Source organism: Ambystoma mexicanum, chromosome 3p (assembly GCF_040938575.1).
Source record: "Ambystoma mexicanum isolate Mex_15411 chromosome 3p, UKY_AmexF1_1, whole genome shotgun sequence".
Classification (NCBI taxonomy): domain Eukaryota; kingdom Metazoa; phylum Chordata; class Amphibia; order Caudata; family Ambystomatidae; genus Ambystoma; species Ambystoma mexicanum.
Window position 1 is genome coordinate 1,161,872,925 of NC_090925.1, and position 144,179 is coordinate 1,162,017,103.

Here is a 144,179-nt window from a genome sequence, read left to right on the forward strand (position 1 = left end):
CTTTGATCCATATGGCTAAGTACATATTGTGGACAAGCAATACTATTAGGAAGTTTTGAAGTCAGACCACCGACAGACAGGTATGGTCACTACTTCCATACATGACTATTTTAACTTGATATCTCATCTGACTAACATAACCTATTGACTAAAAAGGAACTCAATAATTTTTCCAGGTTCCCTGTACATAGGGGGAATTTTGGTCTGCCATAGGAGGTTCATTAAGGACTATCTATTTAGCGAAACTCTCAGTGATCTCCAGTCTGCACTCACGACAGGTATGAACATGCCAACTCAGGAAATTTTAATTATGAAGTAATCACAATATGAGACTCTAGCTAACTGACATCATTTTTGTTGTTTGTTTACATTTAACAAAGTGTACACATTAAGAAAATGATAATTGGATTAACATGAAATCCTGCTCCTGAAGAAGGGATATCAGATCCCGAAACGCGTGGAGCTTTTGTATGAACCCCCACTTTCTTTTGCTTTCTGGGAAATACATCCCTCCATTTTGGAAATTCCTTAATTATGTCCTTTATTCAATTTGTTTTGCATTTGAATCACAATTATACTATGTATTACCAAATACTGTATTGTACAATATGAATTTAATATTGTGGATTTGTATTAATATAACATGTATCACAAGATTTTTGTAAAAATTGGCAAAGCAATATTTGTAAGTGCCTTTTCTTTGGCTTTTGTATAACAAATGTGGGTATTCCACTGTGTCCTAAATCTGTTCTTTTCCATATGAGATATATAGATTTTTATGAATTTTCGTTTGTCTTTTGACAATAACCCCGAATGTGCATGGGACGCGAGTATATTACTATGCCCAAAATGTATTATTGTTGCTGGAATGTTTGAATGTGTGATTTTGTATTTATTGTACTTTGATGGCTTTCAGAGGAATAAAGAAGTTGTTGTAAGATACACCTTGCATGTCCCCATGCTCGCCAATACAGATTTTCCACACATTCGTTACAGAAAGTCATGATTCTATTAAAGACTCGGAGGCGAAAGATTATGCTCTGACTTCTCTTTACTAACTCGAGCAGCAACCATATAAACAAGATAAACATGGAAAACAAATAAAACTACAAAGTCCAACGAAACCCAGTAATTTTTGTAGTTCGTTTTCCATAGGATAAGCAAAACCATGTGATCCATTCTTCCAATCAGTGTCACTTCTCCCTTATAACATCCCATAACTCTGAAGTCCTTCCTCTTTCTTTTGCTGCACCGACAAACTCGCGCCCCAACCGGTAGGCGACTTGCTCCAGCCAAACTTTTCAAGTTGTCGTTTTCTGTTCCGCTCTTGAAACAAACATAAATCGTTAGAAATCCCTTCATAGACGGGTGGGCAATCGCATAGCAATACCATTATAAATCAAGACAAAATTGCATATTTCCAACAAATTGCATTATTACAGCATGATAAAATTACATATATCGTAGCGATTGAAATTGGGTGGAATAATCTTTCGCCTCCGAGTCTTTAATAGAATCATGACTTTCTGTAACGAATGTGTGGAAAATCTGTATTCTATGTCAAGACTCGGAAGCTCAGATTATGCTCGTTTAAAGCTTACCTACCACCAACGATGCTACTCGCTCCACTGGTCTAAAATAGAAACTCTTAAAGGTCTCCTCATTAGACCAGTCTGCCGCCTTTAGGACATCTTCCAGACGAGCCCCTGCCAAAAAGGCGGACGATGCCATTGCACCCCGTGTAGAGTGTGCCCCGAACTGTTGTACGTCAATACCTGCCTCGGCCATGCACCACTTGACCAATCCAGCTAAGGTGGCTGATGCTACTGCTCTAAAAGGTTTCCTAATTGCTATTAGTAGCTGGTTTACACCCGCGGGCCTCACTTCATTTGCTTTCCGCTCGTACACTTTCAAACACCTAACTGGGCACAGCTTAGGCTTGTCCGGGAAGGCCATGTATTCTACAGACTTAATATTCGTCTTAGTTCTCCTTGTTATGAAAAATATTACCCCTGAAGGGGAAAAAGACTTTCTGTTCGTTTCTAACACTCTCACGTCCGAGACCCTTTTACAAGAAATAAGACACAGGAGGGTAGTCAACTTAGCCCATAGTGCTTTCCGAGACAAGAATTCATTGTCCGGCCAACTCTGAAACATTCTTAAAACTATACTCACATCCCACAAAAGAGCGTACTTAGGAGCTGGGGGTCTCATACACCTAATGCCTTTCAGAAGCCTACATACCAAGGGATGCTCCCCTACCGGCTTGTTGTCTATGTACGCATGGCCTGCTGAAATCGCCGACCTATAATTATTAATGGTCCTGTAGGCCTTCGCCTGCGCTGCCTGCGCTGCCAAAAAATTCACTATGTGTATTACATCTGTATATACGGGATCAACCTGTCTCTCCAGACACCATTTACTCCATCTATGCCATGCCACCCTATATGCCTTGCCTGTCGATGGAGCCCAAGACTCCCTGATGAATTCCTGAGCTGTGCCTGAAAGTCCTGGCTTAGACCAGTTCTCCCTGAAATCGCCCAAGCCAGAAGACTTAGGCTCCCTGACCTGACTAATGGATGAATCTCTCCTGCCGGATTCAGCAGGATATCCTCCCTGGCCGGCAGCCGAATGGGGGCTTCGAACGACAGTTCCAGAAGGTCCGGAAACCAAGCTTGGCCTCTCCAGTCTGGTGTTATCAGAATCACTGTTGCTAACTGACGTCTGACCTGCGCAACTGTGCGTGCTATCAAGGAGAATGGGGGAAACCCGTATTCCCTTGGTGGTCCCCAGACCTGGAGAAAAGCATCCGTTGCTGTCGCTTCCGGATCCGGTCTCCAACTGTAAAATCTGGGAAGCTTCCTGTTCAACCTGGAAGCAAAGAGATCCGTCTGACAGGGACCTCTGCGGCGCATTAATTCCTGGAAGACTGAGTCGTCCAGCTGCCAGTCGCTGGTGTCCTTCAGATGTCTTGAGTTCCAATCTGCTATCAGATTGAGCTCCCCCGGTAAATGTTCTGCTCTCACGCTTATCCCCTTCTGGAGACAGGTCTGCCAAAACTCCTTGGCCATCTCCGTCAGCTTCTGTGACCTTGTTCCGCCCAGTCGATTGATATATCTGACTGCCGAAACGTTGTCCATTTTCAAAAGAATGGACGATTTCGCCGCTTTCTGTGTCCAGCACCGAATCGCGAAGGAGCCCGCTAGAAGCTCCAGGCAATTGATGTGGAGACCCAGTTCCTGTCTCGACCATCTCCCCCCTGTCGACTGATCTCCGCATCTGGCTCCCCATCCCCAGCGGCTGGCGTCGGACTCTATCACTAGGTCCGGGGATGAGCCAAATATCGCCCTGCCATTCCAGGCTTCCATGTGGCAGAACCACCATTCTAGTTCCAGTCTCGCTTCTTGTGATAGTGTCACTTTCTGTTCGTAAGAAAACCCTTTCCTGAGATGGCTGATCTTCAACCTCTGTAACGCCCTGCAATGCAGGGGGCCTGGAAATATCGCCTGTATCGATGATGACAGACGTCCTATAAGTCTCGCTATTTCCCTCAGAGAAACTTCTTGTTTCGCCAACATGACCTTGATTTCCCTTTTGACTGAATTTACTTTGGCTAGGGGTAATCTGAGAGTGCCCTGCGTTGTCTCTAAGTTGAACCCCAGAAATTCCAGATCTTGAGCTGGCTCTAGCTGTGACTTCTCCCAATTTATCAGGAACCCCAGCTGTTGTAATAACCCTGTGGTTAACAGGACCTGTCGAACTAGAACTTCTCTGTCCTGGCACATTAGGCATATGTCGTCCAGGTAAATAATTAGCCTGATCCCCTGTTCTCTCAGGTGTGTCACTATAGGTTTCAAGAGTTTGGTGAAACACCATGGCGCCGACGCTAGCCCGAAGGGGAGACATTTGAATTCCCACTTCTGTCCCTTCCAAAGGAACTGAAGAAGTTTTGTCTGCTCTGGCCAGATAGGAATCGTTAGATATGCATCCCTGAGGTCTATCCTTGCTAGCCAGTCTCCTTGTTGGAGAACATCCCTTAGAAGATGGATGCCTTCCATTTTGAAATACCTGTACACTAGAAAGAAATTTAAACCCCTCAGGTTTATCACTGGTCTGACCTTGTGTCTTTTCTTGACTAAAAACAGATTGCTTATAAAACCCCCTGGTTCCTCTGAGGCTGGACCGATTGCATTCTTTGCCCTTAGCAATTCCACCTCCCTGTCTAGCAGGACCTCGTCTTCTCTGCTGAAATTTATCTTTCTTGGCCGTACTACCTGATATGGTTCCCGCCAGAATTCTAACTGAAACCCTCTTACGGTCTGTCTTATCCAAGCGTCTGAAGACAACTCCTCCCATATTTCTACATACCGTTTCACTCTCCCCCCTACTGGGGGAATACTTGCATTTGACCTTGCTATCACTTTCACATCTCTCACCTGGGGGACTCTGGTGGTGTTGCCTTCCGTTGCTCCTCCAACCCCTGCCCCTGCCTCTTCCCCTAGAAGGGAAGAAGGGGTTGGATCTTCGGTCTTCTTGCCTCCAATTTCTGTCATACCGGCCCAGGAACGTCAGAATTCTCTCATCAATTTCCGGGGTCTCTGCTACCCCGTCCGGGACTCTCGGCCTTGGGCACTCGGCCTTCAATTTAGATCTGGCCTGCCTACTTAAAGGTGCCCGCAGACGCCGTCGAAGGTATTCCGCGATCTTCTCCGGAGGATCCCATTCATTGGACCTGGGGTGAATGAGCTCATCGGGATCGAACTCCTCCCTGAGAAGATCTTCCTGTTCCTTCCTGCCTTTCTTTTTAGGTTGGCTCTCCTCCTCTTCCGGGGAGGATTGGTCTTCTGAGGAGGTGTAAAATTCAGACCTAGAGCTGCTCTTGCAGTAGTCGTCGTCCGACTCGCTCGAGCTAGTGGCCCGTCTGTCGCGGGATCTCGCCTTCCTTTTCCCCGATCTGTGGGGTGAACCCGGGGGGGTCTGGGCGTTACTGCCCCTGCGGGTTTTGTGTCTACTTCCCCCTCTCTTTTTGCGAGCTTTGCCCTGGGACAAAGCCGCCAAGCTTCGCAATATGCCCCTCTCTTCCCGGGGCCTTTCGGCACTTTGCAGCATTTGAACTGCTTCGCTCATGCGGCGCCCACTGACATGAGGGCCGTCAGAGTCGTCGGTGTAGTCGCTCATGGTTTCACCGCCTCTGAATACTGTGACAGTGCCTTGCAGTTTGCTTGGGCTGCCCACGTCAATCTCTGTATTGTGAAGCTAGGCGAGCCCTTCTAGAACCGCAGTCTTACCTGGGACTGAGCCCGTCAAGTGGAGGTCTAAGCCTCTCTCACCTCCTCCTCAGTGGCAGAATAAGGAATGGGATATTAGACTGACTTGCAGTCCTCTGTGCAGGGATCACTTGCCTGCGGTACCCACTTAAGCCACTAGGTGGCGTGCCCTGCTAATAAAGAAGCCAGTGAATCCCCACAATACACACGACTGAATAGCGGAGTCCCGGGAGCTCCGTAACAATCAGGGAACTGGATTAGATGTGTAAATAAGTGAGGAGCCTTGCGCTCGATCTCCTTTCGCTGACGCGTAAATTCGCAACGGCGCCGGAACTCCCGAGGTCCCATCGCGCCGTTGCGAACTTCCGTGCCCACAGTGCCTCCTAACGAGGAAAGCGACGCCGGAACGAAGGTCCCGTCGCGTCCTTCCCGCGGATATGCCCTGCCAACGTTCCACGCGCGTATTAACACAAGCGCGCGTATACCGAAAGCATATTTAGACAAGCGTTCGTAATTAACGTCAACACACATACACTTCAAAACATTCTACAGTAAGATGAAAGGGTACTTATCTCAGCTGCTCGAGCAGCAAAGAAAGAGGAAGGACTTCAGAGTTATGGGATGTTATAAGGGAGAAGTGACACTGATTCGAAGAATGGATCACATGGTTTTGCTTATCCTATGGAAAACGAACTACAAAAATTACTGGGTTTCGTTGGACTTTGTAGTTTTATTTGTTTTCCATGTTTATCTTGTTTATATGGTTGCTGCTCGAGTTAGTAAAGAGAAGTCAGAGCATAATCTGAGCCTCCGAGTCTTGACATAGAATCCTGATATCATCATGATTGTGAGTATGATTTTAAGATGTATGACAGAAATTAATGAATTACTTAAGTTAACCGTGTAACATGCTCTTTATAGAGAATACTGTCCCAAGATGGCCGCCAGTGTTTCTTTTGGATGGCCATCTTGTCAGGCAGCATGTTTTGGGATCACCATGAAAAACTAATCGGGCAAGCACGACAGTATCGGTTGACTGCTGCTGCCCTGCTCATTCGCCACTCCGATCGTTCACACAGGTAAGAATCATCCACAACGATGATATTAGAGTAACTTGCAACATCACCACAATATGCTTTACAAATATAAATATTACTCTCCAGACCAGAACGCACGCTGGCAGTGTGCCGCAAGCACCCTCAACTGCTTCACAGCAGATCAGTCATTTGAATTGTTGGATTACGTTTCCACCACAGATTTAACTTCGATATGACATGCTGCACATGTAGATATGGAGAAGGGCCACTGTGCACAATAAACTCTACCGTAATTGATGTTACTTTAAGTGAATCCTGCATGAGAAGCACTGCAGGACACATTTTGCACAACTTTGCCTCACACAATCACGGTATTGCATTCACTATGGCGAACACATTCGTAGCATTCAATGAACGGCAATAAGCACACACTTGTAGGGTGTCAACTACACAAACTGATGACGATTTCATCCAACCAAAAAGACTGTTTTGTGACAGCTGGATACACGGCTAGAAAGATAAACACACTAGTAGCATGTGTGCAAAAGGGAAATGTTTTATCACCTAACAATGTGACAATTATCCAATTATCAAAGCAATAACTAACATTGGGCATGTATATTATTTTTCTTCTCATATATGTTTTATGTTAATGTCTGTCTTGTGTGTTTTGTGGGCGCCCTATGGAATTGAATACCATTTACACAAATGTAATATGAACATGTTTTTTGAACATCATGTTTTAAAATAAATGTGACATCATGATTGTACCCACTGGTTATTTTGGCTTTTTCTTTTTTTTTTTTAACCAACTTTATTTTCGATTTTACTACGACAAAGGAGATTGTAAACAGTTACAACTTGTACTATGAAACATTACTGCCCTCTATCATTGTCAGCCATATTGGCAGCCTTCGCATTGTTTCCAGGGATTGTACTCCTGAACTTTCCCTTGCCTTATTTTCTCCCCACCACCCCCCTCCACCCTCTCCCACCCACCCTTGCTGTTGTCTTTACCAAATGACCTTGGTTCTTGACCAGTTCATGTCTTTGAGCCCAACCATCTGCTGTGGTTCCTCTATGTCTCTTCATCGGATATGGATGTTTCTGAGCAGTCGCGGTTTAAAGTAGTGAGCCTCTCTTTTTCCTACGTAATCCTGGAGGAGTTCCCATAATGCGAGAAATTTTAGGTACCTTCCCGATTTCGTGGCACAGATGTTTTCCATTGCCATATCTCCCCACACTTTGACCCACCACCATGGTGCAGTGGGACAATCCACCGTCTTCCACCGTTGGGCCACTGTCATTCTCGCCGCTGTCAAAAGGTGGGTTATGAGGGCCGCTCTATTCCCTAAAGCAGCATATTTTCCTTCTGCTACTATGCCTAGCAGGATTACTTTTGACGACCATGGCAGTTCCGATCCCCTTATGTCTCTAATGTGGCCCAAGATTTCTTTCCAATACATGGTCATCTTTGGGTACGACCACCACATATGGAACATATCTCCTCTTTCCCCGCATTGTCGCCCTACATTCCGAAGGATACGTAGGGATCATCGTATTTAGTCTATTTGGGGGCATATACCAGCGGTAGCAGAGTTTGTACGCCGATTCTTTGATTGCTGTAGATTTGGATAACTTATGCGCCCTCATCCATATTTGACTCCACTCTTCCTGCGTGATCTCCTCCCCCATATCCCGCTCCCAATCTTTCATATATTGGAGGGTATCATCTGTTTGCGCCCTGTCCAGGAGTTTATATAATCTGTTATCCCTTTCGTAGGTGTTTCCTCCCTTATTGTTAATTCTAGGCCCATTGCAGGTCTTAGCCCGGCCTTCTTTACAAATGGATGTGAGATCCAATGGCGGAGTTGCATGTATATATATCTGTGATTTTCGTCAATGCCAAATTTCTCTTTACACTCTTCAAATGAGAGTGGGGCTCCTTCCGGATACATATCTTGTAATGTTATTGTGTCAGCGTCCTTCCACCCCACCCAAAATCTTTTATGTAGTCCGGGTGAGAAATCTGTGTTGTGCGCCAGGGGTATAGCGGACCCAGCCCCGGTCTTATTTTACTGCCCCGGATTGCTCTATCCCAGCTGCGTAGGGTCGTTTTAGTGGCCTCCAATAGAGAGCCCTCCTTTTCACGGGTGCCTGGCTTTAAGAGATGCAGCACTTTTAGTGGGATCTCTGTTGCTGTTTGTTTTATCTTCCCCCATCCAGGGAGAGGGTCCCAACCCGCCCATTTTAACATTGGTGTCAATTGGGCTGCTAATATGTACCTCCCTATGTCTGGGACTCCCAGCCCTCCGAGGAACATTGGTCGCATCAGGATCCGTCTTTGGATCCTCGGTTTCTTATTTCCCCAAATAAATTTGAACACTGCCCTCTGAAGTTCCTTAATTAGCTTTGGGGATATTGAGCTTACTACATATAGTAGCCTGGGAAGTAAGGTCATTTTTACTGCCGCTATCCTTGCGAACCATGTGAGTTCCTGAGCGTCCCACCTTTGCAAGTCTTCCTGGAGGCGCCTCCAGAGAGGTATAATATTTGCCTTATGTAAGTTCTTCAGTTCTCTAGTGATCTGAATCCCTAGATATTCCTAGGACTGCTTTTCCCACTTTAGGGGGTAGAGTTCCTCCATGAGGGCTATGTCTTCTCCTTTCTCTGTGATGTTCAGTGCTTTTGATTTAGACTAGTTTATTGTAAACCCCAAGGTCACTGCAAGCCTCTGTAGTTCCTTAATGATCCTAGGTAGTGTGTGTGCGATGTCTACCATGTATAGCATGACATCGTCTGCATAGAGCGCTATCTTATATCTTATTCTGGGACTCCCTGCTACCTACCCCTTTGATGTTTGGGTCCTCCCGGATTCTAATTGCAAATGGCTCCATCGCCATAGCGGAAATGAGCGGGGAGAGTGGGCATCCCTGTCGTGTGCCTCTCCGAATACTGATTCTTTTGGAGGTATACCCGTTTACTAGCAATTGCGTAGACAGGTGTTGGTAATTTGCTAATACCATCTTAATAAATGTCGGTCCGCAGCCAAACCCCTCCAACACATGTCTCAGGTATTCCCAATCTATGCTATCGAAAGCTCGCCTGGCATCCAGTGCTGCTATTGCGAATTTATGGTTCCCTCTCACACCCCAATCAATGATGTCAATCACCCGTCTAACGTTGTCCTGTGTGTGTCTCCCTTTTACGAAGTCTGCTTGATCCTCATGTATTATTTCTGGTAGCACTGTTGCTAAGCGGTTTGCCAATATTTTTGCGTACAATTTTGCATCCGTATTGAGGAGTGCTATGGGGCAGTAAATAGCGCATTCTACAGGGTCCTTACCAGGTTTTAAGGGTAGTATTGTGGCTGAGTGTCCCATGTCCATTGAGACCGACCCCCTATCTCTGATCATATTGAAGAGCCGGGTGAGGGGTACAAGTAGCTGTGTGTGGAATGTTTTGTAAAACCCATTTCCCAGACCATCTGGACCCGGTGCTTTCCCCCTGGGTAGGGCTGCTATCGTTTGACTAACCTCCTGGGCTGTAATTTGTCCTCCTAGCATCTTTCTGTGTTGCTCCATGATTTGTGGCAACTGTATTGCAGACATATGGATGTATGTTCTACTGTATTCAGGATAACTTTGGTCTGTAGGTTCTTATGGAATTGGACCATTATTTCTAATTTTTCTTCGTCCGCTGTTCGCAGTTCCCCCCGACTATTTCTTAGCCTCATAATGTTGTTGCATGTCTTCTGTTTACGCAATTTGGCTGCTAAAAATGTATTTGCCTTCCCCCCGTGTATGTAGTACCATTGTTTAGTGTACAGAAATACTTGTGCGGTTCTATCTGCAGTGTGGTTTTCTAATTTGGCTCTGACCTTCTTGAGTTCTCGCCAGGTCCTGGGCGTCTGGCGAGTCTTATGGAGTTTTTCGGCCTCTCCCACTTCTCCCTCAAGTTTACGTGTTATGAGGGCTTGGACTCTAAAGTATTGCGTTGCTTGTGCAATGAATTCCCCTCGGACTACTGCTTTCCCAGCATCCTATACCACCCTCCAATTGACCTCACCATTATCGTTTTCCTGAAAATAGTTTTTTATAACATCCTCCATGTGTGCCCTGAGTGCAATGTCCCTTAAAATTGTTTCATTTAGCCCCCTATCTTCGTGACATTGGGGATTAGTGAGGAGGGGACCAATAGCATGTCTATTCTAGAGTATCCCCTATGCACTGCTGAATAATGTGTGTATTCTTGATTTTCCCCTTGAAAGAACCGCCACGTTTTAACCACCCCCAAATCTCTAGAAAGCTTACCCAGGGCTTGTCTGTTGCTCTGATCCGCAGCTGTCTGGGGGAGTGTTTTATCTAATGTCGGGTCCATTACACAGTTATAGTCCCCTCCTATGATCACATGGCCTTCACACCACCCACCCACCTTCTGGAGTAACTTAGGGATATACCGGTCTTGTTTTTCGTTGGGTACATAGACTGCTATAATTGTGTATATTTGTCCTTTAATTGTGCCCTTTATCCCCACATATCTACCATCCTCCTCCCTTATCATTTGTTGTTTGTGGAAGCTTAGGTCTCGATTGCACGATTTTTTCCCACTTGAGGCAAAATATTGGAGAGGGTATGTTCTACTTCGCATCCTCTTTTCGTCCTTCTGGAGGAGGTGCGTCTCTTGCAGGATTTCTATTGCAGCGTGCATCGCTTCCAGTCTACCCAGGATCGCCCTACGTTTAGCAGGGGAATTAAGCCCCTGTACATTAATCAAAACTATGTACGCTCCTCCCATTATACCCAGGATTACGGATATCTACATGTCTTTCCCCTCGCTCTTTGTTCCGTGTCTTTCTCCGCTTTGGTTTTATTTCTGCTTTTCCCCCCTGAGATGTTGGCTTACCCTTCTTCGTGGTCTTATGGTTCTTCGTACTCTCTTCCCTCTTCCCTTTTCCCACCTCTACCCACCCCCTCCCCCTTCCCCAATCCTGGGAGTGCATGTGGCCTGGGTTCTTTGGGAACCCCCCGCTGGTCAAATACAGGCTTTGGGCCTCAACGTTTTCCCAGTTCTTAAACCGCCAGGTATGACTTTTAACCTGACCCAGCTTCCAAGATATGTGACCTCCTACCGCTGTGCAGACGCGTCCATTCATGCGGTGTAAACTATTCTGGTGCAGTGCGGTCGGCACTTCACCCATTGTCAGTATTAGGGGCCTTGTTCAGTGAGCCTTATCTCTCTCCTCCATCAGTCTTGGCTCTGTTGTGTCCTCCCGGGTTTTCTAGCCTTTCCCCGTCTTTGCTTTCTTTCCGTCGACCACTCCCACGGCTTGCTAGATGGGCCCGTCATGTTGCACCGCCGGCGAACGGCTGTATCCGGTTGGTCATCTTCCAGGTGCAGTAGTACTAGGCCTTCAGCACAATTGCCAATTCTCCTCTGTTTTCCTTCCCATGTAAATGATAGGCCAAACAGGTGTGTCCATCTGTATTAGATTTGTTGTGATTGAAGGGCTTTCATGACTGGCTGCGTTAGCCGTCTTTTGTGAAGGGTGACCAGCGCTAGATCTTGATATAGCTGTATGCGAGAGCCATTGATCATGAGATCCCTGTGTGTTCTTGCTGCTCTCAATATGTCTTCTTTCAGACAGTATGATGTCATCGCTATTAGGACATCCCTAGGTCTCATCCCCGGTTCATTCCGTTTCGGGCCTACCTGATGTATTCTGTCAAACCCGATCGCCTCAGGCTGGGTATCGTTTAGTAAGTTGCTAAAGCAGTGTTGCATCGTATCCTTTAGATCCTTGTCAAGCACCGATTTCCGCTAGGCCCTTGACCCTAATGTTAGATCTTCGTGATCTGTTTTCCAGGTCTTCCATCCGGAGTTCCAGGTTATTTGTTGCGTTAGCCAGCTGATCCAGCAGAACACTATTTTGATTGGTTTTCTCCGCCGCATTTGAAAGTCCGCTTTCAACCACGTCTACTCTTTCTCCTATCTCTGCCATTTCTTTGCTGACCTCCTGGAGGGAGGATTTCAGTTCCTCCTTCATTTGTTCCAGTTGGCTGTGAAATGTGTTTGTCAATCTGGCTTCCATTCCCTTTAGGCAGTTCAGGAGTTCTTCTTTGTCTGACACCATTGTATTCATGGGGAGGACTTCTGTTTGAGTGGTCAGGGTCGGTGGGGGGAAGGCGATTCGGCGTGTGTTCTGCGTTTCTGCCTGCAGCACCTCTCTATTTGACCTTTCTGAGCTCTAGCTGGGGTTCTTGGTCTTGCTGGGCCAGCCTTAGGTTTGGCATCTGGGTCGCTGTTGCCAGAGTCGACTACCGTTATTCAGGGCTGTAGGACGTATGCTGCTGGTGCTGCAGGCCAACTTGCGGTGTGGCCGTAGTGACCACTGTTGATTGTTGCCAGTCGTGGTTTCTCTACTCTGGTCCGACCTGCCATTCTGGGGGACCCGTTTTGTGAACTGAGCTTATCGGGCTACCCTTAATCCACGCCTTCTTTCCGCTCTTCCCCGTAGGTGCCCCACTGATACTGGTATCTATTTCCGTGGCTTCTAGGAGTCCATACCTGTGTTTTGTGGGCCGTATACTGTTTCACCCCGTGGTCTGTAAAATGCTCTTCTGGGTTTTCCCGTGTTCAGTGTATGGGGCCCACCTGTCGGCGTCCTCACTATCTTTGTGGGGCCTCTTCTCCTCTCAGGTGTGCCCCTCAGTCTTTTGGCTGAGCTGCACCCACCACCTTCTTTCAATCTCTCCTCACGCCTTTGTGGGTTTACGCTAGTCGTGTTATGGAGATGTCGTAGTGTTTTGGGTTGATTGCTCTCCCCCTGTGGCTTCTTCTGTTCAGGGGGAGGAGGTGAGCGGACCCTCTGAACCCCAGAGCAGCCGCCAATGTTCTCTGGCTATAGCAGCAGCTGCGCTGGCATCCAGAGTGCAGAAGGATTCGCATGCCCGGGATGGCAGAGCCTATACCGCTGTGGTCAGGGATGGTGGTTCCAGCATCAGAGTGAGCAGGCCAGCAGCTCGGCAGACCTCAGCAGGAGGGTGATAAGTGCCCTCCTACGCTGCGGTAATCCTCGGGAGTGGCGGGATGTTGTGGTCCCCGTACAGTCCTCACAGGGGCGGCGCAGTTCAACAGAGAGGTCTGAGCGCCTCCCCCAGTGCAGCACATTTCTCCGCCGCTGCTTGCTTCGTCCCAGCTGCCTTCCAAATATCTCCAGTTGTGGTCTGGTATATAGCACGTGCTTCGGCGCTGCGCCAGTGGGTTGTGTTCTCCCACGTCTCTTCGTGCTTCCTGTCTTCCATTGTCTCCACTCAGTAGTAAGAAGTTCATCTGCTCATGTGAGTGTTTCTTTTGTTACACGCGTTTGTTCTGCTACGTGCGTTAATACCTTTTTCAGTACAGCTCCACAGCTGCTTGGTCGTTGTGGGTCATACGTCCCTGTGTCAGACTGCAGGCTTTGTTCCCATCAAACCCTCGCCTCAGCGCTCTAACTGTCCCAGATCGGGTGTTGTCTGATTCTCCTGATGCGGGGCTGCAAATGCCCTGGTCCTTCCTCGCTGGGTGCGCCTTCAGGCCTTCCACGCCTCACTGCGGGTGCGGACCACTTCTCTCCTCTTGTGCCTGAGGGCTACTGCCTGCGCCCCCGCTCCAGTCCGGGCCACCCGTGCTGCGTGAGCCGCCGACCGGGTGCTGCAAGCCCTCTCCCGTTGGGGTCGGGAGCTGCGCCCCCGCTGCTCTCTAATGTATTTTGTTTCAGTTGTTTCCAGGTCAGATCTGTTCCTCCAGTATCTGTTCCCACAGGCCAGTCCGGACATATTGGCCTGCACTCAGGGTCGCCGTGAGCCCCTCCGTTCTGCCAGGAGTTCTCTTTCAGTGTCTTAGGGGTTAATATGTCCAGTTTGATTTGCTCAGAGGTGAAGTTAGAAACCTGCCTGCACTTATTTTGGCTTGAAATTATGGATGCTGCAATATGCAGGGATCGTACATTTGTCTTGTCAAATAGCAACACGGGCAGTATCTCCCACGCAGTAATCTACCTCTCCATATGTGCTCCACCGCACAGGCCCAATCTCAATGCCCTGATCAGGCCTCTCCAGGGTCCAGCCCCCCACCCTGCGCGTGTCTCTTTGCCCCTTTGTCAACATGCTTCAGGCTCACTTCACTTAACTTATATGGAGCGTCCACCAGCCCCGCCAAGGATTAAGGATATCTCCGGGCCCTCTGTCGCCCCACGTACCTCTGGTCTTCTTAATGCTGCACCATGTTCTACGGGGCCTCCCTCGGCCACAGCACCACACATCGCTCGCACTCAGCGCACACGGCGGGTCACCGGGCCAGGGGATGCCCACTTTGGCTGCTTGATGGAGTCTCCGCCTCAAAGACCTCCACAGGTTATTGTGCCTCTTTGTCCAGAGGGGCCTGGCGTTACGGCCCAGATTTGGCCCGGGATGCCTCATTGAAGCACCCACACGGGAGCGCACTGTAGGTGGGGGGAGGGGCAGCGCCTCTCATTCCTCCGCTCCACAGATCTCCCCACGGTTCGCCTCATTTCAATTTTCTATGGGGAAACAGGGCAGACTGGTTGTCTCAGGGGTGTGCTGATGTTCTGAAGTGTGCCCCGCTGTTCACCTCCTTAACTTAGTGGGTTTTCTCTGCCGTTCTGGGCTCTCTGGAGCTCAGTGTCCCTTCTGCCTTAGCTGTGGTCTTTCCAGGCGGACACTGGCATTGGGGTTCCCCTCTCCTTCTCAGACGTGTCCTGGGTTCGCCAGATTGGTCCTGCCCCCCTCTTCCCACCAGCTTTCTCGCCCCTCTGCTCCTCCCTCCCCAGGGTCATGGCAAAGGAAGTCTATCCCTTGTAGTTCATATGAGACCTGCCCCACTGTGAACCACCGTTACGGGGAGACGTGGCTACTCCACCACACTTTCTGCACCTCTGCATGTTCTCAGAGCTGCCTGCCGCTGGGTAATGGGCGCTGCGCTTCACCTTCCTCCTGTGCCAGATGCAGAGAGTATGTTATAAACCTTCTGAGTTCGGCATGTCTCCCTTTAGTATTACTGTTACGGCCCGTTATGGAGAATGCAGTTCGCCAGTGTTGGTCAGTGCCCCCTCTACACTGTCAGTGGGCCTTCTGGTCTGTGTATATTCGCACTCCCCTTTGAGGCCGCCTCTTGCGCACTTATGGTAGGGAGCAGTGCCTTCACCGGCAGAGATCACTGGACACCCAGGAGCCGAGCGGAGCACGCGACTCACTGTTGGCTTCAGGCCTTAGGCTCCTACGACGGTAGGCGGGACCGTCGGGTCCACCGCTGGTCTTGTCTCGGCTCTGCTGCTCCGGACCCATACCTCCCTGTGGATGTGCCGTCCACGATCACGGCCTCCCAGGCCCTCCTCCTCTGGTTCTTGCCACCCGCTCTGGGCTCCAGGTACTCGCTTATGGGGTGAGCGGGCGCAAGCCACTCCCCTGGAGGGACCCGCATTCTCCAGCTGCTGGTTGCCACTCCGTCTGCTCTCGTTCCGCTGTGCCCCCGGTCCCGCCAATTTCTCCAGGTGACGCAGCCCCGGCAGGCCATTTGCCCCGTGGGCTGCTGGGCACCAGCACGCCGAGCACCCTCCGCTCCTCAACGCCTGGCCCTATTCAGGTCTCCGCCACTTGTGTTGCCCGCTGCGAGCAGCAGCCGTTTTTGCTGGACCTTCAGTCCCTCACTCCATTTTGGCTTTTTCAAAATGTGGACAATTTAAGGATAACTTGTATCAGGCGAGAGCTAAAGGTCCCGACTAAGGACTTAGGGTCTGAAATGCATAGGCCAATTCTCGTATTTCCTACCAACTTTAATTTAAACCTCACTTAATAAAACCCTTTTTCACGTACAATTCGATGGACAAGTCATTTAAAGATTTATAAGCATCGTGGAATGTATCAACGCATTACTAATTAAGCGAACAACCCCCTGTGGGCAATAGGGTGTGCAGCCCACAACAAATGCTAACTAGCCTTGTTCTCTCTTTCTCTGCATCCTACATAGTGTCCAACACAGTGGCACTTTCAAATGGGCTGCACACCACGCCCATTCCAGAAAGAAGTACCACTATCAGGAATACTATCGACAAACATTTGAATTGAACAAGCGGTGCCCACTCACCTACCTTGACATTTAAGTTTTACTCTGCCATCATGGCTTCACTCACACATTATTGAATAGTTGTAGGTGGTTGTAGGCGGAGTTAACATTTTAGAAGTGAATAAGAAAAGAGTAGGATGCTGGGTATCTACTCAACTACTTTATTGCTTATGTTAGTAACTGTATATTGTTTGACTATAATATTTTTTATGCTCATATATTATCTTTGCATGAGTGAGCACATATGTTTCTATTTCCAAGTATAAAAGACACTATACTTCAAATGCAAATACATGTTGGTTTGGTGATAAAACTTTATATGGAAGATATTGATGGTATCACTACATATTATTCCCACCAAAAATATTGCTGCGTATATGGTCGTCTGGAACGGCCATAGGCGATATTTTTGAGGGAGATCATTTTAGGGGTTCTTCGGTAGTGGGAGTTGCGGGGATGTCCCCCGCTCCTTTAAAAATAATGCAGGGTTGCGGGGGTGTCCTCCACAGGTTCCATGCCTTAATATCGCCACAAAAATATGGCGATATGTTTGTATGGCGATATTTTTGCGGGGATATTAACACATGGAACCAGATTGATAACATCTACTGTTGATCATAAATACACATGGGTAATAATCTTTTTTTCCACAATACTCTAGAGGCAGACCCATAACAATGTTGCTGTCCAATAAACCTGTGATGTGCTGAGGGGTAGTAGTTTATTTTGCACTAAGCACAGAGATCCAGCTCACTCCAGAGCCCTGCACCAAGTACAGGCCTATTCTCTGACGCAAAACCTGCGCAGACACAGTTAGGCATTTAGACCACCTTTGGAATGAGGTTAAGCTCTGGCATGATGGGTCTGATAAAAGCATGACAAATTCTGACCTTAGTACACTCCTGTTGCATGCACCGGCATGCACCAGCATAGATGAGATAAGGGTCTGGTTTAGATTCTCCAAACAGCAGTTCTCCCATTGTGTGACTCCAGCTCGCCAACTTGCACTCATCTCTGAGGTCTTTCCCAACTCTGCATATCACTGGGCCTTATTATAGTGTTCTTGGTTGGATTAGGCAATAAAACATTTGATAGGTATTTTTCTATTCCAGCTTTTCCCTCTGAACATGATTGGGTATTCCAAGAGTAACCTTGTTCCCATTCATGTGTTTTCCCTCTCCTGATGAGGATTGTAAGCTCCCACTGCCGAATATTCTTCTGTGAGCAACTGGTGCCACCTAGTGCAAGCATTCTGGGATTTTAGGGCTTAATTAGGCACTCTGGCATTTTAGAGATTGGCGGAAGAGGAACCGTGACTCTGCTGCACACAACCTGGTCTCCCCAGAAAGTCTATGTTGGGGCACAGTGTGCAAGAAGTGAGGTACATGTTTCTTGTTATAAGAGTGAGTGAGCATGCGAAAAGGAGCTGCACTCACACTCTGCTACAATGACCGTGGGACAGGCAGCCGTGGCACTGGTCCTTTACTGAGAGGCGTTGTGTTTGCAATGATCCCCGTGGTACGTGGTGGCTGAGAAATGGGTTTGGTTTCTTGACTGGGTGATGCACACCAGAAGACTTTAAAACCATCAGTTGGTATCATGGATTAAGAGGGGCTGAGAGAGTAGGTGGGGCTCTGGGGAATACTCCATTTACCTCCTCCAGGTGATACATTGTGTAGTAGGAGGTCTACCTTGGTCCCCCGAGACACCCATTGTCAACATGCGCTTTCTCTAAAGTGATTTTGTCATAAGGTTCAGACCTATGTACTCTCTGCCAAAACCTCAGCTCACACTTCAGCTTCTCGGCAGAGGCCACATCCTGGATTAAATCCTTCCTTAGTGAAAGCAGCCTCCAATCCCATACTGGTGCCCATTGGTATGCCCCAAGGATCCTGCCTCTCACCTACCCTCTTCAACACTTACACAGACCCCCAATTTGACCTCCTTGACTCCAATGGAATCATCTATACCAATGTTAATGATGACACCCAAATCCTCATCCCTATCACTGGCAACCACCTCTTGTGACTCCGACATCATACAAAATGTCTACAGCAACATCCAAAACTGGATGGCCACCCACAACCTTTGCCTTAACGATGATAAAACTGAGTTGCACATTGTAGGTTCACCCCTGAGCAGACAATTCCTCTCCCTGAGCAACTGCGTCACGCTCGCCAGGACCCTCATCATCAGCAAATTGGATTACTGCAATATACTGCTCATGGGCACTTCAGCAACTAACCTGGCTAAACTCCAACTATTACAACTACAAAATAAAGCCCTAGGAGCTGCGCTGGGCCTTCGCAGATCAGAGCACATTTCAGAAATCAGACGAGGGGTGGACTGGCTACCCATCTAAGCCTGCACTGACTTAAAAACACTAACTACTGCCCACCATTGCATTTACAAAGAGGCCCCCCTTCTACCTCAATAACAGCATTGCATTGAAACATCATATGCGCTCGCTAAGATCCTCCAACATCATCTTGCGTATCACTACAAGATACAACAAAAAGAGAGCAGGAGGCGTCAGCTTCTGTGTCATAGCTTCCACCCTCTTGAACTCTCTTCCGCCGCATATTAGAAACGAACAAGCCTACACAGCCTTCAAAACACTTGTAAAAACCTGGCTGTTCGACAAATATGACTAATGTCCTATGTACCCCTTTCCTTTCTCAAACACTTTCTTTGTACCGAATGCCGTGATGCTGCCGGGTCTGGGCGTTACATAAATGTAATAAATAAATAAATAAATAAAATATGTCGATTACATTGAATGAGCAGAGCCCCACTTGTCTGCCATCACAACAGGGATCAAACTATTGTTTGTTTTTCAGTTACTTTCAGTTATTGCTTAACTGATTAGTGCCTGTTATCTCAAACCCTTAAAATGTTAACTTGGTGTGCTTTTAAGGAAAAATTAAGTTATGTAGCACATATTAGAGAGGTTTAAACATTGTAAAGGTACACTCAAGGCTACTACACAATGCAATGAGTGACCTATTTGAAACATAATACCTATCTTTTACAGGTTCGCTGTTGATGTTTGTGTGGGTGCCTAAACCCTTATTCATACGTCATGTACTTAGTGATATTTCCATTCTGTATTCATTATGGCAACACCGCACCCACAAGTGCCTTGTTATGTACAAACATTTCTAAAAATGACTGCCATTGAGATATTACTCGTTGTGACACAATGGCAAAAAAAAGCTATATTTCATGTACCTTATTAAATAATAGGAAATCTGCAGAGTGTTATTGGGCATCAGCTTGAGACACCATTATCATGTGCACAGACAGGCCCCTTGAGCATCATTTGCTATCAAATGTAGTCTGTGGTAGTTTTCCACCAGCTACCAATTCCCCAAGCCATTTCAGACAATATGAACTCCAAGCCACTGTGATAATTTCCATTTCCCCTCCTCCCGCCCCTTTGTGTAGCTGTGCGAAAGTATTTGGGTGTCAACATGTTTACCCTTGACAGCTTGTATCTATCAAACATATTTATTTACTTTCCATGTGAAATGTCCAGTACAGGAAGTTGTGTGCGTACGTTCCAGTAAGAAGGGGCCCATTGCACGTTATTGCAGAACATGTACCAATGGGATTGTCAAAGAACTGTCTATGAATCAGAGAGAGGACAGTGGCAAAGATGGTATGAGTGAAGAGCATGACTGTGGGGCAGCATGGTCAGTGAGTGCAGTAGGAACAAAAACTACTAATGACAAGAAACCACGCACAGATACACTGATCAATGGCAAGAAGTTCAATGTACAATATAGACCACAACATGTGAAAAAGAAAAATTCATAAATGAAAAGTTATACAAACCCAAGGTAAAGGCGAGTGCCTATGGGGGTTCAAGGATCAGGTTTATTGGATGTTTCAAAGCAAACATTAATTGCCTAAGTGGTAACACTGTTGCAGACATATATTTACCAAAAAAGGGTGGAAGCCTCCTAGGGTGTTATGAACAATAAGCATTGGAGAGCATTATCAATCCCAAGGTTCCCAGTCACATTTCCACAGTTGCTCGTGAGCTACATAAACCATGGATAAATTTGATGATGTATTCAGGAATGAGATAATATGTTTAGAGGGATTCACTCATAAGATTGACCTCAAACAAGGGGCTGTTTTGTTATGCTCACCTGGTCTCTGTAGAGGCATTGGCTCACGGTTGCAGCCCTCCCGGGGGTGAGGTCGCTCGGGTCCGACTTCGCCCTCTGCGCTTATGTGGTGACCGGTGGTAATAGGTGATATTGCTCGGGACTTCTCCTGCCTGGAGAATAGGGGGTGTGAGTATGCCAGCTTGTGCGCCTGTTCCCCTTCCAGACCCCTTCTGCCAAACCGTGGTACCTGTGGGATGCGCTGTCCCTGGAAAGCTCACCTGTTGATTAGTTTTGGCGAGCACTCCGTGCTGCTGCTTCTGGCAGGGGCGCTTGTATGATCTGGACCGAGGTACTTTACTGGTCCCTTGCAGGTGGTAGTCCAGTCCTGCTGCGACTTAGCCACTATACTTCAGGTAAGTGTTCCTGTTTGCCTTTGTCTTTCCTTGTCTGTTTTTGTTGTATTGTTAAGTTTGTTGTCTTGTATTGCTGTCCGTTCCACTTTTGATGTTTGCTCTTTTGCTTTCTTCCCTTGCAGGTGATGTTGCCGGCCTGGCAGAAGCTGGGGAGCTCGAGGCGACAGCCGGAGGGAATGAGGAACGAAGCTGCAGTGGTACAGTAGCTGGTAAATTGTTAACTAGGGGGCACACAGAGTTCAAATGTGGTGCGGCCCTAGGACAGATGTTCTAACCTTGTCTTTCCTCTTCTTCACAGGGTCTGAGTTTGTGGATGCAGAGTGCAGTGCTGCAGCATCGGGATCAAGATCACTGGATGTCAGGAGATGAGTCTGCAGATGAAGCACCGGTTTCGTGGAGGTGAGTATGCAGGAGAATGCCTGGTTTCAAAGGTAAGTAAACTGGTCCAAGCAGCGGTGAGCATCACGTTGCACGCGAGTGCACAGTAACGCGAAGCACTGCCCTTAAGGATGGAGCAGCTTATATAGCTGAGCTTCTGAAGCCACGCCCACCAGGTTCAGCCTGCCTGCCACACCCTGCCACACCCGATGAGTCAGCACATGAAGACCAGACCTAGGGAGCCACACCCGATGAGTCAGCACATGAGGATGTTCTCTGGAATAAAGGCTTTCAGCTCCTGGAAAGTTCTTGTAAAATAAATGCACTCCTGCAGTGAAATAAAGCTTTCCTGCTCACATCTATATATGAGCCTGGCACCAAAGGCGCCAGGACTGAGTCCAGCCAGGGCCCTTGTCTTTATAGGTCCCAAAGGTACATAAGTGAGTCAAGTGACCTATTGCCCATGACACTAGATGGTGTGGTTCTTGTGTTCTGGGGCCTGTGTCCTTGACAGCACTCCCCCTCGAGGCCCCTCTCCTGGGTGTTTTCCCCCCTGGCCCTGGTTTAGTGGGGTTATTGCGGTGGAACTGCCTGATTAATCGTGGAGCGTGGACATGCTCACTGGGTTCCCGGTCCAATCTTGGGGTCCATAACCTTTCCAGTCTATAAGGTAGTATAACTTGGACCGGACCATCTTAAGAGTCTAGGATCCTTTTAACTTCGTATTCTGGTTCTCCTTCAACTATTTCGGGATCCGTTGGAGTATTGATCCGTGTCCATGGTCTCAATGGTTTTAGGAGGGAGACATGAAACACCGGGTGGATCCGCATGTGGGCCGTTAATTCTAATTTCATGGCTGCAGGGTTGATCACAGCCTTGATAGCGTAGGGTCCCAGATATCTGGGACGGAACGCCTCTGGTCCTTTCAGGGGGATGTTTTTGGATGCTAACCAAACCTTGTCTCCGACTTGGTAGTTGGGAGCTTCCCTTCGGTGTCGATCCGCAAACTGTTTCTGTTTCTCTTTGGTTCTGGCAAGATGCTCTGTTGTTTCCTTAAAAACCTGGGTCATGGTTTTGTGTAAGGTCGTTACAGCGGGCATTTCTAATGATTTAAGTGGGTCAAAAACGGATGTCCGTGATGTCGACCGTACACTATGTAGAATGGGCTTTGTCCCATACTGGTGTGAATGGAGTTGTTATATGCGTATTCTGCTAACCAAATTATGTCCTTCCAGGTATCCTCGGTTTGCTGCAGCATATACCTCATGTATTGCCTGAGAGTCTGGTTAGTCCACTCGGTCTGGCAGTCGGTTTGGGGGTGATGGCCTGGAGATAATCGGAGGTCGATTTTGGCAATTTTACAACACCTTTTCCAGAATGCAGAGACAAACTCAGTTCCTCGGTCTGATATCAATATTGATGGGAACACATGTAGCTGGACAATCTGTTCCAAAAACACAGTAGCCACAGTAGAAGCAGTTGGGAGACGTTTCTTGGGAATAAAGTGGGCCATTTTGGAAAACAGATATACGACGACTAGGATGGTATTGTATCCATTACAGGAGGGAAGGTCTGTAATAAAATCCATTGATAGCGTATGCCAAGGTGCTGGGGGTACTTCTAAAGGACGTAGCAGACCTGCAGGACTTTGTTTTTGGGACTTGTCTTGTGCACAGGTGACACAGGTTGCGATGAACTGGACAATGTCCTTTCGCCAAGTTGGCCACCAGTAATTTTTCTTTATTTTAGCTTGGGATTTGGCTATTCCTGGATGCCCTTCTACTAATGAATCGTGATAGCTTGTGATGATTTGATTCTGTAATTTCTTATCCGGGATGTACAATCATCCTTGGTAGTATGGTAGGTTGTCCACGATCGTATACCGGTATCCCTTCCCTAGCCATTCCTCTTGCACTGGTGGACTCATCAAGTGTTGCAGGTCAGATTTTAAGTTGTCTAGAGTGGTGGTTGCGGCAGTCATGCCTTGTATTCATCCTTCAGGGGTGATGGCCACGGGGTCTGGTGTAGTGAATGCCTCTTCTCCCTCACTCATGCGAGACAGTGCATCTGCTTTTCCATTGCGTACTCCGGGTCTATAGGTGTTGACAAAGTCGTATTCCACAAAGAAGAGAGCCCAGCGGAGTTGGCGTGATGATTGCACTTTAGCAGTCTTCAGATATTGTAGATTGCAATGATCCGTGACGACCGTGACTGTATGTCTAGCTCCAAGAAGATAATTTTATTTATTTATTTATTTATTCACATTTGTTAAGCGCACAGCAGCCCGTAGACATTGTGGCGCTGGTTACAGTGGGTGTTCCAATCTTAGTTACAGTCACGTATCACATACAGAAGGAAGTGGCATTGTGGTGCTTGTCTCCAGGCTTTGAACGCTGCCTTAATTGCTAGCAGTTCTTTATCAGTGATTGCATATTTCAATTCAGGGGCTGAAAACTTGCGAGACCAGAATGCCACGGGATGCAACTGACCTGTTTCGGGGTCTCGTTGTGACAGGACTGCTCCCATTGCTATGCTCGAGGCATCAGTTCTGACCACTTATGATAGTTCTGGTCAAGGATGCCGTAGAATTGGTGCTGTGGTAAATGCTTGTTTTAACTCCTGGAAGGCTTTCTCTGCCTCTGCGAACCAATTAAATTGTTTATTTTTCCGTAGTAAAGAGGTGATGGGGTGGACGATCTGGGAGAACCCAGGAATGAACTGGCGATAAAAGTTGGCGCACCCAAGTACACTCCATACTCCCTTTATGGATGTCGGTGAGGGCCAGTTAAGGATAGCGTCTACCTTGCGCGTGTGCATCCGTACGCCCCGTGGGGTGAGAATAAAGCCGAGGAATTCTACCTCTGTCACATGAAAGAAGCATTTCTCCAATTTGGCATATAGCCGATGTTGCCACAGTTTCTCCAAAACTGCCCGGACTTGGTTGACGTGGTCCTCCTTGGTGGTCGAATAGATAAGAATGACATCAATATAGACAATAGTGCAGACGTCCAACAGTTTGCGGAGCACTTCATTCATGAAAAATTGGAACACCGCCGGGGCATTACATAGTCCAACGGGCATAACCTGATATTCATAAAGGCCATATTTTGTGCGAAAGGCTGTCTTCCAATCGTCTCCTTTTTTGACTCTTACTAGATGGTAGGCCCCTTGTAAATCTAGTTTTGTATATGTCTCAGCGTTTTTGACTTGATCCAAGAGCTCGGGGATAAGCAGTAACGGTACCAGTTTTTAACCGTGATCTGGTTAAGTGCTCTGTAGTCAATGCAAGTTCTCAGGTGTCCCTCCTTTTTAGGCACAAAAAAGAGGGGTGAGGATGCAGGGGACTTGGACGGACAAATGAAGCCATTTGCCAGATAGTGATCGATGTAGGTTTTTAGATGCTGGTTTTCCTGTTCTGTAAGGGCGTAAATCTGGCTGCAGGGAACTTGAGCTCCAGGTACCAGATCAATTTGGCAGTCATATGGTCTGTGCGGAGGTAGGTTGTTCACTTGCTCTTTTTGAAAGACATCTTGGTAATCCAAGTATTCAGGTGATAGTGAACTGGTGAGGCCCAGTATGGTTTCTTTCTTCAACGAACCTGGGTTGGTAAGACCTTTTAATGAGAATCCCTTGCTATAACATGTGTTGGCACAGTCTTGGGGAAAGGTCAGAACTTGTTTACGCCAGTCAATCCTGGGATTGTGGGTCTCCAGCCAGGGCATTCCCAATATCATCTCAAACTGAGGAGCGCCGATGAGATCGAAGGTGAGGTCCTCTTGGTGACCTTCCTGACACAGAAGCGTGACCTTCTCGGTGTAATGCGTCACTGGGCCGGATGATAGCTGAGATCCATCAACTGCTGTGACGTTTTCCGAAACCTGCTTCTGTGGGAGAGGAAGGCCTATCCGGGTAGCCAGATCTTGGTCCATGTAATTTCCCACAGCCCCACTGTCAATATATGCCTCCAAGGCATGTATTTTCGACGGTTGCTTGTGGTTTAACAGGAGCAGAGGGATGACTAGATGTGAGGTCTGTATAGGTTCCTTTTCACCGATCAACAAGTGGACCCCTACGCTTGCCGGGCGTTCGAGTTTCCCGAGTCCTGTTCTTCTTCTTCACCCTTGTCAGTTCCTCCAACTGCTTTCCTGAGTGGTTTCACCAGGCATTCTCAGAGATAGCGACCTGCCTTATGACAGTACAAACAAAGCTGCTGCTTTCTCCTTTTCTCCCTTTCTGCCTTGATGAGTGTGCTCCGCAAGCCTCTGATTTGTATTGGCTCAACTGATCGTGTGGTTTGATTTGATTCTCACGGGGTCGCACGTAGACCGACCGCCACTCGGCCTTGGCCTGATCCATCTTCTGATCCTGCAATCTGTGATCGAGCCGCACTTTCAGGTCGATGTATTCAGCACATCTTTTCGGGGGATTTACTTCTTGGGCTAGTACATCCTTAAGTTCCCCTCGCAAGCCTCGGTAAAAGAGCGTAGTTCTTTTCTCCTCTGGCCAGTGAGTTTGTGCTATCAGACGATTGAAGAAAGCGATATATGTTAGTAGGTCTTGATTACCCTGCCGTAGGGATAACAGTTCATTGGCCAGAACCCGTCCTTGAGTATGCAGTGCAAATAGTTTCTCCATTTCATGCTGGAAACCTCTGAAGTCTTGAAGCAAAGGATCATCCTGGTTTACCAAGGGTATTGACCAGTCTGCTGCACTACATCCCAAATATGAGAGTACAAATGCCATGCTCGCTTGATCGTTGGGGAATGCCCCAGATCAGCCCAAGAAAGGTAGGCGACATTGATTCATAAGGATGGCGTACTTATTCGGATCGCCTGTGAAGTGTTCTGGTGGGGCCAGGGGAACCCCTCCCGGAAGAACCACCTGTACTGGTGTGGGCTGTGGAGGCGCGGCAGGAGGGGCATCCCACAGCAGTGGGACCTGACCTGCCTGTGCCTGGAGCATTTGCCTTGCTAGTTCATCTGTCCACTCCCGTTTCACAATTAGATCCCTCCTTAGGGCATTGGTTTCCTGTCTTGAGGCATGAACTTCAGCCCGTAACTCTCCCAGTAATCGAGCCAACTGGTCAGTTTCAGAAGTTTCCATAACACCCAGGCAGAGATTGGAAGAGTCTCTGCATTCTGTTACACTCACCTCGTCTCTGCAGAGGCGTTGGGGCACGGTTGCAGCCCTCCCGGGAGTGAAGTCGCTTGGGTCCGACTTCGCCCTCTACACTTATGTGGTGACTCGTGGTAATAGGTGATGCTGCTCGGGACTGCTCCTGCATGGAGAATAGGGGGCTTGAGTATGCCAGCTTGTGCGCCTGATCCCCTTCCAGACCCCTTATCCCAAACCGTTGTACCCGTGGGATGCACTGTCCCTGGAAAGCTCACCTGTTGATTAGTTTTGGCGAGCACTCCGTCCTGCTGCTTCTGACAGCAGCTTGTATGATCTGGACTGAGTTCCTTCACTGGTCCCTTGCATGTGGTAGTCCTGTCCTGCTGCGACTAAACCACTATACTTCAGGTAAGTGCTCCTGTTTGCCTTTGTCTTTCCTCGTCTGTTTTTGTTGTATTGTAAAGTTCGTTGTCTTGTATTGCTGTCCGTTCCACTTTTGATGTTTGCTCTTTTGCTTTCTTCCCTTGCAGGTGATGTTGCCAGCCCGGCAGAAGCTGCAGAGCTTGAGGCGACAGCCGGAGGGAATGAGCAACGAAGCTGCAGCAGTACAGTAGCTGCTAAATTGTTAACTAGGGAGCACACAGGGTTCAAATGTGGCGCGGCCCTAGGACGGATGTTCTAACCTTGTCTTTCTTCTTCTTCACAGGGTCCGAATTCGTAGATGCGGAGTGCGCTGCTGCAGCCTCGGGATCAAGATCACTGGATGTCAGGAGATGAGTCTGCAGATGAAGCACCGGTTTCCTGGAGGTGAGTATGCAGGAGAACTCCTGGTTTCAAAGGTAAGTAAACTGGTCCAAGCCGTCGTGAGCGTCACGTTGCACGCGAGTGCACAGTAACTCGAAGCACCGGCCTTAAGGATGGAGCAGTTTATATAGCTGAGCTTCTGAAGCCACGCCCACCAGGTTCAGCCTGCCTGCCACACCCTGCCACACCCGATGAGTCAGCACATGAAAACCAGGCCTAGGGAGCCACACCCGATGAGTCAGCACACAAGGATGTTCTCTGGAATAAAGGCCTTCAGCTCCTGGAAAGTTCTTGTAAAATAAAAGCACTCCTGCACCGAAATAATGCGTTCCTGCTCACATCTCTATATGAGCCTGGCGCCAAAGCCACCAGGACTGAGTCCAGCCAGGGGCCCTGTGTTTATAGGTCCCAAAGGGACATAAGTGAGTCAAGTAATGCATTGCCCCATCACTAGATGGTGTGGTTTTTGTGTTCTGGGTTCCTGTGGCCATGACATGTTTCATTTACGTCTAAAGTTCACTGTGTACCAATAGCGCTAAGGGAGGAAGTCTCCAAATAGATTAAGACATTATTATCACAAGACATTATTGAAGAAGTGGAAGCTTCTGAATGGAATTCATGAGTTGTAGTTTTTCATAAGGCCAATGGATGTGTCAGGCTATGTGTAGACTTGAGAGCACTTAATAAGTGTGTAGTAGTGGATACATTTCCCCATCCCAATTTTGGGGAGATGGTAGACATGATGGTGGATGCCAGGGTCTTCAGCACCCTGGACCTCGCTTCAGCATACCACCAGATTGTGTTACATCCCTTATCACTGGAATCAAACCACATTCATAACACTGGAGGGCACATTCAGATATAAAAGGATGCAGTTCGACCTAGTCTGAGCAGCTGCATTTTTTCAACGCATAATGCACAAGCTGTTGGTTCATGTTAAAGGTGTGTGGTTCTTTCAGGGCAGCATTTTGGTTACGGGGACTTCAGAAACTGAGCATGATATGATATGAAATGAAATTTGTAACGCGCCTATACACAAGAGCATGATCATAGGCTGGTGGAAGCTTTGGGAATCTTGAGTAGAATGGGCTTAACATTGCAAAAGAATAAATGCAAATTTAGTGTGTCAGACATTGGGCATCTAGGGCACAAACTTAATGCACAAGGAGTACTACCAAAGGAGAAGCTAGTGAATGCCAGTGTTGGGGTAAAATCCTCCAAGGATAGACAATGTGTGCTGTCCTTTTTGGGTTTAGTGGTGTACTACACCAAATTTATAGAGGGGTTTGCAGGCAAGTGTAGGAATATCAGGAAATTGTGCAAGAGAGATGTTCCTTTCAGTTGGTCAGCAACATGTCAAGAAGGGTTTGAATTGATCAAAGAGTGCATTGTCAATGCACCTGTATTGAGCAACTTTGATGTCTCTTCTGATACCTTTGTGAGGACTGAAGCAAGTAAATCTGGCCTTGGTGCTGTATTACTGCAGAGACAGAATGGATTTGGGAAAACCATAGTTTTTGCCTTCAGATGTTTGAAAGGTGCAGAGGAAAAGTACTCTGTAATAGAGACGGAAGCTGTGTGCGTACTTTGGTCCATTAACAGATTTAAAGCATTTTTGTGGGGAAGAAGCTTCATAATCTTTTCTAATCATAAACCCCTTGTGAGTATCTTTAACTCCAAAGGCTTAGATGGTGTATCCCGCAGAATAATGAGGTGTGCTACTGCATTACAAGGGCATCAGTTTGTTGTGGCACACATCAGTGGTAAAAAGAATGTTGTAGCAGATGTTCTTTCCAGGAACACTTGTACTAGCATAGAATGTGGCAAGGATTGCAGCACTGAGACTGAAGTTGAAGGAGAAATCTTTTTGACCTGTGAATCTTATATTGGCGAGAGTGACTGGAAGGAAGCTTAAATTAAAGATAGTCAATTACATACTGCGAAAGAGTTTGCACTCAAAGATTGGGTTGGATGGAGTCCCGAAGATGGCCTCAGAGTGTTCCATAGGGTCAGGGATGAACTCAATGTGGAGGGATATCACTTGTTGAGGTCTGGAGCCATTGTTCCTACACAAGATGTTAGAGGCAAATTGGTTGAGCTAGGGAATGAGGGACACTTAGGCATATTTAAGACAAAAGAATGTCTAAGAGCTGACTATTTGTGGCCCAACCTCGACAGTGACGTTGGGAAAGCAATAAATGAGTGCTCTGTACGTAATGATTCTGATAAGGCGCTTAGTGCAGCGTACAGCTCTTGAGACCTGTAGAAATTCAGGTAATGCCATGGGAATTTGTGGCGATGGACATTTTAGGACCTGTTCTGTTAGTAGGACTCAAGGAGTGAGTTCTCATGGATATGTATTCCAAGTGGATATTGTCAGTGAAGCAAATATAGGTGTTAGTCACCACAGATCAGCACTGTTCCATTCCGAAACCAATGGCATGGTTGAGAGGTTTAATGGCACCATCATGCAGGGTATACAGATGAGTGAGAGAAAAGGTAAAAAGTGGGAGGAAGAGGTGGAGAAAAGGGTAAATGCTTACAGACTATCTCCACACGCCACCACAGAGTTGGTGCCATTTGAAGTACTCAGAAGGATAAAATCTTTCACTGGAACCTGTCCAGCTTGGCTAGGCAGCTCCAAGTTTGTAGAGTGGGATGAAAAAGAATTGAGGGACAATATAAACTACAAGAATACATGTATGGAAGAGAGGTATGATGTTCAAAAGAAAGTTAGACTCACCAGTGTTTCTGAGGGTGACAGAAGGTGACAGAGTGTGGGTAAGGAATGCAGGAATAATACCCAAGAAAGAAGGTACATTTGAAGGTCCTGTAGTCATAAAGAAGGAACTTAGAAATGCTATCTTATTAGAAGATGTCAGAAACAAATAAAATCAGGATTGCAAGAAAGTAAGGACGTTTTCTTTGCAGGAAAAGGGGAGGTGTGTTATATCCTGCTTAAAAAGTCAGGTATTTAATTGTTGTAGTCATGTATCTAATTGCTGTGGTTGTACATATGTATGTATATATATTTATATATATAATGGAGTCAGGCCAACTGTTTCTTCATCAGCATAGTTTCCATTGATTACATGAACCAGGGCTACAGCCTCCTTGTCCACACGTTTACGACAGGTTGTACCTTTAAAACATGTTTATTCACTTTCCATTTCTCAGCTACTGCAAGACAATTGAGATGTAATGGAATGTTTCACGTATATATTTTCTGGACCTCTGTGAAGCTCTGGCAGTTCCAGCCTAGCAGTGGAGAGGGGCATTTGTAAGGATCCACTTGATAAATACAGTTCGAGCAAAGCTGTCTTGGACTTACCCCATTTCTGCATACTTCACATATACTGATGAGGTCGAGCTTTAACCACAAAACACAATCAGCCTGATTTTAAAATGGTTGGTGCGTAAAAACGTGGCATGATGATTTCACGCTTCCGTTTAGTGCTCAAGCCCATGTTCATGCTGATTCAAGGCGGGGAAAGGGGGGATCACGGAGCAGAGATAAGACCTCTGCCGTGCTGAACTCGTCCTTCTTGGTTGAGCACTTTGTTTCATGCGTGCAGAAGGGATTCTCATGGAAATAATTCTTACGGAAACCACCCTGATCTTGCACCTGCTCAGAACCAGTCACATTTCAAAGTAATCCATTAGTAAATGCTGTCTGCAAAGCATACTTCACATGCCGGATAGCTCTGCGGCAACGTGCTCGCTGTGGAAGCAAGACGACCAGGAGCAACACAGGATCGATCGCCGCTTATAAACCTCTGGGTATTAAGCGTGTTATAAATAACTTATCATTGTTTAAGAGGAAAATGCAGGCGTGAAAGCGAGTTAGCTTCACTTTTACTTTTTTCTTTCCCCTCCACCTTGTTAACATCAACAAATCCATCCAGAGGACCCCCAGCACATAAGTGCTAACATTGGAGATCAACTGCATGCAATTCATGTTTCTTATAAAATGTGGTAGCATGTTTGTTATTGTTAGTTAGAGGTGCCATACACAATTCACGCAAATGCACGAATAATAAATCAGATTTAATTTCTAATATTTTAAAATGCTACTCCAGCCGGTGATAAGTATGTGCATTTTTTACAATTAATTTATGGTTGCATTCCAAATAGAGTATAGTTCCTGTCTAAAATGCTAGCCATTCTTTGCATCCAGTAGGAACAGCAGCAGGCATTGAAGTTGGGAAGATAAAAATGAGCGTGACCTTCCATTTTAACATATGCAATATCTGATATATGACGTGAGTATCTGACATTTCACGGCAATAGTACCTTATATTTGATGGGTATATTTTGTTTTGCATTGGAGTATTTAGGCATTTGATGGCAAAATCGAGCACATTATGTGAATGCCTGGCCAAATGATGGCACTATATGGCAAATTATGCGAGCTCCTATGCTTTGATGCTTATGCTAATCCCTGATTTACGAAGTGAGCATCTGGACATTTGCTTGAATTCCTGTGATATGATGCATGTACATTCCAGTTGATAGTAATACCTGGTGCATGATAAGAATGGCTAGCATCTGGTCCAAGTTCATGACCGATGATGTAAGTACCTGCCAAATGATAATTTGTTATTTCATGGCAATATCGGGCATATGATGGGAGTATTAGCAATTTGATCGCAATATCTAGCAAAATTAAAAACATTTAATTAACAATAATTAAAAACCTGTTAGCATTACCAACGCTCGTTTTTTATGTTAACACCCTGTATATGATGCAACCTGGAATGGATTGCTAATGTAGTTCTTTGGGTGTTAGAGTATCGCTGGAGACAGTTAGCTTGGTGAGAAGAGAATTACCAAAATACATCTCTGAGAGAACTGAGACTTGCACAGTGAATGTTCAAGGGTGACAGACATTCCCTCAATTATTTGAGGACGCCCAATTGGAACTGATCTGCATGATATTTTGTTGACATGGTTCTTAAAGGAGTTTGCACACTAAGTGAGAGTAGGTGGGAAACCATATAAAACCGTGTTTTTTAGCCATATTCTATTCTCGAGTATGAAAGAATCACCAATGGGGAAGCCAAACTCAGTTTTAGTTCAGCTGATCTTTCAATAGTTTGCAGACGTTCAAAGATTAATATAGATCAAGGACCATCTTAGGTGTGTTCATGGACCATTTTAGGTGTTTGTTTTGGCAAGGCGTTGTGGCATTATTTAGTGTCATATGCAGGGTGATGACTTAAGACCTTTGGTTGATGAGAAGAGTTTCCAGAGGTCCTTCATATTATTATGCAATAAAAGAGAGAATATGGAGCCTTAGCATTGTATCATGTCACAGGGCACAAGAAGAAGGGGTTCTGGATCATTCTAATATGAAGAACTGGTGCCTGCCAAACAGAAAGGCGAAGAATCAGCACATAACTATGCTTGCGATGGCCACACAGGAGTAAATTGTGCTGGGATTCTAGTATTCATAGAGTTAAATGTTGCTGTGAGGTTATGGGGACAAACAAGCAGGGGTCATTAGTTCTGAAGAAGTCCTCTGCTCCTTGGGGTTTTGCCAACTTTCTACTACAGCAAGGCCAAATACTCACTGATATTTCTGAAGTAAAGAAAGTTTGTCAATAAGTTCTTCAAGTTGGTTGGCCACAACTCTTTCAATAACCCTACCCACAAATGTACATTGAGGTCAATCCACCAAAATCCCAGTGGCAGCGGAAGTCACATCATGCACCTTGATTATATCACTGGAAATGGCCTTTGACCCTAAGGGCATCACAAGTAGTGATTACGTGTGTTAAAAAAACCTGAATATGCTTAAAATAAATAAAATAGCAAATACAAAAGAGTACTTTAGTTACACATTTTAACTGGTGTGAGTAGCAGATTGTCTACTACATGTACGGTAAACCCTGCACATCGGGAAAGATTTCAACCTTACTACCTGCCGGTATAAGGAATGGTATGATATCGTAAAGAAAGGTAATGATGTTTGTCACTCATGTAACCCTGGTTGCAATATTCTGAGTCTGTCCTGAAATAATGGACCTACTCAGTGATCGTCTTAGTACAAGAATAAAACACTTCATTATACAACTAATGCAAATGAATCATCCTTAAGGCCTTTGACCCTAAGGACATTACAGGTAGTGATCACATGCATTGAAAAACCTGAATACGCATAAGTATACGATTAAGATAAATGAAATAGCAACTACAAATGAGCACTTGAGTTACCAACCTCATCTTAACTGGTGTGAGCAGAAGATCGACAAGAACTGCCTGACTTGAGAAGTGAGGTTGATTTCTTTTATTTTCCCACATTTGAAAGAATGGGATACATGCCTAAGGGTTTATAAAACACTAAACAAAAATACCCTTCCTAGATTCAGTCAGGATTGAACAATAACTTGCCAAGCTGTAGTATTCCAAAATGCATGGGGCCCATAATGTACAGTAGCGAAGGTTGAAGGTGTGAAGGCTCTAGAATGGAAGAGTGTCAGTTGCTACAAAGAGAGCCTACTGTGCTGATGGATGCTGTGCTGCTGGTGGGGGCGTAATGAAGATATCCTAAGAAATAAATCTTCTTCAAAAGCATAAACCGTCTCATCCCTTACTTCAATTTGGTGACAAGGCACCCATCAACCACCCACGTGTCTCAAGACTCATAGATGCCCAGTGAGTCATTCTCCGATTCACGGAGTGAAGAGGGTAAGAGGGCAGCTTCCATCGTGAGTTTCCACATAATTTGGTGCTGTTGTATGCTCTTTGGAATGAGCTATACAAGTATCCCTTTCAATATACAAAGAATATAATTATTAAAGATCGCTCCGGCATGCAAGCGAACCTCCTGCCATTACCGCTGCACAACGTCTCTTCTACCAGGTATTGATGACGCAGCAAAACTGTACCGAGCAACTGATGATGAGGGTGGCACAACAAATCCTACATAGTAACTGGTGAAGCGCTGCCCGGAACGTTAACCAAGCATTCTGCAGCAACAAGAGAGCTACGCCTCAGATAAGGTGAACGTACCCTGTCACACGCTCGGCGAGTGAGCGTTTTGGGGAATAACGAGGCACTGCAGCGTATTTTGAGTAACGAAGCAGTGTAGATAAAGCAAACATTTCCTGTCACAGACTCGGCGAGTGAGCATTTCGGAGAGCAAAGCAGCATATCCAAAGGAAGGAAACCACACATATTAAAGGCTTTAATCCTTAACAAACCACAAAGAACTATATGCTCTCAAACAATACGTGTGCACAGCTTGAAGCTACAATTGCCAGTTTATTTTACATAGGTGCAAACCAACTTTACATGTAACACATACAGATTTGAAATCAAAATTCAGAGATCATCAAAAGTAACAGTCTCTAAATTATAAAAATTGCCTCAGGTGAACTTCAAGAACTGCAGAACATTGCCCCACCAATCACCTTCCTGCCTAGCTCATTTAATTCACCAATATCGTGGACACACTGAAAGAAATCTTTCTAACACTATGCCAGAGCAGTGTGTGGGGCAAGTTTTGCCATTGAACGGAAAAAAATCACTATTGATGCATTGCTTAGGTAACCCAGGGCAAGAGAAATTTGATGATCTTCCTGACCTGCCAGAAGATGAAGCTCACAACCTCAACAAGTATGAGAAATGCATAGCGAAACTTGATAAGCATTACTAATGCAAAGTGATCATCATTTTGTAGAGATATACATTTGGGAAGAGATCTCATATAGAAGGGGAAACAGTGGAGGTGTTCATCACAGCTTTAAGAGGGTTGGCAAAGAACCTGCAATTTCAGCCAAATGACAGAGGAGCGGTTAAGAGACCAGTTTATGTTGGACTGCAATGACAGACAAATTAGAGAACAACTCTGGTCCAAGGGTGATCCACCACTTGAAGAAGTTCTATGCATAGCGAAGGAAGTAGAACACACTAATAAATGTGTGTAAATGCGAGGGGAAAAGGTCCAGCAAATATAATTGCCTTAGGAGAAAGGTAATAGCAATACCTCTGAGACGACAGCAGCTATTTCGAGCAACAAGGACATCAACCAACCCTAAAACGAAGATTGTGAACAAATCTAATTCAAGCTCTAACCCAGCTCCAATATGGAGCAAGTGGCCATCTAGCCAATAATGCCACACGTACAGCACTAGAAGCAAAGTGCCAGAAATGCAAGAGAAAACGACATCTCACAAAATGCTGTTGATTTAGCAATGTCAATATGGTTGATGATTGGTACTACAATTCTGAGGAAGCATTGTTTGCTTTTGGTGATGAAGAGGAGGGGGAATCGAATGGTCCAAAAGATTGGGTGATCATAGATGGCAACAAAGTAGAGATGATGATAGATTCTGGGGTTGAATTATACCTTGCTTTCAAAAAGAATATTCAAAAAGACATTTTCAGAGAAGAAACTGCTAGAAGTTGATATCAGACCATGTGCACGAGTTGAAAGGAAGAACGGCTTCAGGTAAAGTGTATGTGACTGAGAAGGGGTCAATGCCTCTTTTAAGTTGACTGCAACAAAAAAGACTTAAAATCAGACTAATCCCAACGATGAGGAATGTGGATTGCAAGTTGATAGGTTGGGATTGCAAAATCAGATTTTCAATGAGAAGCCAGGATGTCTTAAAGGTTTTGTCCACAAGATCCGCTTGATACCGGATACCGAACCAGTTGTCCAAAGATTAAGAACAATTCCTTTAGATTTATGTAAGAAGTAAAGAATGAATTGGTGGGTTTCACCCTTACTCATTGTTGACAAACCTAAAGGAAAGTTGAGGCTGTGTGTTGATCTCTGTGCTTTGAACAAGAGTGTAATACCGGACTGCCATCCTCTTTCTAACATATTGGAAGCTTTGTCGACTATGAACGGTGCAAGAATATTTTCATCGTTAGACTGAACAGCAGCATATCATCAGGTTAAACTGCATCCTGAGTCTAAATAACTAACAAATTTATAACACCAGAGGAACTGTTTCAATTTGTGAGAATGCCTTTCGGCCTTGTATCAGCCGTCTCTGTGTTTCAAAGAATCATGTACGGAATATTCAAGGACGTTGAAGGTCTGATATGTTTTCAGGATGGCATTTTAATATTTGGTTCAGATCAACAAACGCATGACATGAGGTTGGACAGAGTGATGAATATGCTGAGTAGGAGAGGCCTAACATTGAGCAAAGAAAAGTGTAAAATCAATCAAACTAAGATTGAGTATTTGGGACACACAGTCACAGCTGAAGGAGTGAATGTAAAGGAGAAGCTTGCCAACAACATAAAGAATGCAGCAGATCCTAAAAACAAGGATGCACTGCGAACATTTTTAGGCATGGCAGAATACTACTCAATATTCATTCCCAGCTTTGCTAGCATGACTGTAAAGAAGAGGATGCTCCTGGAAAATCACTCACAATTTGTTTGGGATGCAGAATGTGCTCAGGAATTCACATCTATCAAGGCTACATTAGAGTGCACACCATCACTCAAGGACTTCAAACTAACCAGAAAGTCAATAATATCTACGGATGAGAGCAACACAGGATTGGGAGTTGTATTTACACAGATGGAAGGAAACAAAGAGTTTGTTATTGCTTTGGCATCACAACCTTTAAGAGGGGCTGAAGTAAACTATTCCACCATTGAAAAAGAACTCCTTGAAGTCAAGTGAGCAATTGAGAAATGTATAACATCCCTGTGGAGAACTGAATTTATAATACAAACGGACCACAGGCCATTGAGAGAGACTTTAAAAAAGAAAGGACTAGATGGCATATCTTCACGCCTAAGAAGATGGGTGATTGAGCTACAAGAATATAGTTTTGAGGTGGAATACGTACCAGTAAAAAGAAACAACCCAGCGGATTGTTTATCTCAAATGGGTGTAGATGGAGAGGATGATAAACCGCATCTGGGAGAGGAAGAGTGCGTGTTGTATGTTGAGCAAAAGATGTAACAAGTGATGAATGGGAAAGAAGTGCTGAAGAAGACAATGGGCCTCATCACGAGGCAGGCATTAGCCGTGCCTGTATTGATTTTTATCCGGTGCCCAGAAAAGGCCAATTACCGGGTCATTACGACCTTGCCGGACGTGGTAATTGCCCTTTTCTGGACACCGGTAAAAATTATTCCCCGTTCCCATTTGAGCCACATAGGGCTCAATGATAATGGGGAGGGTGGTAGCAACAGTACCGTTATTAACGGTACCGTTAGTACTATCAAGTTCTGCTTGCAGGTGCAGGTACGGCCACCAGGTAAAACCTGGTGGCTGCAAGGGCACCCGCGAGCAGAACTCCTAGTATGGTGGTACGGTAGCAAGGGTGCCGGTAGCGATACTGGCGCTGTTGTTGCCTTACCGTCATACTCGTAATGAGGCCCAATGTTCTCAAGAGGGTGAAAGAAGTTTGGAAGAGGGTGGAGTGTTGAGGAAATAATAGGTTAGTGGAACACACCTAGAAGGAATTTACAATGTAAGTGAAGAACTACATGTAGAAAGAGGGTGTGGGATGAGAGGCGATAGAATTATCCCACCGACTGGAGTGCGGAAAAGAATAATTGAAACAGCTCATGAAGGTCATCAATTTATCACAAACATGAAGCAAGTGGTGATAACTGAATTCTGGTGGCCTGGCTGTTACTTGGAAGTGGAGAGGATCGTGAGGATGCTGTCTGAGTGAAAAATAATCTTGTCCCAAGAGAAAGTCCTATGTCACTGGTACGAGTTCCTCAGATGCTGTGGGACATGGACATTGTCGCATCCATTCATGGTGAGGCTGTTGATAAGTACTGCATTGTGTTGATTGACATATTATCCTAATGGGTGGAAGTGAAAATGACAAGGTCCATTATGACGAAAGATGTTATTGTTTTTATGAAGGACATATTCAGGAGAGAAGGTTACCCAATGGAAATGTTGACAGACAATGGTGTCCAATTTAAATCAAAAGAGATATCTAATGAGGATGGGGAGCAGGTGCAAGTGGATCTAGGTCACATGGCCTAAGCACCACCCACCTTCTTAGCCCTGCCTCTTATTTCCTGCTCTTAACTCTTAGAACAAAGGCGTCTCTCGCTCGGGCGTCCAATGTAAAGGGCTGATGAAGAAAAGGGCAATTCCTGTTTGGACCCGTTCGGACCAGCAGGACCCAGGGCCCGCCCCCCTGCTCAGACAGCAGGTAAGCATGCACCAACATGTGGTTACTCCCGCTGTCCCCACAGGCCATCCCCACCCCCTCTGGTCCCCCCATGATGTTCCCTTGTGCCCCCCACCCTTCTCGCACACAGGTGTAGCCTGTTTTGCTTGATTCTTCTACCCTGCTCCCCCCCTCCCTACAGCCTACTTCTGCAGGAGTCTGTCCTGGTACATTCTGGTTTCACCATCACCGTCTTGTGGCCAATGCTGGATTTGACTTTTATGGACTTCATTGATTCACTGTGCGTCACCCTTTCTCAACTCTCATGCTGGACTTTCTTTGCATCTGGTACTCATGGTGGCCCTGAATCATGCTGTACCTATCTTCATCTTGTATCCTGGCTTGCATCATTATGTGTTACTACTGACATTTGCAATTGTATTTGCTCCCCCTCTTGCTTCTCCACTCTTTTTGACCTCTTACTCTCTGTTCTCTCCTCCTCTCCCTTTCTCCCTTTTCCTATCTCCTCCACTCCTCCCCTTACTTTCTTCTATGCACTTACTCTATCAGAATTGTCTCTGGATCTAGTATGATAGAAACCTCGTCTGTCTCCTGCCCCATCTCCTTACTTGTTCCCCCAGCCATTCAGCACTATCGTCAGGCCTAATACTATAATTGCTTGTATTGTTCCTCCCCTCCCTTTCTGCACCCCTCTCCCTGACCTTTTGTTTTTCTCCGGCTCTACCGGAAATGTCATCAGTCCTTGTACGGTAGTCACCTGTCTGTTTCCATTTCCTTCCCATTCTCCCCCTCCCTTCCTTATCTATGTCTTATTTATTTATTTATATATTTATTTACTTATTCATATTTGTAGAGTGCGTAGCAGCCCAGAGGCATTGTGGCACTTGTTACAGAGAATGAACTTCACTTAGTTACATATCAGAAACATACAAACATAGTTGAGGTACACATTTGCATGGAACAGTTTATGAGAGCAGGTATAAAGGGTAGAGGGGTGAAGAGTGGTAATGTAGGGTTGGTTAATTAAAAAGAGCAGTTTTTACTTTTTTTCGAAAGGCAGGGAGAGAGGTTTCTGTCCTGAGGGCAGTGGGGAGCGCATTCCAGAGCTTGGGTGCTAGGTATGGGAAGCCTATCCCTCCTGCTTTGGCCCTGTTAATGCGCGATACAGTGAGTAAATTGGTGTAGCTTGATCTAATAGGCCTGCTTGAGCTGGATCTGGATAGCGTGTCTGAGAGATAGTTCGGTGCTGTGAAGTTAATGCATTTATGTGTGGTTGTGAGGATTTTGAAAGTGATGCAGTCTTTGACTGGGAGCCAGTGAACAGACTTTCCTGCTTGTGAGATGTGGTCACACTTAGGAATACTTAAGGCAGCTCTTAGTGAGTTATTTTGGGTGATTTGGAGTCGGTTTAGGTTTTTTTATGGAGGTGCCGGCTAGGAGCGCGTTGCAATAGTCGAGCTTGGCCCCAATGGTGGCTCTAGCTATGGAGAGACAGTTTTCCTTAGTTAAGAAGGTTTTAATGGCGTTGATGAGTTTAGTACTTAGGGCGGAGGCAGAGACAATAGCGCTGACTTGCTTATTCATAGACAGGGTAGCGTCAATGTGGACTCCTAAAGTTTTAACTGTGATAAGGCTGGGATGATTCAGTTGTCAATGCTGAAATTAGAGTAAAGACAGTCTAACTTAGCTAGAGTGGCCTTTTGACCAAGAATGAGAATCTCTGTCTTGTCCCAGTTAAGGCAAAGGCCGTTTGTGGCCACCCACGCTTGGATAGTGGAGTAGATTTGCCTTAAGGCTGTAGCGTCTTGGTGATATTCGCTGGTTAATGGAAGGAGCACTTGGGTATCATCAGCATAATTTGTGTATCCGATCCCAAGTGCATCAAGTTTATCAAAAAGTGGCTTTGGGAAGAGGTTGTATAGATTGGGAGCCGTACAGGATCCCTGTGGGACACCACAGTGAATGATGGTGGGAGCTGCATTAGCTGTGTTAGAGAAGACTTTCATTGCGATAAAAGTTGGCGAACCCAAGTACACTCTGTACTCCCTTTCTGGATGTCGGTGAGGGCCAGTTAAGGAAAGCGTCTACCTTGCGCGTGTCCATCCGTACGGCCCGTGGAGTGAGAATAAAGCCAAGGAATTCTCCCTCTGTCACATGAAAGAAGCATTTCTCCAATTTGGGATATAGCTGGTGTTGCTGCAATATTTCCAAAACTGCCCAGACATGGTTGACGTGGTCCTCCTTGGTGGTCGAATAGTTAGGTATGTCATCAATATAGACAAGAGCGCAGACGTCCAACAGTTCGCAGAGCACGCCATTCATGAAAAATTGGAACGCAGCCGGGGCATTACGTAGTCCAAAGGGCATAACCTGGTATTCATAAAGGCCATATTTCATGAGAAAGGCCATCTTCCACTCATCCCCTTTTTTGACTCTTACTAGATGGTAGGCCCCTCGTAAGTCTAGTTTTGTATATATCTGAGTGTTTTTTACTGGATCCAAGAGCTCGGGGATAAGAGGTAACGGGTACCATTTTTTTACCGTGATCTGGTTAAGTCCTCTGCAGTCAATGCAAGTTCTCAGGTCTCCCTCCTTTTTAGGCACAAAAAAGAGGGGCGAGGATGCAGGGGACTTGGACGGATGAATGAAGCCATTTGCCAGGTACTGATCGAGGTAGGTTTTTAGATGATGGTTTTCCTGTTCTGTTAGGGCGTACATCCGGCTGCAGGGAACTTGAGCTCCAGGTACCAGATCAATTTGGCAGTCATATGGTCTGTGCGGAGGTAGGGTGTTCGCTTGCTCTTTTTGAAAGACATCTTGGTAATCCAGGTATTCAGGTGGTAGTGAAATGATGAGGCCCAGTATGGTTTCTTTCTTCGACGAACCTGGGTTGGTAAGACCTTTTAGTGAGATTCCCTTGCTATAACAGTTGTCGGCGCAGTCTTGGGGAAAGGTCAGAACTCGTTTACGCCATTCAATCCTGGGATTGTGCGTCTCCAGCTAGGGCATTCCCAATATCATCTGGAACTGAGGAGCGCCGATGAGATCGAAGGTGAGGTCCTCTTGGTGACCTTCCTGACACAGAAGCGTGACCTTCTCGGTGTAAGGCGTGACTGGGTCGGATGATAGCTGAGATCCATCAACTGCTGTGACGTTTTCCGAAACCTGCTTCTGTCGGAGAGGAAGACCTATCCAGATAGCCAGATCTTGGTCCATGTAATTTCCTACAGCCCCACTGTCAATGTATGCCTCCAAGGCATGTATTTTTGATGGTTGCTTGTGGATTACCAGGAGCACAGGGATGACTAGATGTGACGTCTGTATAGGTTCTTTTTCACCGCTCGACAAGTGGACCCCTATGCTTGCCGGGTGTTGGGATTTCCCGAGTCCTGTTCTTCTTCTTCACCCTTGTCAGTTGCTCCAACTGCATTCCTGGGTGGTTTCACTAGGCATTCTCGGAGATAGTGACCTGCCTTACCACAGTACAAACAAAGCTGCTGCTGTCTCCTTTTCTCCCTGTCTGCCTTGGTGAGTGGGCTCCGCAAGCCTCCGATTTGCATTGGCTTGGACTGATGGTGTGATTTGGTTTGATTCTCACGGGGTCGCACGTAGACCGACCGCTACTCGGTCTTGGCCCGATCCATCTTCCATTCCTGCAATCTGTGATCAAGCTGCACTGACAGGTTGATGTATTCAGCACATCTTTCCGGGGGATTTACTACATGGGCTAATACGTCCTTAAGTTGCCCTCCCAAGCCTCGGTAAAAGAGCGTAGTTCTTTTCTCCTCTGGCCAGTTAGTTTGTGCTATCAGACGATTGAAGGAAGTGATATATGTTAGTAGGTCTTGATTACCCTACCGTAGTGATAACAGTTCATTGTCCAGAGCCCACCTTTGAGTATGCCGTGCAAATAGTTTCTCCATTTCACGCTGGAAACCTCCGAAGTCTCAAAGCAAAGGATCATCCTGGTTTACCAAGGGTATTGACCAGTCCTCTGAACTACCTCCCACCCAAATATGAGAGTACAAATGCCACTCTTGCTTGATCGTTGGGGAATGCCCCAGGTCAGCCCAAGAAATGTAGGCGACATTGATTCATAAAGATGGCGTACTTATTCGGATCACCTGTGAAGCGTTCTGGTGGGGCCAGGGGAAGCCCCCCTGGAAGAACCACCTGTACTGGTGTGGGCTGTGGAGGAGCGGCAGGAGGGGCATCCCTTGGCAGTGGAACCTGGCCTGCCTGTGCCTGGAGCATTTGCCTTGCTAGTTCATCTGTCCGCTCCCAGTTCACAATTAAATCCCTCCTTAGGGCATTGGTTTCCTGTCTTGAGGCATGAACTTCAGCCCGTAACTCTCCCAGTAATCGAGCCAACTGGTCCGTTTCAGAAGTTTCCATAACGCCCAGGCAGAGATTCGAAGAGTCTTCGCGTTCTGTTACACTCACCTGTTCTCTGCACAGGCGTTGGGGCACGGTTGCAGGCCTCCCGGGGGTGAGGTCACTCGGTCTGACTTCGCCCTCTGCGCTTATGTGGTGACTGGTGATAATAGGTGATGCTGCTTGGGACTGCTCCTGCGTGGAGAATAGGGGGGCATGATTATGCCAGCTTGTGCACCTGATCCCCTTCCAGACCCCTTCTCCCAAACTGTGGTACCCGTGGGATGCGCTGTTCCTGGAAAGCTCACATGTTGATTAGTTTTGGTGAGCACTCCGTCCTGCTGCTTCTGGTAGGGGTGTTTTTATGATCTGGACTGAGTTCCTTCACTGGTCCCTTGCACATGGAAGTCCAGTTCTGCTGCGACTAAGCCACTATACTTCAGGCAAGTGTTCCTGTTTGCCTTTGTCTTTCCTCGTCTGTTTTTGTTGTATTGTAAAGTTTGTTGTCTTGTATTGCTGTCCGTTCCACTTTTGATGTTTGCTCTTTTGCTTTCTTCCCTTGCAGGTGATGTTGCCGGCCCGGCAGAAGCTGCAGAGCTCGAGGCGACAGCCGGAGAGAATGAGGAACGAAGCTGCAGCAGTACAGTAGCTGGTAAATTGTTAACTAGGGGGCATGCAGGGTTCAAATGCGGAGCGGCCCTAGAACGGATGTTCTAATCTTGTCTTTCTTCTTCTTCAGAGGGTCCGAGTTCGTGGATGCGGAGTGCGGTGCTGCGGCGTCGGGATCAAGATCACTGGATGTCAGGAGAGGAGTCTGCAGATGAAGTGATGAAGCATCGGTTTCCTGGAGGTGAGTATGCAGGAGAACTCCTGGTTTCAAAGGTAAGTAAACTGGTCCAAGCGGCCGTGAGCGTCACGTTGCACGCGAGTACACAGTAACACGAAGCACCGGCCTTAAGGATGGAGCAGCTTATATAGCTGAGCTTCTGAAGCCATGCCCACCAGGTTCAGGTTGCCAGCACATGAGGATGTTCTCTGGAATAAAGGCTTTCAGCTCCTGGAAAGTTCTTGTAAAATAAAAGCACTCCTGCACTGAAATAAAGCGTTCCTGCTCACATCTCTATATGAGCCTGGCACCAAAGAGTACAGCCAGGGCCCCTGTGTTTATAGGTCCCAATAGGTCCCAAAGGAACATAAGTGAGTCAAGTGACCCATTTCCCCCATCACTAGATGGTGTGGTGTTTGTGTTCTGGGGCCTATGGCCATGACATGTTTCAGTTACATCTAAAGTTCACTGTGTACCAATAGCACTAAGGGAGGAAGTCTCCAAAGAGATTAAGACATTATTATCACAAGACATTATTGAAGAAGTGGAAGCTTCTGAATGGGTTTAATGAGTTGTAGTTTTTCATAAGGCCAATGGATGTGTCAGGCTATGTGTAGACTTGAGAGCACTTAATAAGTGTGTAGTAGTGGATACATTTCCCCTACCTAATATTGGGGAGATGGTAGACATTATGGTGCGTGCCAGGGTCTTCAGCACCCTGGACCTCGCTTCAGCATACCACCAGATTGTGTTACATTGCTTATCAAGGAACCAAACCACATTCATAACACTGGAGGGCACATTCAGATATAAAAGGATGCCGTCCGGCCTAGTCATGTTAAAGTTGTGTGGTTCTTTCAGGGCAGCATTTTGGTTACAGGGACTTCAGAAACTGAGCATGATATGATATGAAATGTGTAACGCGCCTATACACAAGAGCATGATCGTAGGCTGGTGGAAGCTTTGGGAATCTTGAGTAGAATGGGCTTAATATTGCAAAAGAATAAATGCAAATTTAGTGTGTCAGAGATTGAGCATCTAGATCACAAACTTAATGCACAAGGAGTACTACCAAAGGAGAAGCTAGTGAATGCCAGTGTAGGGGTAAAACCTCCCAAGAATAGACAATGTGTGCTGTCCTTTTTGGGTTTAGTGGAGTACTATGCCAAATTTATAGAGGGGTTTGCAGACAAGTGTAGGAATATCAGGAAATTGTGCAAGAGAGATGTTCCTTTCAGTTGGTCAGCAACATGTCAAGAAGAGTTTGAATTGATCAAAGAGTGCATTGTCAATGCACCTGTATTGAGCAACTTTGATGCCTCTTGTGATACCTTTGTGAGGACTGAAGCAAGTAAATCTGGCCTCGGTGCTGTATTACTTCAAAGACAGAATGGATTTGGAAAGCCATAGTTTTTGCCTCCAGATGTTTGAAAGGTGCAGAAGAAAAGTACTCTGTAATAGAGACGGAAGCTGTGTGCGTACTTTGGTCCATTAACAAATTTAAAGCATTTTTGTGGGGAAGGAGCTTCACAATCTTTACTGATAATAACCCCCTCATGAGTATCTTTAACTCCAAAGGCTTAGAGGGTGTATCCCGCAGAATAATGAGGTGTGTTACTGCATTACAAGGGCATCAGTTTGTTGTGGCACACAACAGTGGTAAAAAGAATGTTGTAGCAGATTTTCTTTCCAGGGACACTTGTACTAGCATAGAATGTGGCAAGGATTGCAGCACTGAGACTGAAGTTGAAGGAGAAATCTTTTGGACCTGTGAATCTTATATTGGTGAGAGCGACTGGAAGGAAGCTTAAATTAAAGATAGTCAATTACATACTGCGAAAGAGTTTGCACTCAAAGATTGGGTTGGATGGAATCCCGAAGATGGTCTTGGAGTGTTCCATAGGGTCAGGGATGTACTCAGTGTGGAGGGAGATCACTTGTTGAGATCTGGACCCATTATTCCTACACAAGATGTTAGAGGCAAATTGGTTGAGCTAGGGCATGAGGGACACTTAGGCATATTTAAAACAAAATAACGTCTAAGCGCTGACTATTTGTGGCCCACCCTCAACAGTGATGTTGAGAAAGCAATAAATGAGTGCTCTGTATGTAATGATTCTGATAAGGCGCTAAGTGCAGCGTACAGCCCTTGAGACCTGTAGATAATCCCGGAATGCCATGAGAATTCGTGGCGATGGACATCTTAGGACCTGTTTTGTTAGTGGGACTCAAGGAGTGAGAAGATATATCATTGTCCTCATGGATATGTATTCCAAGTGGGTAGAGGTGGATATTGTCAGTGAAGCTGACTCAAGGACAGTGGTTTCTTTTTTGGATCGAGTGTTCCAACAAGAAGTATTTCCAGTTTTCCTAAAATACTATGTACTGATAATGGAGTACAGTTCACTTCCCATATAATGATGATGTTTTTAGCAAATATAGGTGTGAGTCACCACAGATCAGCACTGTTCCATCCCCAAACCAATGGCATGGTTGAGAGGTTTAATGGCACCATCATGCAGGGTATACAGATGAGTGAGAGAAAAGGTAAAAAGTGGAAGGAAGACATTCAAAAAAGGGTAAATGCTTACAGACTCCACACTCCACCACAGGGTTGGTGCCATTTGAAGTACTCAGAAGGAGAAAATCTTTCACTGGAATCTGTCCAGCTTGGCTAGGCAGATCCAAGTTTGTAGAGTGGGATGAAAAAGAATTGAGGGACATGATAAACTACAAGAATAAATGTATGGAAGAGAGGTATGATGTTCAAAAGAAAGTTAGACTCACCCATGTTTCTGAGGGTGACAGAGGGCCTCATTACACGGATGGCGGTTAGCACCTTGGTCCATGCTGGTAAAATACCGGCACCGCCTTGGTGGAAAGGGGAATTACCGCCCCATTCCAAGGTTGGCGGGCGGTAATTCCCCCTTCCACCATTGCCCTTCCCCATTCCCATTTTTGCCCTATAGGGCATAATGGGAAAGGGGAAGGCGCTAATTACGGTGCCGCAAATTGCGGTACCGTAATTAGCTCCCTGGTCCCTTTGCGGGTTGGTTTTTAACGCCTGCAAAAACCTCGTAGTAAGGCGGTAAGGATTTACCGGTTTTACTTTTTTCTTTCCCCTCCACCTTGTTAACATCTACAAATCCATCCAGGGGACCCCACAGCACATAAGTGCTAACATTGGAGATCAACTGCATGCAATTCGTGTTTCTTATAAAATGTGGTAGCATATTTGTTATTGTTAGAGGTGCCATACACAATTCACGCAAATGCACGAATAATAAATCAGATTTAATGTTCTCATTTTTTTAAATGCTACTTCAGCCGGTGATAGTATGTGCATTTTTTACAATTAATTTATGGTTGCATTCCAAATAGAGTATAGTTCCTGTCTAAAATGCTAGCCATTCTTTGCATCCTGTAGGAACAGCAGCAGGCATTGAAGTTGGGAAGATAAAAATGAGCGTGACCTTCCATTTTAACATATGCAATATCTGATATATGACGTGAGTATCTGACATTTCACGGCAATAGTACCTTATATTTGATGGGTATGTTTAGCTTTGCATTTGAGTATTCAGACATTTGATGGCAAATTCGAGCACATTATGTGAATGCCTGGCCAAATGATGTCACTACATGGAAAATTATGCAAGCTCCTATGCGTTGATGCTTATGCTAATCCCTGATTTACGAAGTGAGCATCTGGACATTTGCTTGGAATGTCTGTGATATGATGCGTGTACGTTCCAGTTGATAGTAAACCCTGGTGCATGATAAGAATACCTAGCATCTAGTGCAAGTACATGACAGATGATGTAAGTACCTGCCAAATAATAATTCGCAATTTCATGGCAATATCGGGCATATGATGGGAGTATTAGCAATTTGATCGCAATATCTAGTAAAATCGAAAACATTTTATTAAAAATAAAATAAAAACCTGTTAGCATTGCCAATCGTCGTTTTTTATATTAACACCCTGTATATGATGCAACCTGGAATGGATTGCTAATGTAGTTCTTTGGGTGTTAGAGTATCGCTGGAGACAGTTAGCTTGGTGAGAAGAGAATTACCAAAATAAATCTCTGAGAGAACTGAGACTTGCACAGTGAATGTTCAAGGGTGACAGACATTCTCTCAATTATTTGAGGACGCCCAGTTGGAACTGATCTGCATAATATTTTGTTGACATGGCTCTTAGAGGAGTTTGCACATTAAGTGAGAGTATGTGGGAAACCATATAAAATTGTGTTTTTTTAGCCATATTCTATTCTGGAGTATGAAAGAATCACCAATGGGGAAGCCGAACTCAGTTTTAGTTCAGCTGATCTTTCAATAGTTTGCAGACGTTCAAAGATGAATATAGATCAAGGACCATCTTAGGTGTTTGTTTTGGCAAGGCGTTGTGGCATTATTTAGTGTCATATGCAGGGTGATGACTTAAGACCTTTGGATGATGAGAAGAGTTTCCAGCAGTCCTTAATATTATTATGCAATAAAAGAGAGAATATGGAGCCTTAGCATTGTATCATGTCACAGGGCACAAGAAGAAGGGGTTCTGGATCATTCTAATATGAAGAACTGGTGCCTGCCAAACAAAGAGGAGAAGAATCAGCACAGAGCTATGCTTGCGATGGCCACGCAGTAGTACATTGTGCTGAGATTCTTGTATTCATACAGTTATGTGGACAAGCACGCAGGGGTCATTAGTTCTGAAGAAGTCCTCTGCTCCTTGGATTTTTACTACCTGTCGGTATAAGGAATGGTATGATATCGTAAAGAAAGGTAATGATGTTTGTCACTCATGTAACCCTGGTTGCAATATTCTGAGTCTGTCCTGAAATAATGGACCTTCTCAGTGATCGTCTTAGTACAAGAATAAAACACTTTATTATACAAACTAATACAAATGTATCAATCTTAAGGCCTTTGACCCTGGGGAAATCACAGGTAGTGATCACGTGCATTAAAAAACCTGAATACGCTTAAGAATACGATTAAGAAAAATAAAATAGCAAATACAAAAGAGTACTTTAGTTACCAACCTCATCTTATCTGGTGTGAGAAGATCGACAAGAACTGACTGACTTGAGAAGTGCGGTTGATTTCTTTTATTTTCCCACATTGGAAAGAATGGGATGAATGCCTATGGGAGCTAAGGGTTTATAAAACACTAAACAAAAATACCCATCCTAGATTTGTCAAAACGTGTCAGGATTGGACGATAACTTGCCAAGCCGTAGTATTCCAAAATGCATGGGGCTGATGATGTACAGTAGCGAAGGTTGAAGGTGTGAGGGATCTAGAATGGAAGAGTGTCAGTTGCTAGAGAGAGAGCCTACTGTGCTGATGGATGCTCTGCTGATGGTGGGGGCATAATGAAGATATCCTAAGAAATAAATCTACTTCAAAAGCATAAACCATCTCATCCCTTCCTTCAATTTGGCAACAAGGCACCCATCAGCCACCCATGTGTGTCAAGACTCGTAGATGCCCAGTGAGTCAACCTCCGATCGACGAGTGAAGAGGGTAAGAGCGCAGCGTCCCTTGTGAATTTCCACATAATTTGCCGCTGTTGTATGCTCTTTGGAATGAGCTATACAAGTATCCTTTTCATTATACAAAGAATATAATTATTAAAGATCGCTCCGGCATGCAAGCGAACCTCCTGCCGTTATCACAACACTGCTGCTGCGATTTAAAGCAGCACAGCCACACCGGCACACAACCTCTCTTCTACCAGGGATTGATGATGCAGCAAAACTCTACCCAGCGACTGATGATGAGGGTGCCACGACAAATCCTACCTAGTAACTAGTGACGCGCAGCCTGGAAAGTTAAGCAAGCGTTCTGCAGCAACAAGAGAGCTACGCCTCACATAAGGAGAACGTACCCTGTCACACGCTCTGCAACTGAGCGATTCTGGGAATAACAAGGCATGGCAGTGTATTATGAGTAACGAAGCATTGTAGATAAAGCAAACATTTCTTGTCACAGACTTGGTGAGTGAACATTTCGGAGAGCAAAGCGGCAAAGCAGCACATCCAAAGGAGTGAAACTACACATATTAAAGGCTTTGATCCTTAACAAACCACAAAGAACTGTATGCTCTCAAACAATATGTGTGCACAGCTTGAATCTCCAATTGCCAGTTTATTTTACATGGGTGCAAACCAGCATTAAATGCAACACATACAGATTTGAAATCCAAATTCAGAGATCACCAAAAGTAACAGTCTCTAAATAATAAAAATTGCCTCATGTGACTGGAATATCCCACTTCAAGAACTGCAGGACATTGCCCCACCAATCACTTTCCTGCCTAGACCGGCAATCCACAAATACTGTGGAGACGCTGGAAGAAATCCCTCTAACTCTATGCCTAAGCAGTGTGTGGGGCAAGTTTTGCCACTGAACGGGAAAAATCACTATTGATACATTGCTTAGGTACCCCATGGCAAGAGACATTTAATGATCTTCCTGACCTACCAGAAGATGAAGCTCACAACCTCAACGAGTATGAGAAATGCATAGCGAAACTTGATAGACATTACTAATGCAAAGTGAGCATCATTTTGGAGAGACATACATTTGGCAAGAGATCTCATATAGAAGGGAAAACAGTGGAGGCGTTCATCACAGCTTTGATAGGGTTGGCAAGAACCTGCAATTTCAGCTAAATGACAGAGGGGCGGTTAAGAGACCAGTTTATGTTGGAGTGCAATGACGGAAAAATTAGAGAACAACTCTGGCCCAAGGGTGATCTTCTACACATAGCGAAGGAAGTAGAACACACTAAAGTGTGTGAAAACGCTAGAGGCAAAGGTCCAGTGAGTATAATTGCCTAAGGAGAAAGGTAATAGCAATACCTCTGAGACAACAGCATCTATTTCGAGCATCAAGGTCATCAAGCAGACCTAAAATGAAGATTGTGAACAAATCTAATTGAAGCTTTACACCTGCTGCAAGGCCTCAAAGTGTTTCAGATATGGAGCAAGTGGCCATCTAGCCAATAATGCCACATGTCCAGCACTAGATGCGAAGTTCCAGAAATGCAAGAGGAAAGGACATCTCACAAAATTCTGTCGATTTGGCAAAGTCAATATGGTTGATGATTGGTACTATAATTCTGAGGAAGCATTGTTTGCTTTTGGTGATGAAGAGGAGTTGGATGGTCCAAAAGATTGGGTGATCATAGATGGCAACAAATTAGAGATGATGATAGATTCTGGGGCGAAGTATACCTTGCTTCTGAAGAGAATATTTAAAAAGACATAAGAAACTGCTAGAGGTTGATATCAGACCACATGCATATGGTGGTGAAAGAATAGATCTGATTGTTTGGTTTGAGGCTAAGATGGAGTTGTAAGGAATAACGGCTTCAGGTAAAGTGTATGTGACTGAGAAGGAGTCAATGGGCCTCATTACGACCCTGGCGGAAGACCATGGTGCTGTTAGCACCATGGTCCATGCCGGTAAATTACCGACTCCGCCATGGAGAAAGGGGGAATTACCACCCCATTACAAGGTTGGCAGGGCGGTAATTCCCCCTTCCTCCATGGCCCTTCCCCATTCCCATTTTTGCCCCATAGGGCTCAATGGGAATGGGGAAGGCGCTAAGTACGGTGCTGCAAATTGCGGCACCGTAATTAGCACCAAGGGCCCTTTGCGGGTCCCTACTTTAACGGCTGGTCTACACCAGCCGTTAAGGTAGGGTCCCACAAAGGGACCTCGTAATTAGGCGCTAATAGGTTAACGGCGCCGCAGCCTTTTACGGCGCCGTTAACCCATTAGCGCTTGGGTCGTAATGAGGCCCAATGTCTCTTTTAAGTTGGCTGCTACAGAAAAGACTTAAAATCAGACTGAATCCCCATGATGAGGAATGTGTATTGCAAGTTGATAGGTTGGGATTACAAAATCAGATTTTCGATGAGAAGCCAGGATGTTTTAAAGGCTTCGTCCACAAGAATTGCTTGATACCGGATACCGAACCAGTTGTCCAAAAAGTAAGAACAATTCCTTTAGATTTAAGAGAAGAAGTAAAGAATGAATTGGTGGGTTTCGCCCTTAGTCATTGTTGCCAAACCTAAAGGAAATTTGAGACTGTGTGTAGATCTCTGTGCTTTGAACAAGATGTAATGGGTGATGCTTGGAGTGAAAAGATGAGGGACACACCTGGCATAAAGGTGAGGAATAATGGTGTTAGACGGGGGAACCAACAAACTAATATCAGAATGAGTAGTGTATTGGGGCCGGATTACCCGGTTTGCCTGAATACCGGTTTCAGGAAGGGCCACTCAACTAACATCAATGGGTTGGTACTTAAATGTATCCAGGAAGATGCTTGGAGGAGGCCGAAGGGCTGTACATATATGGCCTCTATCGGCCGCATTTGATTGTGTAGCCCGTGGCAAACTCTGGGCAAAACAGGTTAAATGGAGGGTACCAGGGATTGTTGAGGCTCATCAGGGGGGCCTAGAGAATCGTTGGATCCAAGTTTGCTTCAGTCAAGAGGGTGAGGTATCTCGGAGAATGATATCTTACCGAGGGGTCAGGCAGGGCTGTGTCCTGGCTCCCCAGCTATTCATTCCATATATGTCGGATGTTGTATATGCCCTGGCTGAGGAAGGATTGATTGCACCAAAAATCAGACATGCAAAAATCACCTGGCTTGCGTATGCTGATGATTTTTTTATCTTCGACCTTACTAGGTTCCGTCTGCAAAGGCTCCTCAATAGATTTGCGGAATACGCTAGAGATAATGGGCTTATTATTAACCCTAATAAACTGAAAATTCTTGCCTTTAAAATAACGAGGGCTAAGATTAATCAGCCTGCGGGGTATTTTGAAGGGATGGCTTTGAAACACTCTGAAGGTGTCAGGTATCTTGGCTTTAATTTCAGATCATATAGGATATCAAAAATCGACCTTGAGGCGCTGCTCTGTAAAGCCAAGCATTTGGAGACCCAGATTATAAAAATCAATTGTAAATTCAGTCAATTCTCTATTAAACCGGCCATAATGTTTTTTGAAGGCTAGATTGTACCAAAGCTAACATATGGTCTCGAACTATCACTGGATACCGTGGAGAAGACCTTAGATAAAATTTAGAGCAGAATATGGAGGCAGTTATTCGGCGTGCCCAATGCAGTACATCTATCTGCACTACGATTTTAACTAGTTCTTTCCTCACTCTGGCGCAGTCTAAGCCTTTTTGCGTAAATTGTGGCCCCTATACCAGACTCCCTATACCATCTATTGGGTGAAAATGTAACCAATCTGTAGAGCTTACTGCCCTGAAGGTAAAATGTGAACATATCCTAGAAGATATTGGCTTGAATCTGGAGACTATGCTCTCTAATCCCCTTACAGTAAAAAGGGCCCTGCTTGACCTTGATTGGGTTCATACGGCAGGTGATTTCCATTCTTATATATCCTTAAAACATCTTGTACACGAGCATAAGCGCCGAGGATCCCCAACTACTATTCTGCTCCAATTTCCGAATAGATACTACCGTGGGAAAATACTAAGGGTACAGTGGAATCTCATTATGACCAAGGAAATTCAGCTTAGGAGGAATCTTATAAAGAAGGAGGAAATTGCCTGTAGGTTCAATCTGTCCAAATCTGAGACGCTTTGACACTTGGTTCATGGAATGTGATTCGCTAAAGACCTTAAGGGCTAGATATATGCCATCCCTAGAGCTGAATTATATATCTGCTGAGGTGGATATGGCATGCAAACGCTGCCTTGTCCACTCAGACTGTTCATGAGGGGCTGGCCTTATCAGGTTTTATGAAAAGTCTAAACTTGTGGAGACACAGTAGTTGTGGGCTAAATTATTCTTTATTTAGAGGAATGTTTTGTATTTTTGAATTTGGATACCCCAAATTTGTTTCTCTGTCTGCCTTGAACATTGTAATGTAAATGCTGGAATTGCTGGAAATCCCCCTGGATTTTATATTTTTGTATTTTTGATTAAGTTGTTTTTGTCTATTAATTTCTAGGGATACGGTGCATTAGATATTTTTTTAGGTTTTATTTAACTAATTTATTAGGTTGTAGTTTGTCTTATGATTCTATGGTTGCTCTAAGGATTTATTTATTTTAAGCTTTTACTTGGGTTTTGTTCCTCCATTGAATTTGATTCTCTTTTTTAAAATAGAATACTATGATGGTTGTTTGCTTTTATTATGAATCTATGTCTTTTACTTTTTCTTTCCATAAACCTTTTTTCTAAAGTTTTTTTTTAAACCAAATACAATAAATAAAATAAATAAATAAATAAATAAACAACAGTGTAATACTGGACTGCCATCCTCTTCCTAACATATTGGAAACTTTGACGACTATGAACGGTGCAAGAATATTTTCATCTTTAGACCAAACAGCAGCATATCATCAGGTTAAACTGCATCCTGAGTCTGAACAACTAACAGCATTTATAACACCAGAGGGACTGTTTCAATTTGTGAGAATGCCATTCGGCCTTATATCAGCCGTCTCTGTGTTTCAATATTCAAGGACGTTGAAGGTGTGATATGTTTTCAACATGGCATCTTAATATTTGGTTCAGATCAACAAACGCATGACATGAGGTTGAATAAAGTGATGAATATGCTGAGTAGGAGAGGCCTAACATTAAGCAAAGAAAAGTGTAAAATAAATCAAACTAAGATAGATTGAGTATTTGGGACACAAAGTCACAGCTGAAGAAGTGAATGCAAATGAGAAGCTTGCCAACAACATAAAGAATTCAGCGGATCCTAAAATCAAGGATGCACTCCGTACATTTTTAGACATGGCAGAATAATACTCAAGATTCATTCCCAACTTTGCTAGGATGACTGTAAACATGAGGATGCTCCTGCAAAATCACTCACAATTTGTTTGGGATACAGAATGTGCTCAGCAATTCACCTCTGTCAAGGCTGTGTTAAAGTTTACGCCCTCACTCAAGAACTTCAAACTAACCAAAAAGTCAATAACATCACAGATGGAAGGAAACAAAGAGTTTGTTATTGCTTTTGCATCACGACTTTTAAGAGGGGCTGAAGCAAACTACTCCACCATTGAAAAAGAACTCCTTGCAGTCAAGTGGGCTATTGAGAAATTTAGACCATTCCTGTGGGGAACTGAATTCATAATACGAACGGACCATAAACTGTTGAGAGAGACTTTACAAAAGAAAGGACTAGATGGCATATCTTCACGCCTAAGAAGATGGGTGATTGCGCTACAAGAATATAGTTTTGAGGTGGAATACGTACCAGTAAAAAGAAACACCCCAGCGGATTGTTTATTTTGAATGGGTGTGGAGGGAGAGGATGATAAACAGCATCTGGGAGAGGAAGAGTATATGTTGTATGTTGAGCAAATGATTTAACAAGTGATGAATGGGATATAAGTGCTAAATAAGACACTGTTCTCAAGAGGGTGAAATAAGTTTGGAAGAGGGTGGAGTGTTGAGTAAAGAATTGGTTAGTGTGACACATCTAGAAGGAGGGAGTTTACAATGTAAGTGAAGAACTACATGTAGAAAGAGGGTGTGTGATGAGATGGAATAGAATTATCCCGCCTACAGGAGTGAAGAAAAGTATAATTGAAACGGCTCATGAAGGTCATCAAGGCATCACAAAAACTAAGCAAGTGGTGAGAATTGAATTCTGGTGGCCTGGCTATGACTAAGAAGTGGAGAAGATCGTGAGGAACTGTGTTCCATGCTGTCTGAGTGAAAAATAATCTTGTGCCAAGTGAAAGTCCTATGTGACTGGTACGAGTTCCTCAGATGCTGCGGGAAAGGTTAGTCATGGACATTTTCGGATCCATTCATGGCAAGGGTGTTGATAAGTACTGTATTGTGTTGATTGACATAGTATCCAAATGGGTGGAAGTGAAAGTTACAAGGTCCATTATGACAAAAGATGTTATTGTTTTTATGGAGGACATATTCAGGAGAGAAGGTTACCCAATGCAAATGTTGACAGACAATGGTGTTCAATTTAAATCAAAAGAGATGGGTGAATATCTAACGAAGAATGGTATCCAACATAAACTGACCGAAATGTATAATCCCCAAACCAATGGCATAGCTGAATGCTTTAATGAAGTAATCAAAGATTGCATTTAGATGGGCCTTGGTGAATGGAGAAGATTGGGAGGAGGTTGTAATGAGTAGGATGGTAGCAAACAGATTTTGTCCCCATATTACAACTAGTGTATCACCATTTGAGTTGTATAGAGGGAGAAAGGCCAATTATAAATTGTGTCGCTCATGGATGAGGAAGTGCGCGAAGAGCGAAGTGGATGTGGGAGAGTGTGCAGCAGGTGAGAGAGAGAATAAGGGAGAAACAAGTGAGGAACACATTTAGATATGATGAGAGGAAATCTGTAAGAGAGAATGAGATAAAACAAGGTGATTATGTCAGAATCAATTTGCCAGGTCCATTGAGGCAAGGTCCCATGAGATGGTCCTCACTATTGTGAGAAGCCGGAAGGTGTCTCACTTGCTAGTCCATGGGAATCTGTCATCCAGGTGGCCAGGACACGGCCATCACTATTGGATCCAGTTCCTGGGTGTGGACCAGTGCAGGAGGATCACCTGGATGGGAGGTCCTCAGGGAGTGGAAGTGGGACACCGGCGGGTAAGACGCGGTATCCCCCTTCTTACAACACTTTTTCCCCATCCTACCACATAGGATACTCAAACAGTCTACTCCTACCTTTCTGATACACACGCTTTTGCACACCACGAAACATGATGGACAAACACCAAAGCCGTTTACCTGACATGTCCCAACACAGGGGTCAGGCAAAGTCAGCACAATACGAGCAAGGCAGACCGCATGATGAGAGCGCTATCCAAGCATGGCATTTCAAGAGAAGGAGAAAAAGGCAAGAACCGAAAGGGTGATAAGGAGAGAAGCGTCCTTGGCCTTTCCAACCAGGACCTATGAAACCTCAGCCGAAGGAATTGTAAGAACGTGAACAATAGCCAGAGTGGGTTGCAGCAGGTGTCAACGGTTCACTGGTCCCTCCTCCGCTGATAACCAAACCAGGGGGAGATGCCTACTCCTGTGGTACCGTCCTTGACTCAAGAGACAAGAAAAGCCAAGCAGTTCATCACAGCCAGTGGTTTGAGGGGAGAGCCGATAAGAAACCGAACTGTGTTGAATGAAAGTAGCAAACAGCTATTGAAGAAAATACAAAGAACTGTTAATATGAGAGAGGAAAACCAACTACAGATGGGTCCGGCTCCATGTGCGTGCTCAGTCGAGATGCTCTGGGTGAATACCCTATTGTTGAACTACCATTACCAGAAGGCCTTGGGAAAGGCGCAAGACAGGGGTCAAAGTAGTTATATGGGGGTCTAGTAAAATCCATAGTACATTCGAAAGTCTTTGACCGACAGATGAATGTAAAGCTAAGGGAAGTGAATCCTGCGTTGTGTGATTGCCAAAAGTTGTCAAGAGTGAACACGACGGAGGGATGCCGATGGAAAGGGTTGAAGCCTAAAGTCCCAATGAACAGTGTGTTGACAAAGGTGAACCCAACAGAGGGATGTCCACAGTGAACTGTTTCTCAAGACATTAAGATTTGTGAATTCCATAAGTAGAAGTGAATTGACAAAGGCCGTAGTGAACCTGACGGAGGGAAGCAACCCTTTCAGAAGGATCTGAGCCTGGAAGAGGGGGATCCAGGGGTGAAAAGCCATCCCCCACCAGAAAACACCATAGTGAACCCGATGTAGGGAGGCAAACATTCGAGAAGGGGCTGAGCCCGGAAGAGGGGGGTCAAGGGGTGAAGACTCATCACCCAAGTGCAATCAGAAAATAACTTTCGTTCATGATTTGTAGAAAGGAACTGTTTGGTGATCTGAGCCCGGAAGAGGGAGTTTCAGGGGTGAAAATACATCACCCAACGTACAATTGGAAAGGAATTTTTGTTTATTATTTTGACATATATCAGGTCCTCAGAGGCAAGAGACTTTTTGTAGAAAAAAGACTCAACCACCAAAAGTCCTAATAGCCGAAAAATGGAACTGTTATGTGGTGGTGGGGAAGCTCAAGCGTGTGCTGTGCTCAGGAGTCCGGCCTTGTCCCGTTCTCAAAACGTGGGGAAGGGAGAAGCCCGGCTACCACATCCTGACATCATTTGTGAACACTTCTTTCTTTCTTGTGAACATTATCCCACACTCTTTTGTAGTTAGTGGTTAGGACTGGCAACAGTTTTTTTAGTATAGGCCCTTTTTATTTTACCAGACGCCACTAGGACTGCCTTGATGTTCGTAGCTTGCTCCAATCTTAGATTTAGGTTTAGATTAGGCCTTTTTCCAAAACGCATATACAGTTTAATAAACGTCGTTGAACTGTGATCACTTGTGTCTGTCTTTACTGTTGCCACCATGAGCTCCTTACACCATGCAAGGTTTTGAATGTTTTACATAATTCTGTGAGGACAGAAGATTGGAGATTTTGGAACATGAGCAGAGTGGTGAGAGTAATGAGGAGTGTATGTGGAGAGAGAGAGTGAATGGTGAAAGAACAAATGGGCATGTCGGAGAGAGAGAGAGTTCTACAAGTAATCTTAATTACCATGGTTTGGAGAATGGTAGTAACCAACCAAGTAGGGAGATTAATAAGCCCGAGAGACTCAAAGATTTTGTGTTGCATTAATAGGAGGGAGCTGTGTAGTATTCCAGAATGCATGGGGCTGATGATGTACATTAGGGAAGGTTGAAGGTTCTAGAATGAAAAAGTGTCAGTTGCTTCAGAGAGAGCCTACTGTGCTGATGGATGCTGTGCTGTTGGTGGGCGTAATGAAGATACTCTAAGAAATAAATCTACTTCAAACGCATATAACGTCTCATCTCTTACTTCACAAGCATTCTCCTATTGCAGTGATATTGAATTCACCCAACTCTGATTAAGCACAACACAAAAGTACTGAGCCATTTTTCGGCTCTCTACTATATTCACAGGGATAAAGCACCAGCTGCTTTTTTGCCCAGCTTACAGTCTCAGGGATGTAGTGCACAGCTGCTTCTTTAGCGACTCCTCTTTAAAGGGTTATAGCAGGCAGTTCACTGTTTGCAATCCAGGTTGTTTCCCCGAAGGCATTCTTTTCGTAACACACGTTCCTGGGTTGCGCTTTCGTGATATGGGGATATACTCTTTCTGAGGCTGCTCCTGCCCACACCCTTTTATTAGGCGGGAGGGACCCATGCATTCCCTGTAGACACCTCACCTTCCCTTCTCCCACACAACTCCCTCGTCTCAAGTAGAGGACAACCCTTCAACCAGCGGTTTCCTGTACACCTATGCTCCTTAGCATCCCATGACTCTGCCCCCTCCCCACTGCATCACCCTACCTCCGATCTCCCCTCAACCAAACACCCCACACCACCGATCACCACCCGTCTGGTCAGCACCTCGGTAATTCTGCCACTGCTGACGTGCACATTTTCACATGCACTATTTCCTGCAGGTCACCCTTCATGAAAGGCAGCCTGTCGGGAACATTATTTTGCTAAAAGAATATGCTATTTATAATTCACACCAGAAGGATTGTGCCTGGCACACTGCTCTGGGGATATAGTGTCCCAATGCACTCAGCTGCTCTGCTGACATTTTACTCTTCCACTAAAAGTATCTCTTATGCTTCACCCCCTCCCTTTCATTCTACCTCTTTGGATATAGCACCCTTCCCACTGCATAGGTTTCCTTGCCCCTTTGTACCCTACGGTCTATAGTGTTCTTCCCACGCAGGAAGGGTGTGGTGACACAACCAGGAGTGGTTCTGTTGCTTGCATACTCTCTTCCCTACGAGTTAGAGTGTCTTCCTCGCTCTGGATCCTCTCTCCAGACTTCTCATAGTTGTGATATTAGCTTTCATAAAGACTTCAGGGTTACCCACATTAGGCCCTGTCAGAGCCTTAGACCCTGTCAGAGCCTCAACCTGCTCTTCAGTCCTCTGGAAGGGTGTTGCTCTGGCAGATGCACTCTTGGCTCCTCTAATCTGCTGCCGGTTCCTGGCTGTCTTGGTCTCTGCCAGCTCTCCTGTTCCAGCATCTGCTGCCCTTTTCTGGTGTTTTCACAGCCTTTTACATGCCATGCCTTATTTCTTGGTCTCCAGCGTAGTGATTGGATGACTTTTGTATTTCGCTTTAAGGAGTCTTTTTATTGATTGTGTGGAAAAATCCTATTTCCTCCTGCCAGCCCATCTTGCTACAAGTAAATAAAATGGCAGCCAGCCATTTTGACTCTAGTGGAAGTCATGCTTTCTCCATGGCTCTATGCTGGTCCCTTAATGGTTCAGCTCCTGTATCCTCGGCGGGCAGGAGCCTGTGATGCACTGCATGCTAGCACTAAAGCTCCCTTTTCAGGCACTTCTCAGTGAAGGTTAGATAGATTCAACTTTGGTCTACACTTCCATGAGGAGTTCTGGGTGTTATTATCGGATTATTGCTTTTGTTCCACCTCATCCCTCTCTGACATGGCCTAAACCTTGCAGGGAGATTATAACATTAGCCTCCAGGGCCCCTGCAGTCTAATAATGGATGTACACCTGTTGCAGAGGGATCGTTCTGAAGGTCAAAGTTTTTAAGTCTGACTTTAGTCTTCATTCCTTCTCCAACTTGCATACGGGCATAAAAACAATTACCCAGATATAAAGGGGCGCACAGGTTCTTCAAGAATGTGTATGGCATCTCTCAAGACAGATCACAGTCCTATTGATGGGATGGGTCTCTGCAGCATCCTCTATATTTGTATTTTCTATTTTTATTAGGCTTATATAGCACTTTAGACTAAAGCGCTGCACATATAACAACAACAGGATACAATTAACGTAATAATAACAGTAACAATCTTCAGATTTAAGTTCATGGACTGGCGTGTGCCCTGGCAAAGAGACATGTAGCCATGTCATGGAAAATCAAGGAGGACCCCAATACAATCAATGGTATAAGGAATTTGAGCGCTGGTGTCTAGCTGAGACAAAAGCATGGGCCAGGGTCACACAAGGAAGGGAGGAGGAATTAACCTACACGTTTCATGCCTGGAGAAGCCTAAATGTAACGATGTTTCATCTTTCTGATGACAAACTGCCCTGAGTGAGGCAGATTTCATGTTTTGAAGGTTGCACAATGCAAATGGCATACCCATGGATGCTTTGCACTGTCCCACCCTGATGCGCTTGGAGAGACACCCACAAGCCTGCCTATACCTCATCTACCACCCCCATTGACACATGAACCTGTTGGTGAGAAGCGATCATTTGAGCTCTTTTGTTCTTTGTTTTATTCTTTTTTGCTGTTTATACACAAGATGAGGCGGTACACAGACATTGAAAAGCGAAGACACAACACTGGACTGGTAACCTACTGAAAGGATGCCACTGTCATCGCATATCCTTGTTTTACTGTTGCAATGATTTTGATGATGTACAATAAGCAACATAGTAATACACAAATTTAAAAATAAAACAAATACCATCTTCAGGAAACTGGTGGATCTGGCTTTGTAGCAGTAGTAGGCTGTATACACTGGGCTGAAAAGATCCCTCTGAGTAGTTATAGGGGGGCCCTTTTTCCAATATAACATTTTCGACAGGTGGGAATGCCCCCTAGTTGTCCTTATTCCCACCCCCTTTTGATGTGGGTTTGATTTCTTTTTTATATGGAATTCGATATCAATACATTTTTTATATCAACATGTTTTGATATCACACTTTATATTGATTTGCTATGTTTTATATAAACGGCTATGTGTTTGTGTACTTTGATACAGTTTGATATAATGTTTATATCAAAATTATATAAAGCGTATATCAAAATGTTTTTAACATGGGAGAGAGCGTGTGCGCTGTTGCTTGGTCGAGGGCAAAGTAAGTTGTCAGGAGTTAGGCGGCGAGTGTTTGGGTTTGGTGACGCGTCGATGATGCGGGAGTGGATGGTGCTGCTTGTGTGAGAGTTTGATAGAGATGGAATATAAAACTAGGCATTTTGGGTAACATCACACAGTGCTAAGAGTTTTATGAATATAAATCTAGCCGTGCTAAATGACGTCACAACTTGATAGAGATTTTAGAGAGTTTGAATATAATTCTCGGGGGATCACCAACATGATTTTATATGGATTTGATATCATTTTACAACTCTTATAGCTGCTGTTTTTTGTAAATCAGTCATTTTTATATCGCAATTCATTTTTTGATATCAACTTTTTTCGATATCAAAATAATACCTTTTATATAAACTTTATATAATGTTAATATCCAATTTGATTGAAAGGGCCATCTTAAGACCGCATTGGGTACACGGGGAGGGTGGGACAACCCGAAAACACAGCGCTTTTTGAGTTTTTCAGGGACTATTCCGGAAGCAGCTATTATGAACAGCTTTATGGCGAGGTGCGAACACCCACTGGAAATCCCGTGGATTTGCTGGTGTACGAAGGGATGGAGGATGCTCAGGATCTTATGCCCGGCTCTGAACACAAAGAGTTTTGGGACAGTCAAAAGGCTGTTTTGGAGCAATCATTTGCAGTCGATGCAAACCCTGAAGATGAGGACTGTGAAGCTACGGCGATGTCGCCGGACACGGCGATGACAACGGAGACTGCTTCCGGCCCCCGGAGCCCTGATGAAAAACAGGGCGAAGTGTGCGCAGTTGGGGCGAACCAGACTACGGCAGAGACTATCAATATTTATTGCGCTTGCTGTTCCAGCTGGTTTGAAACCCCAGGGTATATTGAAAGTAGACAGTGTAAGGCCTGTCTATCATTGTTGGAGTCCGACGGCCTTAAAGACAATGCCACTAATCAATGCATTTGTTGTTCAAAACAAATTGAAAGCTTGGAGGATATCAATCAGTAAAATGATTGTATTGTGCTAATGAAGATCGACATCGACACGCAGACCCCTCTTCGCACTGATATTCGTGCCACCCAGGAGATTACGCCCACTGTAATTGGGCGTGTTTAAAACAACACTTTTACAGGTGGTGCTACAGACATACAGTGAATGATCCACAGCAGGCTGCTCACAAGAGTTTGCAAAACGCTTACGCAGATAATTCGCTTTGTAAAATATGTTTTGTGTTAAGCCCCAAACGAATTATAGACTTGTTGCGACTCACACAACCGCTGACACAAATAAGTATCGAAGCGGGAACTGCATGATGCATATCTAAAACATTATGGGCTATAGAATCAGCGAATAACCCGCTTTTGAAAATGAAGCAGCATAGTCGCATGTGTCCGATTGGTGCTAGAAACATAATTGAAAAAACACTTCTCAACTGGGCAGGGATAAAATATATATTAATTGAGTGTAACACGAGCGCTTAACGAAGTGGCAGCATACAATGTGGTTGTGCGGTATTCGCAGGTGTTATTTTAATGTGAATGTTTTAATGTGAATATATTTTGCATAAAATTGTCATTTTTAAATACAAATAAAAACCGTTGTTTATAATACTGACTGTGTCTTTGTGTTGAGTTGTTAGACATGTCCGGCCTGAAGCTGTCAAAAACATATTTTGATGAAGGAGGTGTTGGCAGTTATGGTGTGGTTGACAGCCTGTAAACTGCGAGCCGACGGTGAGAAAGTGTCACAGGGGCTGTTAAGACGTGGCTTTCAGGGGAGGAGGCCTACGCATTGAATAAGCCAGACCAGAACATTTTTAAACAGCGAATGACTGTGATATGTGATGTCAATCATCAATGGCAGGCAGATATTGTGGATTTGAGCCAGTTCCGTGAAGACAACGATCGTTTCTGGTATATTCTAGCTGTCATCGACGTTCTATCAAAATACGCCCATGTTGAGGCTTTGAAGAACAAGACGACGCACAGCGTAGCGGCAGCTTTTAAGGGCATATTTAACAATTTAAAGTCCCTGCTAAACTACAGATGGATGCCAATAAAGAGTTTTTAAATAAACCGCTGAAAAACCTTCTGAAGCATTACAGTGTACACCACTTTGTAACACACTCTGGAGTTGAAGCCTCTAATGTAGAACATTTTATACATACCTTTAAAACACCCGCAGATATGTGGAGGTGCTACCCACATTTATAAATGTGTATAACAACACGCATCATAGATCTATTAAAACCATACTGGCAGGTGTAACACCGCAGAATTCCCTGGCTGTCTGGAAAAAACTGTAGGGTGAAAGACTTTTTAATGAGACAAAAGATATACCCCTTAAAAAGGGGGACCATGTGCAGATCTCAAAACTCAAGGCAGTCTTCACAAAGGGGTATGAGCAGAACTACAGTGACAAGATCTTTATAGATGGTGTGGTTCAAAGGGAGGGTGTTTATATATATAGATTAAATGATTATTTGGGCGAGGGTGTTTTTTATGAGGATGAGTTCCAGAAAGTCAGTAAAAAACAGCAGCGCATTTATAGAATCGAAAAAAATATAAAAAGTAAAGGCTTTGGAGCCAAAAAACAATATTTAGTTAAATGTCTAGGATGTTATGTTATGTTAGTTATTTTTATAAAGCGCACGGTTGCCCGAAGGCATCATCAGGGATGGCCTGACAAATTCATCCGTTGGGTACCCGCCGGTTACCTGGAGACCACTGGCGTGTAGCTGCGGTCAAAATGGAGTCTGCGGGGGTCATTACGAGTACGGCAGTAAGGGGTTAATGGCGCCGGTAAGGATGCCGGTGCTGTTAACCCCTTACCGCTGCATTATGAGGTTCCCTCGCGGGACCCGCTCAGAACGTCTGGTCAGACCAGACGTCCTTTGCGGGTCCCTCAAAGGGACCAGGGAGCTAACAACGGGCCAGTTACTAACGGGCACGTTATTAGCTCCCTCCCCATTCCCATTGAGCCCCTATAGGGGCTCAATGGGAATGGGGATGGGTATTTTGAATGGGGATTTACCGGGTCCTCCAAGGTTAGAATGACCCAGTAAGTCCCCATTCAAAAAACCCGGACACGAGTTTGGAGGCAGCCATGGCGCTAATAGCACCATGGCTACCTCCAAACTCGTAATGACCCCCTGCATCTATTTATATCATTCTTCCCAGCAACGCTTCAGCCGAGACATTTCCAGGGAACAGAATATCCAACTTTACTGTGAAGGTGGCCAAACCCGTAAATCTGGAGGGACAATGGACAGTTGCGCTCACAGAGGTTCAGTATGTCTTATCGTGGGATACATTAGCCCTTGGGGAAGCTATGTTTATCATAAAAAGAACAAACCCTCTGAGGCTTTGGCCGGGAGGATTTCCCAAGGGACATTATCCAAATATACAGGAACTTGTCAGAGTTATCAACAAGACCATAGCAAGCACACCCGAGTATGAGGATACAACGCTACATCTAGACCCACACCAGTGGAACGTTTTTCTACATGGCCCAGACCCATGTGCTAGGTTTATAACAACCGGGAGACTGCACAGCATATTGGGGATAATAGAACACATTGGAAGTAAAGAACCATGGGACAAAACCTGCGCCGACATTAACATTTTTTTTATAGCTTTTTGCTTTATAGCAACATTGTGGAGTATCGAAGGGTGAGAGACAGCTACACCCCACTGAGTAGAACCGTGGAGATTAAAGGAAACAACAACGATATTGTCAACATTCAATACAGCAAACCCGAGCACGCCCCTCTGTGTAAAAAACACTCTGACACCATCAACATACAGATAAGAGACGATCAGGGGCAGCTTCTATCATTTAAATTCGGATAAAACCTGGCTGCGGTTGCACTTCAGACCGCTCCGGCTAAAAGACGAATTGAAGCAGCACTATAATGGTGGTGGTGAAGAACTATGGAGATCCAAGGGCTTACATGGACTATTACATGAACCAAGCCGGTTACAGTGATCAACCATATTTTAGCTGAGCCCCAGTCATGTATGGGGCGGGGCTCAGCGGTATCTTTAAGAGTATTTTTAGACGCAGAATGCCCTTTCTACGGCACAGCATTGAATTAGTTAAACCGCACGTGATAACGGTGGCCGGCAATATTGAAAAAGACATTGTGGGAAGCGTGACAACGGCGGTTGCTGATCCGCTAGCCAGACAGAAAAAGGAGGGTCAGGACGGGTCGGGGCTTTTTTATAAATCACGTTGAAGCATTAAGAGGAACAGGTCGGCATTTGTGTTGCGCGATCCCCCAAGATCCAACAGGAAAAACAGATCAAAGCCCCGCTGCGCACGACGGCATGGGAAGAAGAAATGTGTTATTCCTAAAAGACACAAGGGTTGTGATATTTTCTAAAGAACAATGGCCTTCCAACATGGAGCATCGGGAGAGTGTGTAAAATTGGAGCTCAATCTCTTTACCGTGCCCCTGACCCAAACCAGCATCAACAACATTTTCTTTATCGAAGTCTCGCCGCTGGCGGCTCTATCACCGCTAGCCCCCATAGAATGTTTGTATCAGGTTCAAACGTTATGTGTCTGGATTTGAATTATACGCTGCTACATCTAACCTGTAAAATAACAAAGGCTGATGGAACCAACACCACTGCTACAGCGCGAGTGGGCACGATCGCTTAACCGATAGCCAACATGTTTAATCAGGTGGATATGACGTTCGGCGATTGACTGATAATGCAGCACGATAACATGTATACCTACTGGGCCTATATAGAGAGCCTGTTAAATTATATTAGCAATGTCCTGTACAAACAGCTGTTGACCAGTCTCTTTTACCACGATAACGCGGGCATTTCGACAGCACCGCTCTGGACAGTGATAACAAGAGATTCAGGAAAAGAGCCTATCATGCCAGGACCAGCAGAGTGTTTGATTTACTAGGCCACCTAGACACCAACCTATTCTTTCAGGATAAACTATTGATTAAAGGCATTGATCTGAAAGTATGAAACTATCCAGCAACACAGATGCTTTATGCCTCATGAGCAGGGATGCCGAGCAATAGAAACTAGTCATCGTATCAGCCAGTTTATTGCCCTCAGTCTCAAACGATCTGACCACATTTCAGCTGCCAGTAGCAAATCCCATTGGCTCCCCATCAAAGCTCGTGTGGAGTTTAAAAAACTTTCCACAACTCACCATTGTGTGCATAAGGACGCCCACAGTACCTCAACAACTGCATTACCCAAAGTGCCCATGCACGTACGCTCAGATCCAATTCTAGTGTCACACTGTTTAACCACCGCTTAAAGAGAAAAAGGGCTGGTGGAGTGAGCTTCTGTGTCACGGCTCACAAGCCCTGGAACCCACTACCTGATCACATTTGCAATGAACAATCGTTCCCCACCCTTAAAAAACTAGCCAAGACCTGGCTGTTTGACAAATACAAGTAAAAACTGTGCCTATGCATTTGCTGTTTTGTCCATCTTGTACCTTACTCTCTTAACTTTATGCTGTACTAACAAATGATACCCCTGGGTTTCAGCATTGTCAAAAATGTAAAAAATAAATGAAAATAAAATAAGTGAAAGTTGCACCCGTTTGTGCTTGTGTAATATGGAATGGAGCAAACAGGTTGTTCCCCAATCCACATACACAAAAACACGGTTGTTAGCATAATCTTCACATCATAACACATATACATGAAATCCACAAGAAAATCTGCAACGTTTGCATCAAACTCATTATATTGAATTTCCTTTTAAAGCACCCAATAAAACAAGTTAATTTAGAATTAAACACTCCTTTGTGAACTTCAGTGATAGCCACTGAAACCACAATCCGCATATTGGCATCCTTCTATCCAGTCTGCCCATCTACACATATAACATGTAACATATAACATATAATATGCTCTTATTTTCTAATAGGATACATTACTTCAAGACATTACCGAAAACATGTACCATAAAATAATACATGCAAAAATGATGTTTAACGTAAATCCTAATTCCCATCAGGAATGTTAGTTATGATTTCACAATTTCAAAGCAGTAAAAATAACACATGAACACTCATTTTCACTTAATGCGAGGAGTCGTAAAAGCTAATGAGTCGGAGTGTCATTTGAAAACATCGCACATCAGTTTCCACGAGGCCAATTCCAGAGCACAAGATACGAGTCATTGAAGATACTCTATAAAAAAGTACTTTTAAAAAGTTCCAGTCCACTAATTTCACTATAAAAGTTCCATTGCAAAGGTTGCGCACCTCAGCTCGTGAGGCACAACCCAGCAATATAGCTCTGAATTCACTTTTTTCAGCTCTCCTTTCATCCTCACGGATGCATTCCGATTGCATCACCAAGGGTGAAAAAAAAACATTTTAAAATACTTTACAAGAAAACGCAGGGCTTCACCAGGGGGCGTCAGGGGTGGCAGACTGCCTGGCTACTCGCCCCGAGGGGGGCCTTGCGGCCACAGGGGCGGGCGGGGGCAGAGGCCACCACCGCTGGTGCCATAGCGCTTAGTTGGCGTCCAGCAGACCCATTCATTAGCAAAAGGTTGCATTTTACAAATGGATCATAGATGGCCAAGCATTACAAAACATAGCATAACTAAAACAAAATGAACATATTCACAATATTTGGTGTTTTGGATGGGGCTGCATACTGGAGGTGTGGTTTCAGAGCACTTCGGTAAACACGTGTTACAATGACCACCCACAATTGTTGCCCTTAAATGGATTAATGCATGCATTGCACCAACAGTAGCACTTATTTACACAACAACATCAATTATACATTTCAAAACCAATCCAATTTACAGACCTCAGTGCAGAAAAACAACCTAAGAAAATGACATCTTGACATCTGGTGTAGATTCATGGCAATGTAAGGGCTTCTCAGGCCGAATCCGGAGTCGACTAGCGTCAATGCCCATGACCGGGTAGGGTGCCTACCCATCTTTCCCCGAGCGGGGCAGCGTTGGCGCCAGACAATACAGAATCCTGCATCATTGGGCCCCAGGGATACGCACTCAAAGTCATTTCTGTTTTCACCTTTGGATAACGTGCCATATTGATATTTAATACATTCCTGGCTAGTGAAGGGTTGCAGAGTTTGAGCTCAACAGTGTCAAAGTTTGATGCAACATCCTTTGTTTTAGTAATCCTGGCACAATTAACAATTTGTTCCATGGTTACGAATCGAAAACCTCTCACTTGGGTCGACCAATGTAGACACTTGTTAAGGAGTGCTCCCTTTGGTTCTTTTTGCGAGTGGTTTAGGGACTACATGCATATACATTGACCGGCATGCAACAGGCCTATTAGAGGTGTGATTGGAGTTTGGCAGGACCTGGCCCACCACACTAACAATCTTTTTTGATTGGCCATGTATGCTAGGGAGTCTAGCAGTGTGCATACTAAACGTCTGCCTTGTGAGGGCCGGGGAGGGATAGTACTGAGACTCTCTGGGTGTGGGGCCAAAAGCGTCTGAGTTATGGGATGGCCCTTTGACGTTCTTGTCATCAGCCGTACCGAATCTTGTCACATTGGGGCCCCGGTTGAGCTGTGGGAGGTCAGTGCTAGGCTATTGGGTGGAGAGTCCACCCCACCTCGGATTTTTGTGTTCTGCAGTGACAGGTCTTGTCACATTGGCACCCTGGATATGCTGTGGGAGATTGGCGGAACACTCTTGGGTGGGGAGTCCACCCCACCTCGGATTTTTGTCTTCTGCAGTGACAGGTCTTGTCACATTGGCACCCTGGATATGCTGTGGGAGACTGGCGGAACACTCTTGGGTGGGGAGTCCACCCCACCTCGGATTTTTGTCTTCTGCAGTGACAGGTCTTGTCACATTGGCACCCTGGATATGCTGTGGGAGATTGGCGGAACACTCTTGGGTGGAGTATCCTCCCATCCTGGAATCATTTATCTTGGTGAAGTACCCATTCTCTCCCATCTGATTGCTTAGAGGCCGCCTCACTTCCTCTCTCTTTCTAACAACTTCCAGTAGGGAGGCTAGCATGCTTTTGATCAGCAGAAGTTCCAGCATGACATTACCACAGCTACAGAGGCACTCCCTTGGTCCCTGGCCATCCTCCCCTTTTTGCCCCATGGTGGAAGAGATAATCTCCCTGGCATCAATTACTGGATTGGGTGGATTTTCCCGTGGGGCTTTAACAGTTAACACTAGAGGACATGCTAGATTTTCAACTGGCTCCTTTTCCTTTCCTCCTTAGAGTGGATGGTGGGGTGGTTAGCAGCGTTTGTGGGCAATTGTTTCTCCCCCCTCATTAGTTCTCAAAGTGCTAGGTCGGGGCAAAATGTTAGGTCGGGGCACAATGCAATGGCCATTCAGCCAACCAAGTTTAGGGCGGGGAGGAAACTGCAAAGATTTTGTATCAGGATGTCCAAAAGTTGGGGATGGGGCTACCAGGCGTGAGACACTTAAAAGCCCCTCCAGATGTTGTTAATGTGACTGGTGGTCTGCCGGCGCTGGATGGCTATCCCCCTTACTCCCCACTCTGGCCCTCCAAACCCCAAACGACTGCAGTGGGGGAGGGTAACATATTGGACATAGCAGGGTACACCCAGAAACTGCTGGATGTCGCCAGTCAGCAAATGGGCCTCTCCAAAGGTGTTAACAGAGTTGGCTGTGCTGCAGTGGGCTGATTCAGGGGCCAGCATGACTGGGGTCGGATTTAAATTTCGTTTGGTCCTTTTGAGTGAGTATTTTCCGTTTGGATCCAGTTACAGGCCTGAGTCCCAGATCGAGGCCGGGGCCAAATGCATGGCCTAACACGGGTGTCTCATCTGTTTCCTCAGCGAGTTCCTGGCTAAGTGGGACTGGCATGGTTATTGGCCAACGTGGAGCTACCGGGTTCACCCTTCTACAGAAAAGGCTGAGGCAGCACCGCCAATAGATCCATCAAATCGATGAAGACAGTGCGTATTGTGTGGGGTTTCACACAAGCCTCTCAGATTTAAAATCATAAGAGTAGAAATTAAATACAGTCAATTGGGGCGAACTACATGGAGAAGGAGATCCAGTAGTTACCTCGCCATTCTGACTTGCTGGTTTTTGCTGTTCCTGCGGTGGAAGCATGATGGAACAACGCAGGACGAAGGACCGGAAACCAGGAAAAGACAGCGTCCATCTTTTCCAGCGCAGAAGGTGTATTGTGGGCGAGACCGTGAGACTGCTCGCTAACACCCCTTGCATGATGCCAACACCCGTGCCCTTGACCTCCCGCGGGCTTCACCCTTGCGGGGAAGCCGGGTCTGCTTTGAAGTGGATCCAGGAAATGGGAGGCAGCAGCAGTGAGGGGGGAATCCAGCACCCCACTCCCTTGACCTTCCTTAGCACTTATTCGTCAAATGCTAAGGACAGAGCCATACATTTGTCCTTAGCATAGCAAGATACATTAATGCACATAGGATAGCATAGGCATACAAACATGACGTAACGTAAAATATTGTAACATAGCACAAAGAAAATGAAATAGTACTACACAAGAAAAGCAAAACAAAACAATTAAGATGGCAAATAATTGCATAGCATTACATAACACAAAAGAGCATCACATAGCAAAAAAACATAGCATTACATAACAAACAACGTAAACATAGCATAGGATAAGCTACCTAGCAAAACATAGGTTAATATAAAAAGTAACATGGCGTGACCTATCAGAATATCGTAAAAAAGCATAACATACCATAAATAACATACTAACATACAATAGCATATCATTATTAGATCATGGCATGAACTTAGGAAAGTATGATAGTATCAATAGTCCTCAGGGTGTGCCTCGCATACGCAGGGGCGGGCAGGGGCAGTTGCCACTACCGCTGGTGCTTTCAGTGCTTGGTTGGTGGTGCACGCCTCATGCCATTTGTTTGTTTCCAGGCAGGCCGGGGCCACACTGGCAGCTGACTGTGTGTGCATTAGTAGCACACTCATTATAGTATATACACGCGCCGAGCACAGTGACTGACAGCCACATCATGTCACATGAATTAATTGTGAGACAAAACCTGAAAAGAGCAGCATACCAAAATGTCCCATCATTGTGCAATTGTGAGTTGTTAAGATTACAATCTTCCTCCTGGAAAACACTCTTTTTGGTTTGGGCTATTAAGCCAACCAGTGTAGTATTAGAGTGAAGATATGGAGGAATGACATATGAGGAGAGGCAGTCTGTAGGTGTTGTTTGGTAGGATATGTGCCCACCCATTGACTGCCCATGGCCATGCTAATACCTATGGCCATTTCCATCCCTCTCCCCCCAAAACACCTCTTCATGGGAACTCTTAAAGTGAGCTTTATTAAGCCTTACCATCAAACTACGCAGTCAAGTGCCCGCCAGTGTTTTTCAAAGCAGTCTTCTAAGAGTGAATGGCTTAATTTGAGTTGTAAATGTGCTTCTTGTGTCATAAAAAATGTCTTACCAGGCCTGTCATTAGCCACTCGATGTCCAGTATCTGGCACTCCTTGCCCACCGCATCGCCGCTCTCTGCCCCCACTTTCAGTGCTATGCGGACGATACCCAGCTCATTTTCAGGCTACCCTCGGCCTCCTCCTCTCCTTCCCTCATCTCCGACTGTCTGTCTGCTATCCAGGAATGGTGTGCCGCCAATGACCTCTGCCTTAACGCCAGTAAGACTGAGATTCTACTCATCGGCACACCCACTCCCTCCTTTCCTGCAGCTCTCTGGCCGGCCTCCCTTGGCCCTCTTCCTGCCCCTACCTGCAAAGCTAAAAACCTCGGGGTCATCTTCGACTCCACACTCTCCTTCTCTCCTCATATTTCTGACCCTCTCTAAGAAGTCAAACTACCAGCTGCACCTCCTCAGAGGTATTCTTCCCTTCCTCTCCTTCCCCCAGAAGCTCACTGTCTCCCGAGCCCTGGTTCTCTCAAGCCTGGACTACTGTAACAGCCTCTATCTTAATCTGCCTGCCTCCACTCTCCGCCCTCTGCAACTTATCCAGAACAGAACTGCGAGACTTGTCCTTGGCCTCAAGCCCAGGGACCGTATCTCTCCAGGACTGAAATCTCTTCACTGGCTCCCAGTGGCTGCGAGGATTAAGTTCAAAACCCTCTGCATTGTCCACAAGGCCTTCTGGGGCCTGGGGCCACAATACCTTCAACTCTCTCTTCCTAAATATCTGCCTTCACGAGCCCTTCGCTCATCCGTCTCCAACTCTCTCATGGTCAGCCGCTTCTCGAAGCAACGAGCTGGGGGTAGATCTCTCTCCACAGCAGGGGCCTCCCTCTGGAACAGCCTTCCTGCCTCCCTGAAACTTGAGGAGAACCATCTCCGGTTCCGGAAGCACCTCAAAACCTTCCTCTTCGCTTCTGCCTTCTCTCTCCCTCTCCCCTGCTAAACCTGCTAAACTCCCCACTGAAGTTTGCACTAAACCTGCATCTGGGCCACTCTGTGACCTCGGTCCAGGGCCCAGCCACTCTCCACTTGCACTGCCTCCCTGGCTCCGCCTGCACTGTGGGACTGTCACTGCATCCCTACAGCCCCCTTCCCAGCACTTGCTCTGCACTTACCTCGCACTTGCCACCAGCTGGCCCTTTTATTATTATTTATTATTTTATTACGCCACTTACCTTGTACTGCACTTTCCCCCCCACCTCCTCCCCCTGCACTTTCTCCTTTTCCCCTTACCTCTGCACTTGCGCGATCTGAATGACACCTGGCCTAGTAGGATCGTTTGTCTGTCTTCCCCTTGTTTCCCCCCCTCCCTGCCTCGTCGCGCCTTGAAACACTTGTGTATAGGCGCGTTACAAATACCATATCATATCATATCATATCATAATCACTCTGTGTGTCCTTCACTGAAGTCCTGTGCAAACTAAGCATTGGTAAAGCCAACAGGTTTGGCTTGTGCGTTAAACGGGATATCATATTGTACCTCCTTTATTGTATATATTGGCCTAAGCCCAGTCGCTCTGCTAAGAAATCCGTGTCGCAAGGTTCTGACCTTAGATCGACCTAGCCGCCATTTTGAGTACACCCGTCATTTTGATTCCTGTTTCAAAGTCACTCTGTGTTCTAAAATGGTGGTCAGTGTTTTCCCGCTTGTAACCTAGCCGTCCTGACCTTCGCGCAGAGTTAATGTCCAAACTGCCTGTAGGCCAAATGTTAGGACCGTGTAATGAGACCTTGTCCTACGTTTGACCTGTAGATCGAAGATTACCTACGGCAACAAGCCCGATCCGCAGACATACATCAAACCCAATGTTGATTAAAAACTAAATGTGAACACTTGTTGACCTACATTGTATAGGATGTGTATTAATGCTTAAATGTTAAATTTGAAGATACACTGTTGCCATTGTGATTTGTTGTGGTACAAACTAGACATAATCCACATGCATATAGTTGGATAAATTAGAGGTGAACTCGGCACGAACCCTAGACTGAAATTATTAACCTGCAGAGCAGCTGGACATTACGATTGGAAATTGTATAAAAGATGCAAATGTTTAGACGTCCAGTACCTCTCACTTCTCACACTGAAAGGCCTGGTATTCGCTGTGATGTACTGAGGGCCAGATAGCTATCTGATACTTTGTTTCTCTGTAAACTGTACAGTTGTTTGAATAAAGATCCGAAAATCTTTATAAACCCGTGTTTGGTGTATTTCCTTTTGGGGTACTCAGCCTCAATATTTTCTTTTGCTTTTACAGATGGCGCCCGAATTGGGACCCTCAAGATTGATGCCAGCTCGTGTTGATGCGGCTATCAGACCGGGATCGGACGGTGTAAAAGAGGGCCCCTTTCTTGGATGAGACGCGACACCTCAGCAGCGCTGCATGGCCCGATCCCTAAACGGTGAGCATGCGGTCCGAGTCGGCATCTTGACGAGGGTCCATATATCGAGGTGGCCAGATTTGCCGAAATCACCAACCACGTGGAACTTGGTTAGAACTTTTTGCAATCCGATCGGACCTCCTTAAAATTTGATCAGGTGATTCGTGACCCGATTCTTAAGTATCCTGATAATTTGTTTTGGTGTATTGCACTCACGAGTACAATTATTGACCAGGTAACACCAGTATTCTGATATGCCTGGGAAATTGTCTGCCTGCTTCAGGGCGTTATTCCGCAGTGACAGACAATCTTTAGAATTTGGCCGACCGGCACCAATTGAGGGGTCGCCGGCATGTACTATGTACTGTAGAACAGCATTGGTAGTATAGTATTTAATGATATTTGGCACAGACAAACTAGACATGTTCCCGAACTTCAGAGGCCAATCAATGGTAGTTTTGAAATTCCTCGTATTGAATACTTAGAATCCATATTATTGAAGAAAAAGGCTAGACCTGCAGCATTCAATATATTACAGAATTGGAAGAAAGAAGCTATGCAGCAGCTGGAGAGTAGAGAAAAGAATGCGCGCCGTCATATGACGAATGCCGAAAAAGCATTGTTATATGACCAGAATAAACAGTCTGAGTCAGTTAGGAATATGCATAGGGCTTTCTCGCTTGGTATCCAGAAAATGTATCCTTCCAAAGACTTTCATGTATCTGATGAACTTATTGACAAACTTCTGAATGAACGTAGGCCTGGTGCCACTGCGCAACCTCCGTATGTTCCTTTTCCTGCTGTTATTCCTCCTCTCGTAGCCCCTCCTGCTCCTCCTATTGCTCTTCTTAATGTTCCTCTTCTTCCTCCCGTTGTTCCTCCTCTTGTCGCCACTCCTCCACCTGCTCCTCCACCTTTGCCTACTGTTACGGGTCCGGTGGTCTCACCTGCCACACCAGTGATAGTACCTTTGTATCTAGAGGTTCAAAAATTGCCTACTCTCCCTCTTCCAAGTGGTTCTACACCGCTTGTAGTAGATCGGGGAGCGGGACCGAGGGTTGTAACTCGTAAAACTGTGTCTTCAGATAAAAAGCATGAATTCATTACGTGAGCTAAACAGTGCATGGAGAGGGATGAACAAAATGATGCTCTTGCCACACTCTGTAATTTGGACAATTTTCCTGAGAAAAACGTTTTTATTGAAGGATTAGGAATTCATTTATGTGTAATGTGGAATAGGCTAAATGATATAGATCTCCCACACGGGTTAAGGGATCGGAATACAAGAGCATGTAAAGAGGGTTTTCGAGTATAGAAAGGAGTTGTAAAGGGTGAAGAATGAAAATGAAGATAGTGATAGTTCAGACGTTATGTTCATGCAGAAACAGTTTTTTTCCTTGTCGAAAATCGATAAACGAGGAAATACAATTTTGTACGAAAGATGCGATTAGGTAGATCTCAGATATGTCGATAACTCCCGCTGAAGTATATGACACGTAAGAAAGATTTGTTGTCCCGCAGAGTTATTGGGTATTTATAATAGGGCTTTTTTGTTTGACACTTCTTCGGCTGCTTTAGCGCTCGATTTAGCTCTGTTGCTTAGTAAGCGTTCGGAGTTGCCTATTTTTCTGTTGACAATGAGAGAGGTTCCTCCGACATTTGTCCCAAAAGAAGAGATTCCAGCTAATGCTGCAGCAGGTACTGATGCTCAAGAAATTCCTGCACATTATGTGTCGCAGTTCGTTCATGTCCCTGTCATGATGCCTACCCCCGAGTATCCGGATCGAGTCCATCAGCCCCGGGAGCTGGCATCCAGATACTCATTAAAACCCCAACAGCCCCGGCTGGGGGCTGTTTGGATTCAGTCCTGGCAAGGCGCCAGGCTCATCATAGAAATTAGTCCTGGCGCCATAGGTGCCAGGCTCATAGACTTTACTTACCTTATGCAGACCATGCTGCAAATGAGTCCAAGCCAACGTGAGGCCTGGATGGGACTATTTTATTACAGGGACTATTTTTTACTCGGGTATGGTTCTGGGGAACTTCTTACCTGGGACTACTTTGCAGGCTATTTAAACCACGCAAGTCTGCAAGTCAGCATCCAGTCTTCTGCCACGCCCGCCTCGAAATCCGGAGCTCCTAGACAAAAGGAAAAGAAAGGAGAAGAGGTTAGATCACGGACATTATTTGATTCCTTACCTGATTCCGGACCCAGCACATCTCCGAGCCTGGAAAGGACATTATTTCAGCACGCGTCGCTTCGCCAGCAGCAGCGCCGCGTTATACTCACCAGTCCACCGCATCTTTCAACTCGGCGCTGCCTCCATCATTTTCTTCATCGAAACCCAGCACCTGGGGGGAAAACAAAAGGAATAACAAGGTGAGCCGAGAAAATCGACAAAGACAATCTCTTTGCCACCATAGGCTTACCTGCTTTACCACCGGAGGTATTATCCTTTAATTCGCTGCATCTTTCTATGCTGCACCTATAAAGAGAGAGAAAACAGCAAGTTAAACTCATGCAACTTTTACCGGACAGTGTTTGGTAATACAGACTCTTACCTGAACGCCATCAGCTGCCTCCAGGCAATATTCTTTTGGACCCAGCTACAACCTAACGAGGGAATGGAACAAGAGTGAACATCAGACATATTGAACTCTTTGAACTTTATAGACACTGGAGTCAATATTCCTCCGGAACTCCTCCAGTACCTTCAAACCAGTGAAGTAACTGGTATCTACGCGCCCCTGCATGCCATGCAGGATGGAGAGCTCATCATTTAAAAACATAAGGTGAGGTTACCAAGAGGGGATATCGGAGGTGATTAGTGGGGAGAACAAAAACAGTTGGGGGGGCCATCACTAAAGTCCACGGGTGGCTAAATCCCTTTCTCCACTGGCAGGAGAATACTTCTACGAGTCCAGCAGACAAGATTAGGCGGGCCAGTCCAGACTGTCATCTCTTCACTACGCATCACGTTGGTGGAGACCACAGCTGTCCGGGTCCGATCGATGCCCCTGTGGGAACCAGGTGAGCGTAACAAAACACGAAGCCTATCTACAAATCCCCACCCGGGCGTAATGGAGACCTCAGAAACCGACCAACTAGCCCAATTCGCCAGACATTCACAGGGACAGGCCCTGGATAACGAACTTCTATCCCTACGACAAGGAAACCAGGACCTGCTAACTTATATCGCAACCTTCAATAGGTTGGTGGTGGAAACCGGATGGCCACAGGTAAAGCGAATTACATTTTTTCATTGTGGACTTCGGGGTGAACTCAAAGATGTTTTGGCCCAAGTTGTGAACGCACCTCAGGATTGCGCAGAATATATAGACTTAGTGGTCCAGCTAGACCACCGACTTCAGAAAGTTCGAGAATCGGGTATTGGTTAAACCCAATGTTACTCCCAAAGGAACAGATGCATCAGAACCAATGCAGATCGGGGAGGTTAAGGGACCCTTAACTCAAAAAGAAAGAGAAAGGAGACGACAGATGCAGTTGTGTCTGTACTGTGGGGCCTTAGGACATTTTCTACGGGATTGCCCTATATAACCATCCAAGAAAGTAGTCGGAGTTGCTGATAGAAATCAAACAGAGCCTGATTCAGGAAACGACCATGCCCGACAAGCGTAGAGGTCCGCTTGCCGAGCTTAAAGAAGGACACTCAGACCTCGCACCTAATCATACCAATGGTCATTATTGATCCAAGGCAGCCATCACGTATGCACGCAGTTAGGGCATACACTGATAGCGGGGCCGTAGGAAACTATGTGAACCACAAATTGGCTTCTAGGATGAATCTACCTCTCTTCAAAAATACCACTTCTGATGTTATCACCACAGTCGATGGAACTGAAATTGCCTCTGGGGCTGTAGCTCATTCCACCACAGAGATGACACTGTTGGGTCAAGATGGGCATCGAGAGACAATTGTGTTTGACTTAATCAAAGCCCCGCAGTTCCAGATTATACTGGGGATACCTTGGTTGGAAACACATAATCCTTGTATTGATTGGCGAGAGAAGAGAGTAACCTTCCCGGAGTGTGCACACACCTGTTACCCGGAAAAAACCTTGAACAAAATCCTGGCCACAGTCGCTAATCCAGTCATGCAGTTACCTCAGGAATATCAAGAATTCCAGGATGTTTTCCAAAAAGAACAGGCAAACACCTTACCACCTCATAGATCATACGATTGTCAAATCGACCTCATACCCGGTGCACAACCTCCATGCAGTAGGATCTACGCCCTTACAAAACCCGAAAACCGTCACCTACGACAATACTTGGACCAATACCTTGCTAATGGCTTCATTCGTCCATCTAAGTCCCCCGCATCTTCAGCTTTATTCTTCGTGCCCAAAAAGGAAGGTGACCTCAGAACGTGTATAGACTACCGTGCATTAAACCAGATCACGGTGAAGAACCAATATATCCATTGCCTCTGATCCCCGAACTACTAGACCAAGTAAAGGATGCTTGCATCTACACTAAATTAGATCTCTGAGGGGCATATCATCTGGTACGTGCAAAGAAGGGCGACGAATGGAAGACCGCTTTTCGCACCAAGAACGGATTATTCGAATATCAGGTGATGCCCTTTGGGTTGTGCAATGCACCAGCAGCCTTCCAGTATTTTATGAACGATGTCCTTCGTGAACTCATTGACGTCTGTGTTGTCGTATACATAAATGAGATTCTAGTGTACTCCTCCTCAGAATCAGACCATGTTAAGCACGTTCGTGCAGTCCTTGAGAAACTACGCCAGCACAAGTTATATGCAAAATTGGAAAAATGTGTTTTTCATGCTACAGAAGTTGAATTCCTTGGATTTATCCTGACTCCAAAAGGAGTCCGAATGGACTCTCGAAAGGTGGACGCAATTCTCAAGTGGCCATCACCCAGTTCGGTTAAAAGGGTGCAAAGCATGCTTGGATTTGCTAATTTCTACCGCAGATTTATTCCTGACTTCTCATATGTTGTACACCCCATCACAGCACTTTTGCGAAAAAACAAACGCATCTTGTGGACCGAAGAGGCTGAAAAATCCTTCCAAGAACTGAAATTGAAATTTGCGTCGGCACCTGTCTTCAAGCATCCATGCCCGAGCTCCCAAACATAGTTGAAACCGATGCATCCAGTTTAGCCAGGGGGGCTGTCCTGTCCCAGAAGGATCCGGAAACCGGTCAACTTCATCCAGTAGCATTTTGGTCCACAAAATTCGCGGCCCCCGAATTAAACTATGCGGTTACCGATAAAGAGTTGTTAGCCATCAAATCCGCCTTCAAGGCTTAGCGGCATTATCTTCTCGGTGCCAGGCATACCATTACTGTAATCACCGATCACAGGAACTTGCAGTATTTAAAAACAGCCAAGGCCCAATCATTGCGTCAACTTCGATGGGCCTTATTCCTTGCCGAATTCGATTTCGTGAACACTTATCGACCAGGTTGTAAGAATGGTAAGGCAGACGCTTTATCCCGAATTGGGATGGGAGAAGCATATTGGAACCCGGAACTGGTGCCTATAATTCCTGAACAAAGAATTCTTGGGATAATTATTCTACAGACCTTAGAAGATATTCATTTAAAGATCCAACAACTTTTCGATTCAGAAGCCCTGCAGGACTGGGTTAAAAAGGGCCCAGATTATTCAGTTGTCAATTACCTACCTTACTATCAAGGGCATCTATTTCTACCACACAAGGAACTACAAGAACAAGTCATCTCCAATTACCATGAAGCTCTGATGGAAGGGCACCCAGGTATTGCAAAAACTTGTCACGTCCTCTCACACACCCCATCTCCCACTTCCCCCCTCACACCTGTCTCTCCCATCAGGCTCTTCTCGCCGTCGTCTTCTCCATTTACATCAGCAGGGGAAACACGGCAGGCAGGATACCATGTTGGGCGGACCCGCCTCTTTTCGCCCATTTCCGCGCTGGCGGTTGCCATGGCGCCTCCTGCACAGCTGGCGACGCCAGGTTACCAAGAAGTTCCGGCAGCCCCAATCGCTGGCCGCGTTGCGCTCCGCCTAACGCGTGCTAGCGGTCACGTGATGCGTCACGTGACACCGCTCGTCTCTTCAAAAGCAGCCGGCAAACAAGACACTTTGCTTCACAGCTACTTCTACGGAGGACTGCCAGGCGTTACCTTTTGCTTCTTGTTACTCTCCTTGTCTCGACCTTGGAACGCTTCATTTGGACCTGCTCTTGGATTACCCTTGGACTCTGATCTTCCGGACACCTGACACCTGTTTGTACTTTGGACTTGCTTTTCGATTACCCTTCTGTTTCTGCAAACCTCGGATTGCTTCAAGTTTTGCCACGGATCAAGTTCTTGCTCCACCAGGTGTTTTCAGGAGTGCCAAGTCCATCATCTCAGCCTGCTGAGATTCCCCTGCTGTCTGCATAGGTTTCTTACCTATACTCCACCCTTTTTAGGTAAGCTGGTGTCACTGCATCTTGTTTGCTCTCTCTGCCAATTGCCTTTTGGGTGTTTTCTTGATTATAACCCTTTGCCTTACAGCACTCAGGGGTCCTTCCAGCGTTCCCGGTACCAGGCTGACGACAACACTCCCACCTGTGGCCTCAAAGATTGCTAGGGCAGTATTTTACATTCTGCTCGAGCGGTACTTGGGGACGGAGGCATTACATAACTGCACGACCATCAAGTCGGACCCATCAAGTTAGAACAGACTGTGAAGCCTTCTGGTCGTCCAGTTATGGATGTTTCAGCCGGGGACCCTGTGACTGCCTTAATACAAGCAGTGACATCACTTAGGACAGATATGACAACTGCTACCACTGCCCTCCGCACTGACTTAGCCACTGCCACCACTGCACTGAACCACCGTCTTGACGCCATGCAAAGCACACAACATCCCTTACCTGTTGACGCCGAGTTTGGTGATGCTGCCCCATCCCAAAACCCGATTCCCGTCACACCACCCACTCTGCCAGCCCCGTCTGTGGTGGTTCAGACCCCATTTCCTCTAACAGCCCCTGTGAGGTATCAGGGGGATCCGTTGAAATATCGCACCTTCATAAATCAGTGCAAACTGCATTTCTTGTGCCGACCCCAGGCTTTCTCCGATCCTGTCTCTAAGGCGGCTTTTCTTCTCTCCCATTTGTCAGGTGTGGCAGCCACGTGGGCTAACCCATTGTTGGAGGGCAAGTATCCTGCTCTGTACGATTTCGAGTTATTGACCCAAGAAATGGCCAAGGTTTTTGACACTAGATATAAAGCCCAATCCAGAGACATGGAACTCCTAGATCTTACTCAAGGCCGGTCCACCCTCATTGAGTATATCACAAAGTTCAACCAACTCGCTACTGAGACCTCCTGGCCAGAGAACAAAAAAGCAGTGATCTACTATTGGGGCTTGTGTGGTTCCATGAAGGATGCTTTATCTGTGGTGCCTTCTCTTCCCTCACTCTATATCGACCTAGTTGATTTGACCTTGCAAGTCGACGCCAGGCGGGCAGAACGTAAGGGGGAAGCAGGGTTATCCCATACCTCACATTCAACCACATCCGGCACCTCACCCGAACCCATGCAGATCGGCGGGTTACGCAGCCCCATTACTCATGCCGAGCAAGAGCGCAGAAGGGCGGACAACGCTTGCTTCTACTGCGGTTTTAATGGGCATTTTGTAAAGGAGTGTCCCGGTAGGCCAAGGAACAAAATTCCAGGTTTTCCGAAGACTCGCCCTTGAGATCAGGGGTTGGGGCGAGTCCTATACAAAATTCCTCTGATCCGGCTTTTGGTCCCGTCCGACCTGTGGTGGTACAAGCTTCCTTAAACCCTGCTGCAGGGATCTCCCATGCAGTACGAATAGTGATCGACTCTGGAGCTATAGGCTGCTTTATAGATATAGCGCTAGCCAGTTCACTAAACTTACCTCTGATCAAAAAGAAACACCCCGAACCGGTTCATGCAGTAGACGGGACGTCCCTAACTTCTGGACCAATCTTACAACAGACAGCCCCGTTGGAGTTAGTCATACAGGAAGTCCATAGATAGACCATGTCATTTGATCTCATAGCCACGCCTCAGTTTGGAGTTATCTTGGGCATTCCTTGGCTAAAGAGGCACAATCCTCTGATTAACTGGGGCACGGGTCAGGTCTCCTTTGAATCAGAAACGTGCCAATACTAGTGCCTGCTCGAGTCACCTCGGGTTTCCAGCCCCGCAGACATCCTAGGGGTAGTCGCTTCTTTAGCCATAGAAGACAGACCCGACACCCAGGACACTCACATGGTAGGTGCGGTCACGAACAACATTCCTCCTGAGTATTACGAATTCCGGGCTGTGTTCGACAAAGGCTCTGCGGAAGGTCTTCCTCTGCATCGATCCTACGACTGCCCCATTGATTTAGTCCCGGATGCCCCGTCCCAAAGGGCTGGGTCTACTCCCTAACCCAGACGGAAGAGCGAGCCCTGCAAGAATACATACAGCAGGCCCTGCGTCTGGGTCACAATCGCCCATCAACATCCCCAGCTGCAAGTCCTATCTTCTTTGTGCCAAAGAAGGAAGGGGATCTCCGTCCTTGCATAGATTACAGGCGTTTGAACGCCATCACGGTAAAAAACCACTATCCAATACCTCTCATTACCCCATTGTTAGACAAACTCACTCATGCCACGATTTACACCAAACTGGATCTTCGGGGAGCGTACAATCTCATACGCATGCGTGATGGAGATGAGTGGAAGACGGCCTTCTGCTCACGGCAAGGGTTGTTTGAGTATACAGTTATGCCGTTTGGTCTCTGTAATGCTCCTGCTACGTTTCAGCGCTTCATGGATGACATATTTGGTGATATCCTGAACACCTACGTGGTAGTGTACTTAGATGACATATTGGTGTTCTCTTCCTCCCTCGATGAATACATCACGCATGTCAAGGAAGTGTTGTTGCGTCTCCAAGCCAACGCACTATTTGCTAAACCCGAGAAGTGCATTTTCCACACCAGTCAGTTTGAGTTCTTGGGGTTCCATATCTCTCCCGGGGGTCTCTCTATGAATCAGTCCAAAGTCCGGGCAATCAACGAATGGCCAATTCCGACCACAGTCAAGCAACTCCAGTCATTTTTGGGTTTCGCTAACTTTTACCAACGATTCATTGCTGGGTTCTCCTCTATTGTAGCACCACTTACTGCACTCACTAGCCCTTCCGTCCCTTATGTCTGGTCCGTGACACAACAAAACGCCTTTGACTCTCTGAAAACTATGTTCACCACTGCTCCGGTGTTACAACACCCTGATCCTGAACTCCCGTTTGTCCTCGAGGCAGACGCATCCTCCTATGTATTAGGCGCTGTACTGTCCCAACCATGTCCTGCCACTGGTCGTTTACATCCGGTTGCATTTCACTCTCGTAAGTTCACAGCCAGCGAATTGCACTACACAGTTACAGAAAATGAATTATTGGCCTTTAAGGACGCTCTACAGACCTGGAGACACCACCTGCTGGGCGCAAAACACCAGACGGTGGTGTTCTCCGATCATAAGAATCTCCAGGACCTTGCCTCTCTGAAATGTACAAACAGCAGACAAGTACGTTGGCAACTCTTCTTTGCCGCGTTCGACTTCGTGGTCAAACGTAGACCTGGTGTCGGGCATGGGAAAGCAGACGCTCTGTCTCGTTCCCCTGGGGGGGAGGTTCTTCCATCCTTCCCTGAAACCTTGCTGAGTGATACTCATGTAGTTTGCGCCTGCACACCGTCAACTTCTTTGCAGTCCACCATACGACAGTGGGTCTCCCGCTATCCACAATCACTAACAGAATGGGATCTGGTTATGCAGGACGGGCTGCCCTTTGTACACGGGAACCTCTTTCATCCCACAAGTGAAACCAGGAACTTGGCGTTAGAGTGGTCTCATGATGCTGCCATTAATGGTCACCCCGGGCAGCATCGTACTCTGGACCTACTCAAACGCTGGTGTTGGTGGCCGACTATGAAATGCGACGTACAGAACTACATCAATACCTGCTCAGTCTGTGCCCAGGGCAAGTCACGCAGGCGCCGACCTTTGGGTCTTCTTCTTCCTCTCCCCGTTCCTCCACGACCCTGGCACACGGTCTCAATGGACCTGATTACCGACCTGCCACGTACACCGGGTTTCGATACTATTTGGGTCGTTGTAGACTCCTATACCAAACTGGCCCGTTTCATACCATGCAAGGGGGTACCCTCAGCCCCGGTCTTGGCCAAGCATTTCTTTAGGTCTGTGTTCTGTCTCTTTGGCCTGCCCCATGTTTTGGTGTCCGATCGAGGCACACAGTTCACCTCACGTTTCTGGCGGGCCCTCACCTCTCTGTTGGGTATTGATGCTCGTTATTCTTCCGCTTACCATCCAGAGAGCGACGGGCAAACCGAGAGGGTCAATCAAACATTGGAGCAGTACCTACGCTGCCTTACGTTACAGTATCAGGACACTTGGCTTAACCTCTTGCATCTCACCGAGTTCGCTTATAACAATACACTGCACCCGGCTACTGGGTTCTCACCTTTCTTCGCCCTCTATGGCCAACACCCCCGTACTCTCCCCATTCCAGACTTCTCCTCTTCTGATACCCCCGCCGCTTTGGCATGTGCTCGGGATTTGGTCTTAGTCCATGCCCAAACATTGGTCCAGCTGCGCGAGGCCCAAACCTCCATGAAAACCGCTGCTGATAGGAGGAGGGCGGATGCGCCTGCTTACAAAGTGGGGAACCGGGTTTGGCTCTCTACCCGCCATTTGCACATCCCTGGCTGTCGCAAACTTCTCCCTCGCTTTGTGGGTCCATATGAGGTGGTCAAGGTCCTGAACCCTGTGGCTATGCGCCTGGCGGTGCCTCCCGCCTGGCGGATCCACCTGGTGTTTCACATCTCCCTGCTTAAACCATGCCCTGGCCCTACCCGGTTGGCTGCCCCTCCTGCCCCGGTCTCTGTCTCGTCCCCCGATGTGTTTGAGGTGCGGGCTGTTCTGGGCTCCCGTATATTCAGGGGCAGGTTGCAAAATCTAGTCGACTGGCTGGGTTACGGCCCTGAGGACCGCTCCTGGGTTGCTTCCCGAGATGTTCACGCTCCTCACCTGGTGGCCGATTTCACCGGGAACATCCATCCAGCCCACGCGGTCGTGGGCCTTTGATGGGGGGCTCTGTCATGTCCTCTCACACACCCCATTTCCCACTTCCCCCCTCACACCTGTCTCTCCCATCAGGTGCTTCTCGCCGTCGTGTTCTCCATTTACATCAGCCGGGGAAGCACGGCAGGCGGGATACCATGTTGGGCGGACCCGCCTCTTTTCGCCCATTTCTGCGCTGGCGGTTGCCATGGCGCCTCCTGCACAGCCGGCGACGCCAGGTTACCAAGAAGTTCCGGCAGCCCCAATCGCTGGCCGCGTTGCGCTCCGCGTAACGCGTGCGAGCGGTCACGTGATGCGTCACGTGACACCGCTCGTCGCTTCAAAAGAAGCCGGCAAACAAGACACTTTGCTTCACAGCTACTTCTACGGAGGACTGCCAGGCGTTACCTTTTGCTTCTTGTTACTCTCCTTGTCTCGACCTTGGAACGCTTCATCTGGACCTGCTCTTGGATTACCCTTGGACTCTGGCGTGCTCTCTGATCTTCCGGACACCTGACACCTGTTTGTACTTTGGACTTGCTTTTGGATTACCCTTCTGTTTCTGCAAACCTCGGATTGCTTCAAGTTTTGCCACGGATCAAGTTCTTGCTCCACCAGGCGTTTTCAGGAGTGCCAAGTACATCATCTCAGCCTGCTGTCTGCATTGGTTTCTTACCTATACTCCACCCTTTTTAGGTAAGCTGGTGTCACTGCATCTTGTTTTTTCTCTCTGCCAATTGCCTTTTGGGTGTTTTCTTGATTGTAACCCTTTGCCTTACAGCACTCAGGGGTCCTTTCCGGCGTTCCCGGTACCAGGCTGAAGACAACACTCCCACCTGTGGCCTCAAAGATTGCTAGGGCAGTATTTTACATTCTGCTCGAGCGGTACTTGGGGACGGAGGCATTACATAACTGCACGACCATCAAGTCGGACCCATCAAGTTAGAACAAAACTGAAGCTAAAATTAAAAGACAATTCTGGTGGCCCACCTGGCGAAAAGATGTAAAGTCATTTGTACTGTCTTGTGGCATCTGCGCCCAGAACAAAAGTCAAAAGAAGAAACCAGCTGGTCTTTTACAACCTTTAGATATTCCACCCACACCATGGCACACTTTGTCTTTAGACTTTATTACAGATCTACCGCCATTTAATGGATTCAACACCATTCTAGTTATTGTGGATCTTTTTTCCAAGATGGCCCACTTTATTCCTTTAAAAGGATTACCTTCTGCTTCAATCTTGGCCAAGGAATTTCTCGAAAATATTGTTGGAATATATGGATTTCCTTCCGTATTGATCTCTGACCGAGGTAGTCAGTTCATTTCGCAATTTTGGCAGAAGTGTTGTCAATTGGCACAAATCGACGTAAGGTTATCAACCGGTCACCATCCCCAAACCGATGGTCAGACGGAGAGAACCAACCAGACTCTTGAACAATACCTACGTTGTATGCTCCACCAAACCGAAAGTAATTGGAAGGACATTTTATGGATTTCTGAATACGCATACAATAACTCTGTACATTCAGGAACCGGACAAAGCCCCTTTTATACCATATATGGACATCATCCTCGAACCTCAGAACTCAATTCGCCCCAGAATTTAGAAATGCCGGCAGTAACTCATCTGCATTCTACTATTACACAAGCTTTTAAAGAGGCAACAAAACATTTGAAACAAGCAAAAGAGAAATATAAGAAAAATGCTGATCAACATAGAAGTGAGACCCCACCATATCGAATCGGAGACCAGGTTTGGCTGGCTACAAGACATATACCTCTGAAAGGAACTCAGACTTTTAATCCTAGATATTTGGGACCTGACACCATTAAGGCCATTATCAACCGGGTGGCCGTCAAATTAGAATTACCCTCTAATATGCGGTTTCATCCTGTCTTTCATGTTTCACTTCTAAAACCAGTTCAACCCGGGACAAGATTAACCAAACCCCACCTGACCCCATCCTAATAGATGGAGAACCTGAATTCGAGGTAAAAAACATCCTGGAATCTAAAATGGTTAAATCAAGACTTTTTTATTTAATCGACTGGAAGGGTTACGGACCACAAGAAAGGCCATGGGAACCTAGTGACCACGTTCATGCTCCTCGATTGGTGAACAAATTCCATCGGGACTTCCCAGACAAGCCAGGGCCAAGGGGAAAAACAACTTTAGGAGGGGCCTTGGGGGGGAGTGCTGTCATGATGCCTACCCCCGGGCATCCGGATCGAGTCCATCAGCCCCGGTAGCAGGCATCCAGATACTCATTAAAACCCCAACAGCCGCGGCTGGGGGCTGTTTGGATTCAGTCCTGGCGCCTTAGGCGCCAGGATCATCATAGAAATTAGTCATGGCGCCATAGGCGCCAGGCTCATAGACTTTACTTACCTTATGCAGACCATGCTGCAAATGAGTCCAAGCCAACGTGAGGCCTGGATGGGACTATTTTATTACAGGGACTATTTTTCATTCGGGTGTGGTTCTGGGGAACTTCTTACCTGGGACTACTTTGCAGGCTATGTAAACCACGCCCGAACAGCAGCTCATGCTTCGTGTTATTCTGCATCCAGCAGCGTAATGCTCACCGTGTCTGCAAGTCAGCATCCAGTCTTCTGCCACGCCCGCCTCGAATCCGTAGCTCCTAGACAAAAGGAAAAGAAAGGAGAAGAGGTTAGATCACGGACATTATTTGATTCCTTACCTGATTCCGGACCCAACACATCTCCGAGCCTGGAAAGGACATTATTTCAGCACGCGTCGCTTCGCCAGCAGCAGCGCTGCGTTATACTCACCAGTCCACCGCATCTTTCAACTCGGCGCTGCCTCCATCATTTTCTGTGTCGAAACCCAGCACCTGGGGGGAAAACAAAAGGAATAACAAGGTGAGCCGCGAAAAACCGACAAAGACAATCTCTTTGCCACCATAGGCTTACCTGCTTTACCACCGGAGGTATTATCCTTTAATTTGCTGCATCTTTCTATGCCGCACCTATAAAGGGAGAGTAAACAGCAAGTTAAACTCATGCAACTTTTACCGGACAGTGTTTGGTAATAGACTCTTACCTGAACGCCATCAGCTGCCTCCAGGCAATATTCTTTTGGACCCAGCTGCAACCTAACGAGGGAATGGAACAAGAGTGAACATCGGACATATTGAACTCTTTGAACTTTATAGACACTAGAGTCAATATTCCTCCGGAACTCCTCAAGTACCTTCAAACCAGTGAAGTAACTGGTATCTACGCGCCCCTGCATGCCATGCAGGATGGAGAGTTCATCATTTAAAAACATAAGGTGAGGTTACCAAGAGGGGATATCGGAGGTGATTAGTGGGGAGAACGAGAACAGTTGGGGGGGCCATCACTAAAGTCCACGGGTGGCTAAATCCCTTTCTCCACTGGCAGGAGAATACTTCTACGAGTCCAGCAGACAAGATTAGGCGGACCAGTCCAGACTGTTATCTCTTCACTACGCATCATGTTGGTGGAGACCGCAGCTGTCCGGGTCCGATCGACGCCCCTGTGGGAACCAGGTGAGCGTAACAGTCCCGTTCTCGAGACAGGAAGTGAACACCATTAAACAATCTATTCCTGATATTAAGAAGAATCCGACAGGGTTCTATAAAGAAATAGAGTCTGTCTTGCAGTCATCAATATTCACCTTAAGTGATATTGATTTATTATTTCCTGTACTCCTGCCTGTTGACTTATGGAAGCAGATTAGGACTATAGATGATGTACCAGGGTTAGGAGATTCATGGGCTACTATGGCTAGACTCGATAGAGAAAGGCCAGCTGGTGAGAGACCTCCACAGGTAATACTAACTTTGCCTGATAGAATAGTTACAAAGTTGAAAACTATAATTCCTGAAAGAGGGATTATTTGGGACAAGCATTCCCTGTGTCCAAGGAAAATCTGACGGTGCTACCGAGTTCTTTAACCGGTTCAAACAAGTATTTTCGGATTATAGTGGGCAAGACTTAAGCACAGAGTCTGGGAAACGACTATTCGTGGATAAAGTTGTGCGTGGATTGCTGCCTGTCATCCAGTCACAAATGATGTCTTCCGAGAGCGCTTGGCAAGCAAAGTCTCAGTCAGAAGTACTGCACATAGCTCCGTACTATGAGAATCGTGTCAATAATGAAAAAGAAAGAGTCGAAAAAAGAAAAGGTGACTTAAAGACAAAAAGTACTATTGCAACAAATTGTTAGAGGCCCTAGAGGGGGTACTTCGCAATTTAGAGGTCAGTATGTTCCACAGGAAATGCGCCATTTGGTCCTGTAAACATAAACCAGTGCACTTATTGCAGACAAGAGGGTCATTGGCGTGTACAATGCCGATCCTCCAGCAGAGGTTGAATAACGCATTTGGAAACATGGGTAGACGATCCAGAGGTCACCCAGGGTCAGGGGGTCCTGGTAGAAGTCAGTTTTCACAGGATTCACAGCAACCTTTTTCACAGGACAATCAGACACCAAGTGTGGACAATAGAAACATTTTTGATCATCCTTCTGCCGCTTACCTCTCTGAAGAACTTCCTTTCAATGACATTCTGTTTCGCTAGGATTGCCCGAAGCAAGGTTTGGAACCAACGCCTATTCCCGTTAATCAGAAAGGTCCCTACGATGAAATGATAGTGGGAAATAGGAAACATCCATTCTTGATAGATACAGGGGCACAGAAGAGTTCCATTGATCATTCACTGGTTCCACACATTTCACTGTCAGGGCAAACCAATGTTTCTGTAGGGTTTTCTGGCACACCAGTCGTCTGTCCGGTTTCTTCGCCGGTACCTACTACTTTGGGTCCATTCACAGACCACTGTCCATTCCTTCTGACCACGAATTGCGGAGAGAATTTGTTGGGGTTGAATCTGTTAAAAGAATTAAATGCCCGGTAATTCATTGTTGTTCTGATGGAGTGCGTTTGACGATTTCACCACAGCAACTTTCTGTCTCCCAATTCTTAACCAGACCTTTGCCGCCGGAAGTTAGTAATGTTCCGGAGCGTTTGTGGGCAATCGATGACAATGACATTGGTGTTCTGCAAATTGAGCTCGTTAAGATTATTCTGAAACATGGAGTAAAGTTGCCACGTATTCCCTAGTATAAGATCTCGGTCTATGGTGAACAAGATTTTGTGCATCGAGGGGTGATTGAGGAAATTGCAGGTAGTTTGTGCAATACTCTGATTTTGCCCGTGTTTAAAAAAGGCGATAATGCGATTCCCTTCCGTTTTATCATTGATCTACGCGCCATTAATAAGATCGTTGCTCCACAATTTCCCATTGTTCCTGATGTGACAACAATATTGACCATGATTCCGGCTTCAGCTACTCACTTTAGTGTTGTGGATCTAAAGAACGCTTTCTTTAGTATCCCTATACATAAGGATAGTAGATACTTGTTCGCGTTCACCTTAGGGGGACGCTCGTTTACCTCTACCCGTGCACCGCAAGGTTACACGGAAAGTCCTAGCATCTATAGTGGGCTTTGAAAGAGCAGCTCGACACACTTGAGTTGCCCTCTACTTGTACATTGCTTCAGCATGTAGACGATCTTCTCTTAGCTGCTGACTCAGAGAGCGCTTGTAAGGAGGGCACTGTGTTGTTGCTTATTCATTTAGCACAACCTGGACATAAAGCTTCGCTTAAAAAATGTCAATATTGTCGACAGGAGGTCGCCTATTTAGTCAAAGGAGGGAAGAAGGTTGACGCCTGAACGGATACAAAGCATTTCTAGCATGTCTGTCCCAAATACACAGAAGGAAGTCAGAGCCTTTATAGGAATGGCTTCTTATTGTGGGCAGTGGATCCCGAATTTCCCCTTAGTGATTAAACCAATGTTGGCTCTGGCGAAGAAGGGCATTTCTTCGCCATTACCGTGGAACTTGGAACACCAGCAATCATTTGATCTGCTCAAGACTGCATTGTGCTCGGCACCAGTTTTGGGCACACCAAACTATGAAAAGGCCTTTGTGTTATATTTGCATGAATGTGATGGATGTGATTTGGCTGTATTAACGCAGGAACATGGAGGGAAGAGTAGGCTGTGCAGCTACTTTTCTTCCGCCATTGATCCTGTTGAATGCGCTTTGTCAAGATGTTTGAGAGCTGTCGCTGCTGCTGCTGCGTCTGTAAAACAGAGCGAGGGAATGGTCCTAGGCCATGCTTTAACACTGATGGTACCTCACTCTGTAGATGTTCTATTAAACAGAACACAAACGCAACACCTTACCTCCGCACGATTAACGAGATACAAATTAATCTTGTTTGCACAGCACATCCAAATCAAGAGGTGTTGTGTTCTTAATCCGGCTGAACTTTACCTTTTTGGCAAGGTACTGCTTGCAGTGACGAAGAGTCACATGACTGCCTTTACACTACAGAACAAGAGACCAAAGGCAGAATCGATCTAAGAGACATTCCTTTGAACAAACCGCAAGGGGAGCTGTTTTGTGATGGCTCCTGTTTCAAACTCCCGTATGGTACATCCACAGCTGCTTATGCAATCACCACATTGAGCACGGTCGTGGAGACCAAAAGAATCACGCATAACTCTGCGAAGGCCGCAGAGATTATAGCATTGACCCGAGTTTATGAAATTTCCGAAGGGCTTATCGTAAACATATATACTGACAGTCAGTATGCCTTTGGGGTGGTTCACAATTTTGGCAGACTTTGGGCAGAAAGAGGTTTCTTGACCTCACATGGCACAAAAATTCAACACGGCTCCTTGATAGTACAGTTACTTTCAGCACTTGCACTCCCTACTCAGCTAGTGATTATAAAATGCGCAGCACATCAGAGGATTGTAGATAATGTAGGACAGGGGAACGCTTTCGCTGACCAGGTAGCCAAACAGACTGCCACTGATCTCTCTTCAGAAATGTATACTTCAAGGGAAGCCACAAATTCCTGTACTTTGGATGAGGGTATTGAATCCATAAAGAACATTCAAGCCGATGCCACATTAGAGGAATCTAAGAAGTGGGCTGAGGGTTTGGCGAAATTGGATGATGACGGGTGTTGGGTGGACGAAGTTGAAGGGAGATGGTTATTACCCGATGCGTATATTATGATGATGGTTGTTATGGCTCATGGTTCCACCCATATTTGTGCTTGTAAGGTCACCAAAATGTTGCAAAAAGTGTGGGTAAATGAGTAAAATCCCTAAAGTAGCTGAACGCTTCTTTCAGGGGTGTATGATTTGTTTACAGCACAATGTGGGAAAGGGCACATCAACTCCTAGGCGTAGTTTTGGTCCACCTTCTGTCCCCTTTGAAGTAATCCATTTTAACTTCATAGAAATGGAGCGTTGTAACAATTTTAAATATGTATTGGTTGTCATTTGTGCTTTTAACAAATGGGTTGAAGCTTTTCCTGTCAAAGATGCCACCGCTATGACCACGGCAAAGACCATGCTGAAGGAATATTTTCCAAGATTTGGTCTGCCAAGAGTCATCTGGTCAGACAATGGTCCACATTTGATTGCTGCTGTAAGTCTGCAGATATGCGTGGGATTACAGATCAATGAACGGTTCCATTTGGCCAGACACACACAGAGTGCTGGACTAGTAGAGAGACACAACGGCATCATCAAGAGCAAACTCGCTAAGACGTGTGCCGGCACCAAACTAAAATGGCCGGACACCTTACTGATCGTATTATTGCCCGTGAGGTCGACCCCTCAAACTAAGACTGGGCTCTCTCCCTTTGAGGTGGTCATGGGTAGGCCAGCTAACATTTGGATCTCCCAAAGCCCCGTTCTTTACAAGATGTCGAAAATGTACTTCTTTCTGACTACTGTGGCCAGTTAACAAAAAATCTGTATTTGATTTATCACCAGGTGCGAGAGGCTTTACCTGTTAGATACGAGGGCCCCAATCACAGCATACGGCCGGGAGACTGGGTCCTCACAAAAGCATTTGAGCGATCTTCCTGCCTCGTACCTCGTTGGAGGGGCCCCCACCAGGTCCTCCTGGTCACACAGACGGCGGTGCGGGTAGCAGGCAAGAAGAACTGGATCCACGCGTCCCACATCAAGAGAATTCTGTACCCCGTGCCACTCGCTACAGAAGATACAGAATCCCTTACCAGTACTGCAACCAACGATCACGAAGCAGTAAACAGCATCGAGAGTGCGTCAGAGACTCTCCCTGAGCCCGTGGGGCCTGGGGAAATCGCCATTTCACCTCCACACTCTCCAACAGTTCCATCTTTTGAATTTGTTCTGGATCTTGCATCAGATCCTGTTTTGGATTTGTCGCTTCCAACGGGAAGTGATGACACGTTGTTCACAGATCACTCAGTACCAGGTGTCACAAGGAATGATCTGCGTCCGAGGAAATAGACCTACTGCACAGTTCGGCTGTGCCACCGAGAAAATCAGCAAAGGGCTTGTGGTTTTGGCCTGACCATTTATACACAAGGGGATTCTGTTGGCTAGGGTTTGTGAACGGACTAAGAAGACGGTCGGCCTGGAGGTCGCCAGCAAATTAACTTTGGTGCAAACCGTTTGAAGAGTACAATGCCTGCAACTGCTCCCGCTCGTACGGAATCGATAAGAGACAGTGTGACCAGCCACGGAAAGGAACGATCGAATGTGTGGGCCCCAAAAACGTATTGTTGTTTAGTGATAATGTTAACTGGTTTTACAATAGTCATTGCTTTAGGATTTTGGTATCTGGAAGAAGTACAGCCGCTTGAAAATGTGTTACCCACTGAAAATGTACCCACTGTTCTACTCCATTCGTGCATCTGCACACTCTATCTCCTAGAGACTCTCACCACAGACGGGTTTACCAGAACAACACTCTGCTACTCATTATGAATGCTACACATGCCATTTTTAATAGGTCCAACTGTTGGGTTTGTTCACATTTACCGCAACACGGGGATAACGGGCTGGGTGGGTATATTCATCCTTTACCTTTGACAACTGCTTGTTATGCTTCTCTAAGAGCACTATTCTTTGGCCGATGGAATGATAGCATCTCAGGGAATTTTGATGGAACTAACTTAATTGATTTTGAGAAACGCCTTCTAACCCCCCTGGGATGCTCACTCTTTGCAAATAGGAGCAAGCCAAATGTTGCTTCTATTAGGCCTTCCGACAGACTGTCCCGTCCTTTTCAATCCTTGATCTCTTTTAAGATGGCTCCTATAGGCAATAGGGATGCCAAGCCTCCTTCTTATACTGTTAACCAAAGCCCCGATTCAGTTTCTTTCTGCATACAGAGGAATGGGTGATTTTAAGGATTGTGCCAACGTTGCAAATTTGACTAGTGAGGACAGACCTTTGTATGTAGGCAAACCTGTCTACTTTGTTTGCTGTAATGTAGCATTTCCATGGCTACCCAGGGATTGGCAGGGAACTTGTTATTTAGGGATTCTGCTACCCGGGGTATTTATTGCTAGCACAATAGAAGTTTCAAAGGCTTGTTGACGGCGAGACGAGAATGGGGATACTTCAGCACAAATTCTGGGTGACGTAGCTAAATCCGTTGTGCCATTTTGGAGACAAATACTGAATTCAGAAGATATCAGGAGACTAGCGAGAGTACTGGAGAGGACCATCAACCGGACCACTGACATACTCTATAATATGTGGCACTTCAGAACCGGATGGCATTAGATGTCATTCTGGCTAAACCTGTTGGGGTATGTAAATTAGTGGGGTCCACTTGCTGCGTTTCCGTGCCAGATTCCTCTCCAGCGATTTTCAGAGCAATTCAAAATCTGCATGTCCTTAGTTCAGAAGTGCATGTTCCCGAGGGAAATTGGGATCTTAGCGCTTGGTTCTGGGACTTCTTGCGATCTTGGGGTTGGAAGCTGCTCTCGGTCGTGCTGATTATTTTAGGTATTTTGCTGTTTCTCTGCTGTTGTATACAATGTCTTCCTGGTATGTTTTCGATGGTAGGAGGATGTTGTACACAAGCGATAGGTGCATTAGGGCACAAGGTATACGCCCAGAGAGAATATCTAACAAATTTGTGCTGAAGGAAATTTTAGTTTCCGACCTCATGGCAATTGATATCTCTGATAGTGATTCAGGATGCATGGACATTGAGACGTGGAGTTACTCGTGAAGTGATCAGAAGTAGTTTAGCGCTTGGCTTAGGCCAAAAGGAGGGTTTGCTAAACGGGATATCATATCGTACCTCCTTTATTGTATATATTGGCCTAAGCACAGTCGCTCTGGGAAAGAAATCCGCCTTGCAAGGTTCTGACCTTAGATCGACCTAGCCGCCATTTTGGGTACCCCCGCCATTTTGATTCCTGTTTCAAAGTCACTCTGTGTTCTAAAATGGTGGTCAGTGTTTTCCCGCTTGTAACCTAGCCGTCCTGACCTTCGCGCAGAGTTTATGTCCAAACTGCCCGTAGGCCAAATGTTAGGACCGTATAATGAGACCTTGTCCCACGTTTGACCTGTAGATCGAGGATTACCTACAGCAACAACCCCGATCCGCGGACATACATCAAACACAATGTTGTTTAAATACTAAACGTGAACACTTGTTGAACTACATTGTGTAGGATGTGTATTAAGGCTTAAATGTTAAATTCGAAGATACACTGTTTCCATTGTGATTTGTTGTGGTACAAATTGGACATAATCCACATGCATATAGTTGGATAAATTAGAGTGAACTTGGCACGAACCCTAGACTGAAATTATTAACCTGCAGAAGGGCTGGACATTACGATTGGAAACTGTATAAAAGATGCAAATGTTTAGACATCCAGTACCTCTCACTTCTCACACCGAAAGGGCTGGTATTTGTTGTGATGTACTGAGGGCCAGATAGCTATCTGATATTCTGTTTCTTTTTAAACTATACAGTTGTTTGAATAAAGATCTGAGAATCTTTATAAACCTGTGTTTGGTGTATTTCCTTTTGGGGTACTCAGCCTCGATATTTTCTTTTGCTTTTACATGTATATAAGTATTAAGCTTTTGCCAGGCAGTGCTATTAGATACCCAGGTAACTCACACCACACCTTCCTCTTTGCCTCCGCTTTCTCTCCCCCTCTCACCTGCTAATACTACTGAAACTGCACTGAATCTGCAACTGGGCCACTCACCGTTCTCGGTCCTTGGCCCAGCCACTCTCCCCTGCACTGCCTCCCTAGCAACCCCTGCACTACGGGACTGTGTCTGTATCCCTACAGCCCCCCTTCCCAGCACTTGTCTGCACTTCTCACTTGCCATCAACTGGCCCTTGTTATTTATCCTGTATGCTGTATGCTAATAACCCTGTACTGCACTTTCCCCTCTCCCTTTCCCCCTTGCACTTTTCCCTTCGCCTCTACCCTTTGCACTTGCGCGATCTGAATGACACCTGGCCTAGTAGGATCGTTGTCTGTCTCCCCTTGTTCCTCCCTGCCTCGTCGCGCCTTGAAACACTTGTGTATAGGCGCGTTACAAATGCCATATCATATCATATCAACCCATCCAATAGAACCAATAGATCTCAACTGACCAACCAGATCTACGTGCCAGCCTTCAAAAGAACCAAAGCTGGAGGGTCTAGCTTTCAACATTTGTCACCCAAAAATTGGAATGCACTGTCCACAACTCTAAGAAACGAAAGATCCTATACTGCCTTCCGCAAAATGTTGAAAACCATACTGTTTTGCTAGATACAATCTAAGATGTATAGATATAGTGTTCAACTGTAACCTTAGTAACAGCACAACATATGCTTGCTGCCATTCCCTGTACTACTGTGCCTGTTCTATATACTGTCACCCCTGTTCATTGCTACGCCTGTTCCAAGCGAGTACTCTGTAACAGCGCCACAATGCCCCAGGGCCGATGTGCGCTTTATAGATGCAAATAAATAAATGAAATAAAACATAAGAGGAGGAGAGAAAGCAGAAGCAAAGAGGAACGTTTTGAGGTGCTTACGGAACCGGAGATGGTTCTCCTCAAGTTTCAGGAAGGCTATTCCGGAGGGTGGCCACAGCCGAAGAATGAGATTGTCCGCTCGCTCGTTACTTGGAAAAGCAACTGACCCTGAGGGAGTAGGAGGTAGATGAGTGAAGAGCTTGAAAAGGGAGATATTTAGGAAATGAGAGTTGAAGGTCCCAGAAGGCTTTGTGGACAATGCTATGGGTTTTGAACTTAATCCTTGCAGCCACTGAGAGCCAGTGCAGAGATTTCAGCCCTGGAGAGATACAGTCTCTGGGCTTAAGGCCAAGGACAAATCTTGCAGTCCTGTTCTGGATGAGTTGCAGAGGGCGTAGAGTAGAAGCAGGCAGCCTTAGAAATAGGCTGTTGCAGTAGTCCAGACTAGAGAGAACCAGAGCTCTGGAGACAGTGAGCTTCTGGGGGAAGGTGAGGAAAGGAAGAATACCTCTGAGGAGGTGCAGCTGGTAGTGTGACTTCTTAGAGATGTGAGGAGAGAAGGAGAGTGTGGAGTCAAAGATGACCCCAATGTTTTTAGCCTCACAGGTGGGAGCAGGAAGAGGGCCAAGAGAGGCCAGCCAGAGAGTGACAGGAAATGAGGGAGCTGGTGTGCTGATAAGGAGCATCTTGGTCTTACATTAAAGCAGAGATCATTGGCGGCACACCATTCCTGGATAGCAGAAAGACAGTCAGAGATGAGGGAATGAGAAGAGGAGGCCGAGGGTAGCCTGGAAATGAGCTGGGTATCATCCGCATAGCACTGAAAGTTGGGGCAGAGAGCGGCAATACGGTGGACGAGAAGTGCCAGATACTGGTTGAACAGCCAGGGAGAGAGGTTAGATCCCTGGGGGACACCACAGGTAGAGAAAAAGATGTCAGAGAGGAAAGACCCCATTTGGACCTGGGAGGGTCGATTGGAGAGGAAAGAGGTCAGCCACGCCAGAGCCTGACCAGTGATACCCAGGTTATCATGGAGACGGTTGAGCAGGATGGTATGGTTGACAGTATCAAAGGCTAAAGAGAGATCAAGCAAAATGAGAACACATGGAATGTTAGAGTCAAGGTTCGAGAGGAGGTCTTCATGGATGTTCAGGAGAGCAGTTTCCGTGCTTCTGGCAGCTCTGAAGCCAGACTGATGGTCATGAAGACTACCAACAGATTCAGCATGGAGATTAAGCTGGGAGATGGCCAGTTTCTCCAGGAGCTTGCCCAGAAAGGGAGTGTTAGAGATTGGGCGATAGTTAGCTGGGCAGGAAGGGTCGGAAGAGGGTTTCTTAAGAAGGGGGTGCACAAGGGAATGCTTGAGAGGGGGGATGGGAAGACTCCAGAGGCGAAGGAGTGATTGCAGAAGTCAGCAAGGGCAGGAGCCAAGGAGTCGATGTGGTCCTTGATAGTCTTGGAGGAACAGGGGTAGACCTGTTTTGACAAGACTTTCATAGATCGGACTTGTCTTGAAACCTCCTCAGCAGAAAAAAGGGGAAAGGCAGAGAAGGAGAGAGGAGGGGTGGCTGCAGAAGGGCCAGAGGAAGGGCAGAGAATAGAGGGGGGGAGGTGATAGGAGGAGAGTGAGGATAGGATGTCCTGAGTTTTTTAAATTAAGTGAGAGGCCAGTGCCGTGCAGAGGGCCTGGGAGGGGACAGGAGAGGTAGAGACTGCAGCAGGGTTGGCCAGCTCCTTGCAGATTTTAAAGAGTTCGGCCGAATTGTTAGATGCCGCAGAGATGCGGGCTTGGATAAGGGCTCTCTTCTTGGTGAGAACGGAGAGCCGGTATTGCCTTTGGAGCAGGCGACAGGCCAGTTTGTCAGAGGATGAACATGAAGCACGCCATTTCCTCTCTGCCACCCTGCACTTGCGTTTGAGGGTGACGAGATCCGAGTCATACCAGGAGTTACATTTGGCTTTGGGCTTCAGGTGGATTCTCATGACAGGGGCAAGGATATCAAGAGTATCAGTTATAGTAGAGTGGAGAGTGGAGAGGGCTGTGTCAGGGTGGGAGTCAGCCGAAGGGGGAGGAGGGGGCGAGAAGGTGGCAGCGAAAGCCTCAACTGACACGCGCTTCATGGGTCGGATGACAGAGAAGGAAGGTGGAAGTGATGGGGGTGGCTTTGCCTGTGGGGTAGGGAGGGTGAGGTGGGAGGAGAGGAGAAAGTGATCACTCCAGGAGAGAGGAGTGGAGAGAGGGAAAGAGAGGGGAAGGTCAGAGGAGATCAGGGCATCAAGAGTGTGCCCTGCAGAATGAGTCTGCCCAGATGGGAGAATAGAGAGTGAGAGCGAGTCGCAGAGGTCGCGAAAGAGTCCAGAGGGGGGACAGGAGGCATCCAGGTGGATGTTGAAGTCTCCAAGAAAGAGGAGTTGAGTGGTTGAGGACAGGAGTGAGGAGGAGAGGTCTGCCCACTCGGAGAGGAAGCAGGAAATTTGACCAGGTGGCCGATAGATAGTAGCCACGGTAAGGGAATGGCTAGGAGAGAGAGAGAGTCGGCAGACAAGAAATTCAAAAGAGGAGTGGGTCTGCGTGGGAGTGACAGTGGCAGGAATCCACTCAGGGAAGATAAGGGCCACACCCCCCCAGCACGGTTGGGCCTGGGCACGGAGAGGATCTTGTAACCGTCAGGTAGTAGTGTGTCAAAGCTGGTGACAGAGCTGGCTGTGAACCATGTCTCAGTGAGACCGAGTACGTCAAGGTCAAGTTCCTCAAGAAGACGGCAGATATCAGAGGAATGTTTGACGGCAGAGCGAGAGTTAAGAGTGGCAATGTGGAGAAGGTTGCCATCTTTGAAGGACATCCGGGGAGGGGTACAGATCAGAGGTATGCCCTGCGGAGGTGAAGAACGAGCACGAGAGGGGGTGGGGAGGGAGGATAGAGGCAAGGTAGTCGAGGACAGAGGAGGGGGCACAGCAGGAGAGGAAAGGAAGTTGATGAGGCGCGGGAAGAGTCTATCGAAGAGGTGAAGGTTGGCCTGAGGGCCTTGGACCAAGACGGTCCCATTAGCGTAGACATTAATGATGGCCTTAGAGGAGTGGAAGGAGGCCAAGAGGACATCCCAAAGGGTGCCACCATTAATGGGAGAAGAGGAGAAAGGAGAGAGCACAGAGACCATATGAAGGGTCCATAGTTCAGGTGAAGGCACGAAAAAGAGGATGTCAGTGAGAGTTTCCTTGGAGGAGGAACTAGTGTAGGTGTCAGCGATAGGGAGGCCTGGGTTGGACACCAGGATGTCCTTTTTAAACTTTTTCCTACCAGATTTGGTGAGGAGAGCAGGATAGTCAATGGAGAAGCAGTTAGAAAAGATTGGTGAGATAGAGAGCACCATGGAATAAGAGGGAGTGGGGGGAAAGACAGGACAAGTGCAAGCGGACAGGAAGAGAGCGGCAGCCCTAGTTCACCACAAAAATCAGAACACAGTGAACACAGTAATGCGTATCAGGTACACGTGGAGAGGCCACCTAAGTTTGAAAATCCTGCGGGGGGAGAAAAACCCTAGTTTACCACAAAATCAGAACACAGTGAACACAGTAATGCGTATCAGGCACGCATTGGAGAGGCCACCTAAGTTTGAAAAATCCTGCGGGGGGGAGAAAAACCCTAGTTTACCACAAAATCAAAACACAGTGAACACAGTAATGCATATCAGGTACACAGTGGAGAGGCCACCTAAGTTTGAAAAATCCTGCGGGGGAGAAAAACCCTAGTTTACCACAAAATCAGAACACAGTGAACACAGTAATGCATATCAGGTACACAGTGGAGAGGCCACCTAAGTTTGAAAATCCTGCGGGGGGAGAAAAACCCTAGTTTACCACAAAATCAGAACACAATGAACACAGTAATGCATATCAAGTACACAGTGGAGAAGCCACCTAAGTTGAGGGTGATTCTTTCTGATAGGTAGGGTGAGCATTGGAAGAGAGGCACCTGTGTGTGATGGCCAGTGTTTTGAAAAGTATGCGTTCTTTTACCGGTAACCAGTGTGCATCTTTCCTGGCCTGTGAGATGTGTTCCCTTTTGGGGATACTCAGAGCTGCCCTGAGGGCATTGTTCTGTGTGACTTGAAGTTTATTAAGGTTTTTTGCTGAGGTGCGCAGGAATAGTGCATTGCAGTAGTCCAGTTTAGTACCTGCTGTGGCTCTGGCAATAGATAGACAATTTTTGATAGCGAGGAAGGGCTTAACAGCATTGATCACCTTTGTGGTGAGTGCAGCGGAGGAGGCTATAGCATTGACCTGGCGTGACATAGACAGTGAGGAGTCAAGGTAGACTCCTAGGGTTTTTACAGCTGCTGAGACTGTGATGGTGGAGATGTCTATAGTAAAGGTTTTGTATTGTGGTGGGAGCTTGTTGAGCGTTTCCCTAGTGACTACTATGAGGATCTCTGTTTTGTCCCCCATTTAAGCAAAGGCCGTTGGCCGCCATCCATGTCTGAATAGCTGAGTAAATTTTGTTTAGTGCGCAGAGTCTTGTTCGTATATGCAGGTTAAAGGGAGTAGTACCTAAGTGTCATCAGCGTAATTGGTATATGCTATGTCACCACAGTCCATGATTGAAGAGCGGGAGGGTGAAGATATTGTACAGCGTGGGGGCAGTGCATAAGCCCTGCGGGACGCCACAGTGGATGGTGGTGGGGGAGGCGTATGCAGAGTCTGAGAAGACTTTCATCAGTCTTCTATTTAGGAAGGAGGCCACCCAGCCGATTGCTTCCGGTGGGTCTCGTTTTTTAGGGTGCATGCCTAGGATATCATGGTTGACAAGGTCAAAGCCAGCGGACAGGTCTAAAAGGAGGACAAGGGCCGGGTTGCCTTTGTCCATGATGTTGCTGAGTTGTATTTCCTCTCCCCTGCTGAACTCCTGGCCGAAACTGAAACTGCACTTGTCACCTGGCTACCCTCTGATCTCGGGCCCACGTCCCTTCCCCCACCAGCTGTACACCTGCACTGCCTCCCTGGCAACCCCTGCGCTTGGGGACTGTTTTCTGTATCCCTACAGTCTCCTACCAGCACTTGACACCTGATGTTTGCACTTACCCTGCACTTGCCACCAGCTGGCCGCACCTTTACTTATTGCTTTATTTATTCTATTTATTTTTATGGTCGATCCCTTGTATTGCACTTCCCCCTCCCCACTGCACTTGTCCCCTTCCCCTGCACTTGTGAGATCTCAATGTCACCTGGCCTAGTAAGATCGTTGTCTGTTCCCCTCTCCCTTGTCTCATCGCTCCTTGAAACACTTGTGTATAGGCGCGTTATAAATGCCATATCATCATACCCATGTTGATCGCTGAAAGCCTGTAAAAGAAACGGAAACTGAACACCAAGGGGGAAGGGAGGACGTGGGGGAATGTGGGTTGATGTATGTTTATGAAAACGAAAAGAATTTTAAAAAAATGAAAAAATAAAGTTATGGTTTTGTAATGAACGTTATCCAGAGACGGACTTGTTTAACTTTAAAATATGTTTACGGTTAAGGAAGCACAACCATTTTACCATAACTGCTTGCCAGAGTGCTGCCTGTTTTTCTAGGGATTCAAAAGAGAACTATTTCTTTCTAAAAATAGACACCCTTGTCCTTTCCAACACATAGTTTGCTGGCATTCGCTGTACACGTTGAAAAAAAGACTAAACGCCGCACGCTACGTAGTCACAAAAAACTCAGCTGATGCCCGTTTGCAATGCATAAGCAGCAGCGTGAACCAGCTAGTGGCGGGACTTGGGGACCAGAGGGGCACCTATATCGATTTCAACACTTGACAGACAGATGAGAGGACTATTAAGTGGAAATACTGTTTTCTGGGAAATTACGTGAGATCACTTTCCAAAGAATGCGCGGCTCATACGATTACAGGAAAGGGCGTCACTCTTCTCTGCCATGTACGAAAACCCGTCCTACTTTCAGTGACGTCGCGCGACTTCCTGCCACAGCATTGCGGGAAAGTAAATACATTACTTGGAAGCAGTGACGTCCAAAAAGGGGCCATGGAATGCTACCGCATTTGATGTTATTCTCCTGAAGCGATGCATTACGTTTTTTCGGGTTGGAAGCGTTATCTACAGTACTGCCCTTATACTTCCATTTCAGATTTGAGACAAAATAATAAGACGTAAACATTACCTTCGACACCAGGAATGTCTGGGGAAACATGAGCAGTAATTCAGTGGATTCATTCAGCTTTCATTATAGACCGGATAAGCCTCATTAGAGGCGCCTTCACGGCACTGATAACAGTTCTTCAGAAATGATGCTTAACGAACGTGTGTATTTAGTTTAAGGGTGGTTTGGTTGTCATGATTTATTGCTGTGAATTAAAGTCATCTTTTCTATCCTTACAAACAGTCCTTGCGAATTAAAGTTATTTTAACATATCTTCTAGTTCAGATCGCGTGGGGCGCCTTCATCTAGGCAGAATTTATAATTTCCAGGTGGCCTTAGAAATGTCAATGTACTTGTTCCATCTTGCAACTGGCTAATCCATTAATCGTGGGCAAATGCAGCATTTGAAGTGTCAGATGGTGTCTGGTTCCTGGATGTTCAACATGACCCACCAGAGGTGTGCTCTTCTTAAAATGTGTAAATTCCTTTCTTGCTCTTGTGTGGTTAGAAGTAGATTAATTGCTCCTTTTATATGCTGCACGCAACCACAGGGAGTGCATTTGTGCACTCCAATTCCCATAAGGACACTTTTCCTATTCAAGTAATGACATCTTTAGAATCGACCCATAGACACCTGCATAAGCAAGAAGGGGTTTTGGAAGAAATCTCACTCCCTATCTGATCTTATATCCATCTTTCGACAATTTGGACTTATTTTACGCTGAATGCCTCTACTATCAGTTTCTTATTTCTACTCTCTCCCCTTCTCTCTATTTGCTCACTACTCGTTTGTCCCCTCATTGTCCTGATCCTTTACTGAACTCTCCTCTTATTGCTGTGACTTTGCTCCTCATTTTAATTCAAACATGTTCAAGCGTCACTCTTCTTTATTTTTATTATTTTATTTTTTAAAATAATTTTATTGGTTTACTTACAAACCTTTAAAATAAAACATTTCATTACATCTCAGTACAATTCTTCTCCTTTCAAGATTCAACTCTCACATTTTTACTCTGTACATTTCTACTCTACTTTCTCATAGTCTAATACTTCAGAAGGTTATACTCTGCCTTCACATTGGTCCAAACACATTTGGGACCACCAACCGATTTTCAATTGTCGCCAAAAAGTGTGTTGAAGGTAGTACTCATTTCATGTCTCTTCCATTGAACATTTGTTGCCACCACTCATCTGCATTGAGGGACGGATGGGACTCACTGCAGGGGCCCAGAAGTCGTGTTCTTTCTGTTCGTAAATTACTGCAGAATAGCACCAAATGTTTTAGAGTTTCAATTTCCTGTGTACAGCAACGACACATCGGATTCAAATTTGTATTGGCCGACCATCCTCGCAGACGTTCTTTAGTTTTGAACACGTTTAACCGAAGTCCCATGAACAGCCTTCTGGCATTTGGATCGGGAAATAATTCATTGTATTTTTGCATGCTATTTAAAGCCCGGACCTCAGGTGGGACCTCGCTCATCATTTTAGAAGCCGCTCTGTTGGAACATGTCAGCTCCCAATCCGCACGCCAAATGTTTGTCTTTGCTGCGTTCGGGTTACCATGGAGCAAATCGGGCTTGATGTCGTACTCCGCCATCATGGCTTTGCAACGTTTCAGCCACATTCCTATAACACTTGGTGCAGATGAGATGGCACTATGAAAGATTTCAAATTGCGGGATTCGTTTGCATGCTTTTGTTTTGCGATGCAATGATAATAGGCTCCAACAAACTCGCGCATGGATTGAAATTAGCGATAATTCATATCGTATGGATGCAGTCGCTGTTCCTTTCGGTAAGCCCAGTACTTTGGTCCAAAAGATGTTCTCAAGTGTGCACCACACCTCCCATGAGCAGCCCAAAGCATTTTCTGCCCTGTACATTAGTACTGGTATTACCTTTTGTTGATAGAATTGCAAGACCGGTTTGAGAGAACATTTTCCGAATCTATTTTTTATTGCTAGCGCTTGACTTGCCAGTTGCTTACATTTGCGTTTTGTCACCGTTATCCACGGACCATCATTAATACAGGAACTTACTGTCATTCCGAGGTATTTACGTAAGGTGAAATCTGCAGTTTTTCATGCCCCATAGTCCATGATGTTCTTCTTTTTGCCAGTCTGGCCCTGCTGCCTTTAAGGTTTTTAAGGACAAGAATTTCACATTTCTTCGTGTTAATGAGCAATTGGTTATCAGTCACATATTGTTGAATTGCATCGAGTTTCCTTTGGAGGCCAATTGGTGTTAAATCCAACAATATGAGGTCATCTGCATAGAGGAGCCAACTTAGATGCAATCTATGCATCTTTGGCGGGAAGGACTTTACTGCCTCTATGGTGTTTCCAATGTCCGATATAAACATGCTAAATATCGCCGCCTCCAAGAGACAGCCCTGTTTGACTCCCTTAAATGTTTTAATCAGTGACGACAGAATGCCCGTTTGATCCAGGCGTACTCTGATCGAGGTTCCGGTATGCAGTTCTTTTATTGCTTCCAATAGATCATCCGGGCAACCCCATGCACGCATTTTATTCCATAAAAGTGCCCGATCGATCGTATCAAAGGCACAGGAAAAATCAATGAAGGCGAGATATACTGTTGTTTTTGATTTTATCGCCTCCCTTTTAAGTAAGTTCAGCAACAACAGATTCAGCGAGCAGCCAACCTGCTTAAAGAAACCTGTCTGCCTAACATCTACATGTTTCGATAGCGTTGCCCACTTAACTAGTTTGTGCTGTAGCATGGTTGCATACATTTTACCCAAGACGTCAAGTAAAGCAACCGGATGATAATTTTTCGGGCATGTTCTGTCCCCCTTTTTAAACACTGGTACAATCACGGCAGATTTCCATGATTGTGGCGTCTGCCGCTTGATGTTTGCTCTCTGAAAGAGGGCCACACAAACATCTGACCGTAACTCCGGATATTGCTTAATCGTAAAGTTTGTCAAGCCCTCCGGGCCGGGAGCTCTTGGATTCTTTGCTTTGCTGATTATTCTCACAATGTCGTCTTTGGGAAATGTTAGCGCCCCTTTTGAAGTGATTGGGTTATGTGAATTTGTTGGCCTTGCGCCTTCTTTATATAACTCTTTAAAGTGGGCTATCCATGCTGCTTCCGATACCATAGATGCTTATAAGGCCTCCTGGGGGGCTTGTGTGTCATTAATAATATTCCAAAATTCTCTGGTGTTCTTATTTTGCAGGCTTTCCAGCATTCGTTCGGAGTCTCTTTTTAGCATTGATCCTTTGTGGGCTTTAAACCAGTTTTTATACCTTTGTCTGGCAGTCCTTATTTTTGACACACGTGTCACTTTGTCAGCTGCCCGAGCCTGACGAAATGAACATCTTATTATTCGTTTCTGTTTTAATATCTCCAAGTCAAAACAATGTGAGCGTTTCAAGTTCATATGTTTTGATCCTCCATTGTTTGTTTTAAAGTTGACCAATAGATGTGCGTATTCTAACATGGTTCCTTCCTTGCAATATTTGTTCGATAGCTGAACTACTCTTCTGCAAGTCTTAGCCTCACCCTGCTTGCTTCTACAGCAATCTTCTGTGGCCATTTTGTTTTGACGTTTATTGAAGTATTTGCGAATTCCATGGTCAGCATGTCATGATCACTACTTTCCTTTTGCACCACTTTTAGCGATGTGACTCGTTGATGGAGATCTGCAGATACGAATATGTAATCAATTGTGGAGCCCTGGTTCACCCGGTTCCACGTAGGGACCGGCGGTATGTCACCTAGTTTACATCCGTTCAGCATCTGTAAATTTCTTACACTCATTTCCTTCATCCATTGTGTTGCTAACATTTTTTTCTGGATCGTCTTTGGGTTGAAATAATCTATGTTCAAATCGCCGGAAATTATTACATTAGACACCTTTTGGCCTTCAAGTAAGCGATCTACAATACTTGAAACTGCGTCTATGAACTCGTATTTCCCAGCTCTGCCATGATTCCAATACAAGTTTATTATAGTCATTTGTTCCCTAATTTGGGACTTCGTGTCCATTTTAGCTATTGTTGATTCTTGAATGAGTGGTGAGTGATTTACTGAATTAATGATCCAAAATTCTGATGAGCGTCTTACTAGGGTTATAAGTCCTGCCATAGGTCGCCCCTTTCCCGGTTTTATAGCAGGATTCAGCTCTATCTCAAAGTCTGGTACAACAGGGGTGACACTTAACCAGGTCTCTTGTAGACATATGAAAGTCAATCCGCACAGCCACTCTTTATTGAACAGATGACTGAAGCCTTGCGTATTCCAAGAGCCTAATATACAAGGCTGCGAGGCAGTTTCCTTCAGGCATTATTGATGTGTGTTACTGTTTAACGTTTCAGCCAACCATTGCCAATCTTGTGATGTTTCATGGTTTTGGATACTTTATGAGGATGGACAGTTGGTGCCCCATGTTGCATCTGTCCTTGTATGGTAATACTTATTTTCTCATTTTCGACCTACTGGTTTTCGGCATTGATCATCCACAAACGAGACCCGTTTCTTTTGGTTTTACATCGTTTTGTCTTTAGAGTCATCATCTCTAATAGTATTACGGGTTGCAGTGGTTGGTCCTGCATTTGGTTTTGATGAGGTTACTGCACGTGATGCAAGATGAAATGCCTCATTTCGATCATTCATTGTCATTTCTGACTGCCCGTCCTCCAATTTGTATACGTCAAAACCCAAAGAGAAAAGAGACACATTTGCATAAAGAATGGACGTTGTTATTAAGGTTGAGGTTACGTGGAGCACAACTTTGTCGTTTCGCCGTTCACCTGGAAATTCGACAATCTTTAAATCATCTGTAGTGATTGCGCGTAATCCTGGTACATGATGTACTAGTTTAATGATATTGCTACGATTTAAGATCAAGTTGTCAGTTGTCTGCAGCCTCTCCACCAGTACTTTAACCAGGGTTCCTCGCACTGCTCCTCTAATTAAATTGCTCTTTTTGCTTACGGGGGCACGTTTGTGATTTCTCTTTAACTGATCATTATTTTGTTTGTCATACTGCTTTGATCAATATGATGCATCAATTTCGTTTTGTCCCTTGTCCCTATTCTCACACTGTTCCCTTCCACTCCGGTCATAAGCCACCTTCTTTATAGTTTGTTCATGGCAGCTTCTTTTAATCCTGTGTCGTTTTTCCTGCATCGTCAGGAAGGCCGGACTCCTCGGTTGCACCCCCACAGATGGTATTTCAACTACCTTGTCACTACTTGTGGGCGGTCGTTCAAGTGTAAGCTCTATTTTTGCGTGACATGGGCCTGGTGAATTTTGATTTGGCACTTCCTTCCCAATAATGACAAGTCTTCCCACAGTCTGATCTCTTACCGATTTTGTGTCCACCAGTGTGGCGGCACCACTGCCTTGTGAATCTGCAATTAGAGTAGTGGACTCGACGAGATCCTCATATTCGGGATCATCATAGGTTGACATATTCAACAACTCAATCGGAATTTCTTGCTCATCACCCCCTTTTTCATTTAATCCACATCTTATTGCATTTACAGGCGGAATTTCGGCCGATGGAATTTTTGATGTGCTGGAGGTTTGTTTGTTGCTTTCATTAGCCAGCACGTGCACCACTTTAATGTTACGCAGAAATGTCCGTGCTCCATTCAGTTTGGTCCCTTTCTTTGCTGGTACATTTTTCGTATTTTTATTTTGTTGGACTTTCTGTTGATTTGTGGGTGCCGTGCTTTTAGATGTGTCTGCCTCAGTATTAAATCTTTATCTTTATCTTATCTTAATCTTATCTTTATAGCTCTCGGCTTCCTGCTTCTTCATTTTACAGTTTTACTCCACTTTCTGATAATTCACCGTCCGTCTTATTTCAAGGGGCTAGCCCTACTACTGCTCCCCTGAATCCTCTTCCTTCAACTCTTAGTTCTCTCGTTTACCCTTTCTTTTTTCCTTACTTGACTCTTCTCTTTAATTCCTCTTTTATTTGTTTCTTTAGTGTTTTGGGTTCAATAAAATGTTACACTCTCAAATATAAACAATTTAGCCAGTATCAAAAACAAAACCTCTCTTTCTTCTGGTAAGTTTTCTTCTTCCTTTAAACAATTTAGCCAATATCAAAAAGAAAACCTATCTTTCTTCTGGTAAGTTTCCTTTAAAAATGCCACTATTTTTCCTATTCTTCGAAAATATTTTCTTGATCCTACTCTTCCTGCCAATTATCGCCCTCTCTTTTCTTCCTTTTCTATCTAAACTTCTAGAAGGCAAATTCTTTCTCAGTTTTCTTCATACATCTTCCTCTTCCACAATCAGTATTTTGTCTTGCGCACTCGACTCAAGCCACTATACTGTATGTAACTAATTTCCTCACTTCTTTACGGCCTGATAAGCAATCGTCACTCTTCTTGGTTTGTCTACTGCTGTCGACATGCTGGAACAGTCTGTTCATTGCTCTTCTTTCTCCTGCCTTCATATATCTGGTGTCACTTCTCCCTGTTTTCCTCTATCTTTCTAATTCTGGTTCCCAGGATGAAAAAATCTTGTTCTCTACCTTTAAGCTTTGGAGTTCCTGAAGGCTTAGTCATTGACCCCAACTTTTCCTGCTACACAACACTCCTCTTTCATTATTTAACTCTATGCCTTGCGACTCTCAAATCTTCATCTTGTTCTCATCTTTGTCTGACTCTCTCCAATTCTCTCTTTCTGAATGCTTGCCAGAGATCAAGCTCTGGATGCTCTCTCACTCCCTTTATAGCAATCACATCAAAATCGAGAACCCTTTTTTCACAGATTCCGCTCCTTACGATTGCCCTGCTTTCCCCATCTTCTGTTTCTTTTCCCCTCTAATTTTCTTACCTGTTCTTCATCTTAATGACCCTCATTACAAGTCAGGCGGTGGACCATGGTGCTATTAGTACCATGGTCCATGCCGGATTCTGCCATGGTGGATGGCGGAATTACCGCCCCATTCCAAGGTGAGTGGGGCGGTAATTCCCCATTCACCATTTGCCCTTCCCCATTCCCATTTTTGCCCCATAGGGCATAATGGGGATGGGGAAGGCTCTAATTACGGCACCGTAAATTACGGTGCCGTAATTAGCACCAAGGTCGCTTAGCGCCTTGGACTTTAACGCCTGCAAAAAGCAGGCGTTAAAGTGTGAATCAGGCGTTAAGGGTTAACGGCGCCGACGGCGCCGTTAAACCCTTAACGCCTGACTTGTGTTCCCTTTGACACATACCTTTCCTTTTCTACCATATTTATATTCTTGGCCATTTATTTGTTAAATATCATGTCCCGGCTTCAAGGGAAAGGGAAGCTCGCTGTGAGTCCTAGTGAATTTTTTCAAACTTGTGAAGACCATGTTAATCTCATCAGTTCTCAGCTCCATTGAATAATATGGCCACAACATTTTTCAGAGCATTCACCTTATTTTTAGGGAACTCTGCATCGCTATGAATATTCAGCATTTACATAAAATGTGTGTACTTTCACATGTAGCATCACTAGTTCAGTATTATGTTCAGAATCCAGTTGCTGGATGACATTTGATTTAGACGAGCCCATCCCATTATTGGCCACTTCTGGAAAAATTGTCAAATGACAGTAAGGTCACTAATTTTCACCAATATTCTCAGACTGTTGTTAAATAAATCCATCATCTATAGATGCACCCTGCTTTGTAGTAATTGTATTTTCTCTGCACAGTAATACCTGGTCATCGCTTTGAAAACTAATTAACACATATTATATCATCAGCCACAAGCACATGATATTCACAATTATTATTATTATTATTGGCTTATTTATTGAGCATGGACATAGCTACGGGAAGTAAAAGAGTGCTTTATAATCATAGTACGAACACAGTGAGGGAATCAGAGAAAAAGGGTGCAGGGAATGACAAGGAAGGGCGAGGGTGGGTAATTGGCAGCAAGGGATCTATCGAAACACAAACAGGTGAGACAGTGGGGAGCAGATCACCAAGTCTCAGGTAGGGTGGAGAGTGCAGGGTGTGTCGACCGAGCTGTTAGGGAGGAGCCATTGCTTGAATAGGAAGGTCTTGAGCTCTTTCCTGAACTGTAGAAGCGATTGAACAATTCTGATGTTGACAGGGAGGAGGTTCCAGAGTCTTGGAGCATAGACAGAGACAGCCTGTCATCTGGGTCTTTTCTTCCTGCACTATCAGAGTTCAAGTGGGCACATTTTCTTTCTTCTGATTGATCGTAGGCCTCCGGAGATGCTGAGTTTCTCAGTGAGGTGGCTTGGGGACTTCATTTGGACAGCCTTGTAGATGATGCTACAGGATATAAATATAATACAGACACACGTTTTATCCACATGTTCTTCCCCTGACACAAGGCCCTGGATATTTGATGGCACACTCTAAACATCACCCTGAAAAAAGGCACAACTAATTTCCCCAGCTTTTAAGGATGGGGCTGGCATACAACTAGGTTCTGTGCCAGGACCCTATGTCAAAATTACTTGGCAGTTCTCAATCTGATTGTTAGCCTTTATACACACACCATTGTCCCCAGAATACAGTTTGTTTTATTTTAAAAGAGTAATTTCCCTATCCATATCTTTGCCTGCTTGAGCCGGCAGGATTTCTTGCCACTGTTCCGTGATTCCTCAGCCTTTTTGAGAAGGTGCATCTTTTTTCTCTTTCTACAAGTCTTCTTTTATGGCCATTATCACATATCAGTGATATACATGAATTCACAGCCTTTAATATACCTATAGCTATAATGTAACTGGCAAAGGGGCTACCCTTTTGACTGGATTGCACCTTATTTATTATTTATTTATTCATTCATTCATATTTGTTGAGCGCACAGCAGCTTGTAGGCATCGTGGCGCTTGTTACATTGGTGCTTACAGCTTAGTTACATACATAGATAGATACATACAAAGGCCGAATGGCATCATGGGGGTTGTTACAGAGAGTGGGGATAGCATAGCTACTTATAATTCCCTATATCCATACTAGAATAGGGTAGTATAAGTCTTAGTGGAGTGTGTCAACGTGGGTGTTAAATACCTTCTGGAGTAATATATATCTAAAGCACTTAATCATTTCTTCCAAGTTCATATCATGAATGTGTGGTGCAGGATAAACTTGTTAGTGGAGAATAAAGCCTGTGTTCACTTCTATGGACCCTATTTTCCCAGGCTCTGCTTCCTATTAGATAGTTGGTCTCTGTACCCAGCAGTAGATGCATTGCAGCTGTCCACCATCTTCCCCATACATCCATTCTATGAGCAGGTGGTTTGTTGTCTAGTTTACACAGTCATTGAATGGCTGCCACGTTCAAAGTATTATGAATTGTCTCTGTATGTCCTTATGTACCTGTTAATTCTGCTGTACATTTAGTTAATTTGGCTGTGTTCATACCTTTTTTCATTGATTGTCTTTGTTGATATTTATTTGATTAAATCTTGTCAATATGACTATACTGATGTCAATAAATGTCATTGGTTATGACTAATATGTGTTGAAATTATATGATTTTTGTCTTTTATCCTGGTTTTTGATTCAGTCTTAAAAGACGGAACACTATTGGGGTGCAATCTTGTAACTTCCTTTTGGAGGTACAGGAAGCTCAGTCTTCCACAAATTCAGAAATTAGTTTTGAATGATTCCCAGTGGACATGCTTTTCTGTGCTTACACTTCTATTGGGATAACAGTGTGTAGGATCAAACGCCACCCACATTGGCCAACTTTACATGTGTGCATTTATTTTACATGCTTCCAATGTTGCTTACCGCTAGCTAAATCAAATGAAAGATGCCCAATGCTCCATCCAAAGCCTGTGGAAGTAAATACCTACAGGCAGATGAACTGTTAGTCCCCACAGATGAAGGGTGGTTTAATTAAAACTTGTAGATGTCCAGCCAGCATTTAAATCTCTTGGAGCGATCTGATGTGAACTGCGAAAAGTGCACTTTTTGCATATTTTGTGGTCCCTTTCCTTCAGCTGCTGGAGGCTGGTTCTGATATCTTGCTGATTTTCTGGTTCACAGAAAGAAAATAATGCATGAACGCAAGCAGACGGTTGGGGATGCATTGGAATTGACAGGACCCTGTGAGACATGCAGTTTGCACACAATTCGTAGGTGCTTTGCAACAGCAGGACAGTTTTGAAATATTGCTGATTTTCTGGTTCACAGAAAGAAACAATTGCCGAAAGAGACAGACAGGCAGCTCCATGTATTGGGACTGATGACATCAGTTCTCACTTATCAAAAATTATTAAGACTCTAAGGGCCTCATTACGACCCAGGCTCTAATGGGTTAACGGCGCCGTAAAAGGCTGCGGCGCCGTTAACCTATTAGCGCCTAATTACGAGGTCCCTTTGCGGGACCCGACCTTAACGGCTGGTGTAGACCAGCCGTTAAAGTAGGGACCCGCAAAGGGACCTTGGTGCTAATTACGGTGCCGCAATTTGCGGCACCGTACTTAGCGCCTTCCCCATTCCCATTGAGCCCTATGGGGCAAAAATGGGAATGAGGAAGGGCCATGGAGGAAGGGGGAATTACCGCCCCGCCAACCTTGTAATGGGGTGGTAATTCCCCCTTTCTCCATGGCGGAGTCGGTAATTTACCGGCATGGACCATGGTGCTAATAGCACCATGGTCTTCCGCCACGGTCGTAATGAGGCCCTAAGTCTGAAGCTAATAATTACATTGACCACACAATTATTCAGTTTTACAATTATCACTAAATTCTGCTTCATATTCTATTAGACAACTATCACAATCTGATGACCAGCATGTCCCAGGTGATTTTTTAAGATGTGTGACTTATGTGTATACCTGTGCACTCATATTTACTGCAGATGGCAAGCAATTATAGCTGATTGATCCCAAGATAGCAGTACCCAACACAATAAATTCAGATTAACTACCTAGGTCCATGAGGAAGACAGCGGAGTAAGAAGGACATCCTGCAAGGCACTTTGCCCACACACTGTTTTTACCTAGTGACCAGTTATTGACAGTCACTTAAATCCTTATTTACAGTATCATAATTACCACCTTTCTGTGTGACAGAAGCCTTTGCACTTTTATTTTGCCTAAGCTTCATGAGCAACGCTCTGAGGACTAACTCTCAGCGCAGACACATTACTGTTGACCTCTTGAGGGAGGTTGAGATTCTCATTATATGAAGGATGGACAGTTGCAACAGTTAGCATCTCTTTTTGGTAAGATTTGGAAATATCCACTTTGGGCTGTGGAAGAGCAGTACCATTTTCTGCACACCATGTGGACAAGTGAAGGCGCTGCCTGTGACCAGGTAAACAATGGGCTGGAACACCGGTCACCACATAGGCCCAGTGATGAGCCTAGAGATACCCTGTCCCTTGTTCAGCTAACCTTGATGTGGACTACCTCTGAAGCACCAAATTGAGTCCCTGGTCGATCTAGGGACCTGATGTCTTCAATCACCCAGACAGGCCGTGCAACATGCTATACCCTACCCTGCCCACCCAGTGTTAGCTCTTTGTTGGCCCAAATGGAGGCTTCATAAATGTTGGTTGAATTTCTTTTGTAGTTTGTTGAGGAGAGAACATGGTGATTGTGACCAGGGCGACAACTGTATGGTTCCCCAGTCACATGATCAGACTCGTTCCTCACATAATGAATCCGGACAAGGAGGGCTGGAGAATGGCAAGAGCGGTTCAAACAGCTGCCTCACTAATCTAGTTGGTAAATTGGGAATAGCCAAACAGTGCCATCCAATGGCTCCAATGAGGCCAATTCCGAAATCTTTAGGTAGAACACCCACCAGCATTCCTTCTTAAGAACCAAAACCTTAACATTTACACCCCCCAATGAATGTGTGTGCTTGCTCAAGGATAGTTGTATCCATGTTGTCTGGTTTGTGTCTTTTTGCTTTGCAGTGTTCCACAAAGGGCATTCTTAGTATGAATGCATGCACGCTATTTTTTGATGACGATTTGAATTTGTCTGGTTGTCATGCCTCCGTATTTCAAACCACGCGGACATGTGAGGAGATATATAACCTTTAATGAATTACAATTTGTAAATCCTTGTTGGCATCGAGATGTTCAGAGTCCCAAATCTAGCGGCTTTGGTAAAAGGTTACATGCTGCATTAGCCACAGGGACTGCATCTAGTCCGTGATTCTGTGTCCACAGTCTCGCTTGAGGCTCATTCTGGTTATGTGGACCCAGGTTGCATATCAGACTTTCCCGATGTATTTAGCTTGTTGATGAATTCATTTTGTGATTATATTTGCCAATGATGGGCACGTCAAAACACATGTAGTGGCATCTGATTTATCATGTTCTGGATGTTTCCCTAGGGTATTTTACCACAGGATGTTTCTCACTATTTCTTGGGGCCTCTTGATCATTTTGGTCAGATACCCTTTATGAATCAGTTTCACATTTAGTTGTTTGCCCTGCTCATCATAATTTTGGATGCTGGTGGAATTTCTCTTAAATCATAGGAAGTGTGCGACGGAAATATTTTCTATAAATAGCCTTGTGTGGAAACTTCCATTACCTACTGTAAAAATGGATTGCTTTCCATTTATTTTCAGAAGACGGTAGTACGGCAGCCCCCATCGAGGAAATGCATTTTTCATTTGTCATGTGTTTCTGTGAATTGGAGTCATACATTCTGTTGGGTTACACACTTGTAAAAATGACTTAATTCCGGTTCAGTGACAGTCCAGATGAGTAAAGTACCATCTGTATAGCTAACCAACTTGGATATATTTGTAGGAAATTGGTTAGTTTCTGGCTAGAACGATCACTGTTAAAAATGATCCAGATACAGGTGTACAATGCTTGGGGGCAAAGTTGTACCCACTGTTGTCAAATGTATCTGATATGTGATTACATAACTTGCCCTTATTTATGAAGAGGCACCGGCTGCTGATTTGTGGCAGAATGACTTCCTACCTGAACCTCCTGACCACCATGGGAAAGACCAGCAGCAGCACTGTCATGCCGGGGTTGACCACTTTAGCCGGGCACTCACCGCAGCTCACAAGCAGGCCATTAACCTCCGGCCACCTTTAGGCATGACCTGCTCACCGCAAGAGTTAACAATTAAGGCGCCATCAGCCCTCTGACCCCCGATGTAATGTAATATTCTCTTCTGCACAGTCTAAGTGACAGAGAAACCCCAGACAATTTGATGTATAGGCTACAACCACCTTGGTATTTTTTGAGAATCTCAACTGCAGGCCAGATTGATATACAAATCTTTCCTAGTGTCCAAAATGTCCTTTCCTTCTAGGACCCTTATTCTCCCCTCCCATCGCCCGAGCCCATCACAATGCAAACCAGTACCCCCTGCCACGGCAGGTAGATGTGCATGGCCTGAAAAGAAAAGTCGACCCCTACCCATGAACAAAGTAGGACATGTCGTTCTAGCATTCTGGCTAGGCAACATTTAGCATGTACTTTTTCTCCATGTTCTCACATTTTTGCACAAGCAGATGTCAGAACCACTGAAAGGTCTTTCATAGTCGGTAATGCCAACAATTGCTCTGCCCTGGCCACCCAGCTCCGACAACACACTTTCATGTGTTAATGTTAGCCAAATGACGCATCAGGCATGGGCACAAAGCATTTAGCACAGCTTTTACCAGGACTGCTCATCATTTTTGTTCTTCACCTACATCAATCTTACTTTATTTAGTCCAAATCGTTATATAAGGCTTTGCCTTTTTTTTAACAGAACAACATGCATTCAGTTGCATAAATGTCAAGCACCCTGGCAAATTACCAGTGCAAATAAAGGCAGGCTTTGTCAGGCCTCACATAGCCAGTTCACATACAGTTGTTTCGGGTCTTCCTTGCGCAGTTTCACATCTGATTTCTAAAACGATGAACAAGATTACAGACAAATTAGTGGTGTGGGCGTGCCTTCCTGTCCAACTCTCCTAAATGCAATATACATGTCTCGGTGATACCTTCATAACTTTGTCTTTTTGTCTCACAATCATTCTTTATGCATGTGTATGCTGGTCCCCCTCCTCCAAATCACCATTCACACAGGCTGGGGTTGCTGATGGTACGTTTGCAGGAGGGACTGCTTGAAGTAGTCCTGGAGCCCTGGAGCTTTCTTGCTGCGTCATCTCCATCACCCATGCTTCAGTTCAACAGTTGCAGAACCCACACAGTTGCACCTTTTGCTGATGGAACACTAATTCAGGGTGGCTGAGTCGGGCCCTCCTTTTGGAGGTGTGATGCTCACTTCGCAAAATCCAGCAGGACTGTCCATGCAAGACTTCAACAACCTCCTGCAGTTCATCTTGTGAATTAGGTCCTGGCTGTAGTGCTGAGCCTTCTGCAGCCCATCATCCAATACAGTCAAAAGCCAAGATTAGAGGGATGGTTGTCTGATCTGCAAACTCTGTCTAGTTATAAGAAACGTATGCTACAAAAACAGAAACGAGAGGACGAATATTTGGAGATGTCGGGCCATTCAATGGGCTGTATAATTGAGGCTAATCTATCATTAAAACAGCTGGATGAATTGGGGTGAACGTGTGGTTTGGGAAGACCTGAACGGAAAGGAAATTATTTGTGAATTGAGTTGTGTTGTTTTGTCCGTATATGCTGTATATGTCCTTGTTTTGCGTTGTTGTTTTCTCTCTTTTATATATAGTAATATTGCAATGGATTAGTTACAGTTGATGATTTGTTATATGATTCCATAGTGAAGAATTGAATTTATTATATTTTTGTTTTGTAGGAAGAATATTTTGATTGATTTAAGATATAACCCGCAGATGTTATTTGATGTTTGTGTTGTGTTTCATATTTTGAAATGACAAATAAAGAGTTAAAAAAATGGATGTTAAATAAATAATTAGCTGTTTATGACTGAAAAAATGAGCTGTTACCTGCATCACAAGACTTTGAAACCACATGATCAATGCAGATGGCTTATTGAGGGGTGTCAACATACTCTCATTTTCAACGGATTAAAACCCAAAAGCTCACTAATTTATTTAACAAATAATGAATAATCAAAAAACCATTTTATGTATTGCATAAAAAACAAGTACAACACCTGGGGAACTTGAGAACCAAAAAAACACAATTTACACATTTGTACCTAGTACTTTTAGGTTTAAAAATACACTATTCTTTGGTCGGTGCAAACAGATGCCATGATCCGTTATTGAAAAACCAGATCATTCAATTCTCGATCAAGTGATTGCACACTTAAGACGGGCTCTGCTGCTGACTCAGCCATCGTCTTAGGCCCTGTCTCTGTGACCACAGTCTCTGGCAATTCTCCTCCTTCTGCACCTTTTAGTTTGGCCTCTTCCTAACATGTCTCAGCTGCTCCCAGTTGAGTGTAGATTTCCTTCGCTGGTTCTGGCAGAGGATTGGGCACAATGGGAATTTCACCAACACCACATGAGAACATCTTCATGCCTGACTACTCATCCTAGTATTGTCTCAAATCTCTGAATGCTTCTTCCATTGATGGTTTGATGTTTCATCGGACAAGCTGTTGATTGGAACGTTCACCAACCTGGAGCCCCAATGTTTGGAAGGATTCTGCTGAGACTTTCACACCCATACACCTTGGCTTTGCGCTCCTTCACTACACAGCTTTTGTTGGCGTTTTCTTCTTTGCATTCAGCTGTAATTGGGCAATGAGCATGGGTCCTTGGTGTCTCACAGTGACTCCGCAGTTCATTTCGGGCTAAGGGCATGCTTTTTCCAGCTTTACTGCAGCATTGAGAATCCCCACCGGCATGGGTCCCCCTTTGGTCTGAAAGGCCTCAATCTTCCTATTTGGTGGTGCCACCTCACTCGGCAGAGGGCTTGGATCATCTGCGATGGGCATCCTCTTTGAGTACGGGGACCGAATCCACCATTGTACGTACGGCTGCACCTCTCATCGGGCCTATTTTTCATTCTGATGCCATGGTAATTTTTTTTTTCGATGAGTATGTTGATGCAATGTGAGGTTTCATATGGGTCTTTCGATTCTGTGGGGTTCTCCGGTACTTGCCATATGATTGAATCAATAGTAAGAGACCTAATATTTCCGCAGTTCAAGGGTACATATCCAGACGTTCCCGAGGGCAAGTCAGACACTACAGTCTACACTTTGCAGGTAGGGAATATTGGGCAAACTTCAACATAGCTTTAGCTATATCACCATGATTGGAGAGGCTGCTCTCCACAGCTCAAAAAAAGTCACTCCACTGGTCTTACTCCCTCTCTATGTGGCGACACCAGGAGGCTCAAACTAATGGTCAGTTGACATTTGGATTACTTATGTGTTTTATAGTGATTAGCAGGGGGACTCACCACTTTGATAAAAGTGCAGGTTCCTTTAAAAAACAAATATCTTTTGTGGTCTCTTTGTTCCTCAGTCTATTCTATAGTTCATTTGCTTTTTCTCCACTATTACTGATGGGATTCTCACACCTTGTCTGGGGGCTCATTACACGTGTAGATCTCGCCATTGTGCGGGGCCCCACTCTGCAGAAACTTGTTTTTCACTTCTCATCAGCAGGAAGCAGCATATTGGCAGATAGTCCTGCAGGGAAGGGGATCACTTTATCATCATGGTCCATCTGGCACTCAACCCTCGTTGAAGCACACATTCGAGGCACTGTATTTAATATTCATTTTTACTGACTTTACAGGTGTTTTACACCCCAAATATTTTTGACAGCCCTCTTGGACATTTTTAGTCTCCCTTTACTGCGCTGCAGATCAAGCAGCAAGTATTACATTTCAGGCATTATTATTTGTTTAATTCAAGTGGCATTCATGACATGCAGCGTTGCAATATTTATTTTTACAGTGACACAGGTGTTCAGAAATCTGCCTCCATCTTTGCATCCCTTATATAAGAGCAATGGCACTAGCTGCGTGCCTCAAACAGGATTGGGACACGGCACATGGCCACCTGATTATCTTTCACTATGCACCCTTGCCAACCCACCAGGATACCTTTATTCACTCATTTAAACATAACCCAACTGCCCCTTCATTGGGTGAAAGAAATCCTATTTTGAACATTCAAACATGTATTTCACATGGTAGTCAGACCACTACACTCCATGGTTGCAATTCCAGAGATTTCAGAAAGTGCACAGAAATACCACACCAAACCATTAGATGTGAGTGTAAGTGCTCTAGCTTAGTAGCCATTTACTTCATACTGACTTATATGATCTGTATTTATAGTATTGCAAAGATCATTTTACAGCCTTATCCCACCTGTGACAGGAGCCTTTACACTTCAGGGCTTACTCTCAGAGCAGACCATTCTGCGGGGAGATCTAGATTCCTCTTCCATGAAGGCTCGACAGACCAGACAATTCTGGGGGGATTTAGATTCCTCTTCCACGAAGGCAGGACAGATCAGACAATTCTGGAGGGGTGGGGGATATAAATTCCTCTTCTATGAACGCAGGACAAAGCAGACAATTCTAGGGGGAGATATAGATTTCTCTTCCATGAAGGCAGGACAGACCAGACAATTCAGGAGTGGGGGGCTTGATCTAGATTCTCTGTAATTCTGGGGGGGGAGATCTAGATTCCTCTTCTATGAAGGCAGGACAGACCAGACAATAATGGGGGGAGATATAGATTTCTCTTCCATGAAGGTAGGACAGACCAGACAATTCTGGGAGCTAGGGGGATGTAGATTCCTCTTACATGAAGGCAGAACAGACTTGACAATTCGGGGTGGGGGGCAGTTTGGGGTTCGAGGCTTGATCTAGATTCTCCTTCCATGAAGTCAGGGTGACCAGGCAATTGTGGGGGGAGATATAGATTCCTCTTCCATGAAGGCAGGACAGACCAAACAATTCTGGAGGGAGATCTAGATTCCTCTTCCATGAAGGCAGGACAGACCAGACAATTCAGGGCGGTGAGGGGGTTATCTAGAGTCTTCTTCCATGAAGGCAGGACAGACCAGACAATTCTTTAGGGAGATCTAGATCCCTCTTCCATGAAGGCAGAACAGACCAGGCAATTGTGGGAGGAGATCGAGATTCCTCTTCCATGAAGGCAGGACAGATCAGACAATTCTGGGGGGAGATCTAGATTCCTAGATTCCTCTTCCATGAAGGCAGGACAGACCAGACAATTTGGGGGCAGAGGGCTCGATCTAGATTCTCCTTCCATGAAGGTAGGACAGACCAGAGAATTGTGAGGGGAGATTTAGATTCCATTTCCATGAAGGCAGGACAGACCAGACAATTGTGGGGGAGATTTAGATTCCTCTTCCATGAATGCAGGACAGACCAGACAATATGTGATCTAGTTTCTCCTTCCATGAAGGTGGGACAGACAAGACAATTTGGGGGCAGAGGGCTTGATCTAGATTCTCCTTCCATGAAGGTAGGACAGACCAGAGAATTGTGAGGGGAGATTTAGATTCCATTTCCATGAAGGCAGGACAGACCAGACAATTGTGAGGGAGATTTAGATTCCTCTTCCATGAATGCAGGACAGACCAGACAATATGTGATCTAGTTTCTCCTTCCATGAAGGTACGACAGACAAGACAATTCTGGGGGGAAATCTAGATTCCTCTCCCATGAAGGCAGGGCAGATCAGACAATTCTGGAGGGAGATCTAGATTCCTCTAGATTCCTCTTACATGAAGCCAGGGCAGACCAGACAATTCTAGGGGAGATCTAGATTCCCCTTCCATGAAGGCAGGATAGACCAGTCAATTCTGGGGTGGGGGGTCTAGATTCCCCTTCCATGAAGGCAGGATAGCTGCAAGGCCTAGGAGTTCCTATTGGAGATCATGGTTCCTCTGCTCTGAAGAATGACAAGTACAAAAGTACAGAACTTGCCATTGATGAATGTAATATCGACTATGCATCTTCTGTTGCAATACAAGAACCTTTGTCTCAGCGAGTGGCCCTTGGGGAATGTATTACTTTTTTCTCATCACTGATAGGCCTATTGAGAAAGTAACGCCCCTGTCCACTCGGTTCACACTGTGACATGGGACAGAAACCGCACCACTGACTATGTGCAAGATTTTGACCAAACACACAGTGGCGTATCATGACGTGCTGTGCTTACGCTTTTGATGTTTGGTCAGTCCTCAAAGTCGTAGCATTTATACTCTAGGTTAGAGGATTGAGTTCTTGTCTCTTAAAAGGGAGCAGCCTGGCAGCAGAGCTCAAATCGCACCTTTAGTTGCATTCATTTGCAATGGCCCAAAACGCCTTACAAGTACAACCATTATTTATTGACAGATGTGGATGAAAACAAGTGCTAATTGTTACCTCTATGTTTGATTTATTTCTGGAAACAACGTGCCTCATGTCTTGGCAGCCGGAAGGAATCCATCTATGCACTTGGGTACTTCAGGTTGTCTTTTCCAAGAGGCCTTGTAGTTAGGAACACCTTGACCTCTAATGGTGTATTATATTCTTCTTTACGTGCAGTGTCACATGTTTTAACTACACCAGAAAATTAAAAAAACAAGCTGCTTTATTGAAATGTTTGGACCACATATTTAAACTTCTTTCATTGCAATTATACAGGACTACACTGTTTTTATGTTTGTTTCCCCCACTTTTCCATCTTTTTCTTTCCTATTGTTATACTGACTAGGGGTGCAACTTATATGATATTATATGGTAAACTTGTCCGGACCTCGTCGTACCACCTCTGGCCTTTTCCAAGGTGTTCACACATTTTCAGATGGGCGCATTGTGTCTTCACAAAATGAAAAGGCCAATTTGTCCGGATTAAGGCAGCACGCGTTGATACTGTATTCTAAGAAACAATTATCATCCAGACTTTTGCACACCTTGTGCCACCCTCCTACTTCCCATACCAGACCCTTTAAAACGTCCCAGTTTTCAGGATGATCATGAGCACTGCAACACATGAGCTACTTTACCTGCTTGACTCTCCACTTTTCTCACAATGCACAATGCCCCAAAAATCAACGGCCCAGAGAAGAGCACAAGCAGAAGAAGCTTTTCAGGACAGAGTATTCCAACAAAGAAATCCAGCAATGGCTCATAAGTCGCATTAGCACCCTTTGACAGAGAAGCCAGCCAATCAGGTGGCTAGGAACACGGGCTGACACTACCAGTGAAATCCGGTGTTCCAAGCCGCCTGATTGCTGGCTCCCAGGGCCGTGGTACAATGTCCTTTCATCAACACCCGTTTTACTACATGTTTTTCCGCAAAATTCTGCGGAAAAATGTTTTGAATTTTTTTGGGGGGATGGGAAATGGTATATAAAGGGTTGGGGGTCGGGAATAAAATCAAATAGGTAGATGACGGGGGCTTGAGGCAGGAACCCCTCCAAAAATAATCTGAAAAAGATTGCGAAATGTTTTTGGGGCAAACAGTGTGGAGAAAAACACCCGTCGTAAAAACGGGTGTCGATGAAATGACATAGAAACCCACTCAGCATCTTCCCCCGGCAACCCTGTTTTTTTTGTTCCCTCTCCCTCCCCCATCCCACTTATCTGCTTGCGGCAGTGGAGATCCACTGCCACAGCTCCTTTCCACGTGTGGCTGCCATGGAACTGGAATAGGGGCTCCCTATGCAGCCCCGCCCTCCAATTCCCTAGTGATCAGGTTAGTATAGTATTTTCCCTCCGAGAACAGGACGCCGTAAAGCGTTCCGTTCATGGAGAGAAAATACTTGTTCTTTTTTTTAAAACCATTTAGCACCTGTGTGGGCACCACACGGGTGCTAATGGCGATATGCTTCGCTCGGGCCCTTAACTTGGGCGGCAGGCCGTTACCCACAGGGTAGGCATGCCACCTCAAGGCACATCGCCTCCATATGTCCCTTATATGGTTTGAAATTTACTACCACAGCTGGGGGACAGCACATCCATAGAAGAAGAAAATTACTCTACATTTATGCCTCCCCGCTTTGTGACATAATTGACTCCATGATTAAGGAGGATTATTGAAGAACTATGTTCCAGTTAAATTCATCTTGTCCTCCCTTCATAGGATTCCAGTTATGAACGGATCAATCTAATGGTGTCAGAGAGCTTTTGGATGGAAATGACTCACAGCAACATGAGTAAGAGTGTACAGGGTAATGGACACAGTCCTATTCAAGGACTGCATTGTGTGAGGGGTCAGAAATGTGATACAGACACAAAATTGTAGTTTTCTCAATGTTTGCCATTTATTAAAATAAAAGGAGGTGGGATAAATGCCTATCTTTTCCTATCCTAACTAGGATATCTCTACCTAGCAAACTAAACTAAAGAAAGATAACCTAGTGTCCAAAAGTTTCTGACCCTCACACTAATACATAGAACAAAAGTGTACAAGGAATATTTGGCTGTTTTCATTTTAACAACAAAACAGTGCAAACATTCAAACTTATAACTTTTAGAAAAAAGTACTCCTTGTGACCAGAGTTGGACTACCTTCCACTGGACCAATTCAGGAATACCCCTGGAATATTCTAGTTCAACCAAATTCGGTTCAGTTGAACACAAAATGACTTTTCCATCCACTGCATCCTTCCACTTGGTAAACTAAATTTCTCTTTCACAAACACTTGTTCAAAAACCAAAGCAATTGTTTCCCTCCACAGTATCCTTACTGATAAGGCAAATGTCTCTTCCACAAAACACTAGCTCATAAGCCAACACAATTGTTTTCTTCCACACAATGTTTTTCTTAGGATGTAAAGCAAATATTAGAACATCACAAATATTCTTCCAATGGAATACATTTTTCAGAATAGCACAGAAACTATTTTTGATGATGCAACAGTTTGTCAGAATGATAAAGTTGCCAATGTCTTTCCACAATACCTTTTTTACCACAACCACATTTCTTCATACCAAATGATTTTCCTGGTATACTCACTGCAAGGACTAACTACAACTTGTCCCTTTCCTGGATCCCTCTCCTGCCAGGAAACGAAAACTCATACTGCAGTTGGTCTTTTCTCTTATTGGCAGTATGGGTTACAGATTACCCCAAACTGGTGTCTCAGGAAAAAGAAGATCTGTGACCTAGTTGCTCTTCTATCTCTTTGTTATAGTCTCTGTGCTGTTGGCAATGTGAGTTACAGGTTTCCCCAAGTTGACCTTTCATAAATGAAGAATTGCACCCCTTCTGCCTTCTTACTTCTTCGTTATGGCCTATTGGCTGTTGGCAATGTGGGTTACAGGTTTCCCCAAGTTGACATCTCATGAATGGAGAATTACGCACTTTTTGCCATCTTACTTCCTCTGGATAGTCTCTTGGCTGTTGGCAATGTGGGTTACAGGTTTCCCCAAGTTGACGTTTCATAAACGGAGAATTGTGCCCTTTTTGCCCTCTTACATCCTCTGGATAGCCTCTTGGCTGTTTGCAACGTGGGTTACAGGTTTCCTCAAGTTGACGTTTCATAAATGGAGGATTGTGCCATCTCTACCTTCTTATTCTATTAGCTTGATATTCAAAATGGTCTGATTTTAGCAAAATAGCAAAATGTTCACTTGGAGTGCCCAGGGTTACCTTCTCTTGCAGGCCAACTCACCAGCTTTGTTTGGGATTTCTGTGTGGCACCCTGCTGCTGCGGCTGACCCTCGGCGGATCAGTAATCCGATTGACAGCTCTTCCGTGCCTGCCACCACCTGCATGGCCCTTCTCTTGAGCCATGCTGGCTCCGTTGGATCTCTGCGTCCTCCAGCACCACCAGAAGAATTTGCGTTGGGTCGGGAGCATGTCTCCCACACAGCTGGGCTTCTCTCCCTGCTGCTGACCACAACTCTGCTTCCTGCTGTTCATACTCCTTTCCCGCATCGGCTTCTGCTGGCTTTTTCGGACTCCTGCTGCAGCCCCAGCCACTTCGGTATCTGTCTGGACTGCTTCTGCCTCTGCTGATCCTTCTCTTCGCCTCAGCTGTGGTTCATTTTCAGGTTTAAATCTACCACTCAGGTGCCTTGCCTTCAACCAACTAGACTGCATAGTCCATTCAGTGGCATTTTTGATCCTCATTGACTCTGGGTCTTTCTTCCTCATCTCAGTACCACAGGCATTATGGATCCTGTAGGTCATAATGGGTTTGAGTCTTCTATATCTATTAATTTCTATTTGATTGTTGAACTGGATGTTCTCAGAGTTAGGGGATGTTATATGGGTGATGTATGACTGAACATTAGGGTAAGACCTCTACCCAAGACAGAATTAGGACCATTTGAGGATGTCGCATTTGTTTCAGAAACTCCCAAGGTGTACAACTTATTCTGTCTAGGTAACATTTCACAGAAGGTTCATTGAGTTTCCTCATGAGAGGGACTTGTACAATGACTGCAGGCCATCAGTTATTTGGGAATGACAGGACTCTCATCCTCACAAAAAGATGAATACTGCGTCTCTCCCAAAGGAGTCACCACTTCCCCCTGACAGCCATCTCCTCCCATGTGATCCTCCCTCATGATACCACCCCCAGGGTTAGGACCAGGTACTGGCTGCCTTCCCCTGGCCACATGGGAGGAGATAATAGGCTGGGGTTCAGGGATGACTCAGCAGGATTCATCACAATTGTCTGTGGGGTGCTGGCCCAGCATATGGAAAGGTTTATGCCCAGGGCATCTGAAAAAGGATAATAACACAGGGCAACATTATAACATATTCCTGTACTGCAGGAGTTATTACGAGTCAGGGCCTTCATTGGATCTCCACTATTCCTGTGTTTATTCACATAGATATAATTGAAAAGGTATAGGCACACATGCAGCGATGTTTGAAGTGGCTGCATAAACCCATGAAAAAGACTGAGCTAATCAATAGCATCAAAAAGTTTTGATTGGAGATACATTCTCCAGACATTTCCTGCAGGACAGTTACCCATTTTAACAAAGTCCTAAAATTGGTTGTTGAAAGAAATGAGGCAGAAACAAATATGTAATCCTTTATGAAACTATGCCAGCCTCATGTTTGAGGTGCAAACAGATGTTTTGGTGGGAGCCATAGATATATAATTTAATACCGTCAATTAATTTTGGGGTTTTTATCCCTGAAAAGTTGACTAAATGTAACTTCTGTATGCACAGACAGTTAGTCACTTCATCTCCTACCAGTGGTCCCTGAATTGAATAGTCCATATATATATATGGGATCATCTATCAAAAACCCGTACCTCATTTGCACTTGAAGCCGTTTTAGGGGACAAAGAGTAGTAGAGAGTTGTGATGCATGGGAGTGGTTTGGGTATTGACCATATGTTGCTCGGCCATCAGGGTGGAAAGCTAGAGTCAGGCAAGCTGGGGTACATGAGAAATTGCCCTACAAGTTGCAGCTCGATCCAAAATAAGTCTATATGCAAAAACCTATGGGAAATCACAAAAACAACATAATGGCACACACTCTCTTGAACTTGTTTTTATGTTTTATTTAAATACATTGGTGCAACATGAAAGCCATCATACATAGTCAACCCACATAATTCGGTACTGAACATCAACAAAGGAGAACACATTGATCAAGGAGTGCACTGGGATGATTACTAAAGGTGTGCAGGTGAGATCGGTGTGAGGAGGGCTCACTTTCATATTCGAGCGGGCTGGGGTTGAAGGCATGCATAGCAGAGGATGCAGAGATAGACGTCTTTGGCAGGGTGTGGACCAGAGGTGGATGGGCCAATGCAAAGGAGGGAGGTAAACCAGTCAAGGATGACAGCTAAAAGTGTGTGACTTAGGACTGTGTGAGAATGAATGTACTCTTCTTCCTCCAGTCCCTCCTCGACCAGCCACTTGAGCTGCACAGCCAACGCTCCTTTCTGTCTTGGGCAGTTTCAGCAAAAAGGCACATATTGTTTCTTTGGTGGCACAAACACTGACTTTTGTTGATCAATCCATTAAAAATGATCCTAGGGCATTGGGGTGAGGTTACAGCTCTGCATGTACCCTGCTCTTTTATGGGCATCAATAAGTAATTGCAGCTCATGTCTTGCAACTAAACAAAACAAACATACAGAATGAACCCTTGCAAATGGCAATTGCAAATGGGAAGCCAAAGGACACATACAACATGGCCTCTTTCAAATGGGAAATCACAGGAACACAACACACAGTGCTGTAGACCCAACGTCTTCCAGGGTCAATAGAAAATGAATGCGAGCCTCACAAATGGGGAGACCACACCATTGGAACAGTGCATACAACTACAGGATACCAAAGAAGTATCAACCATTGTTTGAAACTGCTGTGAAGGTTGCAGTACCCTCCATCTACTACAATATGATTTCACCCCTGTCAGAGTTAGCACAAGGAGCTCCTTCGTCATTGGTGTCAGTATCATCGATAAAGTGTTCTTTACAGAGCAAAGAAGTTTGTTGTATTGTGTAAAACCAGATTTGAAAGCGGGTTCACAACCCTGCTCACACAACTGGTCCTGCAACATTTCTCAAAAGTGTTTATGGATCTGGCCCATGCCCATATCACAGTTATTTATCTAGGAATAGGTAAGACTCAAAATCATGTTGTGAGACATTTGAACCGATCAGAAGTTTATAGCAGCATCAATCACTATTGTTCAAGGTTTGAGGTTTGTCAAAGGGTCGGCAAAAAACACATATATATATCTCAGTGAAAAAACTTTGTTAAAGGGACATCATGTTTAAGTTGCACTAATAAAAACCTATGAAATTCAATGAAAAAAATGTGTTAAAGGGACGTTATGGTTACAAGTAAAGCTGAAAAACCCCAGAAATGTGCCAGTTATGGTAGGCTAAGCAACCATAACTTGCGCCACCACCGTGCACTGCTAAGACAAACACTCAGTACATGAAAGATGACATCACAACTTGCTGATGCTCCTCGCACAACTTTGCTGCTATACCGTCCAGAACTCTGGGCTGCAGCCGCAAGCAGATTATTTTCCCTTTTAAACCTAAAGCTTCGGCTATGCTGCATGCCCCAATAAGTACATCAGAGTAGGCCTTTGTCTTTTGCCGAGGGCCAGGCCCATTGTCCATGCACCAAACTTATAGCACTATTTTCTGTGCTTACATTTGGACACTTTGGAAACAGATTTGCAAAACCATGCTTTCAGGTCCTTGCTGATGCTCCTTGCGCAGGTTTGTTGTAATTTAGTACAGAAGTTCAGGCTGTAGCCCCAAGCAAAATATTTCATCCCATTGAAACCTAGGGTTTGGCCATGCTGCATGCCCAAATAATCAAATCAGAGTACACAATTATTAAAACATTGCAGGGTGGTAGAATGGGTAGATCACTGCGCTTCATCTAGTATTTTAAACAGATTACCCTGCTGCTGCTAGTGGGGTTCTTTTGTGAAGGTGCTCTTTCTTCTTCAAGTGTTAGTTTTTGAGTAGGAGAGTGAGCCCTGTTCTCCTCAGCGCTGGGTTATTCAATAAGTAACTGTTGTCTTAATGAAGCAGTCTTCAAAACCATTCTTGATGCTATATTTGTTGTTAGAACTCAGCTGACACGTGATTCGACAATCTACGGTCTTTCTCAAGGCATGTGGATTGTGGGCCAGTCATTGTGAGGTTATGTTAATGAATCCGGCATCCAATTCATATATCTTGTCCCAGTATGGTCGCAAATAAGGGTGGTTAATTATTTCAAGGCGTGGTCTGGTGACCATGTGGGCATCTAGTTTGGCATGCTTGGTAATGCTTGGTAATTATATGCTTTTTAGCATTGTCTTGAAGTGTATGCAGCGAATGTCATAGCGATCCGTTGATGCATTTCGGGCTTTAGCCACAGACAGAATTATAGCCATGGGCAGAATTTCTGTTCCCATTCAAACCTATCCTGATTTTGAAAAGCTTCACCACATAGCCAGTCCTTGGTGGCCATGCCCACTTTAACCCCATTGCCAGTCCCCCATGGCCATGGCCAGTAGGCAGATTATCCAAGTCCTCGGACAATCTGGCCACTGCCCATGGCCGCCGGCTATACCTCAGTCACCAAAGGTATATCACTATTCTTTGTACCTACATCATGACACTTTTTTCAAAAACTAAAACACTGACACATTTGCAAAATCATGCTTTCAAGTCCTTCCAAATGCTCCTTGCACCACTTTCCTGCAAATCCATCCATGTTTTAATTTTTGAAAAGTGTCAAAATGTATGTACATAAAATAGTCATTTAATTTAGCTACCAGTTGACAAAATCCATTCAGACTTTGCAGAAATATTCAAGCTTCAGTCTTTATTCGTTCAAAAATCTTTTGTGCACATTCGTCAAACGACAACAAAGTCATAACTCATCTAAAAGTGATGAAACCCCCCCTCTAATTTTGACCCTTCTTCACAGAATCCCACCAAACTTTGCAAAAACATTAAAATATGGGTCTTAAAGCTTTTTGCAAACTTGTGTGCAGATTTGTGAAATGGCACCAAATGTATAAGCCTTTCAAACATTTTGGGATCCCCTCTAATTTTGTTCCGTCTTGGCAAAACAGCTCCAAACTTTGTAGATCCATTTAAGGTCACGTCTAGAATGATATCACATAATTTCATACAGTTTCATTTAGTGGCACCAAAGTTATACGCCATCCAAAACCTGCTTTTCACCAACCCTCTAATGCAAAAATATGTATAGATGTCTCCGAACATCGGGAATGTTCGCGAAACTTACAAGGCTGGTCCGAACTGTTCGCAGACATCGAAGATGAAAAACCGCCTGTTTCTGTCTTTTTATAGACATTGTCCATCCCATCCGCATCACCTCTCACATCCCCAGAGATTGTTTCATTAGTTTGACAAGTGCAATGTTGTGTTTTTAATATGATTTTACCGTGATGTTTGTGGACAGCAGGCGGTGTCTGCAAATCGAACATGGCAGGCGTTTCCCAAAAACATGACGCACCTCACGTTTTTCACCGGCCAGTCAGTGGGCACGTCCGATGTCCACGGACATCACGCCCCCCTCCGGACCAATCGGAGGCCTGTCCGCTGACCAAACAGGGAAGTGAGTTCGTGGACCGGAGCCAGATATCACTCATTTTTTGTATCTACTTTTTGGCTGTTTTAAAAAAACTACTGAACGAATTTACACCAAATTTATAAAAGCATGCTTCTGGGACCAAGCCGCCGCTCCTGGCGCAAATTTGGTGAAAATCCATATAATGATTTGGGAAATAAGTGTCCGCGTTATTGGAGCGAGCGCAATGAATAATGTCTCTTCTTCCTTACAGGGGTTTGTGCGCTCGTGCAACTAAACTGGATTCCAGCGTCGCGGGAAGATTCAGTGAGTATGTGCAGCGTTACTGATGTGCGCCTGTTAATGCTGTTCTTTGTTCTCACAGGTGCTGGTGTAGAAGTCCCCTCTTGACTGGAGATAGCTGCGCCGTGGAGTAAGAACCAGGTAAGATGAATGATCTGGAGTAGGTAAGCAGAAGCAGGATGATCCAGAGCAGGTAAGCAGAAGCAGGATGATCCGGAGCAGGTAAGCAGAAACAGGGTGATCCGGAGCAGGTAAGCAGAAGCAGGATGATCCGGAGCAGGTAAGCAGAAACAGGATGATCCGGAGCAGGTAAGCAGATGCTGGCTGATCCAGAGCATGGCAAGTGTGTTGCTGATACAACTCACAGTGAGCAACACAAAGCACTGGGAGAATCTTGGATGTGGCTTATATAGCCAGTCACACCCAAACACTAGAGAGCTCATGAGTTATCATGCACATCCTGTTTGGCAACAGGAAGTGGTAACCAGGAACTTACTACAAACACTAGGAAGGAATGAAAGGAGGGATTTGTTATGGGTTATTTGTGTGCCTATGACAGCCCTGCCAAGCCTCCACCCGGCTTGCCCCACCTACCTGCCTGATACCCATGACACATTGAGTCTATGGGAAAAAACACACATTTTGGGACCCCCTTATAACCCCCCCCTGCACGAAACCTCACCAAACTACCAAACTTTGCAGAATCTATCTGTCGGGCCATATACTTAGTTTGCAAGGTTTCATGAGGATTTGTCTGTGAGAGGGGGGGGGGGGCGAAGTTATAAACTGTCCAAAAAGTGCTCTTCCTGTGGGTTGAGCAACTTAACCAAAACTACACACAGCTGTGTAGTTTTGGTTAAGTTTGAAGACAATAGCTGTGCCGACACGTGTTTCGACCTCATCAGTCTTTTTCAAGGCAAATTATTGAATCTATAATCAAAATATTCATGGATATCACAAATGCATTTGTCATATGATATCAAATTCAATTTAACAAAAACAAATGGAACAAAACCATGTTGAATCAAAATGTATGTTCGTATGACAATGTAACTATGATGATTTCCACCAATCAACAAATGAGGAAAGACAAACGGGTAATGTTCAATATTACCCTTAGTTAAGTGACATTACTTAGCTTGGAGATAGTGTATTAAGAAGCATTCCAGATCATTGATTGTGTCTTCTCAACATTCATTTTACAACACTAGACTAACCTAAATTCAAAATCGCACTGACAGATCTTCAACATCACCTGTGCAGTATCTGCAGAATATATCACAACAAAACATTCTTTTACACTTTCTCGAAGTTCTTTTCAGAAAAACCCAGGCAGAATAAACGCTGTACGTCATTCAATAATAAAACTGTTAGGAAAGATTTAAAGATTTTATGAGAAAGCCCATAAAGGCTCCCAAAGCCCACTGAGCTGTGATTCCAGAGAATGTAGAGTCTGAAGAAATGAGTGATTGAAAGGTCCTTCAGTGAGTCGCTCTTCCCCACTATATTTGTCCCCAAACTCACGGAATCCTGAAGATTCTGTATTGACTTTTGGATTTTTTTTTTATTGTGCTTGGCTCCAACGACGTGCCTTTCACAAACAGAAAAAGAAACAAAAACTTGAATCCACAGTATAAAAAGTACTACTAACAGAGCATAGCACCATAAGATATTCCCATAAGATATTTAGCCTAGCTCCCAGGACTTCCTTAGTATTAAGCAAGTTCAGCCTAATTCTTAAAAAGTATTTCCTCCAGTTACTATCTGGTAACAAAGACATATACCTCGTGAGGACATTTACTGCTTAACAATCATCCTTAAATTGATGTTGATGTACTGTTGATGTACTGTGAGAAACCTGAGGGTAGTTGCACTTCCACTCCCTTGGGATTTTCTGCGCAGGTGGCCAGGGAAAGGTCATTGTTAGGCAGGAACCTGTGCAGTTCCCTCTGGGACCACTGCAAAAAGTTTAAGACTACAGGAGTTAGCAGTAAACCCAATTGGTAGCAGTCTGCACCACCCAGATTTACCTGGTAGCTGTGGCTGAGCAGTCAGACTTCTCTCAAGATGAGTTAGGCAGTATGTGGAGTATACAAAATAGGGCAATTTACACAGTAGAACAAGCAGACACGGAACAGAGCTTGGGTGTTACGATATATAATTATTTATTTAAAAACACATCTATGAAAAACACACTAGCACTATTACGGCAAACAACTTCAATCACAATTACTATAAGTATATCAATCCCCTAACAATATTTCGACAAGTCTAGGTCCAACGGCACCACTTATTTGCAGACAGAGGTGAATGCTTTAACCTAGATGGTATTCTAATATTCGTTAGAACGGGAGAGAAAAGGCAGGGTATGAAACCAACTCGGTACCAACACTTTTACGAAGCAAATGCGAGACAATCAAGGCAGGGTCTACTGTAGATTACAAAGTTCAGAGGCCAAGCCCACTCGGAGAGAGGCAAGGCGGTATGTCCCAAAAAGTATCACAGTGGAAATGTTCTTTGAGTCTTTGTAGCAAATTGTCACAGAAAGGTTGGACCAGTTTAGAACAAAAAGTTAAGAAGGTCTGGAGGCGACCCAATGGAAAGGTAAGGATTTAAGACACCTCACGCTAACCGTCACAAGGGAAGTCAGGAGGACACGGTACCTTGAAAGTGAAGAGATAGCTCCGGCGGGGGCAGTTGTCCCTGGTGGTGGATGCAACTCTGGACTTTGCCAGAAGAAGAGATGCTCTCGTCGTTGAGGAAAGCGAAGATCGTTGCACCACCAGGGAAGAGACCAGCCGCGGAGTGCTCCGTCACAAGGCACCACCTTTTGGTCGCGGTACAGTGGTTAGTGGCTATCCGGTTGCCGGGGTGCTCAGCACGGGCAACTTGACCACTACGTCCTGGAAGCGAAGAAAAAGCAAGGGACCGGTTGTTCCCACCAGTCAAGGGAAGAAGACTCTCCAGCAGGGAGATCTCCTCTGTCGTTGGGAAGTGGTGAGTCGGTTCAGGAGGGCTCCACCGGAGGTGTCGTCGTTGCTGGTCGGCTCAGCTTTACCCTTGTCGGATTCTTAGGTCCTGTGGCGACGTCTGAAGTCCCAGTCCCAAAAGCCCTGCTTTTATGCAGAAAACCCCCATTCATTCAGCCTAGCTGTCACTCAAACATGCTAAGTGGTCAGTGGGGCGGCTCACCACTTGGGCCAATAACACCAGAGTGCGACTTGAGTTGGCAAGGCAACTCAGTCCAGGGTGCCTAAACCCCCTCCCACACCCCCTGTGGTACCCAGACAGAATGGCACCACTCTGGAGGGCTTCTGTGTAGAAGCCCGCCAAAAGTGGAACAAAGGGCTCAACCTTTGGTTCGGAGTTACAGAGACGAACACATACGCCATTTTAAAAACTGAGTTCTGGCAGAAAATACCAACCAGTGGATTTATTTAAGATAAATAAACCGGTGGTATGTTAGAGACCAATGTGAAAAAGTATTAGCCTCCAACAATGGGAAGAATCCCATAGGAATATATTCGGGGTCGAATATAAAAAGTAGTTTCCACTGCCACCAGCCAAAACTCGACGAGGGGGGACGGGACAGTGCCCCCTCGAATAACAGACCCAGGGGTAATCGAATTACCCCTACCAGTACGTCCACAATAGGATGGTTTGTACTAGTTCTGTTAGTAAATTTAGGTCTAGTAAAGCCAATGGTGACTTTACATGCCCTGGGAGACAGTAGTCAGTCCCAGGGTATGGAGTCTATGGTGGGGATCCTCTAGGACACCCCAGTGTTACGGCACGGAGGGTGCAGTGTAACACACATAGCAAAACACATGAGGCCCTATGGAGTAAAAGACCCCATAGCCCATAGAACACATTGACATTCAAAGGAATCAACCACATTCATGTCCAAGAGTGGGAGGAAAAGAGTCTCACTCTCGGCAGGATGAAAAAAACAAACTCCAGAAATCCAGCAAAGCTGCTGGGGGAGTCACTAGGTTAGGAAATTCAGCCTAAACAGAGAATTCTCCCTAACAGTCATCACTCTTGGATCCTGACCCTGGGGTTGGACAAGCGAGGGAGGATCACCTTGGTGGAGGATACTTGGGAATTGGAGGTGGGGTGCATTTAGGCAAGATGTGGTATTCCTTACCTCCCTTCAAAGGAGAAACCTTTATTCCTGGGGCAGTTATGGGATATTGTAATCCATGTCCCATTGACCCAAAAAAGGATAGGAGATACTCTCAATCCAGACGTGCCAGGAAGAAAGCAAAATGGGTTAAATATAAAAGGGGTGGAGCGTCTTTGGGGACTGAGAGTGGGACGCCCTTGGGTGAGACATGGTATCCCCCCTTTCCTACTGACAACCAAATCAACCCCTCCCCTGCCTTCATGGGTTATTATGAGTCAACTCCGCTGACATCCTCATATATAACCACTAACAGTACTGGGATGAAGAAGATGCAACTGGGAGTAATGAAAACTATATGCTTTTACCACTCTGGTACTGGGACGAGGAAGAGGCCTGCTGAGATTTTTAGAGGTCAGTCATGTCCCGTTAATGATGGCCATGCAGGTTTAACTGCACTGTCACACCTGAAACCTGGTAAAGGGCTGCAGGTGTATAAAAAGCCCAATCAAATGATGTCAAAAGGAGAAGCAGTGACAGTGATGGTGGAGCAACAGCAGAGAGGCCAAGAGAAGCAGCACACATCTGTTTATGTGCCTTCTAAGAGTTGTAGAGGTCAGGCATGCCCTGTTAATGATTGTCATGCAGGGTAACTGCACAGTCACACCTGCAACCTGGTAAAGGGCTGCAGGTGTATAAAAAGCCCAATCAAATGATGTCAAAGGGAGAAGCTGTGACAGTAATGGCGGAGCAACAGCAGAGAGACCAAGAGAAAGAGCACAGAGCTGTTTGTGTGCAGCACGCCGTCGGTTCAAAGGAGTGAAGCCCGGACACAGTGGCTCTGTGGAACCGAAAGAATGCTGAAAGGGGAGCCGTGCTGAGAGGCTGCCTCTTTTTCTGGTGTTCACAGTGCTCGTTCTCCTGGGGTCGGTCAGAAGCCGACCCAGGTTTACCTGAGGGGCAGGCGGTGGAGCCCTGAAGTGGAGAAGAGGAGGCTGAGAGATCTGTGATGCGGGAACTTGAAAGAAGCAACGGGTGAGTTTCTTTGAGAGAGGACCCTGGTGTGCAAGTGTTTGAACTTACACAGAGGATTACATTGTATTGGAGTGGTCGCATGCATGATAAAACATGCTTTCAAAGGTCTCCCATCTGAATCCTCATTAACTATAGAGCAATTGAGAATACTTTGTAGAGGAGTGGTCGCGTGTACATGAAGGTACATTTTCAAAAGTGTCAGAGTGCTGGGCACGTTATAAAAGCAATCTACAAAGACTTATAACAACAAAATGAACTGAATGAAAACCTTTACAATTGTAAAAGTCACTGAGTGCTGGCACGTTATTAAAGGCATTCTATAAATATATATAACAACAAGTCCTTTAACACTTGTTGAATTCTTGACTGAATAAAAAGCTTACCAAACATATCTTCATACTTATTGAATACCAAACTGAAAGAAAACTGTTACCTATGAAGATTATAAATGAATGGGGCTTTAAAATGCAAATAAAACCATCATGTGCCATGCAAAAAAATGTATGAAAGTTTAAATGCAAACAAACTTCACATTTGTTGAATCTATAAGTCAACAAAGCTTTGAACCAAAGAACCAATACATGTTGAACCTTAAAGTGAACAGAACTTCAGCAATACAAGTGAACCCAATATATATTGGACTCCAAAATGAATGTAACTTTGGAGATGAACTTTAACAAGTGAATGACTTGCAACTTTCAGTCAAGACATTTTTGTAAAAAGACCAACCATATGCAGATGGCACAAGTATGGCACAGAACTTTAAGAAAACTGGAAAATACCTTACAGCATTAAAAGTGAATTTTGGAGAAGGGAACCCTGAGGTTTGAACTACTTGTTGACTTGAGGACAGGGTCCCAAGATATTTTGGGTCTGGAACTGTGTTTTGAAACGTGTTAAAGGAAACCTTGAGTGTTGGTTAATTCTATATCGTTCTGAACTTAAGTCAATCCTAAGACTTTTGTTAGAACTGCTTTATACTTGGGGAAGGGAGCTGAAAGAAAGATGTGAGCTGGACAGAGCTCTGAACCTTGTGTTGAATACGGTTTTGTTGGTTGCTGACATGCCTACACATTGTATAGATTAGTTGTGAGGGAAAGTATAGGTTTTGGACACAGACAGATTCCTAAGTGGAACTCTTGGACTTTACCTTTCCTTAGTTTTGGTTTGGTAGGGAAAATCCATTATAGTATAGGGCAAGATAGGCGTTTTTCCATCCTGACTTTTAATTTAATAAAGTTTTATTGTTAATTCAGAATCTGTGTCTTACTCCAAGATGCCTTCACAGTATTTACATTTTACAGGTCTCTATTGTACATGTCCAATAAGCCTCTATGAGTTGTTCCATTACTTTCTGCGGACAATCTTTTAAAATGTGCACAGTTAGAGCAGATTCTAGTAGCAGAGTGTTACACGACTCAGCCCAATCACACAGTCTAGACTCCTTACTTTCCAAGAACAAAAGAATATGCACCAGCAAGGACTGCTAAACTTTTCCTATAAAATAATAAAACTTTCCATAATACCTGGGACCAGAGAGAGGACAAGCCTAGTTTGTAAGAGACTAAGGCATTTGGGACACTTAGGGGCAAGCCAAGAACTTTTTTCCAAAAGATCTCCTCCAAACTCACCCAGTTTACTTCCTCCCAACTCAGCAAAGTGTCAGCCTCATAAGTAATTACAGGTACAACCTTCGACCAGTAGAATTGCAACAGGGGGTTTGCCGTAAATCTCCCATACCGGTGGTCAATATTTTTTTTTTGCATGGGAAATCAGAATTTGTAGTTTTTTTTGTAAGATCAAAGTAGTGCAGTTTAGGTCTATCAGAAACATCAATATCAAAACCCAAATATATAAAATCAGTGTCCCTGCTCACAACTTCATTTAACAACACCCATTCAAAGCTCAACAGCATTTTTCCCTGCCAGGTTTTAAAATCAGCACCTTTGTTATTTTAATGTTTATTTCCAATCTATTAGATGTCATATACTGTACTAGTGCAGAGAGTTGGCACTGGCGTGCAATTGGAGTTTGGTCACAAAGCACTAAGTTATCCACATATAGAAGTCAGTTTATAGATAAAGAGTCCATTTTGAGGGGGAAATTATCTCGCCGCGTAAAGCGTTAATCTTAAATTTGTGATAAAAAGATGAAAAAGTAATGGTTCTAGAACACAGCCTTGTTTTAAGCCCTTGTTTGTTATTATAGAGTTCGACAAAAGTGCCTCTACATTCAGCCTAATTTTTATAGAGGTTAAAAATCACATAAAATATTAATCAAATGCACCAGACAGCCCCAGGTTTTTAACGTATTCCACAATAAAGCGTGAGTAACAGAGGCAAAGGTAATAGTAAAATCTATAAAACAAATATACAAATAAATCCTGATACTTTGCTTGGATAAAATGAATTAAAAACCCATTTAGAGTTGTGCCCACGCCATGTACAACTCCCATTTGCCAAGGGTCAAGAACATTTGCGTTTTCTGCCCATTGATAAAGTTATATTTCCACAATTGAGCAAAAGGTTTTGCCTAGGACGTCCAACAGGGTGATTGTCCTATAATTCATGGGGTTGGAGCAGCCACCTTTTTTATGAATAGTTATGATAATGGAAGTTTTCCAGGACTGCAGAATTTCTCTCACACATAGAATATTCTTAAATAGAGCTAATAAAACCGTGACCCACGTCTCAGGGGAACCCTTTAGTGTTGTATTAGAAAGCCAATCGGGCCCGGGGGCTCTGGAGGATTTATTATTCTTAATAATCTGAAGAATATGGTCCAACTCAAGGGGCAGAATCAAGGGCACATTAATATCAGATGAAACATTCCTCATATCCGAGATCCACGGCTATATGTCGGCTCTCGTCCTCCCTGACCAGGCTGGTTTCATACCAGGCAGGTCTACGCAAAATAATCTTTGACGTCTATTTATGTTGCTGCATAATGTCAACCCTGTGGTCCCTCTGGCTATTGCCGCTCTGGATGCCGAAAAAGGGTTTCGATTCAATAGAGTGGCTCTTCCTCTTTGAGGTTCTTAGGAGATCGGGGCTCAGACTAGTTTACCTGCAATTGCTCAGCCTGCTCCATACGGCGCCCAGGGCGGCAATATACACCAACCAGATGCAATCAGAGTACATTTTTTCCACCCCAGGGACCTATCAGGGCTGTCCTCTTTCCTCTATCATGTTCGCTCTAGCTATCGAGTCAATTGCTTGTGTCCTAGGGAGTTTCACACACACTGTGGTACTAAGTGGTATACGCATGTCTCCATCATGTCCCTGTACATGGACGACATATTACTTTATGTCAAGTACCCACGGTATAACTTACAACCGTTAGTGTAAGCGATCATACATTTCGGTGATCTGTCGGGTCTAAGAATAAATTGGTGGAAAACCGAGTTAATGCCCTTGATGCCATGGTGGTCCAGGCTGACACTCTTGGGGACTTTAGATGATGCCCCTAGGGGATACGATACTTGGGTGTCCAAGTGACCATGTCCCCGATTGCTCTCTACACCGAGAATTATTTGAAAACTTTGGAATCTCCAGAGGGCAAGATTGAGGGGTGGATATTACTACCGTTATCCCAGGCGGCCAGAATCTTGCTGGCTAAAATGGCCTCCTCCCTAAATTATTGCATCTGTTCAACAACGCTCCAGCTTGGCCGACAGCTGACGTTTGGCCTAGACTCCATACAATGTTGATTCGATTGGCTTTGGCGGGCAAACCGGAGACAGGCGCTTACAAAACTCTGTGCCTTCCATACGCTGAGGGAGTGGTGGGATACCCCAATTCGAATAGTTATTTCTTGGCCACCCATACACAATACTTGGTGGTGGACCCCCTCTCCTGATCTACCTCGTAATGCAATAGAGAAAGTTCTAATGGCACCTTATGACCTAAGGGGGCTGGTGTGGGCTGGCCAATATCCCGCTCCGACATACAGCCAGTTGAAACTACCTGCAGGGCATGGGAGTGTTTGGGTAAACTAACAGATATGGCAGTGTGTCACTCCCCCACTAATCCTAATATACTCTATACGAGAGGCTCCCGTTGCACAAGAGCGGATCTTTCGCCAGCACTTCGAGCGACTGGGGGTTCACACAGTAGGAGACCTGCTGGAGGAGAGTCAATTCATTACTTGGGATACCCTTGAGGGGAGGGGCGAATGGAATGCAATCACAATGTTGTTATACTATCGACTTTGTGCCGAACTCTACTCTAAATGGCCTGACTTTGCCCTTGCTCCCTCCCCTTCTTTGCTTCTCCAGCATGTAGCCTCTCCCGGCCACACCTCGAAACTTGTCTCCTCTATATATAGAATCATCACCTCTTTGAAAACCCCCTGTGTTCTCAAGTGTAGATCCCAATGGGAGACAGACCTGGGCAGGAGTTTCACCGACTCCCAGTGGAAACTGATATACATACAGACCAAAGGCCTCTCTTTCAATAACCGTCTGCGATTGACTCACTTCAAATTCCTGCACCAGGTACACTACTCCCCAGCCCGGCTACATTGCTTTTATCCAGATCACCCCTCATCATGTTGTAGATGTTCTATGGAGGAGGCTGATTATTTCCATGTGGTCTGGGCGTGCCCGTTATACAGCGGTTCTGGAGGGCGGTGGAGAAGGTGGTTGTCGAAATGCTACTGATTCCAAGGGTACTTTCGCCTGAGTTATGGTTATTAGCCATGATTGAGGATGGCCTCCGGTCTGAGAGGCGGTTTCCCGGCATGGCCTTGGTGGTAGCCAGATCCCTTGATGCCAGGTATTGGGGGAAATGGAGGGCCCCTGACTTCCAGGCTTGGCTGAACAAAATTAACATGTGCGAGTTGAGAGAGACCGCATACGCTGCTTCGATTCCTCCGAGTGGCAGGCCACTAGACTATTGGGCCCCCCTCAGATCCTACAGATCAAAGACTGTTGTAGTTCATGATCCCCCATGAATGTGCCTATATGACCAATCTGCATAAGTCTTGCTACGCTGTTTTGAACTACTCAACTGCAATGTTTACACTGTTTTCCACATTGCAACTAATCCTCAGCTGTGACTTGTGATGGAATGGCTTTCTGTATCTCTCTGGCTATCCTCTGAAGCCCAACGAATGCATAGTTTGTGTTTGGGGTGGGTGGGTGAACTGGCCGATTGGCTCCGGGGCGGGTGGCTTGTATTTTGTATTGTATTAAAACCAATAAAAACAAGTTTAAAAAGAAACATTCCTCATATCCAGAGTAGTATCAGTATAGACTTTACTATACAAATCTGTCCACGTCTTTTCTGAAAAGGGGTTGAGCTGCATTAGTGGTTGGCAATTTAGGAATTGTTTAAGCACATGCCAAACTGGGTAGTATTCCAATTCTTTAGAATGCACAACATTTGTTTTTGCATATTTCTGCATCATTATAATGCTGCGTTGTTTTAGCCAATATTTATACTGGTTGCGAAGCCCCTTACTCAACTCACAGAAATTCGCAGGACGAGCAACTTGCAAAGCTCTCAGCCTCCTTCTCAACTGCTTCTAGTGGCATTCAATTTGCATATCAAAAGAATGTCAGTGCATGACCCCTTCCCCATAAGCCAATACTTTGTGCAACTCCTCTAGCTTCCCTAAATATTGCAGGGTTAAAAAGTCCATTTGCCTTTGCAGGGTTCGTAAACGCGTACCAAAAGGGCATTACATGTTTCCACATGACACACATTCAACAATATGCGATTGCCAGCTTGATTTTATTTTGAAATGTTTTTATTGGCATTTATATCAAACAGTGCGACAAATGGCATGATTCACCAGCAATATTCTGCACACATAGTGCAGCACACACACACATAAAGCATTAACATTTTAACAACAGGTCTTCATTTCTTATTTCACCAGGCTGTATTTGCTGCAAGTGTGTTAGTGAGGCATCAACAGCGTTAGTGCTTCACATGTTGGGGGGTAGATTGGGTCAGCATGCCAGCCCACTAGTGGCAACTTTATTACTGTGGCTACTCAGAACCTTGACCGTAGCCACTTGTTTTCACGGGGGTTTATCATCAGGCGAGTGGAACATTTCCCAGACTAGTGCTTTCCAGGTTTCATATGCTGAGCTTGCCTCACTCTCAGTTTTGGAAACCCCTGCTGCCCACACTCTAGTCTCAGCATTCATCCAGTGCTCCAGTTCGGTATACCATTTTTCATATCATGGCCCTCCCGCTGACTCCCACGCCATTGGAATGGACCTTTTCGATAAAATACATGCCATGTCCATGAGCTTAATTATGTGTCTATGCTTGCTAATCCTCGGGTAGGACCCCAGGAGGCATTCCTTCAGTGTCCATTCATATCTCATCACTGCAGCTTCCCAGCAGGCCTGTTCTATCTTGTTCCAAAGACATTGTGTCCTTGGGCACTCCCAAAACACGTGGAGCAACTTCGCCCCCTCAGAAGCGCACCAAGGGAATAGTGAGGTAGCCTTATTGTTGAATCTAGCGATTCTGCCTGGGGTCATATATGTCCTATATAGGACATTTAATTGAATTAACCTGAATCTGGCGTTCCTAGAGACCTCCCGGGGGAATGCCAGGACCCTAGCCAATACTTTTTCGGTTATATCAGTTCCCACGTCAGTCTCCCATTTTTGTTTTAGTGCAGTGCTTTTTGGGTTAGGCCTATCCATCAATTGATTGTAGATCCTGGACACAGGTTTCCATCCGTCTCCAATATTGTGTAGTTCTGTCAGTAGCGGGTCTATTTCTGGTTCTGCAGGCCAGTCTTTCCAGATCCCCCTCGCAGCTTTTTTGATCTTGTGGTACCACAAAAATTGGCCTCTGGGCAGCTCATCTTTTTCTACCGTGGACTCAAACTCCCTGAAAACTCTCTCTTCATAGACATCACCCCATGTGTAGACACCAAACTCCTCCCACAGTCTCATGTGTATTAAGTCCTCTTTGTCTGCACAGACCTCAGCTGCCATTGGGGTTTCAGGGGAATATGGGCGGTCACCTTTTGACAGTTTTAGGGCCCTGTTCCAGACCTTCCTACCCAGCATCACAATCATTGGTGTTGCGTTCAGGCACTTCAGCGAGATCCAGAGTATTTCATTCATGTGCGCAGGGGCCACCAGTCGTTTTATCAGTCTCGTTTCTGAAGTAGCCTCATTATCAAGCCATTTGGCCACATGACTGAGTTACGCCGCCATATAATACATCTCTAGAACCAGCAATTGGACCCCACCTTCCTTGCGTGGCAGCGTCAAAGTGGATATGGACAGTCTATGTCTGGAAGTGCCCCATAGAAGTTCTCTCAGCAGTTTATCGGTCATGCGAAAGAATGAGGCCGGGATGTAATGGTTGTTATTGTGAAAAAAGTACAGAAACCTCGGCAAAACTATCATTTTAGTTATAGTGACTCTACCCATAAACGATAATGGGAGTCTTGACCAAAACTCCATGGACTTTCTGAGACCCTTATCGCCAGCTTGGTTGTCCTCATA